Here is a 144,179-nt window from a genome sequence, read left to right as displayed (position 1 = left end):
AGTCTCAATGACAGCACGTCTCACGAGCGAGCGTGCTCAGTCGGTGCTGGACTGCCTCGCTTCCTTCAAGCCAGGCACAGTGGTCCCTCTAAAATTTTTCCAGAGGCTCCTGGGGCATATGGCGTCCTCCGCGGCGGTCGCGCCGCTGGGGTTGATGCATATGAGACCACTCCAGCACTGGCTCCAGTCTCGAGTCCCGAGACAAGCATGGCACCACGGCATGCATCGGGTAAGGATCACCCCCGCCTGCCTCAAAACACTCCGACCCTGGACAGACCTCTGCTTTTTACGGGCAGGAGTGCCCCTGCAGCAGGTGTTCCGACGTGTTCTGGTCACAACCGACGCCTCCCGGTCTGGGTGGGGTGCCGTGTGCAGCGGGCACGCAGCAGCGGGCCGTTGGAAAGAGGCCCCGCTGCGTTGGCACATCAACTGCTTGGAGTTGCTGACCGTCCTTCTTGCCCTCAGGAAGTTCCTCCCGTTAGTTCGGGACAAACACGTCCTCGTGAGATCGGACAGCACCACGGTGGTGGCGTACATTAATCGCCAAGGTGGCGTACGCTCCCGCCACATGTCACAACTCGCCCGCCGTCTCCTCCTATGGAGCCAACATCGACTCAAGTCGCTGCGTGCCACTCACATCCCCGGCAAGCCCAACGTCGTAGCAGACATGCTATCACGACAACGCCTGCCCGGCGGGGAGTGGAGGCTTCACCCCCAGTCGGTCCAGCTGATTTGGGAACGGTTTGGCAAGGCCCAGGTAGACCTGTTCGCCTCCCAGGAAACCTCCCACTGCCCGCTCTGGTACGCCCTAACAGAGGCTCCCCTCGGAACAGACGCGCTGGCACACAGCTGGCCCTCGGGGCTGCGCAAGTACGCATTTCCCCCAGTGAGCCTTCTTGCACCGTTGCTGTGCAAGGTCAGGGAGGAGGAGGAGCAAGTCACGCTAGTGGCCCCCTACTGGCCCACTCGGACTTGGTTCTCGGAACTCAGGCTTCTCACGACAGCTCCTCCCTGGCGAATTCCCCTGAGAAAGGACCTCCTCTCTCAGGGACGGGGCACGCTCTGGCACCCGCGCCCAGACCTCTGGAACCTCCACGTCTGGTCCCTGGACGGGATGCGGAAGAGCTAGCCGGCTTACCTGCGACCGTTGTGAATACAATCAACCAAGCCAGAGCCCCCTCTAACAGGCACCTTTACGCCCTAAAGTGGCGTTTGTTCGCAGATTGGTGTTCTTCCCGAACTGAAAACCCGCAGAGATGCACGATCGGGTCAGTGCTCCTGTTCCTACAGGAGAGGCTGGACAGGAGGCTGTCCCCGTCCACCCTCAAGGTGTATGTTGCCGCCATTGCCGCCCACCACGATTCTGTAGATGGCAAGTCTTTGGGTAAGCATGACCTGATCCTCAGGTTCCTGAGGGGCGCCCGGAGGTTGAATTCCAACGTCGTAGCAGACATGCTATCACGACAACGCCTAGTTCCCTCCTGGAATCTCTCGGTAGTCTTGGCAGGACTCCACAGACCTCCCTTCGAGCCGCTTGAATCAATTGGACTCAGGGCCCTCTCTCTTAAGACGGCCCTGCTGATCGCGCTCGCCTCTATCAAGAGGGTCGGGGACCTGCAAGCATTCTCTGTCAGCGACACTTGCCTGGAGTTCGGTCCGGCAGATACGTCTGTGATCCTAAGACCGCGACCGGGCTATGTGCCCAAGGTTCCTACCACACCCTTCCGAGATCAGGTAGTGAACCTGCAAGCGCTGCCCCGGGAGGAGGCAGACCCAGCCCTTTCGTTGCTGTGTCCAGTGCACGCCCTGCGCATTTACCTGGACCGCACACAGAGCACCAGACGCTCTGAGTAGCTCTTTGTCTGCTTTGGGGGATGGCAGAAAGGGAATGCCGTCTCCAAACAGAGGCTCGCCCACTGGGTTGTCGATGCCATCACACTGGCTTATCACATCCAGGCCGTGCCCCTACCCTTGCGGGTCCGAGCTCACTCAACAAGGGGTGTTGCATCCTCGTGGGCACTGGCCAAGGGCACCTCCCTAGCAGACATCTGTAGAGCCACGGGTTGGGCAACACCCAACACCTTCGCGAGGTTTTACAACCTCCGCGTTGAGTCGGTTGCGTCTTGTGTTTTCTCAGGTCCGAGCCCGTAGAACTCGGTAACACGTGAGACCGACCGGCCGGGTGGATCGCTTGTGCTCAGCGCCTTTTCCTGACGTCAAGGTAAAGTAGTGCGCCTTCTTCCCAGGGCGCCCCACTCCGAGTTGGGACCCTGGTCGATTCCTCCCCAGCCCTCCGGGTCCGCGGTTCAGCGGAGGAACTCGCCGACCCAAGCCACTGCGGGTACCCTGATGTCCACCCCGTACTGGTATAGGGGCTCCACAGGTAAAATAAGAAGGCCTCGGTTCGGACTCCCCTGTGTGTAATTCCACGGTACTGTCCCCTTACGAGCGGACCCCGTGTCTCCCTTAGGCAGTTACAGTTGCCCGGTCGCCGTGCTGTAGCAACTCCCCCTTCGAGGCTGGATCTACCACCGCACCATACTTTCCACACGAGCCCTAAGACGGCCGTGTGACGTGTCTACCACTTTTCCTCCCCAAGAAAAAGGGCAGGTGTGGTCTCCGCAGGGTCTGGGTAAGACCCCCTTCCCTATATGCGTGTAAGGTCCCCGGCCGTGATTGCTCTATGCGAGAAACATAGAGAGAAAAGAGGCCCAGCCAGGCTGGCCCGTTCCCATGTTGGCAAACATCGCCTTGTTCCCCTCCCAGGGTAACTAGAAGGATCCCGATGTTCTTATGGGGCATTGGGGAAGGGTACGTGCAGCCAGGTACAGACGATGCGCGGCACTGGATGAAATCCCTGCCCGCCTCTGTATCAGCGGTTCACGTACACGGTTCAGCGCATGGCAAGATTGGAATGGGTCCACTAGTGTCGCTTCTCCGACACAACGTGGAGAGAGCGACAGAAGGGGAACGTTTGGTTACGTATGTAACCTCCGTTCCCCGAGGGAGGGAACGACACGTTGTGTCGGAGAAGCGACACTAGGGGACCCATTCCAATCTTGCCATGCACTGAACCGTGTACGTGAACCGCCGATACAGAGGCGGGCAGGGATTTCATCCAGTTCCGGCTCCTCAGAAAAATCCTGAATGTACTCCCGTATTTGCGCTGCTTAAATACCCGTGTTGCGGGACATGCAAATACAGGCTGCCAACTCTCATTGGCCTTTTTTCATAGATCAGAGGTGGATATCGGCACTCAAGAGAGACCCCTAGTGTCGCTTCTCCGACACAACGTGTCGTTCCCTCCCTCGGGGAACGGAGGTTACATACGTAACCAAACGATTAGTGGAGTAAAAAAGAAATGTATCCATCCAGCCGTCTTCTATAGCCACTTGTCCAGTGCAGGGTTGTGGGTAGTGCTGGAGCCTATCCCAGCTGTCTCAGGCTGAAGGCAGAGAATCACCCTGGATAGTCCATCACAAGGCAACATACACAGACATACACATTCACACTCTCACTTATGGGCAATTTAGGGTCTACAATTAACTTAACCGGCATGTCTTTTTGATTAGTGGGGGAAACTGGAGCACTTGGATGAAACACACATGAACATGGGGAGAACATGCAAACTCCACACATAAAGGTCCAGTTGAGCCAGGACTCAAACCCAGACCTTCTTGCTGTGAGGCGACAGTGCTCAACATGGATGCGAACCGGGGTCTCACACGCTGCTAACGCTGCTCCTGGATTCAATACAAGAATTTGACAGAATTTCTGGGATAATATTGTGGCATAATGATTACAATGAAAATATTTTGACTTGACCCATTTTTTTCTTTAAAAACAGCAATAATTGGTTTACAGTGAGGCATTAACAATGGCAGTGAATGGGATCCATATTTGGAGGGTTTAAAGGCAGAAATGTGTAGCTTATAATTTTATAAAAGCACTTACATTAATTGTTCTGTCAACAAAGTTATGCATAAAACATTAGTAAGTGATTTTATCACTCTAAAATTGTAAAGTTGATGTATTTATTTTTTTTTTGGGTAATAAACATTATGCCAAAAATTTCTGTTAATTAAGCTGAATGTGTATTGAACACAGAATATTCGTATAAACTAATTTTGAATCTTGAATATCTCAAAGTAGCAAACTTTTATGTACACTATTATGTACATTTATAAAACCAGAGTCCTCATTCGTCAGTGCTAAGAAAAGCCCTAAGTTCAGTGGAAAAACACAGATGGACCATTTGTTCTCTTTTAATGACATCTCACAAAATCTGTTGGCACACAACTGACAACTACACAAACTGATGGTGTGCATACATCATTCTCTCTAGTGGAGTGCTTGCACATGTGGACTCGCATCTGTGTTAACTGCGCACGATGCTAAAAAAGAACAACATTGTGCTATTTTTAGACTGGTCAACTGTACAAAGTCAATAGCTAAATGTCTTAGTCTTTTAGACATTGTGTGACTTCATATGCTCCCTGAAACAAGAAAAACAGTGATTCTCTATTTTGGACCACAACTGACCTGCTTATAGATTTACAACATGCATCTGCTGATTGTTGAGTATATCCTTTAAGGAAGTCATTCCAAATGTAACACTTTATCAAACTGATGCTTTCCTGGAGTTGTTAATTATGACTAACAATATTCTGCAAAATTAAAGCATATGTCCGGCTGAGGATGGCCACTAGGAAAACAAAAGCCACCCACACTTTCTGCTGTAGAGCCCTGATATGATGACTGGCAAACATTTCACATCCCCACTGCTGTGAGACTAATGACAAAATAGTAACTCTTGGTGACTCTGTAAATAATTTTAAGGCAATTTATCTACACTGAGAGCAAAAATGAGTTATATTTTCTTGGCAGACACTTTCTTGCCAATTGAATTTTCCGTACCAAATTGTCAAACCTCGATCAACACAATGCTCTAAAATAAAATTCTTATTACAAAATGTGCCAAGGCTTTTTGAATAAAACTTATCATTAATTGAGCTGTCAGTGAACTTGGAAGGGTTCTGGACCACAGTTATTTTAGCTGGAACACATCCAGTGACAGAGTTTGATGGGAAGGAAATTTATTTGGCATAAGTGGGTCACATAATAATATAGTAATTCAATTAACAATTCAGCCTCATTTACCTATAAAACAAACAGTAGTAATAAATACCTTTGTGTTGGCAAAAATACCTTTGTGTTGGCAAATTGACAATCGTGAGTTGCCACATACTAAAACCATTCCACCAGCCCGGTTGATAAAGGTTGAGTATGGTTAGCTAACCATGCTTAGAGTTCCGGTCCTGGAACATTTCATAATTGTGCCATGAAAAAACCATGCTCAAGTATAAATGCTATTGTAACTGTTCTATACCGTGCTCAGAACCGTTTGGCTCAATGGTGGAAAGTGGCTATTGTTGTGTACGACAAAATAAAGAAAACATGGCAGTTGACAAGAAAGGGTTATTAAAAGTTTTTGACAATCATCAATTCCCCTTCTGTCACTCACTCGATATTGTGTCGAATTAAGTGACACAAGGGGTCTTCCTGGGACGCCAACGTACCTCTGAACCTGAGAAAAGGCCAATTTGCATGCCCCGCCCCGGACATACGGGTATAAAGGGAAGCGGGGCAGTGAGTGCCAGTCAGAATCTTTCTTCGAAGCCGAACGGTTGTGCAAAAGCAAGCTGAGTTCACCACTGTTTCACTCACCTCTACTGGCGATAAGCACTGCTGTTGGTGTTGAACGTCCTTTTCAGGATGCGTCTTTCTAAAGATGTCTTTCCACCTCTGTGTATTTCCCGGATGCGGTTGATTTCTCTCCACTTCTGACGGTCATAAAAGCTGCCTTGCGTGCCTGGGCTGCGATCACACGCAGGCAGCGTTTTTTGAATGGTTCATGTTCTCAGTTCGAGAACATAGCCATGGCAACATTTTGGTTGTGGCTTTCTTTTCTCACAAGAGAAAGCCACTTCAGCCGCCCCCTGCGTCGTTCCTTCTTCCCACGGGATTGAGGACGACCCGGCTGGCGATGAAGGCGATTTGGGGATAACGACGGGCTCAGTTTCGCCGGGAAAATCCCCACGAACCACCCGCCCCCTGGCACGCTTGCTTGCTTCCATCCGAATTCGGGATGAGTGCGGCTCGCCTCGCAGCCAGCCTGCATTCTCCCTTGAGCCCCCAGAATTGGATGATGACATCGCCGCTGCATTGGAGAGCGTCACAGCAGCGTCTGATGCTGATAACTTGTCTGGGCAGCCAACTTCGTGTCTGCTCGCCCAGTCTGAGGCTGATGCGCAGATGTCCGCTATGCTTTCCCGGGCCGCCTTGAGCGCTAGGCTGGACTGGAAACTTCCATCCCCTCTTCACGGCTACTCGATCGGTTCCTCGGGTTAGGGCGGCGCTCATAGCCATGCCCCCCCCCCCCAAGTTCCGTTCTTCCCGGAAGTGCATGACGAGCTGATGCGATCATGGAGGGCACCTTTTGCTGCCCGGCACCGACCCCTCCGCTCATCCGCTCTCACTATCCTGGATGGCGGGGTGGCCCACGGGTACACGGAGGTCCCCCAGGTGGACAGAGACCTCAATGATCTGCACCTGGGTAGTTCTGACCCCGACGTGCTGCAGGAACTGCGCTCTGCCATCGACCTTGCTCTCAGAGCCACAAAGGTCACAGCGCAGGCACTCGGGTGGGCGATGGCCACCCTCTTGGTCCAGGAGCGTCACCTCTGGCTGAACATGGTGGAGATGCATGACTTTGACAAGGCACACATCCTCAACGCCCCCGTCTCCCAGCTTGGCCTCTTCGGTGACACCAACATGCTTCGCCTGCTCTCCTAGGGCGTCCCCCTGCGGCTAAAAAACAGGTAGCTCCGCCTCAACCCGGGCCCAGCTCTCAGTCCTAGCATCGAGCACCTCGCATGCGCCGTACGCCCCCGTCTCCAGGACCATGTAAATGGAAGAGCGATTTCCTCACTCCCTGGGTCATCAAGCCGGTGCACGCCGTTCTCACGGCACCCCGGCCCCAAAACTCTACAGTCCCGGCTCCCCGGACACAGTTCCCTTGCCTCCGGCCCCACGACTGCTCAGCCCCGGCAGGCCAGCGCTGACGAGTTCCAAAGACGACTCTCTAGGACATCTTCCTCAGTCTCTAACCCGCCCCCTAATGGGTGCGCAGAGGAAGGTAAGTGCTTTGATTCTTTTCTCAGCACCCAAGCCTCGGGACGCTCTTCTGCCTCCCGACACGCTATTACCTGCTTCCCCTGCCACGAAGCCCTGCCCGGTACGTCAAAAGCGATCATCCCGTTAGTGCCCCTTGCGCGGAGTTTAGATGCATGGCATTCACTTCCAAATCCGTTGCACTGTCTGGCCAGGACCTTCTGACTCGGCTACACGATTCAGTTCACCCAGCTCCCGCCTCGTTTCAGCAGTGTTCGCTCCACTTCCATGCGCAGCGAGAAAGCCAGCACCTTACGAGCAGAGATCACCACCCTGCTCCTCAAGCCTAGAGCCTGTCCCTCCAGCCGAGATGGAGAAGGGTTTCTACAGCCCTTCCTTCATCGTACCCAAAACCTGGACCTGCGAGTTCTCAACCGGGCCTTACACAGACTCCCGTTCAAAATGCTCAAACAGAAACAGATTCTTACCTGTGTTCGACAGCTAGATTGGTTCGCGCCGGAAGACCTGAAGGACGCGTACTTCTACGTCTCCATTCTGCCTCGACACAAACCATCCCTGTCCCCTTGTGTATTCACGAAGATCGCCGCTCGGGTTGATACATATGAGACTGCTTCAGAACTGGCTACAGATTCGAGCCCAGAGATGGGCATGATGCTACGGCACATACCGTGTGACAATCACCCCTTCTTGCCATCAGACTTTCAACCCTTGGACAGACCTCTGCTTTTGGTTGGTCATGATCAATCTCATGGACGCGTACTGTCAAATAGAAAGTCTGCCACAACACAGGAAGTTCCTGAGGTTCGCTTTCGGGGCGAAGCTTTACAAAATCGGATTCTTCTATTCGGTCTAGCCTTATCACCCCGCACATTCACGGAATGCATGGATGCAGCACTGGCTCCTTTGCGACTCCGGGGCATCCGCATTCTAAATTACATAGACGACTGGCTGATACTAGCACAGTCACAAGAACTGGCATTACAGCACAGGGATATCGTCTTAGCTCATCTGGTTTCTCTGGATCTGAGTCTCAACATCAAAAAGAGCATTCTCTCTCCCAAAAAGGGAATTACCTATCTGGGCGTTGTATGGAATTCGATCACGATGTGGGCACAAATGTCTACATTAATCATGTCCATTCAGAACACCCTGAGCAAAGTCAGGCTAGGCCAAGGTTGCACTGTTCACCAGTACCAATGAATACTAGGTCTCATGGCATCTGTGTCCTCAGTGATCCCCTGGCTTTGAGACCATTTCAGTTGTGGCTCAAAGCCAGGGGATTTCATCCAAGGGCCAATCCCCTAGGCTTATAAGGGTTATGCGCCGCGTGCTACGTACCATTTCTATGTGGTTCAGACCCCGGTTCCTCACTTTGGGTCCCACTCTAGGTGCGTCTTGCCGTCGCAGGTTGCTAATGACAGACGCCTCCCTGACGGGCTGGGTAGCAGTCTTAAGTGGTCGTCCAGGTCAAGGGGAATAGGAGGGTCATCAGCTCGATTGTCACATTAACTGTCTCGAGTTGATGGCTGTATTTCTGGCCCTGAAATACTTCCTCCAGAGGCTGCTATGTCTTGGTGCAGGTAGACAACACAGCAGTAGTCTCTTACATAAACCATCAAGGAGGTCTACGTTCACGCCAGCTGAACAGACTGGCATGGCAGATTCTCCTTTGGGCCCAAGCTCCTGTTAATCAGAGCAGCTTATATCCCTGGATGCTTGAATGGGAGCAGATTTACTGTCCAGACAGAAAATACCGACAGGGGAGTGGAAAATCCACCTCGAGGTAGTGGAACAAGTCTGGTTGAGATTTTACAAACGCAGAAGTAGACCTCTTCACCTCCCAACAGACAACACAATGTCACCTCTACTTCTCTCTGAGTCCCCCAGCCCCCCTAGGTCTGGACGCGATGGCACATACATGGCCCAGAATGTGCCTGTATGCTTTTCCCCAGTTTCTCTGCTCCCGGGAGTCTTGGCCAGAGTTCGCCAGCAAGGGTCCTGCCTCTTACTGATAGCGCTGATGGCCGAACAGGGTATGGTTCTCTGAGATAATGTCTCTCCTTGATGGCTCATCTTGGGCGATTCCGGACACAAGGGACCTTCTGTCTCAAGCGCAGGGGACAATATTTCATCCCCGGCCCGAGCTGTGGAAGCTTCGTGTTTAGCCCCTGAAGGGTACTAACTGAGGGACACTGGGTTTTCACCTAAAGTTATCGAGACCATTCTAAGTGCTAGGGCTCCCTCTACTAGAAGTTACACTAATAAATGGGGTGTCTTTGAAAGATGGTGCAGTGCACATAATGAAGATCCAGTTAACTGCCAGATTGCTTCAGTTCTGGACTTTCTGCAGGAAAAATTGTCAGCAGGCACATGCCCCGCCACTCTCAGGGTCTATGTGGCCACCATTTCGGCTTGCCACGCCTTGATTGACGGGGTGCCGATGGGGAGACATCCTCTACTCGCTCGCTTCATTCGTGGAGCTATGTGACTGAGGCCTCCTGCTAGGACTAGGACCCCTTCATGGGACTTAGCAATAGTCCTTGAGGGTCTGGTTGAGACCCCCTTTGAATCTCTAGAGTCAGCGTCTGATAAACTCCTGACTCTCAAAATGGTTTTTCTTATAGCAATCACCTCTCTAAAAAGAATTGGGGATCTTCAGGCTCTGTCTGTCTTGCCAGCCTGCTTAGATTTTTCCCCAGGAATGGCTAAAGCAATTTGGCACCCTCACCCTGACTACCTGCCTAAGGTTCCTTTCTCGACTTTACATCCGGTCAGTCTCGAAACCTACTGCTCCCCGCCGTTTACAACGCCGGAGCAGGAAAGACTTAACAGACTTTGTCCAGTCCATGCCCTTCAGACTTAAGTCCACCACACTAGCCAGTGGCATAAGTCAGGGCAACTATTCGTTTTCCATGGGGGCCGCAACAGGGGGGCGGCCTCCTTCAAACAGACTATGTCGCATTGGGTGAGGGACGCTATTGCCCTGGCCTACGAGGCGCACGGTCAAGCTTTGCCAGTAGGTATCAGGGCTCACTCTACCAGAGGGGTCGCCTCCTCTAAAGCCTTGGCTTGAGGTGTCCCTCTGCAGCATGTTTGTGATGCGGCAGGCTGGTCCTCTCCGCACACATTCATAAGATTTTATAGTTTGGATGTTCATGCCACTCTGGGCTCTTATGTCCTTGAGTCGACATCACAAGCTCATGTCTGAGACCTCTCACGCTCTTGTGAGCACACTACACAACCGTAAGGTGTCCGGACATCCACAGTGCGGTGTCGTGGGTATTCTCATTCCCAAAGCGCTAACTCAGGGCAGCATCATAAGTGTAGCTTTTTGACAGGGAACGTCTCGGGTTACTTAACTGTAAACCCTGTTCGCTGATAAAAGCGGAACGAGTAACCCGATTTTAACATTTTAAAGGGGATTGGGATACTTGTCAGCTGGTCAGACAGGGAGACCAGCTAAACACCAACTTGTTTTTAGAACGCAAGGCTTTGAGAACAGCTAGACCAGCTAAGACCATCAAACCATCTTTGGCAATTTTAAGCCGTTTTTTTTTAATATATTTTAGCAGGGATTTGAAGTTGGGTACAATGGGGCACACTTTAAGGAAAATGTCCTTTTTTTCTGGTCGTAAAGTGTCTCAAGATTCAAGAAACACGTTTATTTTTATTGATTATTGATGGACCAAGATAAATTGTGTGAAAAGAAATAACAACAGAAGGTTATTTTGAATACAATTCATAAAAGAAGTAAATTAGGTTAACTGGGTTAAAAGGCCCCAGGAGGGTTATATTGCTATAGAGTAGATACTGGGATAATAGGGCACAATTTGTCAACTTAAGCAAAAACTTTTCAGATGGTAAGATGCTTTTTTAGTAATAAATTAAGATTATGCTGACTCAAAATAACCACTTCAGAAAAGGGTGCATACAAATTAAGATTATGCTTACTCAAAATAACCACTTCAGAAAAGGGTTCTAATTTCTTGTTAATTTATTCACATTTGGCATTTCATAACATCTCAAGTATTTTATAGACAAATTAATCTCCATTGTAATTGGATCAGTCATTGTGAGCTCCATTTGGTCATAACAATTCTATTCCCCCCACACAAGAAAATCTATGTAATAGGGGTCTTTAGCCCCTGCATCAGGGGAGCTTTTTTAACCCAAACGCTATCCTTTCAATTATTGGACAGTTATTGAGATTGTTTTTTATATCATCACCTAGAACAAAATGTAAAATGATAAGTAAGTATTGTTTTAATGTGTTAATTTCAGGGATTTTCATTAGCTACATATATTGACAATATCTAAAACAAAGTTAAATATTAGATCAAATTGCCTCAAAATTGCCGACCCTCAGATATTAAACACAAAGATCTCATGGAAGAGGACATTTTGCTGTTCATAGTGATATCAGGTGTTTAGGAAAGTACTGTGGTAGTTTTTGATGCTATTTAGTGTTTTGGGAGAGCCTTTTTCCACAAAAAGCCTTTAGCCCCTTTGTACCCTACAGTTGATTGAATTTTAGTAATCTTACAAAATCATGATATACTTGGAAAAATGTGATATGTTATATGTTTATGTTATAAAAATTAATATATAAGACATATGACAGGGAGCGGTGCACGAGTTTGTTGCTGGTGTTGCATGAGTGTTTCTTCTATCAACAGGGGTGTGTGCGTAAATTCATTCCAGCGCATTTCGTTAGGGTTAGCGCCATGATGATAAAATTCAATCATTTGCACTTAGGGGGGAAAATTCCACCCCAGCACCCCCCTAGATCAGGCCCTGTAATACATTGATTATTGATAGGCAGAGGCCAATCAATCGATTTATTATTTTCTTGATACATTTTGAAGCATCGATATATTAACATTAGCTCAACCTGTTGAATTTAATTTGCCCCACCCACAGGTCTGCCGTCAATTTGCTTAAATTAGTTCACATTAACTATATAGTTTACTGTCCAAAATTGTTAATAATGATGACAAATGACACATCTGTATAATTTTTCAACATTATTTACCTTTTTTTGACTAGAATATATATCAAATGTGACCTAATTTAAGTAAAGTGACATCAGTTCTGGTGGGGGCTAACCCACTATAGCATCAACAGGTAAAATTAGCAGCCTAAATTGTGTGCTTTCCAACTCACTTTTAGTTGGCCTTCTGTTTAATTTAGTCTGGTGTAATAGCATTGGGAGACCACCAGGGGTGAAGATAACATTTACTGTACCTACTGTAATACTGAAGCCGGTCACACACCAGTTGAGAAGTGCTGTGTTGCGGGTAAGACATGCCACAGGTATTACACAAAGGATGCACCGATGCGGTGTAGGTGGCAGTCCAAAGTTGTCAATCTAGTCACCATACACACAAAAGTTACAGTGGGTACTGAACTTCTTCAAGAATGAACAAAGTGACATTGATGAGTTTACAGGTTAGTGTATGAAACTGGTGTAACAGCATAAACTGAATGATTAGAAATGGCGATGTTTGTTATAATTTCTCTGTATGTAGCCATTCTGTCAAACCACAAAAAGACATACTGAAAATACATTGTTTAGGCTAAATTAATTTATATATATTATACTATTTAGTGATATAGGGTATATAATCTATGTCCTTTGATAATGACTTGGGTCAAATTTAATGGAAAACTATGTGAGTTGCACTCCGTGGTGCATCAGAATTTTGAGCGGCCTGCGGAGTTGGAGATGGGCGCTGACAACTGAAGCCTAGTGGTGGGAGTGTATGTCCCTTCATAGAAGATCATTATTTCTAATTTTAAAATATGCCATATCGTCTGCCAGACGCATTTGGTGTGCACCCCCCTTAAATCCTGCCGATCACAATTGAAGTTGTGGTGGGAAATATGTATGAAGAGAAAAAGACTTGTGCAAAGAGTAGCCTAATTTATATCTGAAAAAATTATGACATAGATCGAAAAGATGAAAAAGGCCCCAATCCCAAGACTAAAAAATACCCTTTGAGGCTAACCGAGATAAACTGCCCACATGAACACCTGTCCACGAGTGTGTGTATCTACATAAGTGTTGTTTATGTATGTTTGAGTGTGTGATTTAGCACCAAAGTCATCAGTACTAATCACCCACAGCTTTGTCAGGAAGCTTGACTTCCTTTTCAGCTTAACCTCATTTCCTGTCCAGGTTGCTGCAGAAGCATTGTTTTCCAATGTGTTCTCTGCATGCTTGTTCTTTGTTCACATGCATATTTACTTAAATGTGAGCTACCGATTAGTTTATTGACTCAGCCTCTTAACCCCAATGTACTCATCTACCCTGTCCTATACTGTCTTTTCTGTTTTTGGTCCTCTTATGTTTACACATGTCTAAATGTGTTCCTGTGTGTTGAAAGCAGCTCTCTCCTCACCTACTCATATGGTAGCCCATTTGGAAGATTCACAGGATCTCTGCTTTTCTGGTTGGCTGCCGCTAGCCCTTTCTCTCAACTCACACTGGAAGTGTAATCAGTAAATTTAGCCGTCCTGTTTATGGAGTGCTGAAAACTGGGCTATTATTCATGGATCTCATCTTGTGTGCAGCTGAGAGAGAAAGAAGTGTTGACATTCAGTGTTCCCTGATAAAAAATGTTTCGCTTCATAGGGATTCCCTTGGACTATCAATGGAGGGAGAGGAAATGTTTGTGAATTTGTTTTTGTGCATCTTTAGGCAAGTATTATTAGCATTATTTTATTAGGGCCTAAAATTAACACTCACCAAGTGGCTAAAATGGGCTTTGATAAGTAGATAAAATAACTAACTTTCCAGTTGGCTTGTATTTTTAAAAGATTTCAAATACATTTTAGTGAAAATTCTAATTAAACCATCTATGAAAACATGATTTGACCAAAAGCTTTATTCCAATTGAAAAGTTACAATCAAAAGTTTACAAGGTTTTTCTCCAGACCTTCATATGGCTTCACATCTGTGCTAGATTCCTTGCATTATATCATCAAAATCTAAATCTAAAATAAAATCATAATCATTCCATGTGTTCTGTGACATCGACAGCCACTACATTTGCAAAAAGCTTCTAAAGGGCTGTTTCATTAAGAAGTTCAAATTGTGAGATGTCTCATCAGGAGACCACAGGGAGCCATCAGACAACCAAAGGATGGGCAAGCTGGAGACCCAGGTGGTGCCGGCAGATGATCAGGAGACCGAAGAGACCAGGGTGGAGCCGGCAGGCCAGCTGGGGACCAAGGTGGCACTGACGAACCTGGAAACTCTGGCAAGGGAAAGAAACGGGCTCTGGCGAGGGCAAGGTAACAGGGGACAATGGCAAGGTCAAGGCAGCTGGGTGCTCAGGTGAGGTCAAGGCAGCTGGGAACTCATTAGAAGAGCAAGTGAACTGGCGATTCAGTATCAGGGCAAGGCAACAGGTGATTCTGTCCAAGGCAAAGTAACAGGGGACTCGGTTGAGGGCAAGACTACAGGGTACTCTGGCGAGGGAATGGTCTAGCCAGCTAGGGACTCAGACGAGGTCAAGGCAGCTGGGGACTCGTTAGAAGAGCTAGTGAACTGGCGATTCAGTATCAGGGCAAGGCAACAGGTGATTCTGTCCAGGGCAAAGTAACAGGGGACCCTGGTGAGGGCAAGACAACAGGGGACTCTGGCGAGGGAATGGTCTAGCCAGCTATGGACTCAGACAAGGTCAAGGCAGCTGGGGAATCAGACGAGGTCATGGCAGCTGGGGACACAGGCGAGGTCACGGCAGCTGGGGACTCTGTAGAAGGGCACAGAGGGGCCTTCGTCATTGTGACCTCCGGGACAACCAAAGAAGGAAGAGAATGGACCTCCATCACGGAGATCTCCTGGACCACCAGAGCAGGGATCAGAAGGGTCTTCTGATGTGGAGACCTCCAGGACTACTGGAGCAGAAAGCGGCATCTCAGGGACAGCGACTATGGAGAGTGGTGAAGGCATGCCCACCATCCCATCAGGAGCCAATTCTTCCCCTCCTCCTTGCACTCACCACCTCTGGTGAGAGAGGGCTGGGCACCACTGGTGAGAGAGCACTGGGTTCCACCTCTGAGAGCATGCTGCTCAAATGGTAATCTACTAGAACTGTTTGATCAACAAACTCCCTTAATGAAACTCTATTGCAGACAACTGCACCAACTCTCTTATATTCTTGTTCAACTCTTGCCAAACATAGTCCTTAGTTGTCATTCTGACACACCAGTGTGAGAGGTCAGCCTCCAAAAACGTAAAATGTAATCCACCAACATCATGGATCCCTAGACAAAAAAACAACACAAAATGCTCTGCTGGGTTCATTTTCAGGGTAAGAATTTCTGTAATAATGCTCAGGCGAGTCAGGATTACAGAACCCAAGCAATGCTGGTCCTATATATAGTCAAACTAAGCAAGTTGCTTAGGGTACCAGGAAATGATGGGGAGCACAAAGGGGTGTGGGTGGCTATATCGTAACCCTTGCTCTGAGAAAAGTCTTGCAAGATTCAAATGTGATGTTCATGTAAGGTATATATTGAGTCCTGCTGTGACCTTCACCCTACACCTAACCCTAAGTTTTGTAGCAGCAAATGTAAATCGTGTTATAGTTTTGCAGAGCATCATAAAAGTACTGTACAGTAGACAATTAATCAAATCTAATCAAATGCTTTGAAATGTATTTTATGTCCATAGTAGTTAAAGACACCTAATATAAAGTGTGACCAAACAATTAATTTTTTACTTCTTTTCTTTTTTTTCTTTGAAATTGCAAATGTGCTGTGAAGCCATTAACTTCACCACAAAACACACACATTCTCACACACATTATGAGTTAACTCATGGATGGGAACAGGAAGGGACTGGATCTCTCTTTATCTTGGCAAAACATGGCTTCCGAGAGAACTGTAAGGAGTAATTTGTGAACGGGACTGAAGCCAGTAGCCCTCCGCCGTTCCTTTCATCCATTCCCACAACACAGAGGCACAAGCATCTATGTTATGGCAGGAAGGTGGATGTGGTTATACAGCAACAGGGATGTTCAGTTTCCCACGGGTCACATGTTCAGGATACGAGGCATGCAGAGGTGTGGGCTACAGTAACCCTTTACAAACTTAAGCTCTGATTGGAGAAATTGTGCAACTTTGCACATATTTCTCAGGAAATACAAGAGAGTGTTAATAGTTATTTACGTCTGAGGGGATTTTTTTTTATTTACGTTTAGGAAATTGTTATGTATGGATGTTAGTGAGTATTCCAGGAAATTCCTGTTCCATGTAGTTTTTCACCTTACTGTAAATAACAGCTGAAAAAGGGTTTGATTTCACAAAACACAAAACCTGTGCCGTAAATCTGTGTATTGTTCATGCACTTGTTTTCCGGTCTAATTTCCCCTGCCTTGGAATTGTGTCAAAAATTCCTGTCCACCTCAATTCTAAATGTAATTAATCCAATTGCTAAAAATAGCATAACAACACAAAGAGTGATCTGCAATTGCAGCTTTTGTTTTGGTGTTTATTTTTCTAAGTGATATAGTTAACTCACACACACACACAGCTCACTCTTTTCTTTCTATTTTTTTTTACAAGATAAGTGGAAGATTAGTGGGATATTAGGGCACATATTTCTCCAGATTTTTTAAAGTGGTTACAGAATTCCTGTTTCTTATACAGTAAACATGCAGGTATATAATCAGGATGCCTTCCTCCCGCAATAGCCTAAAGTAATAGTTTTGCAATTTAAGGCATCCAGGTGAAAAGTTAAGGAACTATTTGAAGCAGTCAATTCCACTCATTGCATAGAACTGTGCTGGAGGGATATGTTTAGCTTGTTCTGCTTCTGAGATGGCCCAGCGTTTGGATAAATCTGTCTTTATAGAGCCGTTTCAAATGTACCTGATTTACCATGTTGCCATTACTCCACCTAATAAAGGCCAGATTGTGGTAAAAGCAGTGCTCTATGAGTCATAGACTGATGTTTCCATCACAGGGGGAGTTTGTTTGTTACAACAAGCAGCCTGTTTAATTTGTACCCTCTCTCTTTTACTGCAATGTTCCCTTAGTTTTCATAAGCTCTTTATCAAAACCTGTGCTGCCTTGTTTTCCAGAGTCTATATAAGCAGCTGCTTTCTAAGACAGTATCCGAACTGAAATGGAAACTCACTTGTGACTGATTTGGAATGGTTTTCATTAGCAATAACTCTGCACACCACATAAAATAGCACTCCTCGTATGAAGCAAACAGAAGTCTCAAATCAATTAATTTCAATAGAGCATGATGTTAGCATATTGCTAAGCTAACAGCACAGTACTCAAATAGAGTGCAGGTCTGGTTTCAGAAGTAAAAATATGTTAGTCGATGATATATGCATTTATTGAAGCCGTCAGCACATGTTATTTTATCTTACTTTAAAAAAAAATCATGTTTAATAGCTGAAATCCACTAATAAGAGTATCGCAGCAAACAAATCATGCCAAAAGAGCTCTGCAGTTACTGTCCACTGCCATGGCACCCTGTGAATGATACAATTGAGTAGGTCTCCCTACACTCTCAAACTAATTATATATTTGAATATATCTTAACAATTGACTTAATCAATAAATTTAAGTCAATGGTTTCATATTTTTCATTTTTTTTTTATTTGATTCGGTTATCCACAATGCTTCATGGAATAGTAGTTAATTCTCTTGCTAAAGGTGTTAAGAACAGTCTTATACCTTGTTTTGTCTGATTTTCAAATACTGTTGTGCTTCAAATCAAAATGTGTAATGGTGTAAATCACACTGAAGCAGATTGCTTTTTTTCATGGCTGAGAACACTTTTAAGCATGAAGTTGCTGCCCACCTTTTGGAAAAGCCTTTGCATATGGAGCATTCCTACATGTATGATGCCTTAAAACACTATCTAGACAGGCTGTTCACTGCATTTTGGCTACAATATTGACTTTATGCAAGTTTATCACATTATAATGATGCTGGGTTTAAGTTGATGTATGTGGTATTGTATGGAAATATACAGATATTATCACTGAAATAGGAATGACAAGCAATGCATTGTTCATGTGTACTTAAACAGTATGTGACACAGTATACTGTTTTCCAGAAACTCTTATGTGGTGTGTGGGTAGTGGTTAAAGGCCTGGGCTGGTAATGGAAAGGTTGTAGGTTCAAATCCAATTCATGAGCAATACCCTTTGTGCCTTTGAGGAAGATATCTCTGTTTGTTCTATTGGGTAATCTCCCTGTCATAAACATTTGCAAAAGTTGCTTTGGTTAAACACATAAGCAAGATTAATAAATGTATATGCAATATTGTTATACTCATATAATAATTTCCACAATGAAGTACTACTCTAGACCAAAGTGCCGACATATTTGATGACATTCTTTAACCATGTCTAATCTTCAAAAGAACTGAAATTATTTTTATCTACAGAAAATAACTTACATTTTTTCAGCTCCTTAGAAATAGCTGAATCATATTGAATCGCTTAATCCTCTCAACAGATCAAAGACTAGGACATCAGAATGAGAGCCTCTTTGGCCTCTTAAGACATTGGAATTGTTGTGGCTAGAGTATCTTCCCACTCACTCATTCACAATGACCTTAGAAGAGTGTGACCGTGTCCCAGATGATCGTCTGAACATTGAATCTGAAACTGAACAGAAACATATTGACTGTTTGTTTTAAAGCCTCGATCTTTGTTGTTCTTTGGTTCTTGGTTGTGAAGTTAATGCCAATTGAAGAGTCAAGGAAACAAACAAAATGAAATGGCTTGAATTATTTGAAGACCTTGAGGATTGAATAAACAGTCCTCAGAATTGATTGGCTTAGAATCTTTTTTTTTAGAAGAAGGAATTTGCAATTGTGTGATCACAAAGGTGTGATAGTCCACGTTTTCAGAGAATATATTTAAAAGTATGTCTTTCTTTCTGTATCCAAAGAGAATTAAACACATACCAGTACAGTTCAGTTTAATGTTTTCCATATTCCAAAACATGTATCATGTATCACATTTACACAATCAAAAACTGTGTGCTTCCCTGATTTCCCAGACACCTGACTTTGCTAACCAAGGTTTTCTAATTACCTGAACATCATTCCATCCAGTAGAGAACAAAAACATTGCACAAATTGCATACATATGGTAAATGGCTCCAACAAACTGGCAACAAGATTCTAGACAGTATCCTGATGGTTCAGCATTCAGATGGTTCTGTTACTGCAGATAGTAATTCTCAACAATGAAGTGAATGCATGGATTGCTACAGTTTCAGACAATATACAGTAGGTGCCCCATGTTTCCACACTAAAATATTTTTGAACTGTCGAAACCTTTTAAGAACACTATGGCTCTATTCCAAAACATAGTGAGCTGTCTGCTTCCTACATAAACAGACTTCTAAAGGCTAATTTGTACTTACTGGGCAGACAGGCTTCTTTTAGTTTGCCTAAAATGATGGTGAAATGCAGTAAAATTTGCCAAGGTGTTCGTTTGCTGATATTTCACCTGTTCGCACACCTCTCTGAAACTGTTGATCCTAGGAGAACTCAGCTAGTTGAAAAGTGTTGACCATTGGTTGAAGCTAATCGTGGGTGTAGTTTGAACATACAGTTTATTTATTTACAGATGTGCATGCCAGCTGAAGGGTAGTTACAGATAATTAATGATATTAGTATTAGATAATTTTGTAGCCTGCCTCTCAGAAATTCCCAAAAATTTTTTTTGAAAGATTCACAATACAAACTCCACAAAGATAGCGTGGCCATGACAAATGCGTGGAGAGATATTGGGGTTTTCATGAAGTCAGATCAGATAACTTGTTGCCAAAAGTGGGAGGGACTCCTTGACATGTTTAACAAGGCAAAAAAGCAAAACAGTGCAGAAAGATCAGCATTTCTGGAAAATGCAGATACTTCCGGGGATGGTAGGATAAACACTGTTATGTCACCCTCAACAAACTAATTATAAAATGACTTGCATAGTATAAACACTGGCTTTAATTGCCAAGAGTGCTATAGTTCATCCAGGAGAAAAATATTTGGCTTCTTCCATAGTATAAATTAGGCTCAAGGCAGCATCCTAACTGAAATGGAACCTCATAAGTTACTGATTTGGAACAGTCTGTAAGTAGCAACTCAACAAAAATCAACTCACAATTTATTCAACTTTAGCATGTTGCTAAGCTAATTACAATATACTCAAATAAGCATCAAATAACATAGCAGATTTTTATGCAGTGAACATTACTGCAGATTGCATATTTACACCAGTAGGTGGCGACACATGAGCGTCTTTTATGTTTTGAGAGAGTCATTCAATCATTGACTCAAATAGTTCACTAAAAACCACTAATTCACTACATAAACAATAAAATGAGATGAATGAACAAGAATTCTGATTAGTTCACAGTTATTAGTTCTAGTTCAAAACCAGAGAATGAGAGCAATACAGAGAGCCGAGTTGTGGTTGATGCTTTGCTGCCTTCTAGTAAAATCAAAACTGTACAGCTGCTCACAAATAAAATTATTTCTGTATGACTACATTTTTCCTTTGATAAAAGACATAAACAATAAAATGTTTATCGGGAGTGTAATTGAGAAAAATGTTAAACTTAACCATTGTGAAATCTATTTTACATGAGGTAAGTGTTGTGTGCCTGTTACTTTGTGTTTTACTTGCATCAAGACTACTTTTTCAGTCAATGGGTGAGAAGATCAGTACTACAGTATTTTATGTTGAGTCATAAAAGCCTTGATTGTAAAAGACTGTGTTAATAAAAAGTTTTTTAGTGCATTTTCAACATGCTTTCCACTGATTTCAACTTATGCTGCATGGTTGAAATATATTTTGTAGGTGTGAGTGCAAGATGGAAAAGTATCTTCCGGAATTTACTGTAGTTCCTCTTGAAAGTTGTCCTTTCAGAAAGTCCCTCTTGGGGAGTACCTGAATTCAAGTTGGGAAAGGGCGTTTTATCTTTTTTTCTGGATCATACAAGAAATGTCTAGTCAAAATGGGTTGATGTTTTGTTTGTTTGATCTCCAAAGGCAAGCAGGGAACTTTAACAAGCACGCCTTTCGTCTTCCTACTACAGAACAATTTCCTTTTCAATTACCCTAAACAATTCTCTTCATCCTTGAACCTATAATTTGAATGTCAATTTTACTTTGATCCTTCTCCATCTACCTACAGCCCTACCAGAAGCCAATGCTGCATGATTGGATGGTTTTCCTCAGTAATACTAGATATGGGACATGTAAATCATTCTGAGTGACCACATAGATCTTACTCCACAATCAGAACTGTGAAGACCAATTCGTATGGAGACCAATCAACAAGAAAAATAAACATTTGCATTTATTTCCTTTATATGGACAAAAAGCTCATTTTAGAGTTCAAAACGTCTGATCGCCCCTCCATTCTTAAGGAGTTGTATTAAAATGCCTTGATTACTACTGCCGAAGAATTTACAACTCATTCATTACCTCATTCACAACTCATTCATGCCTTAATGAGGTACTTGTTAGTCATATTACTACCTGCATCCTCACAGCATGCCAGTACACCCCACACACAGGTTTCCTATACACCCATAATATCAGGTATTATAGTATATTCTGTTAATAGAGAATTGCAGTTATGTGCTGTAAAGCAGTGGTTCTTTATTGGTTTTGCTTTGATTTTAAATTGGACATCAAGTGGAAACCGTAAACCCACTCATGTGGAGTGCCAAAATTGCTTAAAAAAGTAAACAAAAATGTCCTTAAGTTCATTGAAATGTATTACCATCGGCCAACAATCTGCAAAATTACTGACATGACATTTGGAAATGAAAAATTTACCATTTAGTTTTTTTTAATGGCTCTGGAATGTCAATGCTTTCATGCTCTCTGTGATAATTCATAGCACTGAAGCACATTGTGGTCAGCACAAACCATGTTTTTACTTGCTACAATATGCATAAATTTGTTCATGGTTCCCTATCTGTCACTCACTCGACATTGTGTCGATGTTGTGACACTGGAGGTCACTCTTGAGAGCCTGGAAACACCTCTGATCTTTGGTAAAAGGCCAATGAGAATTGGCGAGTGGTATTTGCGTGCCCCTCCCCCGGACATATAGGTCTAAAATGAGGGGACATGTATACTGCTTATTAGATTTTCACTTAGATGGTTCAAGCTGAGCAAGCGATTTCTATCCCTCACCTCTGCTGGATCCTTACGGCAAATTACAGAGGCTTTTCCCCCATGGGCACTTCAGCAAGTCTGTCTAAAGGTGTTCAGACAGAAGACCGTGGTTCCACTGAAACTTCAGCACTGGCTCCGGACTCGAGTCCCGAGATTGGCATGGTGCCACGGCACACATCGCATGGCCATCATGCCGATCTCACATGTCACAACTCACCCTCTGTCTCCTCCTCTGGAGTCAGCAGCACCTCAAATCGCTGCGAGCCACTCACATCCCGGGCGACCTCAACACCACGGCGGATGTGCTGTCACGTCACCCTCAGGTGGTCCAGCTAATTTAGAGTCGATACGAGCAGGCACAGGTAGACCTTTTCGCTGCCCCAGAATCATCCCATTGCCCACTCCGGTACACCCTGACCGAGGGCCCCGATGCATAGACATGCTGACACACAGCTGGCCACCTGGACTACACAAGTATGAGTTCCCCCAGTGAGCCTACTTGCACAGACCCTGTGCAAGGTAAGGGAGGAACTTGGTACTTGGTTCTCGGACCTCATGCTCCTCATGTCAGCCCCTCCCTGGCAAATTCCCCTGAGGAAGGACCTTCTTTCTCAGGGACGGAGCACCGTCTGGCACCCACGACCAGACCTCTGGAACCTCCATGTCTTCCCCTTGGACGGGACGTGGAAGACCTCAGTGGCCTACCACCTGCTAGGAGGTTGAATCCCTCCAGACCTCGCCTCGTTCCCTCATGGGACCACTCTGTAGATCTACAAGGCCTGCGTGGGGCTCCCTTCGAGCTCTTGAGTCAGTAGAGCTTAAGGCACTCTCCTTGAAGACTGCCCTCTTGGCGGCGCTCACCTCCATCAAGGGGGTTTGGGACCTGCAAGCGTTCTCTGTCAGTGAAACATTCCTGGAGTTCGGTCCGTGCTACTCTCATGTAATCCTGAGGCCCAAGGTTCCCATGACCCCTTTCAGGGACCAAGTGGTGAACCTGCAAGCGCTGCCCCAGGAGGAGGCAGACTCAACCTTAGCGTTACTGTGTTCATTGCGCACTTTGCGCATCTGCTTGTATCCCACGCAGAGCTTTAGGATCTTTATCTGCTTTAGTGGACAGCGGAAAGGAAGTGCTGTCTCCAAACAGAGGATCACCCACTGGATCATAGATGCCAGGCTCAGCACGTGCCGCCCCCTGCAGGTCTACGAGCCCATTCCAGCATGGTGGCCTCCTGGGTTCTGACCTAGGTCACATTTGCAGAGCAGAGGGCTGGGCTACATCCAACACCTTTGCAAGATTTTACAATCTCTGGGTTGAGCGGGTCACATCCCGTGTCTTAGCAGGAACAAACGGATAAGTCTGTACCTACTGGCCGGGTATACCGCTTGCGGCTAGCACCTTTCACCTCCCTCAAGCTGAAGATGTTCATTGTTGATTCCCAGCAGTGTTCACAGATGTGTTCCCTGGTTGATTTCCTCCTAGCCCTGTGGCAGATGAGTTTACGGAGAAATTCACTGCCAGCCCAGTACTTGTGCTACCTACACCCCATGCTGGGACAGGTGCTCTGCATGAACTGGTTCCCCATAGGCAACCCCTTGCGATGTATTTTCTGCTGAAAAATGTTTCCCGGTTGGCAATCGCCATCTTTCTTGGGCAGACACCCTTCTGCCCCAGTCTACATGCTTGTAGAGCTTATTGACATACCCGTATGATTGGGGGAGGGGCATGCAAATACCACTCACCGATTTTCATTGGCCTTTTATTAAAGAGCAGAGATGTTTCCGGGCTCTCAAGCGTGACCCCTAGTGTCACTACATCAACACAATGTCTCGTTACCTCCATCAGGGAACTGAGGTTACAAAATTAACCAGGACGTTTTCAAGGATGAGGCATGTTATTGAAATATTTTACTTCTGAATGTTCCAGTACCCTGCCATTTGTGCCTTTCATACCAAAATACTCCCCCATTTGGCCAGTGGGGGCAGTGCTTTGAATTTCGGTAATCACAGACTTAGTTTAACTCAAGGAAAGTCAGCCTACTGTTTCCGAATTCACAGACTTTCCATATTGACATCTATCTAATTTGTTAAGCTTCCATCTATAGTGGTGTGTAAATTTGCATTGTTATCACACAGGAAATCACTGTGATAGTTCTGAATGTTTTTTCTAGACCCAATACTGAATACTGGACAAGCGCTACCATGTCCCAAAGTTCATGCCCAGCACTGTGCCTGTGACGTCACATTCCTTTTGGTCTCCAGATGTTGGTCTCTGTGAAATAACACTGTTTCATCTCAATACTGTTATGGTTTGGTTTGGGTTAGGTTTAGGAGTGTATTAAAGGGATTGTTCACCCAAAAAAATAAAATTGATCAAATAATTGATTTGCCCTCATTACGTCCCAGTGTATGACTTTCATTTTTCTGTGGAACACAAACTAAGCTATTTTGAAGAATATCTGAGGTATTTTTGTCCGTACAATGTAAGTGTAATAGTTACCCTGGTGAACACTAGGGGTCACCATGTATGCTTACTGTCCATTCCTTGTCTTGTCTGTTTCCTTCATGTTTATGTGTCTTGTTCTCATTGGTTTATTTTCTTTTTAACTTGTTATGTTTTGTTATTGGTTCCTATTTAGTATTCTTGTTATCTTGTTATTAGTTAAGTCTTGCCATTGGTTGTCTTTGTCATGTGTTTCCCTGGTCAGTGTATATAAGTCCTCATGTTTGCTTTAGTCCGTTGTCGATTATTGTTTGGTTGTAACTCTGTTTCATGTTCTTAAATCAGCACTGTAAATAAACTGCACTTGGGTTCAAACTTCAGCTACTTCATCTCTGTCAGTTCCTTTCTTCAGCCTGCCAGAATGTTACGTAAGTCAATGGGATCCAAAACTTTCAAGCTCGAAAAAGGACATAAAGTTTACATAAAGATAATTGATACAACTCAAGTGGTTTAATCGATGTCTTCTGAAGTGATATGATACTTTCGGGTGAGAAACAGACTAAAACTTAAGCCCTTTTTCACAATAAATCTTGACATCTGTCCCAATTGGACACAGTGCAGGCTTCAATAGGAAAATGCTTTGTAAAATGCCTATTGAATTTTTTTCTAATTAAGCATGATAATGTTTAATAGCATTTTTATTATTTGCATTTAACATTATTTTCAGAACATTTAGCATTGTTATCAAAATAGACCTGTGACCCATTTTAGGGTCACAAACCACCAGTTGACAACAACGGAGGTAAATGTCTGGAAACGTTTGGCACGTGATGTTGCTTTTTTTGATTCCCACCCTCTTCATTCTGTTCTCTTCATTGACATGCTGATAAATCTGGAGAAAGAATTTTCCACTGGAATTAATGAGAGAGGAGAGCGAAAGAGAGAGAATGTTTGAATTCTTGCGTGTGGGGGGTGGAGAGTTTTAGTAAGTGACATTGATGAGAGCAGGATTTATTAAGTAACAAAATTATAAAAGTTCCATACAGGTCACATTGCAAAACGTTGTTACAAGATTTTGTTCAGGGCAATTAGGTTTTATAGACATGACTGCCTAAACTCAAACACTCCGTTGATGCAGCAACACAGATTTCTTTAGCATGTGAAATGGAGAGGGACTGATAGTAAAATGAGGAGGGGTTTGGTTGATAACCGACATTGACCTTATACGTATGTGTCTTACAGAGAGAGGTCAGATATGAGTATAAAGGGACAAGACATTGCTCTCTTTTAATACCTCTTAAATGGTGCAAAGAGGAGTGGCCTGTAGCCGTGAATTGTTGGCGTAATTCTCGTATAATTCTCAGACTGCTGGAATTCATTGTTTTAGGATTGGCCAGACACCACGTCTTGATGTTGCTGGATGGGATATTATTATTGCAGAGATTTATTTTAGGCAGATGGCAGTAAAAAAAGTGTTTAATGCGAGCATGAGTGGAGACGTTCAGGAGTGGATGGGATTGGGATTACAGGGCGTGTTCATACAGAATCAGAGGAATGTGGAGGCTAAATGCAGCATTTAAAGTTAAATTAATTCTTTGCAAAAACAAAGTTCCAGTAATAAACTTAAAGCTGATGTGTGTAACTTTTTCAGTGTTAAAATGGTTTATTTTATCCCACTTTAATATGCAGAGTCAACTATAAGTAAACCGTTTTAAGGTTGATTTCACCTAAAAGTGTAACATGGACACGGTAGAGTTTTCTGGAATCAGTTTGAAAAAGTTTGAAAGAGATTATTTTTGTGATTACTTTTGGTGATGCAAGCGGCATAGAAATGACACACTTCAGCTTTAAATAGAAATAATAAAAATTTTGTCACTATTCACTAACCCTCATGTCATTCCAAATACGTGTGATTTTTAGTGGAACACAAAAAGAGAAATAGACACTAATTCATAGCGACCATGTTTGTATATCTCTGCATGTAACCTCCCCCAATGCCCTACAAGACGTTATGTAGTTCCCCACACCACTGAGGGGAAAGTGACGTAACTAGCATGGAAGCAGGCCACGCCAGCCGCAGCCTTATCTCTGTAGGTTTTCTCTCCACAGAGTATTAGATTCGGCTTTGGCCATCTAACACTATTATATAACCTTGGGCACATAGCCCTGTCTGGTCTCAGGATCACGTGAGTATAAGTGTCGCTGAGAGAAAACGCTTGCAGGTCCCCAACCCTCGTGATGGAGGTGAGCACAATCAGGAGGGCCGTCTTTAGCTTTCAGCTCGACTGACACTAGCGGCTCAAGCGGGGCTCTCCGAAGGCCCAGGAGGACCACAGAGAGATCCCATGAGGGGAAGAGACGTGGCCTAGGAGGATTCAAAGGAATCTGATGATCAGGTTGTGCTTCCTCAAGAAATTACGTCTACCGCGTCATGGTGCACCACTGTTGCGGCCACATATACCAAGGTGGAGGGGGACAGCCACCCCTCCAGCCTCTCCCGCAGGAGGGAAAGCACTGACCGTCTGCGCATCTCCCTTGGCAAGAACACCTATTTGCGAACAAATGCCAATTCAGGGCAAATATTTGCCAACAAAGTCCCGGTCCTGTTCAGGAACCAGCGGCTGCATTCCTGTTGTACACGGCACCCTATCCTAGATTGTCGTAACCACAATGTGCCTGGACACTTGCTGTAAGGGCTGAAGAAGTGGCGGCAGATCGACGTGATGGCCACATGATGTGTGCCATGGCGCCATGCCCATCTCGTGACTCGAGTCTGAAGCCAGTGCTGGAGGAGTCTCAAATGCATCAACCCAAGCCGTCACCGACGACGTCAATTGTCCCAGGAGCCTATGAATCCGTTTCAGTGGGACCACCGTACTCTGCTTGAATGACTTCAGGCAGTTCAGCACCCGGTTCAGAACTGTGAGCAGCGCCCTGAACCCAGAAACCAATCATCTAGCCACGAGGGCTCAGGGCACGGTGGAGGGTTTCAGTCCAACCCGACACTCACGGCGGCCCGGGCAAGCATGGCAGTCAGCTCTACGTCGGCCTCAGACTGGGCAGGCAGACCCGAAGGTGTGGAAGAAGGAAAGACGCGACTGCAACGTTGACATGGTCATGTGCTCACAATGAGAACATAAACCATCTAAAAATGCTGATTGCTGCCCAGACATGTGAAGCAGTGCCTGTGGCCGTCGGAGACGGAGAGATAACAACCGCATCCAGGAACTACACAAAGACGGAAAGGCCTCTTTAAAAACACGTGTCTTTAAAAAGACATTCACGTCAATGAGTTTTGCTCTACTAGAGAAAATATACTCTCTTGTCAGGAATATATGCTCTCTTAGCGATGTCGAAGCGCCCAGCGGCGTACTCTGCACTGATCGTGCAGAAGGAGAGAAAACCGCTGGAATGCGCCATATATCCAACAGCATATGCTTGTTAATTTAGAGGTGAATGGACCAGCCGTGGGATTCAGCTCTCTGACACACAATCACCCAGCTCTGAAGAAAAAATTGGAATAAGTGGCTTCATTCCAGCTCCTTGGTCCATATGACTGGGGGAGTGGCATGCAAATTCCACTCGCCAATTCTCATTGGCCTTTTCTTAACGATTGGAGGTGTTTGGGGCTTCCAAGAATGACCCCTAGTGTCACTACATCAACACAACATTGAGTTAGTGACCGAAGGGGAACAGGAGTTGCAAAACTTAAATGGTTCTTAAAGGGGACACGTCCAATTTATGACTACAGTTAAAATACATACAATTTTTTTCACATGGATACATGATGTGCTTTTGGCCTCAGCACCGCTGCCATATAAACACATTTTCCTTGGAGGCAGTCTTCTATCTCGTGGTGTGCACACACTGGTGTCCTTGCATGTCAAGGAGCTGAGCGGGGAGGGTACCGTCTGAATTAGATGCAGGATGATCCTTTGGAGACTCCCCATCCTTCACAAGGCCCTTTTTCACCACGAGGATGCCAGATACCCCTTTATTTTTGAAACTATTTCCACATGGACACATTTATTTGCCCATTTGGACATTTATATTTATTTTTGTTGTCAATAAATGCCTCTCCGAGGCCTGATGCCACACCCGCGGTGTCTGTCTCTTGCTCACACTGTGTGCGTGCGTGCGTGTGTGTGTGTGTGTGTGCATGCGCATCACTTTGCTAATTTACTATGTGCTGAGGAATGTGTTAAACTGTGAGAAATGTTCTCATTTGTTGAGGCCATATTTTTTTGGCTCAAATGTTCAATGGATCAACAGCTTTTGAAAAAATGACATGACTGTTATTGTTGTTGTTTTCAAACAAAAAAACATAAACATTCTCCATGTTCTTGGTTTCTTTTTTTGAGTAATAATTTAATTTCTCACTCCCAAATAAAGACGTTTCTTTGCTGAGTGGCCAAGATTTTCATTGGAGGCGTATCTATAGAAAACAGTCTGATTACTTTAAACAGTACCTTATAAAACAAGAATTGGGGGAAATTTTATGGAAATGACACTTAATGTTCTTAAAATGCGAAGCCAAATAGCATGTTAGGGACTTTCCATGGCATATATTGGAATTATTTTTGGCACATGAGGAAGAGTTTGCCATTTTCCATACATGATGATGTCATTTTTACATGCAGTTCATATTATCACTGGAGTCTCAATAGAAATGTGATTATAAATCATCAAAAAGTCAATATCTTCACTACTAATCATTTATCATCCACTGCTCAGAACTCATACCTTTACTGAATGGCATAATATTTGACAGCTTTAATTTGGTTGTCTTTGGCCTTCAAGGAGTACTGTCTTTGGCAGGACATGTTGAAATGTTACTGATCTTGGTAAATCAAATTTTTAATGACCTTGAAGATTATTGTTGTACTTTACATACTCAAACCCAAGCAGCTGAGCTTGTTGGCTGAACTATTGACAATAGAGTGACACTAGCACTGTCAAGGTTATGAGTTTGCTTAACAGGTAACACACATACTGATAAAAAAATATATCAGTGTAAAAACATTTGGTAAGTCAACATTATTATGACTAAATCAAACTAAATACATTATGTTGCACCATCAAGTACTTTTACAGGTATACTTTAGTGTATATCTTGAATGCAGTAAGTTGTTTTGGATAAAAACATCTGGGAAAATATATTAAAATAATAATAATAATAATGTTAGCAACTGAAATTGTTTTAAGGGGGCATAGTCTTATGACAACTCGTAATAATTAGAATGAGATGGTGAAATGGTATCGTACAACTTGGCTCGTATGAAAAGGTACAACTTTTATACCCATAGAGACCAACCAATCAACAAACAGAATTTCAAATCGAAGCAATGCAGGCATCAAATTTTATTTGATGGCATCTTATCCATCTCCTTATTTTAAGAAAGGAAATGTCTGGGGGAAAGATTGATTATTAATACCATATTTATTGAAGTAATGCAAATAATTGAATGTCAATAACCTGTAATAAACTTCTTATGTCTCGTTCCGGACCCCAATGTTTTCTGTCTTCAGTTGTACATAGAGTTATTTTCCTTCTAAAATCATGGTTAGGTTTAGAAAAGGGGTTCGATTTTATGGTCAGCTTTTGGTTTGGCATTAAACTTAGGAAACATCCTAACAACTCTGGGCCTTATTTATTAATTATTGCAAGGATTTTGCATACTTATATTTACAGGAAAAGTTAAAAAAAAAAAATTCCACTGTATTTACAACAAGTGTGTACACACGTATATTTTCTTATACCCTCGTTCTATTGTTAATGAGTCTGGATTCATCTAAATGAAGGAACTCGCGCACAAAGTTTGTAATTTGCATAAAATACAAATAAACCATGTCCATATAAGGGCTTTCAGAACCACTACACCTGTACAGTCGTAAATGTGTAGAAAAAAGATGCAAATGTAAAAGGCCAAAATACATGACACTATAAAACATCTCAGTCCAGCATAACAATTTAGAATAATTTTATAATATGTACCACTGAAGATGTTGGCTGAACTGAAGGTGACTTGAAACGCTGCTTGTGCAGAAGCATTTATCTGTGGCTCATTGTTGTTTGTTTAGTGCATAAGACAGTGCTCGTTGTCGGAAGAACTCTGTGGCAGTTCGGACCCTTCACCTAATGGCTATGACATGAATTGTGCACTTAGAACTTTTCATTAATATTGCATTTAATGGAGTAATTAACAAAAGTTTGGGAAGAGCATGTTCATTTAATCCAACCAATCAACATTAGAGAAAGTGTATATAAGCCTCAGCTTACCTCTATCCGGCAACAGATTTTGCCCCACCTCAATCCAATGAATATGTCCGAAATAGAGCTTCTCCCATCCCACAAAGAATCTGATTAATTCATCTCAGCCCATCGAATTCAGGGCTGAGTCCCCTTCTACCAACACAGCCGTCAAACCGCTAACGTCATCCTGGGGTCGTCATCTCACCCGTGCAGTCTCCCACTCTCTTTGACACCAGAGTCTAACTTCTCTGCCTCCTTCAAGATCACCACTATACATCGACCACATCCACTCCTTCTGCCCATCTAGCTATCCCCATAATTTCCAAATGAACAGTAAACAGACTACACCAAGCATTGGCAGTTTCTGATATAAATTTCTCTCGTAGATTAAATAACGCTCAACTATATGATTTATATGTTGCCAGCCAGCATGGCAAACCATCTGCCCAAAAAGCCCCAAAAATCCCCTGGAACCTAAAAAAATCCATCCAAGCCTCACTGGCGTTCATCCAAACATGTTTTGGTTGTCTCCGCTCATCAAAATCGAAATATTTACTCTGATTCAATTCTGTCTACAACCTCTGCTGGAGCAGGCCAACACTAGCAGGCAGCACCCCACTGCCACAACAGACCTACCTCTAGCGAGGCCCGCACCTCTAGCCCCACCTCCGGTGGACCCCATTCGCACCTCATTGTCGCTCCAAAAAGTACCAAGCGTTTCGATTCGGGAGTCCACTCCCCGCTTCCATTCTGCTTTCTGTCATTCTTTCAGGCTCCGCCTCTGCAAACAGCTATTTCCATCCCTCCTCTGTTGCCTCACCAGCTGGTAACTGGAGCAAAATTTAACATGAGGTTGCCTGCGCAAAAAACAACCACTCCGGTTCCAGGTTTTTCTGCTTCAGCTCTGCCTACTTCACACTATCCTGATAATCTGCCTTACCTGTCGGTAACCGGAGTGGAAGCCCGCATGAAGTTGCCTCCGCTAGTGACAACTGCTCTGGTTCCAGGATTTCCCACTTCAGATCTGCCAAATTCTTTCTATCCTGCCAATCTCCGGAGCATCCACGGAGTGAGGCTGCTTAAGCTAATAGCAAAGGCTCTGGCTCCATTTCCACCTAGCATCCCGCTGACGGCTCGCTCCACCCCTTACACCTTCTACATAGCAGCCCCCCTGAATGCCTTCACCATGGAGCCTCCGCCAGTCACTAATAGTTTACCGCCAAAATCCTTTCAAATTCAAATCACTCAATAGATTGCAGTGATAGTTCAGTCACCCTTAAAAGCACTTCAACGAGCTACTCTCATGTGCTGTCTCTGGCGGAATTCTGCATCGCTTTCTGGTGTTACACCTAAGTCTTTTGTTCAGTGTTTCCCCATAGCTGTCGCAAACTAAATGATTACATGTCAACTATCATAATACTCGCCCTATCCTATGGTGGGAGTCATATCTACACATACCACAAGCTGTTCTCTGCCAAATGAGCTATTCGAGTGTCTTAGTGGAACCGGTCCTTACTGGTGAGCCCTGGATGTAGATAAGGTAGATAACCTTTTCAATAAAGAAGTGGAATCGGGCTTTATGATTGGTCTATTCAAAGCCCACCCTTTCAAAGCATTCCGCATCAGTCCTGTTGGGGTAGACATTCGAAAATTCTCAGGGAAAAGCGCATAATCATTGATCTCTTGGCCCCTCGTTATTCTCCCCATCTGAGCATTAACAGCCTGATTCCACTTGAAGAATACTTTCTCCACGATCACAGCATCAAACAAGCCATCAAAATGATCAAAATCACAGCATGGGGCTTGGCTTGCTAGAGTCGATATTGCATAAGCATTTAAAGTCATGGCCATCCACCCTGAATTTTGGCATATATTCTGAGTGTGATGGCGTGATAAAAATGATTTCACGGTGCATCTAACTTTTGGCTGCAACAGCCCCAAAATTCTTGACACTCTGTCTGAAGCTGTCTGCTTGATCCTGTCTAAAAATGATGCAGTTCCTTACCTCATATACTTGCTCATCCAGAGGGTTTCCAGAGGGGTTTTGCCAAACTAGGAATTCCCATTTCCCAAGAGCAGGTCCATCCAGCAGGTCATCCATGCCCATCAAGTTTTTAGGCATCCATCTTGACTCAAACAAATTCCAAGCCTCTTTGCCTAATGAGAAAATTGATAGGATAATTCTGATCACATCCAAACTCTTATCCAGTCTAAGTTTTTCCAAACGCAAGCTCCTCTCCCTTCTTGACCATCTAAATTTTGTCATGCACATAATTCCACAAAGTTGCCCTTTCATCTCACACCTCCTTTCTCTCACTGCATTCGTCTCAGCACTAGACGACACAATAACCCTAAACCCACCCTGTCGAGTTATTGCTTTGGCTAGCATTTCTTAAATGGACTCACCTTCTTCGACGATGATTGTCTTTCGCATCCAAATGGTATCCAATTATTCACCAACGCCACCCATGCCACCAGCTTCTGAGGATATTATCAATGCCACTGATTCGCTTCAACATGGCCTCCTGAGCTGTGGGATCTTCCGCAGTCCATAGTTTCTCTGTCCTGTTCGAATTGTTTCCTCTCGTAGCTGCAGCCTTTTTGTGGGGGAAAGCATGGACTTCAAAAATAATTTTTGTCCATTTCAATAACCAAGCTACAGTACAATGCATAAACAATGGCCATTCTCATTTCTCAGTATTGATGCCTTTCCTAAGGCAATTAATTTGGATCTCTGACTTTAATTAATTAGTTATTACAGCCAAACACAATCCAGGATCTAAGAACCATATAGCTGACTCCTTTTCTTGCTTCACTTTGTAGAAATTCAGTGCACTGGCACCCTAAGCGGACCTGCCTCCAACCACGGTACCTCCTTATTCAGAGCTGATCTTACAATAAATGACCCCCTCAAACAACTCTTTAATGAATCACTCATTTCTATATTGCTAGCTATTTCCCCTAGAACCCTTCAAACCTACTAGACCACTTGGAAATGTTTCAAACAATTCCACCAAACCTACAAATTGCCATTTCCAGATATTTTCTTGCTATCCATCTCCTCCTTTGTTCCGTATCTTAACCATTGCAAATGTTTTTAAGCGGACACTATTAAAAGCTATCTGAGCAGGATCATCTTGGTTACCGCTCAGTCAATACTGCCCGAACACTCAATGCAATGTTTAGTCTAGAATTCTTCAGTTTTCTTCGCTGCTCGGAACTTACAACCAGTTCAAAATTGTATTCAAAACAACACCCCACATTTTCAGAATTACAAATCTTAGATAGCAAAACTATCAGATTTCTCATTAAGCAGAGTGAAACGGACCAAGCTAAAAAAGGCCATTACATTTACGTTTTCAATTTGCAGCAACCACTCAAAAAGGTCTACCTGAGGCAAGGCAAGGCAAGTTTATTTATATAGCACATTTCATACACAATGGTAATTCAAAGTGCTTTACATAGAAGAGATTAAAATAAGAATTAAAAAAATAAGAATAATTGAAACACTTTAGAATAAAATAAAATAAAATAAAATACAGTACAAACAGTCGGACACACAGTGGCACAGTGCTCATTCAGTAAATGTACAGCTAAACAGATGTGTTTTGAGTCTGGATTTGAATGTGACTAATGTAGGAGCACATCTGATCTCTTCTGGAAGCTGGTTCCAGCTGCGGCTGGCATAATAGCTAAAAACAGACTCTCCTTGCTTAGAGTGAACCCTTGGTATTTCTAGCTGATGTGATCCTAATGATCTGAGTGATCTGTTGGGTTTATATTCAGTGAGCATATCTGCAATATAGTCAGGTCCTAGCCCATTGAGTGATTTATATACCAGTAATAATACTTTAAAATCAATCCTAAATGTAACTGGGAGCCATTGTAAAGACCTGAGGACTGGTGTGATATGTTCATATTTTCTGGTTCTGCTCAGAATCCTGGCAGCAGCGTTCTGTATGAGCTGCAACTGTCTTATGGTCTTTTTGGGAAGGCCAGTGAGGAGTCCATTACAATAATCCACCCTGCTGGTGATGAAAGCATGCACAAGTTTCTCTAGGTCTTGACTGGAAACAAAGCATCTAATTCTTGCAATATTTTTCAGATGATAGTATGCTGATTTAGTTATTGCTTTGACATGACTACTGAAACTAAGGTCTGACTCTAGAGACACACCAAGATTCCTGACTTGATTTTTAGTTGTTTGACCCCTAAGCGTCAAGGTATGCATTCACCTTGAGAACGTCATCTTTGTTTCCAAACACAATGACTTCAGTTTTGTCTTTGTTTAACTGAAGAAAGTTTTGGCACATCCAACTGTTTAATTCATCAATGCATTGGCACAGGGAGTCAATGGGGCTGTAATCGTTAGGTGATAGGGCTAAGTAGATCTGTGTGTCGTCTGCATAGCTGTGGTAAGCAATTTGGTTCTTTCTCATTATTTGGCTCATTGGGAGCATTTACAGGTTGAACAGGAGTGGCGCAAGAATTGAGCCTTGAGGGACTCCGCATATCATGGACGAGCAGCAAATTCAATCTCTTGGTCATAGGTCTTCATGTGTTTTTCCACAGTTACATCAGAACAAACCGTTTCCATATCAGAAGAGGCCACTGAATTATAATTAGCTTATTCTGCCTGAAAGGAATCACCCGTTCAGTCATCTTCTCCAATCTTCTCGCACACATGGCGTCCATGTGCATTTTGCTCATACATTTTTTTTATAGGTATGTGTATATACGCTTAGCAATAATATGCATGCGTACGTAAGCATTTAGTCATACATGAATGAATAAATCACCTATTTGCAACATAAACTCTATTGTTCATAGCTCAAGTTTCCGCTCAGACCCAGGGCCTCTAAAAAGCTTTCAATTCCATCATTCAAGTGCTGTGCTAGCTTACCACGCTCCAGCCGTGGGCTCCACCATCCGAATCCCGTGTGAACCTCCAGGCTTTGGCTGTGGGCAATCCCATTGTAGGCTTTCACGATCTGGCTGTATAGGCATGTGTACTCACAAACGCATCCACATCCACCCCCCACCCCCCTTCCAGCACCGGACAACTCTCATAGGAGCTCACAGTACTAAAGGCCATTACAACTAATCCATCCCTTATATCATCATTATCCAACACCCATGCAGCTTCTATTCATTAAATATTCCATCTTCCATATTGCCAGCTTACTGTCCCGATCATTATCCACAGTGGCAATCGACGTCATCAGAAGTTTTTGGAATAATTTTTTTTAAGAAATGTTATTGCGAAAGTATTGATGAATAATGATTGCTTCGTAACAAATGTGTACGCATATTTCACGCAAAAAATACATGCATACACATGGTTAGTGAATGAGGCACATGTTGGTAAAATTGGTACAATTTTGCATAAGCTACTCATAAAAGTTCTTACGATTTCACCATTTGGTACTATTACAAGGCCCTAGGATCTGGCTTGCTTTATTATTTTTCAAGACTAAAAAAAAATTATATAGATATAGATATATATAGATATCAAATCTACCATTCTTCCATTCACATATCTAAATAAGACATAAAGAAGAAGAAGAAGAAAAACACATTCCTGATGTGTTCCTTATTTTAACACTCAGTATTCCTCTTCCCTGCTCCTGCCATATTGCCTCCCACCTGTTTCCTGCCTATAATACTCTAAACAAGCCCTAACATCCCACAGCAGCAGCTGTAATGTTTTCCCAGTGAATTCTGGGACATAAGCCCTTGATCGGTATGGATTAATGAGCTTTAGCCGAGAGGAGCGTGGTGGAACGTACAAACAAAACACAGAAAGGACAAAGTGTTCGAGGCTTTGCTTCCCTCAGAACTCACAGTCAGCTCCTGTACCCAACTCAAACCAAATGTGTTTGCTTCTCAGTATTAGCTGTTTCAAATTATTAGCTACAACAAACCACATGCTGAGTATGTTACACAGTCCTGTAGCTCAAATGGAAGAGCACGGCCCTAATAATGGCAGGTCATGGGTTCAACTCCCATAGAACACGCCTTCTGATCAACTACGTACCAAACAAATAATATAATGTAAGTTGCTTTGGATGAAGCATCTGTCAATCTTGTTATCTGAGAGGAAAAGAAAGCTGTTGGCAGAAACAGAACATTTGTAACAAGAACAGCAGGTTTGTTTTCCAAGTTGTTCAGTGATTGGTCATGACAAAAAACAAACAATTAAATTTACTTGACTTAATGCATTAGTTAAGAAACACTAGTCGATGACTAACGTTATTGCTGTTAGGTGTGTCCCAATTGGATTTATAATTATTCTTTCTTGGAGTGCAATCACAGCTCTCTGTGCCCTTGAAAATAAAATATGTTTGTAAATTTCAATCAAAGTTCAATGTTAACAACTAAAATGGGTAAACTTTCAAAATGATAAGATTTTCTTTATGGTTTCCATAATCTTCTGCATTTCTGCCAAGTCCTAGCTTCAGTGAGTGTGATCATTGTGTGTGCTGAGTTTAGACATATTTAAAGTACTGAGATATGAACTAAACAAGTAGCTTCTGCGATTTGAAGTACACCTAACAGGAAACATCACAGCATTTTGTAATGGTTAGGTTTTTGTTATAATAACTTTAATGGAACATTCTAATGATGTTGTGTAACATTGTTCCTCGTACCACTAGAATTATAATTTGTTTTTATTATTTTGAGAATTAAAACTTATAAAGCTAAAGTTGGCAAATCATATTTTCTGGACATTTCCACACTTCCAGGAATGGTTTGCTAATCTAAGTAATGTTTTCCTCAATTTAAGTAAACGTTAAGTGTAACATTTAGAAAATGTTTTAAGAACATTAATTTGTTAGCTGAAGGACCTGATATAAGCTAACAATTTGTTTCTTGACCTTTAATGACCAGTCCAAGTTCTGTAAAATCTAAAATGTTAAGCTTTATAAAAGTACAGTAACAAAATTTGCAAATTACGCAAAATAGTGAGTAATAAGTAATAAGTTCTCTCAGGAACAAAGCTTGAAAACCTCACATCATGTAAAGTAATTTTAAATTAATACCATATTTTTGTTAGCCAAAGCAACTTACAGTGTATTTAGTGTATACATTTTAACAGTTTTGTGTTCTCTGGGAATTGAATCCATCACCAGTGCTAGCAGCATGCTCTACCAGATGAGCTACAAGAACTCTAGATAAATAATTTAAATGTCTTTTTAAACAAAATTGAATGTTTCAGAACAATGCAAAAATACATTTGAAATCCATAAATAAATTCTTGCACTTTTTGATAAACCTCTTCTTTTTTCATTATCTGAAAAATTACATATTTACATATTCTTCTTATTGGTCTCCCTTCCAATGGTAATTCTAATGTATAATGGAAGATAAAAGCACTGTATTATGCCTGTTTACTGTCATTCTTACAGTCATTTGGACTGGGCTATTTATAACTACTCCTTAAGTAAGGAGTATATCTGGAATAGTGGTTGACCGGTATTAGTGAACACAACATTTAATAAAAACTACAAGGCTGTGGTAAATTTCTGAACTGAAATTAGGTCAAGACACCAAAAAAAACAGGCTAAGAAACCAAGGAATATTACCATACAGCAACAATGTTAACCAGAGTCTGACTACAACAAAAGAGTTTATATACCACATTTTACTCTGGTGGCCAAATGTTTGGAATAATGCACAGATTTTGCTGTTTTGGAAGGAAATTGGTACTTTAATTCTCCAAAGTGGAATTCAACTGATCACAATGTGTAGTCAGGACAGTACTGATGTAAAAAAACAGCACCATCACTATTTGAAAAAAGTAATGTTTAAAGGCCCCATTTCCAGAGTGATCATGATATATTGCTAATTTAGTACTAGAAAATCACTGGCCATTATATCAAACAGTTAAATTAGGTTCATTAAATGAAGCTTAACATTGTCTTTATGTTTGTTTTTAAGTTGCCACAGTATGCAATAGACTGGCATGTCTTAAGGTCAATATTAGGTAAAAGATGGCAAAAAAGAAACAGCTTTCTCTGGACACTCATCAGTCAGTTATTGTTTGAGGAAGGAAGGCTATACAATGCTTGAAACTGTCAACAAACTGAAGATTTCATACAAAGGTGTACACTACAGTCTTCAAAGACATTATTAATGTCCTGACTATACATTGTGATCAGTTGAATGCAACTTTGGTGAATAAAAGTACCAATTTATTTCCATAAGAGCAAAATATGTACATTATTCCAAACTTTTGGCCATCAGAGTATCTCATTATGAACAGGTGTGAAAAACGGAACCAAATCAAACAAGAGTATGAGAGTCCATAATCAACTCAGGTGAATCCAATGGGTGGGTTGTGGCCAATGAGGCACAGAGTCCTTGATTAGAAGACAGATGAAGATAATCTTGTTGAAGCAGTGACTGCTGCTGATGGGGACTGAGTAAGAAGACATGAATTGAAGGTGAGACACGATAATGATAAGGCATTGCACGCTTGTTTGTCAAGTCATTGATTCTTTTAATTATCTTGAAGGGACCAACGAATCAAGGTGAAAGCTTTCGACAGGGCTAACCAACTCTAAATGTTCCTTGATCGCCTGGGTGGAACTCCATGTTCTCACTTCAGTGACAATCTATCTGTTACTTCTGGTGATGAATAGTCTTCTAAAGCCAGGTATGAGCTATAATCCACACCTGATTAGATCGACAGAACCAGTCATCAACTGCAGTTCCCGTAGTCAGTCCCGTAGATGAGTTTCGAAGGGAATTCTGGATATACTCTGCCCAGGAGAGAAAAACATCCCACTCATCCTGCTGATGTTGACAGTAGATGTAGAGGAATCTTCCAAGCTCTTTATGGACATGTTCTACCTGTCCATTGGCCTGTGGGTGATAGCCAGATGTGAGCATTAAAGTTATGCTCAACTTCTTAAGGAATACCATCCATACCCTGGAAGTGAACTGGGGTCGGTGTTCAGACACACTGTCCTCAGGTATGCTGTAGGTTCGGAACACCTGGTCGAACTAACATCAGCAACATGGAAAGCAGAAGGAAGACCTGGCAGAGGAATGCAGCGACAGGACTTTGAAAATCTATCAACAACATTTAATATGGTGGTGTAGCAATTTAAGGTCAGTGACACAATCAGTTGACAAATGGGACCAAGTGTGTTGAGTTATTGACAGGGGGTGGAGTTTTCCCACTTGAGCACTACAAGGGATCTTGGAAGTAGCACAGACTGAACAGGAGCTGACATACCAGGCAAAATCTTGGCCAAGCATGGGCCACCATTACTTCTCTGCATGCAGCTGCTTCATGCGAGCAACACTAGCATAACCATCTGACTTGTCTGGAAGTGTGAGTTTGGGCCTCTCAGAAATGGGAGTAGGCAGAGGAGATTGTTGAAAGACTGTAGGAATAGACTCAAAAAGATGAGTCCTGTTCTCCACCTCCCAACTTTGAATTTAGCTAGTGGAGAATCCACAGAGCTTTGTCCTTTGCAGAGCCGAGCTCAGACAATTCTGGTGATCAAACAGGAGCGGCCTTGTTCATCCTCATCGTGTCAAAGATCAGGCTCGCCTACTATCTTAAGTGTGGGGCTAACATTCTGTAATAGTGCAGGGAAGTATTTATTTCAATATACAACATAGGCTGAGCAAACGAGAAATGCTACAACACTGGAACAATGTTACACAAAGACTTAATTCAACAAATGACCTTATATGCCACATACTATACATCTCATTACGTACAGGTGAGCAAAACTAAGAACCAATCAATGAAGAGTGTGAGTATACTTATTTTGTTATGTTAGTTAACTTTAGTATTGTTATTAACCCTAATGTTGCTCCAAGAGACCCGAACTGCAATTAGTAAATAGTAAGGTGTTTAAAGGGTAACTAAACACCTGCTCAGAGTCTGACTCCACCCACTAGAAATATTTGAAAATGCAGGAAAAGTGGGCAGACACCGGCGGGGATAGAGGGAACGAACCGAGTGCGGGGCTGAGCGGGGGGGGGGCACCTGAGACTCCTAGTGACGGATTAATTGACAGCTGCTGTCAGACTCTATGTTATTATTATTCCTCACACGGTCCCAAGACCACATGTACATGAATCTGGCGTGGTGAGCTGGAACCTGCTTACGTCAGCTGTCACTGCTTAAGCTGTCACGCTTAAGTACCGCAACAGCCAATAGGAAAATTCAACTGCAGTAGCCACCGTTCAACCTGAAGAGGGCAGCACTCAGACGTTTTTACACCATATATTGTAGAATTAAAACACTTTATACACAAATGTCAAAAAAATTACTTGAATCAATGACCAGTACTAATAAAGCCCCATGCTTACAGATCATTAACTAAAAAAAGTTGGTTTAGGGTTTAGGTACCCTTTAAGATGTTAAAGTTTTCAAATAAGGTTTTATCGATCCAAACCAAGGAGGTCATAACACCTGGTAGAAAGCTAAGCGGTTAACATCCCCATTAATCTCAACGGCAGTTGCTCGGCTGGTGCATGACCTGGAAGTATGCGATTTTAATTCTGCCCTGTTTTTTCATTGTTCATTCTGCCCTATTGGTTCATCGGTTACATCTTCTGAGCCATAAATGCCATGTGACGATTGACAAACCACTCTAGGCCATATTAACCAGCCAAACCTTGATTCCTTGATACAAATAAAGTTTTATTCGTTAGGTATGTAGTAGAAATAAGCAACTTTCTGCTTTCTGGCAGCTTTGGAATTATCCAGGCATGCCACCGCCATCACAGATAGATGGAGCTTTAAGTTTATCTTCCATTACCTACTCTGTAGTCTTACTTTATCTACCTGGGAAATGCTTCCAACATTATTCAGCGCACGTGTGTGTGTGTGTGTGTGTGTGTGTGTGTGTGTGTGTGTGTGTGTGTGTGTGTGTGTGTGTGTGTGTGTGTGTGTTTAATCATCCGATAAGGAGTGTGGGCGCTGGCTTACATAGTGATACTGTATTAATGGGAAGAGGAAAATTATGATGAGGGTGAAGAAAGACATTGTAAGGAAAAAGAAAAGGAGAGGAAGATTGATTGACAGATTCAGAGGATGTACTTTCCTGTCTCCTCTCTTCTGACTCTGTATGTTTGTGACTTTAATAATATTAATGACATTTCAAAATTGTCCAGTATGAGTTTAAAAATTGCTTTGGTCACAGAATGGTACTTGAGTCATACTGATGGGGCTGTGGGGGTTAGATAAGACAAAAACATTTTGGGAAATTTGTTTTCCAAAATATGTTCAATATACAACAGAGCATGAAAGTTAGTGAGGTCATGTTGCAATAACTGTAGCACACTGCAGACATTTACAGATGCATATTGCGTGCTGTTTCACATACTTCTTGAAAACAATATAAGGCAGTGTATAGTATTTACTGTGCAGTATGCAGTCTGAACATAGCTGGGAAAAAATATATCCTTTAAAAATATGCTTTCTGTTATTCGACTTCTCACATAATGGTTTGCTGAATCATCTCTCTCCAGACCTGTGAAACGTTCTTAATAACCTGACTCATGCTACCTGCATCTTTCTTATCTTAGATGCCAGTGGCTGGACTGTGATCTTGTGTGGACATCTCTTAGGGAAAGCGCCCAACATATCCCTCTAAACAAACAACCTCAGACGATACGAGCACCACACCCGACAGGGCAGGTTTCACCACAAACGTTGACTGGAAAAAAGTAGTAACTACTGAATAAGCGAAAGTGAATGAAATGGAAGGAATTTATGCAGTTCTGGTCTGACAATTAGGGAGAGGCCAAACCTACCACCCAGAAAACCTTTTCAGTATTTGCTTTACAAACATACTTGTGTCTTTACATTGCATCTTTACAACGCCCCAAAGGACCCTGTTTGACACTTTAGGTCTTCTTTTTTCTTAATGAAATAAACTCTGATGAAATTAAATTCTGCTAATTTCAGCTCATTTGCTAGGTAATATAATAATTAGGGTCTGTTCTATAAATTATTTTAGCTATTATTACTTGCACTATTTAGTGTACATTTATATGTTCAGTTTTAAAGCTGTCACCCTAATTATTGCTCATGTATTAATAAAACAAGGTAAATTGTTTTTATACTAGAAAATATGGCTCCAATTAAATTAAAAATGATTGGATAGTAATATATTTTAAAAGATGTTGGCCCCTTAAGTAGGTTCAGTGTATCTTACACTTAGCATAGCTGCAGTGCTAGTGCTACTTAGTGTACCTGCAGTGCTAATGCTACTTTGGATAGCTGCAGTGCTAGTGCTCCTAAATGTGCAAATATACTTCTAGCAAAATCAATTCTGAACAAAATATGTCCAAAAAGGTAACACTGACACATGAGTTAGTTGCAGTGGTTCAAAACAGCTTGCCCATGCAAACTCTCAGGAAAACCATCTGCTAAACAGTTTCTAACTGCCAGTGTTCCATGTCATCAGTGTCATCATTAAATACAATACAATAGGGTAACCTGTGCTATTATGGCTGCATATAGCATGTTAATGCATTAAGTTAAGCACACACTAAATTACTTGCTGTTGGCGCCTTACGACTCTCAGTATTGTTTTCCATCGTGCTGTTGCGCACACTACATGACTGATTGCAGACTGGGTGAATAAACTACAGCTCCATTCCTCTCAGACTAAGGCCCTGTGTACATCTGATATTAAGGTGCATTTTAGGTGATCTGATCAAGTGTTCAAGCGAGACACATCACCATCACACCTGGTCGTCTCTTTTGTCCACTTGTGTTTGGATTTCAAGGGGAAAGACTCTAATTTCCTGAGGGCATACATCAATCATTACGTCTGTGTTAAATCTCAAAACAGTTATACAGCTATCTATAATGTCTTCCCCTTTCAAAACGCATCTTAAAATGACAATAACAAAATACATTAATAACTCATGGTGGTAACCATTTATGAGGTCAACGCACTGTGGACCTCAGTAATTTTTTCAAATTTGAAAAATAAAATTTGAAGCTACAGTTTATACAACTGAACAACATGCGACTACAATATTTAATTGCCTTATATCAGTTCATATTAGTGAATTAAGTTCACGGCACATTGAATCTTTAATCTTTTGAAACATTTCAATATTTATTCAAAAACTTTTAATGTCATTAATTGCCTATAAATTACTGTCCTGAGGTCCAGACTGCTGCTAAAGCAGCACATACTCAGTGTTGTGACATGGTACCTGTTACGTTTCTTAGCGCTGGTCAGGATGGACCAATCACAGCCATTTATTGTGGCGGGTTTCCAACCACAGGTACGAATCACTGAAATTGTTAGTTTTTGAATTCAATAATTAATCAAAATGTTTTTAAAATCATTAATCAGCTTTAAATTACTGTCCAGAGGTTAAGACCGCTCCTGAAGCAACACACTTGCTGTCAATTGGCACCTGTCACCTTCTCCAAGACCATCAACACATGCTCCAACCAGAAGCCATGGATGACTGCGGAGGTGCGTGCGCTGCTGAAGACCCGAGACTCCGCCTTCAGAGCAGGCGACAAGGCCCCCCTAAGAACAGCGAGGGCCAAACTGTCCTGGGCCATCAGAGAGGCAAATTGCGCACATGCCCAGAGAATCCACAGTCACTTCCAGGACGCAGCGCATGTGGCAGGGCAAAAACGCAGCGCATGTGGCAGGGCATCCAGGCCATCACCAACTACAGGACAACATCAGTTGCCTGTGACAAAGATGCCTCCCTTCCAGATGCGCTGAATGACTTCTACGCTAAGTTTGAAGCACAGAACGACGTGGTGGCGAGGAAGACCTCCCCTCCTACCAACAACCAGGTGCTCTGTCTTACCATGGCTGATGTGAGGAAAACTCTACTTAGAGTCAAAAGACTGCTGGACCTGACAACATTCCTGGCAGAGTGCTCAGAGGATGTGTAGACCAGCTGGCAGATGTTCTTACCAACATCTTCAACATCTCTCTAAGCAGCGCTGTCCCCATGCAAAAGAAGTCTTCAGTGTCCTGCCTCAATGACTACCGTCCCGTCACACTCACAACCATCATCATGAAGTGCTTCGAGAGGCTCATCATGAGGTATATTAAGACACAGCTGCCCCCCTCACTAGACCCACTGCAGTTCGCGTATCATCCAAACCGTTCAACAGACGACACCATCGCCACCACCCTCCATCTGGCCCTCACCCACCTAGATAAAAAGGACTCATACGTTCGAATGCTTTTCATAGACTTCAGCTCAGCATTCAACACAATCATTCCTCAGCACCTGATTGGAAAGCTGAACCTGGTGGGCCTGGACACCTCCCTCTGCAACTGGATCCTGGACTTCCTGACTGGGAGACCTCAGGTCATCCGGATAGGGAACAGCATCTCCACCACCACCACACTGAGCACTGGGGCCCCCCAGGGCTGTGTGCTCAGTCCACTGCTGTTCACTCTGCTGACTCACGACTGTCCAGCAATGCACAGCTCGAACCACATCATTAAGTTTGCCGATGACACAACCGTAATGGGTCTCATCAGCAAGAACAATGAGTCAGCATACAGAGAGGAGGTTCAGCAGCTAACCGACTGGTGTAGAGCCAGCAAACTGTCTCTGAATGTGAAGAAAACAATAGAGATGGTTGTTGACTTCAGGAGAGCACAGAGTGACCACTCTCTGCTGAACATCGATGACTCCTCTGTGGAAATCGTCAAGAGCACCAAATTCCTTGGTGTTCACCTGGTGGGGAACCTCACCTGGTCCCTCAACACCAGCTCTATTACCAAGTAAGCCAAGCAGCATCTCTACTTTCTTCGAAAGATAGAATTTCCCACCCCCCATCCTCACTACATTCTATAGAGGGACTATTGAGAGCATCCTGAGCAGCTGCATCACTGCCTGGTTTGGGACTTGCACCTGTGAGCCCGTTTGTCAGTCCAATGGCGGGCTCCAATAATACGGGTAAAGGTCTCTGCGTATTACTGTCTTTCAGTACTGTCTTACATGCAACACAACAAGATTAAATGAAATACATTTTCTCTTATGTATTACTTCATTATTTCATCTGACTCCATAAATGAAAAAGGTTTTAATGATATCTGAACATCATTAAATGTGAGCGAATGTTTGATTATTCTTTTTAACTCTTTAATTATATTTTACCCGTTCAGATTAGGAAACTATGTCGCTTTGAGGGCCTTGTGTGTTTTTCTCTTTTACGCGGGACTCACGATCACAAGCCCATCAGTCTTTGATCATCAAACAGAGGTTATTGCTATATACCTAAGATCGGTCACATTCACGTTTACACAATCAGAGATACTTCAGTATAGCCCCCATGGATTTGCATACACTTGAATTTAACTTCACGTTTTCTTCAGTAGAGGTCACGGCCACTATTACAGATATAAGTTGACCAACATAACTTCTCTTATAATAGCTTTGGATTTGCCATGCCGTGGTTTCCCTTGTACACTTATCTGGAGAAACATTAAATTAAAACTTTGATTGGTCAAGCAGCATTTGCTGTTCTAAACGGAAATTCCTTTTTGTATTTGCAAACCAAGTACACTTGAATTGATGCCAAATATTAGTCGTCACTAATCTGACGCAGACTTGTGGTAACATACAAATTGTTTATTCTACTTGGGAAAACAATTTCAGAGTCAGTCATAATAAAATCAAATGTTTACAATTTATTGACCAGGTAATAGAACAATAATTCAAAATCCAATTCATAGAGTAAAATCATCGATCAATCAAATATAATAACAACAATTCGGAAATCGAGGAATTTATAGAAATATTTACCTGGCAACGAAAACTACACACAGCGATTGTGTGGGAAGTCTACATACAGATTCCTACGAACCTTTTGCCCATTTTCCTTATAAACCAAGATAATTCAATATGCTTACCAAATGGTGGTGTCTGTCATTATAATTAGATTTAGGTCCCCTATTGAGGGGTTCACAACTGGTGGATCAAAATTTGTAATTGAATGGGTTCTTGATTCCTGTAGATTTACATACAGGAGGTAGTTTGTATGGAGGATCTTGGGGAGGGCACACCTTTAAGGGGCACACCACATTTCTCATATTTTATAACTTCTTTTAGCTTTTCATTATGACTGGGAGAATGAGACCAGTTTACCAGGCACACTGAGACACTTTAAATGATACCAAACATGTATAGTTACTTTTTTGTACACACTTAACATTACATAGGTTTTTAGTGAGCTTTAAGTGAGGAGCAGAAGGGGGGAGTTGGGGGAGATGATGAGACTGTAGAAGTGAGGTGTGAGCTGCACTGTGTTCTGCTTCTCGGATGTTGCTGTTACATATGCAAGAGAGAGTTCAAATGTTAATTCTCATGAGAGCCTTTTGTTTTCTCGAGGGGTAGTCCAGACTTGCTGGCACCCGCCTTACACACCGTTTAGGACCGCAAAGCCCTGCAGAGGATAGTAAGAACAGCTGACAAGATCATCGGGGTCTCTCTTCCCTCCATCAAAGACATTTATTAAAAACACTGCATCCACAAAGCAACCAGCATTGTGGATGACCCCACACACCCCTCACACAACAGCTTCTTCCCCCAAGCCATCAGACTCCTCAATACTCAGAGACTGGACTGACACACACACACACACACGTGTCCCGAGTTGCACTTGAATTATTGTCAATTTATACCTGGCTGCTACCTCAATAATAGAACACTATCTCATAGTATGTTATGTTTACATTTGGCATTTTTAGAAACTGTCATCTTTCTGCACTACTGTGTACTGGTCGGCGCTGCACTGTGTCTCACTGTGTCTATTGTCCTGTTAATTTTTAGTAATTTATTGTACTGTCCCGTACCTTTTGCACACGTTTGCATGTGCACTTTATATAGGTATGTTATTTAGTCTGTGTTGTCTCATGTGGATTTGTTTTTGTCCTATGTTGTTTTATGTAGCATCATGGTCCTGTAGGAACGTTGTCTCGTTTCACTGTGTACTGTACTAACTGTATATGGTTGAACGACAATAAAAACCACTTGACATGTCAGTGCTGGAAAGGATGGACCAATCGCAGTCGTTTATTATTACTGGATGGATGTTTAGTTTATGAAATGATAGATAGTGCTGCGGTGGAATTCCACCCATGAAAAAAATTACTATCCAGTTTACAAATTTCACCAATTAGATATAAAAATATCTTTTTTGAATGCGGATCAATGGATTTGGTTTTCTGAGCCATCAAGTGCCCCCTGGTGGAAGAAAGTTTTATTTCTCAAAGGTAACAGATTCACAATTTCGGTTCCCTACACACGGCTATTGAATGACTTAAGAAAACATGTCCCTGAAGAAGAAAAAAAAAGTATATTTTATAAGACAAATCTTTATCTTCATGCCCAGGGGCACTCTTAATTTGGCCCTGATGATCATTATGACATTAACTGAAACATTCAAAAACAGTATCACCCTGCAAGGGAATACCATCTGTTCTACAGGGTATGAAATACTGTATGTCAAATATGTGAACACTGGCCATGATGAAAGCTATAATATTTCATTCATTTTAGTAGCTGATGTTTCACAACATCATTGATAAAAACATAATTTTAATTTTGGTACAATTCTTGGCACCCCACTCCAGACCTCACTAATTTTTAAACCCTGGTTAGGGACCTGGTGACTAGGTTTGCCACCCATCCCATAAACTAAGGGATTGCTATGTTTTTAAAGATGAAAAGTCATTTCCCATATTGATTCTACATGGGATGTGACTTTTCATCTTTTTGTCTCATATTTTATGCTGGTCAGATTCAGTGGTGCAAATTACAAATACTCACATTAATGTAATTAAGTAGTTTTACCTGAAAAGTTTACTTATTTAAGTAGTTTAAAAATTGTATACTTTTACTTAGACTTGAATTCATTTTAAGTGTTAAACTGTACTCATTTTTCCTCCATCTGTGTTCGCTACTTTCCTGTCCTGATTTAATTTTTATCCATCAACATGATTGGCTACAAGAGTTTCGTGACTCCCGTCAAATCAAAACAAGCATAGAAAATCTGAATGGCAGCTGTAGATCTGGTGCCAACTTTTATGGATGTGGACTATATCTCAAACAGCAGTTCAACACCTGAAAGGGCTTTTTGCAGTGGAAAAAGGCCAATTGTCATGTGAGTTTAGCTTGCTCAAGCCAGATATCAGCCTTAATTCTGCCTCTAATTTGAAGAAACTTATCGAGGTACAGTTCATATTTCTGCTTACTAGATTCTGTGTCTATGACATATCCTGTAATTTAGCTATCTATCTATGAGTTTATTGGGTTTCTGTGAGAGATTATTGCAATGTTATCAATTGTGCTGAGTGATAAAATTATCTTGATGTTTATCAGAAAAAAAGATATGTCCTCGATATCGATGATAAACTTTTGAGTAATTTTCTATACTTAGCCTTTGTTCTGCATCTAGACCAGGGCTGTTCATCACATCGATCACAGTAGCAAGACTAGTTAGTTGATCTAGATAAAATATAAAAGGTTGACTTGTGTCTGAAGCAGCACGCTGTTTGATTGACAGAAGGCTTATTTTTGTGTGCTGCTCTTTACATGCACGAGTGTTCCGAGAGCACTATTAATGTAAACGCAGTCGGTTATATCTAAAGTGAACGTAAACAGTGGGACAAAAGGTGTATTTGCATCAAAATGTCGGACTCGATGTGTACATGTAACTGAATAGAGCAGGTCTAGCATGTCATTAAAAGGCTATTAATCAAACAACAATAACAAGAAAGCGAGAAACCACACACTACTTTTGGCTGAATAACTTGAGTAGCTTTAAACGTTTTAATGTAATGTAATAAAACAGTGACATTTTTAATAATAATACTTTTAAATAATATTGTTTATAATAACTTCAGAAAATTGTGCATTAGAATGAGAATACAACTATTTCTGGGCTTAAAAGATACAGTCATTTTGTATTTCAAAAGGTATTTCATTTTGTATCTCAAAAGGAGTACAATGTGACCCCCATGTACTACTTAAAGGAATATTTTTTTCTATAGAACACAAATTATATAGAATATATCAGCTCTGTAGGTCCATAAAATGCAATAAATAGATGAAGCTAAAATGTTGAAGCTCCAAAAAGCACATAAAGATATCATCAACAGTAATCCATATGACTCCAGTGGTTAAACACAGGACTTCAGAAATAATATGATAGGTGTGGGTGAGAAACAGATCAATATTTAAGTCCTTTTTTGTCTCAGCCCAATAGGTGACAATATGCATGAAGAATCTGAATCACCAAAAACACAAGAAGAATGTGAAAGTTAAAGTGGAGATTGACTGAGCAGGGAGTAGACTGTATTGTAAAAATGAAATTTCATTTCTGGGTGAATTATTCCTTTAAAGCATGATGTGGCCCCTATACCAAACAACTTTTCCACCCTGCTCTACATCCTCTATTGTGCGGGACATGACATGCCAAGTGACCCTGATTTTTGAATCTTGCATTGTTTTGAACATGTTTTATGCACAACAATAACTTGCTCTTTTGGCATTTTTAGACCCTACACATAAATTGATTTTAATGTAATTGTTTCATACATTCCAATTTAATATCGTTATCCATGTATTTAAAATAACTTTTTATCTTTTCATTTCTGTAATCATGTCGCCCTTTTATTTTTTTGGAATCAGATTCATGTAGTGTTTTTTCTTAGATCTGTGATGCATTTTAAAAGTTAGCAGTCAAATATGCATAAATTAATTGCCAAAAATGATGTAGACTTGGACAAGACCAGAACATATGTGATAATTTTGCAGGGGCTTGCTTACATATGTCACATGTAAGGACTAGCTCTGGCCTAATTCTAGTATGTCCCAAGAAACTTTAAACTGGCAGTTATCAAACCGCTTATCAAGAAACCACAGTTTGCTCCAGGAGAATTAGCTAATTATATGTTGATTTAAAATCTCCCATTTATGTCAAAAAAATTAGAAAAGGTAGTGTCCTCCCAACTATGTTCATTTTTATGGACAAACTGTGTATATGAAGAATTATATTCAGGATTTAGGCCCCGTCATAGTACAGAGACTGCACGTATCAGAGTTACAAATGACTTGCTCTTATCATCTGTTCACAGCTGTATTTCTGTTCTAGTGCTCTTAGTTCCCCGTCTGTCGCTCACTTCAACGTTGTGTCGAATGAAGCGACACTAGAGGACTTTCTTGAAGGCCTTGATTACCTCTGAACTTGAGAAAAGGCCAAAGAGAATTTGGCAGACAGAATTTGCATGTCCCTCCCCCAGACATATGGGTATAAAGGGAGGGAATCATGCATCAGTTCATTCAGATTTCTTCTTCAGAGCCGAGCGGTTGTGCTATCAGCGAGCTAAGATAACTACTGTAGAGCGTTTGCTGTTGGATCTACGGTGCATATCAGCAGCTTTCTCCTTCTCTGCACGGCATTGCAGCTTTGCCGCTCTGCACTTCGACAGCATTTCCGTAAAGAGCAAATAGACCTGTAAAAGTACATTTTCTCTAAAAAAGTATACACATTGGCATTGAATGTCTTTTTACAGCTGGGTACGCAGAGCGAGGTAAGGGATCAATTTTAGGGTCTCTGCTTTTCTCCATATATATGCTCCCCCTGTAAGACATTATCAGGATCCATTATCCAGGACAATTATGCTGAAGATACCAACTTTATATTTCTTGAAAACCCAATTAATTATTAATTTATTTTTTTCAAATTAACAGTGTATAAATTATATCAAAGCGTGGATGGCTAGAAATGTCCTTCTTAATTCTGATAAAACAGAAGTACTAATTATTGGCACTAAAACCTCAAAAATCAAGACACTAAAATATAATCTGACTCTTGATGAATGTACTGTAACGTCAACATCTATCTACAGCAACAAATGTGATGTTATATTTGATAGGAACCTAACCTTTGAAAACAATCCAATATTTGTAGAATTGTATTGTTCCACTTCAGAAATATTCCTTAGTTATGACACGTGCTATCTGTTTCTGATGCCGAAAAACAAATTAATGCATTCATGACCTCAAGATTATTATTAATTTCTGTTGGATTGGGGGCCTGGGTAGCTCAGCAAGTAAAAGATGCTCATTACCACACCAGGAGTCACAAGTTCAAATCCAGGGCATCCTGAGTGACTCAGGACGGTGAGTTGCAAATGCAAATGCAAATGCATAAATGTTGTACATGGAGAATAATGCGCTAGGTCTCCGCAGTAATGCGCTCAACAAGTCACGTGATAAGATGCGCGGAGACATCTGAGATTCGTCCTCCATCACTCGGATTGAGGCGACTCACTATGCCATCACGAGGACTTTATGAAAATTATGGAGAAAAGGCGAGAAAAAAAGAAAAAAAAAAAACTTCAGTTGGTTTAAAATGCAGCAGTGAGAGTGCTAACTAGAACCAAGTAATAAGATCACATCAGCCCCATTTTATCAGCATTATGTTGGTTACCTATTAAGTTTTGTATTCATTTTAAAATTCTCTTAATTACTTACAAAGCTTTGAATGGTTTAGCTTCAAAGTATTTCAGTGAAGTTCTATCATGCAAAACTCCGGCCTGTTAACAATGCAGAGAATATCAAAATCCACAAAAGGAGGGAGATCATTTTCATATTTGTAACCTAAACTTTGGAATAGTCTTCCTAGCAGTGTTCGGAACTGAGACACACTCTCTCAGTTTAAGTCTAGACTAAAGACTCATCTATTCAGCCAGGCATACAACTAATTTATCGGTAACACTTTACAATAAAGTTCCATTTGTTAACATTAGTTAATTCATTAGGTATCATGAATAAACAATTAACAATATACTTTTTACATAATTTATTAATCTTTGTTAATGTTAGTTAATACAAATTAAATTGTTCATTGTTCGTTAATGTTAGTTAATAGTGCATTATAACTAATGTTAACAAATACAACTTTGGGTTTTAAAATGTATTACTATATGCTGAACTTAACATTAACTAAGATTAATAAATGGTTATAAGTATTGTTCATTGTTAGTTAATGTTAACTAATGTTGTTAACTAATATTAACTAATGGACTAATGGTGTTACCAATTTATCCCTCAGTTCATAGTCATGCTGCTTTAGTTCGTTCTGCCAAAACCGAAAACACTTCTCTCATTCTTTAACCCTGCTTTAAAGTGAATGGAATCTATGCTAATTTCATTCTAATGTATTTATTTCCTTGTCGAAACCTTGGGAGTTACCAGACCCAGCCAGATCCATCTCCTTTACTGCCTGATGTCCGATTCCCACTGTGTCACTGAGTGATGATGACCAACTGCGGCATGTGCCAGTAAGACTTCAGTCTACTAAGATGGACTTCACAGAGGATAAATTGATCCAACCTCAAAGACATGGGTTTCTTCATGAGCCACTGTCTGAAGCATTGGCTCATGATGGAGTTCACAAAAATGACCTGCCATTAGCTTCCAGCCAGACTGCGATGCTCCTCACTGAATGATAGCCATATCAACTTGGTCAATGGAGGGACAACAATCTCTTAAACTACTTAGACAATAAATTAACCACTAACAAAATCCTTCAAAGACTTTAACACTAAAACTTATAGTTTAAACAAAATAATTTTTTTAATCATTGACCTACAACACTTACTTAGTTTACTAATTTTGACCACTAATACTTCTAAATATAAATAATTAATATTGGCATTACTCATTCCTTTTATGTTATAGCATAATTTATTGTAGAGCTGCTTTAAACCAAGGCCTGTTGTGAAAAGTGCTATACAAATACATTTGACTTGACTTGAATCTTCTAAAGTCACCTCAGAAAACGAATAGGTATGTAGCATGATAGTGAAATCACCTGTAAATTGTTTTGGTGAAACTAATGGTGTTAACTCGTGGTACAATACTCACCGTTCTCCACCACATCCTTAGTGATGCTTTTATGTTTGTGGGTGCGTTGTCAGGGAGTGACGTGATCTTAAAAAATACGGAAAGGCCTTTATTTGTCTTGGCCAGAGAGGAAGGGAGTAATTCGATAAATAAGACATAGGAGTATTGCGTTGGTCTCCAGTTCCACCTCACGGTCATTTCCCTCCGTCTCTTTGTTCTAGTTTCATAGTGTGACTGATTCTTTCACTCACTCAGCCTGTAAAACTCATATCCCTGTCGAGTGATAGCACGTTTGTGCAAGTGTACGTGTATCTTTGGATGTTGTCACCATGTGCTGTTGACAAAGAGCCAACAATATGTGTCGTAAAACATGAAGAGATTTCCAGAATGATAACAGTTTTTTTTTGTTGGTAGGCCATACGGTGTGATAGTCATACTCTGCTGGATATCTAATTGTGTTGGGGGTAATCCAACTCTTGTCGTGAGTCAGTATTTGCATATTCTACCATAATATGAGATAGGGAGTAAGAGAAAGATAGAGAGGTAAGGAGATTAATTTGTGGAAATGAATATCTATTGCCAATTGACCTTATGTACTGTATACTGTATATGTATCAATGAGTCATCATTCTGACTCCATAGTCGGGAAACAGATCCCAAACTCACTATCATCACTCATACTCACTATCATCACTCATGCCATGGACAGGATGCAAATATTACTGTTTATTTACTTTTACGCATATATTAAATGTGTTGTAGAGGTGAAGTGTGGAGGTAATTTTTATTTATTTATTTAATTCATTTTTATGCATTTTCCTATTACAGCTTAATGGGATATTTCCCCAAAATGAAAATCTGTCATAATTTACTAACCTTAATTTTGTTCCAAACCTCTTTGACTTCATATGTGTTTGGAAAACAATGAGGATGAGTAAATGATGACAGAATTATAATTTTGGGTGAACTATCCCCTTTGTCTATAATAGGAGAACATATTTCTTTTTAAAACCCACAATTTCTGCCAATTCACCTGTTCAAAACATTTAAAAATGTATTCATGTCATTGCATTAGATGTCAAAATATTAAACCAAGACTTATTTTAAAGAAAAACTGAATTGAAATTGATAAAACAAATAGATACACATACTGTACTGTTCCAAATAATACAAATAAAGGCATTTGGACACTTTTTGGATGTCAAATGTTAGTGAAATAAACAGTTGTCCACCACACCTGTGGTTACTCTGCTAGGACACTTCTGAGGAACTGACTTCATATGTCCATAAAAAATGACATTGGAACCAGTTGGCTAAAACAAAAAACAATCATAAAATTTAAGTTCTGAGAAAAGCAGCATTTGTTTGCGGATACCACTTTTTAATATTTTGTTATCTAATGTAATGAAATCCAAACACATATTGGGTATGTGTGTGTGTGTGTGTGTGTGAGAGCGTGTAATTATCACTTTGTGGGGACCAAATGTCCCCATAAGGATAGTAAAACCCGAAATTTTTGACCTTGTGGGGACATTTTGTCGGTCCCCATGAGGAAAACAGCTTATAAATCATACTAAATTATGTTTTTTGAAAATGTAAAAATGCAGAAAGTTTTCTGTGAGGGTTAGGTTTAGGGGTAGGGTTAGGTTTAGGGGATAGAATATAAAGTTTGTACAGTATAAAAACCATTATGTCTATGGAAAGTCCCCATAAAACATGGAAACACAACATGTGTGTGTGTGTGTGTGTGTGTGTGTGTGTGCGTGTGTGCATGTGTGTGTGTGCAAATATGATCCAGTCATCCCTGCAATATCCATATCTCAATGTTTTCCATACGAGGAGGTATAAGGAAGAGTAAATCAATGTGAGAGAATGAACGAAGTAAATGAGCAGGAAGAGAGAGAACATGTGGGTGGACGTAGGCATAGAAAATCTCCGATAAATACAGTACATCTCTCTATCTCTCTTTCGCTCAAATTGTAGAGAGTACAGTGTAAAACTCAGGCCAGGCCCAGCAGGATAATATTTGTGCTGTGATGGGGCTAAGCGTGGGTTCGGCACTGGGCAATTCTGATCCGAGATAAGTGCTTCAGCAAAACTGTTCCCGCAGGCTTATTCCCTTTTCTTTTCCTATACACTCAGTTACTGTATGGAAAGCCGGATGCTGGAGTTAAAGGGATAGTTCACCCATAAATTATAGTGATCTCAATATTTACTCACCCTTATGCCATCTTAAACTCATATGACTTTCTTTCTTCTGCGAGACACAAGATATTTTGAAAGAGATATGATTTGAGTGTTTGTCCATACAATGCAAGTCAATGCGGTCCAAAACTTTCAAGCTCTATAAATGATATAAATGCAGCATAAAAGTAATCCTTATGAATTGTGTGGTTTAATTCATGTTTTTTGTAGTGATACGGTGAGAAACAGGCCAAAATGTAACTTGTCGATCATACTTAGGGGTTAGCAAGGTTACAATGAAAAACAATGATATTTTGTGTTCCATAGGCTTGAAAAGCATGGAAATTACTGTAAAAACATTAGTTTTGTAGTGAATCTACATATTTCTTGCTATGCTCTGTTCTAAAAATATTATATATTGCCTAATGTAGAGTAAGAATAGTTCCTAAATCATTCTGATTTGTAAACAATTCATTCTTATGAGTCCTTTTAAATAATTCTCATTTTAATTTGAATGAATCAGTCTGAATCAGAAATTCACATTTTTTTAATTATCCTTTAATGACAAACAACTAGAAAGTTAATGGAAAAGTCATGATTAAGTTCATGATTAAGAGACGTGGGAACCCAGGTTTAGGGATTTGAACAAACTGTTTGTGCCCTGGACATGAACAATACCTTAAATCAGCAGCTTGTAGAGGAGAAGTAGGCTGTTACTATTCCAAGTGATCAAACTGACGATTATTACCTGACGGATGATAAAACAACTGGAAAATCACATAGACTTTTATTGAAGGAGTGACCAGAGCCATATTTAGGGACAAGAATATCATAGCCTTTGACATGGGCCAGTAAGCAGAAACCATCCAGAGCACCCTAGAAACCACGTACCAATGCGCTAGCAACCACCCACAACACCCTAGCACAGGGGTCGGCTACTTATGGGGTAATCACTGGCACGCGAGTGAGGAGTAGACTAGATTTTATTTATATGAAATTCTGTACATGCATTCCACATTCTACATATTGATGTAATCCTTCCTCATTAGCACACTGAATGTTTTCATCAGCTGAATTGGAGGCTTATTAAAAAATGTAAATGTGACAAGACTGCATTATACCCAACAGACTCGTGCAGCGCGTGCAAGCCATTCATGCATCACGAGCCGGCAGCGAGTAAACGCGCCCACTTTGCTTCGGTCATGCTGTGCGGATGACAGCCAAAATTCCGTGTTTAATTATTTTCTTTTTGCTTTCAGAACAACATGTGATGTAATTAGGAAAACACCACTATTAATCCTTCAGATTTCCAACCCTGCATACAGGTGCACAGTCCTTAAACAATGGTAACACTCAAAATTACATTAAAAGATTAAAAGAGAAAACATAAACCCACATTCTGGGGTAAAAAGTGTCTATTCAAACTATAAATGAAACCTGGAAATTTGCGATTCATCAAAAAGGTCTAAATAGTCGATTGGCTTGTAATGTGCGAATGGCGTCTCGTCACACTTTAATAGTATTTAGTCTCCCATTCAGTTGATGAAAACATGCTGCGTGATCACGAGGAAGGATTACATCAAGATGTAGATTGGAATGCAGGTGCAAAAAACATCATATAAATAAAATAGCCTGCTCCTTTCTCGTTGTTGCTTGTGTACTAGTGACTACCCCTCTGTGATTTTGAAAACTGTACAACATAATTTAAGAAATATTTAAGATTCCACACAATTTCATGATCAGTAATAAAATTTGTGAGATTAACTGTTAACTCATTTTGTACAAAAAACAGGTTTTCTTTCATTAAAGCACTTTCACAAGATGCTCTGTGAAAATTCACATGCAGGATCATGATTATATAATAATTATCGGGTTTTGACCACATTTTTCACTCAAACTGTTATGCTTATAATGTAATTTGATTACATTTGAAAAATGCAAAATAGAAACATTTTCACAAGTGGCCTCATACTTCGGAAAATCACATACATGCAAACACACACAAAGATAAGACAAAGATCCCCCATTTAGCCTTAACAGACTGTAGTGGCAAGTGCTGTTAGCGAGCACCTATGAAGGCCGGAACGGTACACGAGGGGGTGGGTGGCCAGCACCACGCCCGACCGCCTTTGTCTCCCCAGTGGCGATGTTTACACACCACACCAGGTACTCATTTTAGGCTGAGTCGACCTAGGGGAGGCCCGGGACCGGTTCAGATAATCGTCACTGGTGTTGGCCATGAGCGGGAATCGAACTCAGGTCGCCAGGTTCGTAGCGCAGCAAACACACACACACACACACACACATACACACACACACACACATATATATATATATATATATATATATATATATATATATATATATATATATATATATATATATATATATATATATATATATATTAGTATATACAGCTCTGGAATAAATTAAGAGACCACTCCAAATGTTTCTTAAATCAGCATCTCTACGTGTATGACAGCCATTCCATTCCAGTGTCTGTTGAATTCCTGCTTGAATTGTTGCACCAGGAGTGGCATAAAGAAACCCAACAGCAATGTGAAATACAATATTTGTATTTGTAATTTGGGAGAAATGTTGCCAGTAGTTTATAGAATAAAAAAATATATACATTTTACTCAAACACATACCTATAAATAGTAAATCCAGAGAAACTGAACATGTTTTTCCTGAGCTATATATATATATATATATATATATATTTTTAATTTTTTTTGGCGGGGGGTTGGGGTTGATGTCAACACAGCCATTAACCAGGAAAATAAAAAATGGCACTCCATGTTAAAAAGGTTGCCGACCCCTGTCCTAGCATATTGGCGACCAGTTTTGCATATACAAGCATCAAAAACAATTTCTTAAAAATCTAATTATTTTTATTCTACTGTATGGCTAAAAGCTGCTGGAAATTGAGCAGGCAGGAGTTACTGAGATCACCAAGCTCACTAATCACCTTGGGCAGCGAACTTAACCACAGGTTTCTTCTGGTAAACATCCATGTAATTGTGTTCATGTCACTTTGAATACACAAAGTAAGCATAACATATTCAGTTAGAACATTTTTGTTGTTGATGATTGCTATTGTATAGACTCCAAAACAACCCGTTGGTTATTGTTCTTCTTTATATTTTTGCGGTATTCACGTGATATTTTTGGAAACAATGATAGTCTCATGAAGGGTGTATCAGGCTCTGCCCTGTGTCATTATTCATCTTTCATACAGTGTGCTGGGGGAAATTCTTAGTCGTGCTTGATTGAAACCAACACCCTTAGTTTCGCGTTTATCAATATAGCATTACAGGTTAAGACATGACTTTTCAAATGATCCATGAATTACCTAGATATGAACCATAAACCATGATGTTCAGAAGTATAGGCCACGTCCGTAACACATTTACAATATGGACGTCCCTGACCTCGACACGCCTTACCACTCAATAACGGAAAACATCACACCACAGGAAAGTTGATGACCAATGGAACTACACACCCAAAGCCATGATTCAGAGTGAAACCTCTGGAGTTAGCGACTTGTATCCTCTGTCATATGGTGAGCTGTACTGCCTTATTAAAGCAAAATGCAATAAATTCACAATTTGTCAAATCTCTTTGACTATGATCTCTCCTGTGTTAGACAGGTTTTTCTCAACTGTGGTCAGATTGAATAGCATGAAAGCTATGATTGAAAATCAGGGTTATTCCACTATCGGACGCCGCGGCCCCAGGGAAGCCGGGTCACTCAGAGACCCCGCCCGTTATACCTGGACCTCATCTCTCTTCACTCCTCACCTTCACTTAGTGCCATTCACCACGAGAACACTATATTCTTCTTGATTTTGGACACTATTTCCCAATGGACACTTTATTCCCCTTTTTAAACATTTCTGTTCATTATTATTTTATTATTTTAAATAAACTCCTCTCAGAGGCCTGACGTTACACCCACTATGTCTGTCTCTTGCTCACACCGCCACATCAGCTTCGGTTTGAATGCAAATGAATTCCCCTGCTTTGGGCTAACAGTAGTACATGTAATTGTAGTAGTCAGTACGTGAACTCAGCCAAGTTCTCCTTTAGTCCTATTGACTGTAATGGCTCTTTACGATAAGGTTGTATTTGATAACTTTTGTTAATTACATTACTTAAAATGAAATAAAAATTAACAATACTATTTAGGCAAATTTTAATCTTGGTAAATATTATTTGATGGTGATTTGCTGATTTGAATAATGTATTTTTTATCTTATATTGTAATTTCAAAAGGAAAGGTTGTATACATTAACATAGTTAATACATTATAAATGAACAATAGCTTTTTTTTTCATAAATTAACATTTAACCAATATTAATGAACGTTCTAACAAAATATTGTCCATTGTTAGTTCATGATACCTAATGTATTCACTAATGTTGACATATAGAGCCTTATTGTGAAGCATTACAAATGTAATTCTGATTGAAACAGAAGAAACCAGCTGATTCAATAAAGTATGACCAGTATTGTTTGTCTATTCTAGGTCAATTGATGGCATTTTAAAAGTACCAATGTTTTCTAACAAAATATTTTTAATACAAGCAAAATATCGCAAAATATTATACTGTATATATATATATATATATATATATATATATATATATATATATATATATATATATATATATATCATCAGTGCCGAGGGCTCTTTAGTATTAAATAGAATTATGTTTTTCCCTGTTTGGTGCAAGCTGTTCTAAAATATAGTGATTACTTTCAAGGCTTTTCCTGCTCATGTGATTGGCTTAAAATAAAATTGTCACTGGAATAGAGTACAACATTTCCCTCCAACTCTTTCACCCATCTTGTGAAGTATTTTTTCCATTCATTTTCTCCATAGGGAATTATTAAAATACAAAGGTATAAGACTGTGTACTTAATATCTTTAATGAGGGAATGAACTAAAATCCCATGAAGCATTGCGAGTGATGTAATCAAATTAAAAATGATGGAAATGTATACAACTTTTGTTTTAAAATTGTTAATTATACATTTAGAAACTGTGTATTTCAAGTGTATTGCAAAATATTCAGATGTACACAAATATACAAGAAGTTTAAGAGTGTAGAGCAGTTGATTGCATCACACACATCATAGGGGGTATTTACACTTTGTCACTTCATGTGTTTTTACTAATCGGATTGCTTTCCGACTGAATAAGCATATTCACTTGGCCCTTTAAAGGTGTCTCTGTCAAATGGATATACAGTAAATCAAATCTTCAATTCCTGCACTATATGCAAATAAAAACGGATTTCATTTCCGTGATTCCCAGTGCGTGTGTGTCTCTGTTCTTGCATGCGTGCTTTATATTTTTCCCCTCGGGCTTGCCGTTGGTAAGATATGTCCAAGCATCAGCTGCGCTCATTGTGTTTAGTTTCAGTATCATTAGTGATCTGCATCAAATAAATGAAGAAAAAACTTCTGTCTCTCTTACAATGTGCATCTGTTTCTTAATTTGGTATTATTGCAGTAGTTTGCAAGTTAATGTAATCCTGCAGTGAGGATAGCGTAAACATAAGTGGCTTGCTGTCCATGGTGGCGCGCTTGAGGCTCGAGACTTGACCTGAGCTTGAAGCCCAAAAAAAAAAGCCAAGAAACAAAACAACAGAGAGGAACTGATATGTTTTAACTACAATATCTCCAGAGCTTGGTTTTAACTACAGATCTTCCACCCCCACCCCCCTCCCAAAAGAATGGAACTTGATACAATTTACTGGAAGGGAGGGGGTGGGGGGGTTGCGCTCAGTGGTGCCAAAGAAGATATAGAAAATGGAGTAGCTGTTGTTGGAGCTGTTGTAATTGCAACTGGAGGGCTTCGCCACACCCAAGCATTATTTATTTATTTATTAGGGCAAGGTGCGTTTTGACCACTGGCCTGATGAGCTATTTGCTATTTTTGCACTGCTGTGGTCATGGCACTAATGCAGAATGAATGGGTGGAGTAAGAGTTTGCTGGAATGCCAGTTTTGAGGAGGACTGATTTTAGATGTTTTTGGAACCAGTATTGAGATGATGCATGGTTGTTGTCATCCGTGAAGAGCGGGATGGGAGGGAATCTAGTTTATGAACCTCTGTAATGCAGATATTGGGTGAGTGATTGAAAGAGTTGGATTGGAGTTGAAGATTGAATGTTCTTTTCTGTATTGGTCTATTTTGCACTGTTTGATGTAGTATCTGATGGTGTCGTTGTCAAGGATATGTGAGTCAGAGATGGTAAGATGAATATTTGGGTCGAATGTAGCTGAAACGTCCTGGTTACTTCCATAACTTTCATTCCCGATAAAGGGAACGATCAGGGAATGGAAGTTGCCATGATTTGCCATGAGAGTAATTCCACAAGGCCGCCTCTTCATTTCCTATCTCCTCTTATTAGCCTCCTCTGTCAGTGATCTAAACAAACCTGTAACCCAAGACAACTCATGACACACTGACTTGCGCTTATGGTTAAACTTTCTCAATCACTGGAATGGTCTTACCTTCCTTTATGATGAATTCATTTCCTCTCCCGACGACATTCATCTATACACTGATCCATCGGATTCAGAGTTTTTTTTACCAGGGCCACTGGTTCACATCCACCTGGCCCCTCTGATTAAATTACCTCCTCCATCAGGAAATGGAGGTTATGGAAGTAACCAGGACGTTCCCTATCTGTCATGCACTCAACGTTGTGTCGATGAAGTGACACTAGGGGTCCCCTACAAACACACTACAACTAGCTGAACTGTGTTACGTGAACTGCCAGCGCACCAGGCCGACACGTAACCTCCCCAGTGCTGTTATGAGTGTCGAACGGCCCTTCGGGGACAAGTTGACTGCCCAAAAACCAGCTAGCACCAACAGTGTCCATGTCAGGGGGGTGTCACTCCAAAGGGGGAGACACCACAGAGACCACACTCCGCCCAGAGAGAGGGGTGGTATTTTGAGTGGAAATTTTATACATGGTGTTGCCGACTCTGTATGTCATGTGGAGAAGTCCCATGGTAGGTCCTACCCAACAGGAGAGGAGTTTCTACAAACATGGTGACTGGGGCAGATGGGCCTTTTTTACCAGCAGGGTAAACATTTTAGCGGAAGATATACATCGCAAGGGGTTACCTACAGGGAACAAGCACATGCAGAGTACCTACACCAATACAGGGCTTAGTTAGCATGTTATCAATTTACCCAGAGATTGTAGAAACTCGTAAAGGTGTTGGGTGTTGCCCAACTCCAGGTCGGGCCAATGGGAATTGGCGAGTGGTATTTGCATGCCACTCTCCCAAACATACTGGTATAAAGGAGCTGGCGTGCAATTTTCTCTTCAGAGCAGAGCGGTCGCTATTCATTGAGCTAAATTCCCACGGTTTCCCATTCACCTCTGCTGGATTCTGATGCCGCATTGCAGTGGCTTCTTCCCCCTCTGCACTGGTACACTGCAGAGATCACCCCTGGGTGCTTCGACAGAACAAACTAAAAGAGAATATTCTAAAAGAGTGTAAATCCTAAAAGAGTATATTCTAAAAGAATGGCACACACGGAAACATCTTTTTAGAGACGCGTCTTTTTAAAAATGCCTTTCCGTCAGTGTGTTATTCCTGGTTGCGGTCGTTATCGCTTACCTTCTGACGGCTACAATCGCTGTCTTTCGTGCCTGGGTGTTGCCCATGCAGAGAGTCCAACTCCAAGCCAAGAAAAGAGATTCTCTGAATCTTTTTGCTCTTTTCCTCATTGACCTGATGCCCTAACTGGTTGAGGTGCGTGAGCACCAGGTACCTGTGCGCACCCAAAACATCTCGAGAGTGAGCTAGGATTAGCCAGTCATCGAGATAGTAGAGGATGCGAATACCCACTTCCCTTAACGGGGCAAGAGCTGACTCTGCGGCCTTCGTGAAGATGCAAGGGGACAGGGACAGGCCGAAAGGGAGGACCTTGTACTGGTACGCCCGACCCTTAAGAAGAAACGGCAGGAAGGTTCTGCGTCGAGGTCAAATGGAGACATAGAAGTATGTGTCCTTCAGGTCTACCGCCGCGAACCAATCTTGATGCCAAATGCTCGCTAGAATGCGATTTTGCATCAGCATCTTGAAAGGGATTGTGTGTAAGGCCCAGTTTAGTACTCGCAGGTTCAATATTGGCCACAACCCACCGCCTTTCTTCTGTACAATGAAGTAGGGGCTGTAAAACCCTTCTTTCATCTCGGCCGGAGGGCCAGGCTCTATCGCAACCTTACGTAGTAGGGTAGCGATTTCTGCATGCAAGATAGCGACGTTCTCGGCCTTAATTGAGGTGAAGTGGATGCTGCTGAACCTGGGCAGATGCCTGGTGAACTGAATCTTGTAGCCGAGTCAGACGGTCCGGGTCCGCCATCACGATGGGTTGGAGAGCGCAAGCCACCTGTCCAAGCTCCGGGTGAGGGAGACCACTGGGGGCATCACCAAGTACCCCTTGGCCGCCCCACCCCTTGGCCGAAAGATCAGGAACGGGCAGTAAAAGGTGCCGTCCACGATCTTGTCAGCTTCTTGTGCACTTCCAGGAAGAAAGGAACTGGGGCGGAGCATGGCTGTGAGAGGTGCCGCAGGCCCAGGAACCAATCATCGAGCCACGAGGGTTCAGGGGAGAGTGGAGGGTTCCACTCTTGCCTGATGCTTGCGGCTGCGTGGGAAAGCATGTCCATCATTTCCACGTCAGCGTGAGACTGGGCGACCTCACCCGAAGGGGGAAGCACAGCCGAGGCTTTCGCGTCTGACTGGACAAGCCCACTCTCCAATGCTGTGCTCGAGAGCTCATCACCTTCGCGGGCCCCGAACAAGAGGTCAAATGCACCCTGATATGAGCAGGCGTACTCATCCGGAAGCCTGATCGGGGCAAACAAGTGTGCTCTGGAATGGGAAGTCCGTGGGGATTTACCCAACAGGGGTGGACCCCACTAAGGTCCCCAAATCGCCCCCAGTGCTAGCCACGCTGACCTCAAACCCGTAGGTAGAAGGACCGATGCAGGGAGCATCTTACGAAGGCAAGCTGCGACCGCAACCATGCCATGGACATATTCTCGCAGTGAAAACATGACGCATTCACGGACGATGTCTCTGCGTGGGCAGCGCAGACAGCAATCGTGGCAATCAGAAGGTGAGCGATAACAACCGCAACCAGGAATAACACACTGACGGAAAGGCATCTTTAAAAAGACGCATCTTTATAAAATTGTGGCAGCGGGGACGTGGTCAAGCGCCCGTCCGGGAGAGAAAAACGGTAAGGGCGCTTACACCTGAGCTAAATTATGTCTAACACCTGTCTCTAATTTCAGTGAGCACGGGGAGAGCGGCATAAAACGGCAGCGAGAGGGCCTCCAGGGGAGAGAGACGACAAGCTAACCCAGTGCGCTTGTGTCATATTGTGTGTTATTATAAATTGTATAAATTACGACGGCATTAAAAAGCTTACCTTGTGGTGAAGACCTGCTTCCTGTCCTCCTTTCCATTGAATAGTATTACAAAAATGTTTCCATGTGTGCTGCTTTTTTAGAATACACTCTTTTAGGATTTACATTCTTTTAGAATATAGTTTGTTCTGCTGAAGCACCAAGGGGCAGTCTCTGCAGTGCCCAGTGCAGGGGGGGAGAAGCCTCTGTAATTCGTCAGAATCCAGCAGAGGTGAATGGGAAGCAAATACCATTCACCAATTCCCATTGGCCTTTTATCAAAGATCAGAGGTGTCTCGGGCTCCCAAGACAGACCCCCAGTGTCACTTCATTGACACAACGTCGAGTGAGTGACAGATAGGTAACTGTAATTTCAGAGCTGCAGAGACAATCAAAGAAAGTGAGAATGGACATGGCATCGAGGGTTTTTCACCTTTCACATTATTACACATAATTACAATTAAACCCAGTAATGTAACGACAGTAACGCCACACATTGCAAAGAAGTAAAAGTAAAAAACATTATAAATTTACTTGAGTGAGAGTAAAATGTACCCACTTTTAAACCTACTCTAAAAGTAAATTTTTCCCCAAAATGAGTAAATGTAATGCATTACTACCCATCTTACAGAATTGCTTCTGTAAACCCGGTTAAATAATGGGTATTTGAAAGGAATTAAGTTTCATGAATTCACAATTTAATAACATCATATTTCCCTAATAAAGGTGAAAAGAAATTTAAAATTATTAAAGAAAATTATAATGAAGTCGATTTAAGTTATTTAGTTGATTAGTGATTTGACCAATGAGAGCTCTTCATCATCCCGCACCCCACGTGTCCGCGCTTGTCGACAGAATAGAGAGCAGAGCAAGACAGAGGAAAGATGTGAGCTGATCTTCATGAACTAAGTTAAACAAATATAGTTAAAAACCTCTGAAAAGTGTGCAGAAAAGTAGTTAAAAGTGTTAAAGTTCATTTATTTTGTACCATCCAGAATCTGAAGAAGCCGACTGAATATTGTTGAGTCACATTTTCACTCGTTGAGTCAGCATCAATTCATAATGGTAAAAAGTGTATAAAAACATTATAATATGATGACTGAGTAATGCCAGAGTAAATTGTATTTCGAATAATCCAAGTGGTTATAAATGTGGTTATAGTGAATCGCAGGGTTATACCTTGTTCATTGCAGTTCACCAGCGCCATTGTTGGACAAATGCACCTCTGTAAGAGAAAACAAAACTATTAATATAGAGGTAAATGATTATAATTGTCACGATTCACTGTTGTCTACCCTGTGTCTTGCCTCTGTCATCTGTTTCTCATGGACTACACTTCCCATAATTCCCTGCCCTCATCACTGCCAGCTGTCTTCCATTTTCCTCACCTGTGTTTAATTTACTCATTAGTCTTTGTGTATTTAATGCCCCGTTGTTTTCTCATTCCTTGTCAGTTTTTGTATGTGTTTTGACCTCCTGTTCTTGACCCATTCCCATTGTTCATGTTTTCTCTGTTCTCCTGTGTTTTTCCACATCATGGATGTTTATTTTGTTCCTGTGGTTACCCTGTCAATCTGTACATTGTTTATTTTATTAAATACTTTTAAGCTGTATTTAGATTCTGCTCCTTGTAACAATAATAAACCATTTATTGTAAAAATGGTATTTGTATGTGTAATTGTTTAATTTGTATATTTCTATCTTTGATGTGAAATTATTCTTGAATCCACTAAATGAATGCTCTGTTCTGTGATCAGGCCAGGTTTTGTTTCCTTCCTTGTATTTTCCTATTTCCTTGGTTCTACGGTTTGTTACTTCTGTGACCTGAAATTTCACATTTGATGGTGAGCCACAAATTCTACATTGGTACAGAGAAAAGAGGACAACAAATCAGAGAAAGGAGGACAACAAATCACAAAGAAGGGGATCATTTCCTTTCTTTCATTCATCAGCCCTGCTTTATAGAAGTAAGACAACTCCAATTGTGAGAACTATTTAGCTTCTTTCCTGGGGAGAATTGACAAATAAGGAAAAAAGAAGAAACAAATCATTATTTTACAGAACATTGGACTATTGATGGTGTATGGTTACCCAAAACCAATCTGATTGATATTGAGATCCTTGTACATTGAAACAGCTTTGATATTTTGAGAGATTTATTTTCTTTCATTTCAATCTGATATTGAAAATGTCAGTCTGTGTATATATTCAAGGTAAAAGGAAAGTGCCCTCTAGGGAAGTTTACATTATTTATTGTATATTGATTGTATGATATTGTAATTTACTTTCTTTTATTTTGTATTATTTTCAGTCTCTATCAAAAGGAACCAAATAACATTCCAAGTTCAAATCCAGCTCAGTGCCTGTCTGTTATTTCTCATCACAACCCACTACCTCCATCATGGTACCTAAATCTTCTGATAAATCTATCTGATCTGACAGCAATTAATTTATTGCCAATACCTTAGAAACCTGCAACACTTCGGATAGCATTTCAAATATTTTGGACTACTTTTACATCCAAAAGCGAGGTGAGTGGCAAAAACTTTTCTTTCCAGCAGATACCGAAGAGGTGCCAGAAATCGGGATTGATAGGCATGATTTTGAAAGCTGAGGTGATATCGTTTTTGCGAGCCAAGCTTTTCTGCCTACATTTTTGATTATTTGGATTGATTGGTCGGTGTCTAGGTAACAGACAGAGTATTTGTTGATTGGGATAAGACTGTTGATGCTCAGGTATGGGCTGTTACGGGGGACAGAAAGGTCTATGATTTAGCATTTTTTCTCTCAGAATTTCCAAGTGGCTATACTTATGGGACTGATGTGAAATTTCTCAAAGGGTTTTTTTTTTTTTTAAGGGGCCTATGATGAAGCTGTATTTGACTTCCTTGCTTAACAGATCATCATCTATTTTGGGTTCAGTGAGAGTGGACTGTAAATTGTGGCAAATGAGGTATGCGGTAGGGAGACTTTCTAACCCAGGGTTGAAACTATGTTTGAGCACATATAAGAGAAATTGAGAAAAAGATGTGTCAGGATAGTTAGTTGATTCTTTAGTTAGAGTGGGAACAATAACAGGAGTGCTGAGATACTTAACAAATGTTTTGTTCTTTGAAGATTTTTGAACGGGGCATTTGGGGCGAGCATGTGCCCCTCTGCAGTAATTGCAAATGTGCAGAAAAAGACACTGATCCCTGGTACAGACGAAGTCACTGAAGTTGTTGCAAATTTGACTTAATTTTGAGTAGCTGGCGGTTCTGCCTTTGAGGTCTTTGAAAGAGGTGGCAGAAGGGGTGTTTCTGGGCTGGGGAACATTATTAGTGGTGTTACTGGTAGCCGGTTCATCAGAACGGTAGTGAGTGATTGAAGGACATGATGTTTTGTGTTCGATGGACCTGCAGACCGTGCATGAAATTCTCCTGCATCCTAAGAACACCCTGTTTTATTATTCTAAATCTAGCGCTCCCCAATACTGACACTGGTTCCACTGGGTTACTTGTGCAGCATGTTTTGCTGAAAAGAGCCTGTGGTAGGTGTAAAAATGACTCCCGCCAAATGAAAGTTCGTCTATTACAGATATGTTGTCATTCAGCTCACGACGTCTGAGGGGAAATATTAAGCAGATGACATGGGTGTACTGTCCAAATGCAATGCAGAATTCGGTGAGTGTAAGCATAAAATGTGCAGCAGTCTATAGACCGGACCATGTTGCTGAGAGGAGCCGCAGAAAGGATAGATGAAAAATCTATATCTGCACCTGCTAAGATTTGAGTGCAAAAGGTTTTTGGAGACTTGTGGAAGCTCTGTAGCTGGTGCGTTTAAAGGCATGGCGAGAGGTTTGGCTGTTTGTAGAGTGAAGGTGGGAGGTCGAACTGAAACAGGGTTGAGGGGAAAAGGAAATAGAGAAGCGGCCGATCATGCTAGGATCGGCCTCGGAAAGCGGGAAGTTGGTTTGAATGTTAGAATGGGGTTATAGTTAAGTGGGGCTTGGGTTTGGAGCGGTAGTTTCCGGTGAAGGCAGCCTCACACAGAAATCCACTCCAGGAGCCCATGAATAAGCAGGTATGGAAGAAAAGACATTTGAATGGGGAGCAGGTTGAACAGAAAGAGTGGAGACATTAATGGGAGCTGTGTAATTAAAGATGTGGGGCTGGCCGGAATATGTATCTGCAAATGGGTGAAGATTTGATTGCGTATTGTGTGGTAAGTATTCTGGAGGCTGAGATAGCAAGCGAGGATTTGTGCTGGGAGGTTGGAAGAGGAGAGAGGAAGGAGGAGAAACCTCAGAAGGCATGGAGATAGTGGAGTATCTTCGCAGATGGCGCTCATCCCTGTTTACCATGTGAGAAATATTGCTTCCAACGGCGTAGTGCTTAGTTCAAATGGAGGAATTGCAGAAGCAGTGTGAGAAGAAGAGATGATCGCGGACTCATCGTGCTGTTGAGGTGAGTCAGGAACTAAAGAGTATTCCTCATCTGAGGGAAAAAGTTAGAGTTCCAAAGACATCTTTTAGTTGGATGGGGCGGTATGCAGGAAGCATCGTCATGGCTGGAGATAAGCTTACTCTGGCATTGTGATCGGTTGGATTAAATGAACTTGCTCCTCCCAAACTTTATAAAAGAAACACCATTTATTGCGAGTCCTATGCAAATCCTCTGTAGCAGCTGTTGTGTTTCACATTTTTCCAATGTTAAAGTAGCGCTGTTTGGGCAGAGTACATTTACATTTTACATTTATGCATTTGGCAGACGCTTTTATCCAAAGCGACTTACAGAGCCCTTATTACAGGGACAATCCCCCTGGAGCAACCTGGAGTTAAGGGCCTTGCTCTAGGACACAATGGTGGTGGCTGTGGGGCTCGAACCAATGTCCTACTGATTACCAGATTACCAGTTATGTGCTTAGACCACTACACCACCACTCCAAAGAGTAAAGTTTACATTTGTGACTTAAACATCCAGATGCATTTGTTTTTAAAGGTTTATAAGTTATCACTTATAATTAATTCCCTTAGGAAAAAATATTGTGGTATATTTCGGATTTTTATTTCCTGAACCAGACTGGAAACAGCTCTCTAAATACGCTGGTGGCGAAAAGTTTGGTATAATTTAGAGATTTTGCTGTTTCAGAAGGAAATTGGTACTTTAATACACCCAAGAGGCATTCAACTGATCACATTGTATAGTCAGGACATTACTGATGTAAAAAACGTGCTGTCATCACTATTTGAAAAAAAGGCATTTTTGATCATATCTAGACAGGCCCCATTTCCAGCAGCCATCACTCCAACACCTTATCCTTGAGTAATCATGCTAAATTGCTAATTTGGTACTAAATCACTTGCCATTATATCAAACACAGTTGAAAGCTATTTGGTTCATTAAATTAAACTTAACATTGTCTTTGTGTTTGTTTGTTTGTTTGTTTTTTTAGTTGCCACAGTATGCAATAGACTGGCAGGTCTTAAGGTCAATATTAAGTCAAAAATTGCAAACAAAAAACAGCTTTCTCTAGAAACTCACCAGTCAATCATTGTTTTTAGGAATAATGGCTATACAATGCTTGAAATTGCCCAAAAAAATGCATACAAAGGTGTACACTACAGTCTTCAAAGTCAAAGGACAACTGTACAACTAAACAAGAGGATAAGTATAACAAAGTCTCTAGTTCCCTATCTGTAATTCACTCGATGTTGTGTCGATGATTGTCCCCTTGGTGCCCTCACCCGGAGCTTGGACGCATGGCTTGCGTTCTCAAACCCATCGCGAGTGCTGGCCTGGACCGTCCGACTAGGTTTGCATTTGAAGGTCAGGCGTACCAGTACAAGGTCCTCCCTTTCGTCCTGTCACTGTCTCCTCGCGTCTTAACGAAGATCGCAGAGGCAGTCCATGTCCCATTAATGGAAGTAGGCATTCGCATCCTCAACTATCTCGATGACTGGCTGATCCAAGCTCACTCTTGGGATGTGTTGTGTGTGCACAGGGACCTGGTTCTTTCGCACCTCAGCCGGGTAGGGCTTCGGGTCAACTGGGAAAAGAGTTCCCTCTCTGTTCAGAGCATCTCTTTTCTCGGTTTGGAGTTGGACTGTCTCGATGATGGTGCGCCTCACAAACGAGCATGCCCAGTCGGTGCTGACCTGTTTGAAGCCATTCAGACAGAAGACCGTGATGAAACTGTTTCAGAGGCTCCTGGCATCCTCATCAGCATTGGCTCCAGAGTCCCTAGATGGACATGGCATAGCGGACATGTTGCGTGGCCATCACGTCGATCTTTTTCAGCCCTTGGAACAACCTCATATTTCTATGGGCAGGTGTTCCACTAGAACAGGTCTTCAGGCACGTCATGGTTACGACCGACGCCTCCAAGACGGGCTGGGGTGCTGTATGCAAAAGGCACACAGCCGCCAGCATCTAGATGGCCCAAAGCTACGTTGGCACATCAACTGCCTCGAGTTGTTGGCAATACTGCTCGCCCTGCGGAGTTTCCTGCCATTGATCCAGGGCAAGCAGGTGTTGGCTAGGACAGACAACACGACAACAGTAGCATACGTCAACCGTCAAGGCAGTTTACTCTCCCGTCGTATGTCACAACTTGTCTGCCGTCTCCTCCTCTGGAGTCAGCAGCACCTCATGTTGCTGCGAGCCACTCACATCCTGGGCGACCTCAACACTACAGCGGACGTGCTGTCATGACAGGTTACCCACAAGGGAGAGTGGAGACTCTACCCTCTGGTGGTCCAGCTGATCTGGAGTCTATTTGGCCGGGCACAGGTACACCTGTTCGCCTCCCCAGAATCCTACCACTGCCCACTTTGGTACGCCCTAACCAAGGCACCCCTCGGTATAGATGCGCTGGCACACAGCTGGCCCCCTGAACTGCGCAAATATGTGTTTCCCCCAGTGAGCATACTTGCACAGACCCTGTGCAAGGTCAGGGAGGATGAGGAACATGTCATCCTAGTAGCACCCTACTGGCCCACCCAGACTTGGTTCCCGGACCTAACGCTCCTCGCGTCAGCCCCTCCCTGGCAAATTCCCCTGAGGAAGGACCTTCTTTCTCAGGGACGGGGCACCATCTGGCACCCGGGGCTAGACATCTGGAACCTCCACGACTGGCCCCTGGATAGGATGCGGAAGACCATAAGAGGCCTACCACCCGCGGTGGTAGACACGATCACTCAGGCCAGGCCTCCCTCTATGAGGTGACTGTATACCTTGAAGTGGTCTCTGTTTGCCAAGTGTTGTTCTTCCCTACGCAAAGACCCCCAAAGATGCGCAGTCAGGTCAGTGCTTTCCTTCCTGTGGGAGCGGTTGGAGGGACGGCTGTCCCCCTCCACCTTGAAGGTGTACGTATCCGCTATAGCTGCACACCACGACACATTGGGTGGTGAGTCATTAGGACAGCATGACCTGATCATCAGGGTAGGGTTGCACCAGCTGTGCGTAAGTTAGGATGTAAAGTTCACACGAAGGGCTTAGTAAATACTAGTTAGTTTGTAAGTCAGATATTAATTTGGTTGCACCACCTGTTCTTAGGGCATCTCATAATATGACGTTTACCCGTATTTATCCAGTAAGCAGCCTTCAAATTTGTACACAGAAGTGTTAAAAAGCTGTGACTTCAATTTGATCTCATTTATATTTGATGTTCAAACCTTGTTTGCCCATAACTGTCAGCTGTAATAAATTATACCCCCATTAAAATGTGATACGTAATAAAAGTAGATTGGATAAATAGTATATTTGCCCTGTGTAAATAACAGTATATAGGAACTGTATCTAAAATAAATAAGGGGTGATAAATAAATACTAATACATCAAGCTGGAAAAACAGACATTTATTCATTTTAATATCCCATATATATTTTCAATGTGTTGACACTTGACACCGGGTGACTCACCATGAAAAGTGCACCATTAGACCGGCCACTTTAATTCTCTCTCTCTCTCTCTCAAATGTCGACATCATACTGTATATCGAAATGATTGATGCCTGTCACGCAAAAAATAAGCTCATTGAGGTCATAGAATATCAGTCTTCTTTTTTTATTCCATCCGTTACGCCTAGTAGGAGGCTTCCATAAATATTTAGTTCATACGTTCGTGCCCATTTACGCCACAACTAGGCAAAGTTGTAACGTACGTATAGCTGATACAACCGGTCCAAGGTTCCTAAGAGGCGCCAGGAGGTTGAATCCCTCCAGACCGCACCTCGTTCCCTCATGGGACCTCTCTGTAGTCCTGTTAGGCCTACAAGGGCCCACTTTTGAGCCCTTAGAGTCACCTGAGCTTAAGGAACTCTCTCTGAAGACAGCCCTCCTGACGTCACTCACCTCCATCAAGGGGGTAGGTGACCTGCAAGCATTTTCTGTCAGCGAAACGTGCCTGGATTTTGGTCCGGGCTATTCTCACGTAATCCTGAGACCCGACCGGGCTATGTGCCCAAGGTTCCCACAACCCCATTCAGGGATCAGGTGGTAAACCTGCAAGTGCTGCCTCAGGAGGAGGCAGACCCAGCGCTTACGTTGCTGTGTCTGGTGAACGCTTTACGCATATATTTGGACCGCACGCAGAGCTTCAGAACCTCTGAGCAGCTCTGTGTCTGCTTTGGCGGACAGAAGATCTGAGTATTTTTTTCAAATTGTAATAGTAATTATTCACGTTATTAATGACCTGACTATACATTGTGATCAGTTGAATGCCACTTTGTTGAATAATAGTGCCAATTACTTTCCATAAGAGAAAAATCTGTACATTATTCCAAACTTTTGGCTGCCAGTGTAGGTTTGCAGCCACATAGGATTTGGTGATAAAAAATAATAATTTCTTAGTCTCAGTGAAACAATGATGGCAGCATCCAGGTCGCATACTTCTGATGCTGCATGTGCCAGCTGAGCGATTGCCATTGAGATGAATGGGAACATTAACAGATAGCTTTCTCCAGGTATATTAGACCTCTTTTGTATAGGCATTACTGCACACTTTACTTCATTGATGGGAGACATATTTTGGGTTCTAATTTAAATGCAATGGAATTCTATGTGGATTCTATGGCACAAAATGTCCATAACACTCATTTTTATTGAAGGAAGACCATTTATGTGGTTCAAATAGAAGGTATTTGATGGAAAATCTAAATTATTCACAAGGTAAAATAACAAAAGAATGGCAGTTTGGCAGTTTTCAAAAAAGGAAACAAAAATAGCTTTAACATATTATTTAAAACTTTTTTAAACCTGATATGATGGGAAAATAAATGCAGAATTTTCAATGTGGTCTTAAACTACAGGACCCCACTGTAATGAGAATTTATGGAATGTTGGCTTTTTAAAGGTGTTACACTTTTTTTTTTTTTTTGAGTTAACAGTAGTTGCTTTCTGTGTCACGGTCATTGATGGGTCTGGCAAGAGTTGCTTCCCACTTGTATATTGTGTGATAGAACTGTCTTTGATTTCATCTCATACTGTCTTCAGACAGATAATAATGCTAGAACCTCCAGTCCCTCTTTTCTCCAGTGCTGTGAGTGCTCTCCTGATTGTGTCCAGCTCCTCAACAAATCCCTGCTCGCTAGCACAGAGCTGTTTGGCACGAGAGGCCGGTATATTGATGAAACGGGTGACAATGTTGATGTGGTAATTACGAAAGTCCAGCAGTCGAGCCACACATTGTTCAAACATGTGCGATAGACTCTCGTCTGTTTGCTGAAGCACAAATTTGCACAAGGACGGGCGGCTAGAGATGTCCTCGATGAAATGCTTATGAGACGGGGGCATGTAGTCCCTTGTTCTTCTCTAGAAGGCCCCTGATTGGACAGAATTGACACTAAATTAAACAAACAGCAAGAGAATATACATTATTTATTATTATAAAGGCCAAATTATTATAAAAACCATAGGCTTACCCAGACAGATAGAGATCCGCAAAATACCATAAAATTTGGTGGGATCTACATATTCTGAAAACATACACAATTTCAGTACAAATACAAAGCAATACAAATAAGACAAATGTCACTAACAAAGTATTTAAATAAAGTCGTTTTAATGAACCTGAGTTGATTTATCATCTAAACGTATTACCGTGCATTAGTTTGAGGGCCTGCTTCATGCTGTCTTTGGCCTGACTGACTACATCCAGAGCTTCGGTGACCATAGCAACGTCATTATAATGGACACAGCTGACGACTTCAGGGATTGACTGTACAAAGAAAAAGCTTCTTTATTTTTATAATTTAATAGATATTGCATACAAGTACTGAGTACTACAGTACTGAGCTGCTTTTTGCTCAAATAACACAGAGTATCAAAAGCAATTATTTACTATTATAACTTACACTATGCATCTCAGTGAACTGTTTGTGAACTGTGGCATTTGCAAAGCATTTAAAGGTGTCAGACCTTCAGGCCAGGGAGAGCTGCCAACTTCACAAGCAGCACGACTAGAAAAAACCCTCTCACGCTCTCGCATCTAGACAACGTCAACAGCAACTCCAAGTTTCTACAGGAAGCAACAACAGTCCCAATGAATGGCAAATCAGAAGAACTTGCTATAACTCAGATTAGCATTGTTTGCAAATTACTTTTAAGTTTTACTTTTTCTTTCACACGGTGTGATTGTGTAGTTCTTTTCTTGAAATACTTGATGTTAATGCTTTTCTATGGTCATTTGCTGCAAGGGGGCATGAATACACATGGATCCTATTGTACATAATGAGATGGCTCCCTCTGTTGGTTCTATAAATCAATAACATGCAATGAATATTTCTGTTAACACAATACTTACGCCATGGAAAAATGTCTGGGAACAATCATCGTCCAGTTGTGCATGGAAAAACAAATACACCATTATAGTTAGTTTGATTTACTGTACACAACATGTCAGATCTGCAACATAGCTAATTTGTCAAAATATACAGTACATGCAGACAATGTAAATGTCACCAAAATACTGGCCATGTAGTGATTATTTACAATGAGAAAAACATTATTTGAATTAGAAAATTCAAATTTTAAATGAGGATTTTCCACATATACTCAAAAACAGCCCTGCTACTGTGCCATATTCAGTAATATGCTACTATTCAATTCTACTAGTCGTAGATCATTAACAATATAAACCAGTTATTGTTAATGATTTGGTTGAGCTGGTTTACATTTTTAAATACAAAATGTACATTGCAATATTTTTTAAATCTATGATGTGGGTGACATGGTGGGACCATAATTAACATTTGATGCAATCTATATAACATAATTTATATAAAAAAATAAGCAGCAGTATGTGAACAATGTTCTTTACTACAAAGATGAAATGCTGTGATAGGAATTCTTTGAACATTTGAGTTATGACTTAAATTATTTTTTTTTATCTACTCCAGTTTATGGGGTACAGTATGTTCGGTATGGAAAACAAGTGTACTGCTTAATATTTAGTAAATTGTGTACACTGCAGTATGTGAAACGGTCAACTTTTAAAAATAATTAATGTTTCAAATAGTAATATGCTACGTTGCTGTGACATGATATCATTACATTACATATTTGATTCAGCAAATGTGTCAAGTTATTATCTCAGGAATCATTTGTAATCCAATTTTGTATAAAAAACAAGTATAGATATACAAGTATAGATATTACACAGTATAGATATAGCCCTGAAAGTATTCACAGAGTAAAATAACAAAGGAATGTCAATTTGGCAGTTTTCAAAAAAGAAACCAAAAATAGCCGAACATATATATTTTTTCAAAACTTCAGACATGACGGGCAAATAAACAGATTAGTAACAATCAAAGGGAAAGTCAACAATTGACATTTAGTTAATTTAAATTTTAACTATATGTAAATTGTGTTAAAAATTTGGATGACATATTTTTAGATAGTAAAATATATGATGAGCCTTAATATAACAGTGAGTTTACCCATCTGGGTCTGTTTTCTTCTAGTTGGCAAGGACTGTATGCGTGGATGAGGATTGGGGGCAGACCCAATCTTTGAGACACCTCCAAATTCTACGGTTGCACCTGAGAGAGATCATAACAAGTACATTATAAGCACACACATATTAAGTATCAACTCTTTTACAGATGAATACAGATTTGGTACAGCTCTCTTGAAGGGACAGTTCACCCAAAAATGGAAATTCTCTCATAATTTACTCACCCTCATGCCATCCCTGGTGTGTATGACTTGCTTTCTTCTGCTGAACACAAACGAAGATTTTCAGAAGAATATTTCAGCTCTGTTGGTCCATACAATGCAAATGAATGGTGTCAAGAACTTTGAATCTCCAAAAAGGCACATAAAGTAATCTATTTGACTCCAGTGGTTTAATCCATGTCTTCAGAAGCAATATTATAGATGTGGGTGAGAAACAGATCAAAATTTTAATCCTTTTTTACTATCAATCTCCACTTTAACATTGTTCTTTTTTTTGGTGATAGACATTTGTTGTGCATATCGGAACCTCCTTGTCACGAACCCCGCTCCTCTGCTTCTCCCCGCATCGTCTAGCACACACACGCACACTCCCTCACTCCGCCCCCCTCGAGCTTTTCACGCTCTTTTTGCTCGCTCGAGCCCTCACGCCCACTTTGCTCCTACTCGCTCACATGCTCGTAGGCAATCTCCCTTCCTCGAGTTTCTCACGCGCTTCCAATCCCCAGAACATTATGACCACCTGCACTCGCGTCATCTGCACTCCTGCACATTAGTTTCACCTGCACTCGTCTCATCACCTGTCATGGTTTACACCTGCACTCGCCCCTATATATATCACCACCCTTTCGCTGCACGTGGTTATTGTAATTAGATTCCCGTGTCTTTGCCCCCCGCTAGTCTCGTCTAGTTTTGACCCCCCTGTGATTCGTTACCCCTTAGCTTGCCAGCTCTCTTGTTCCCCTCGCTCCCCTGTTTAGTCCTTCCCGCTACTCTATTCTGATTACCCCGGCTTTGACCCTCGCTTCCCTCGACGATTCTCCTTCTGGATTTACCCTGTTATGTACTTTTGCCTGCTTCATTTTTATTAAAGCAGTTTTTCCTCCGACATTGTGACTGTCTCGTCTTGTGTGTGTGTGTGCGGGTTACAGAATAACCAACCTCACCGTTGACCGTCACAATGCCCCGCGCTAAGGATTCGCGCAGCTCACTAGAGCGGAGAAGCACGTCACATTCGGCGCGAGGAGCTACAGTGTGGAGAGATGACCACGCGCTCACGGCCCAGGGGCAGCAGGTATGCGCTATTTCTGATTTGTTTCACCCTATTTCACCTGTGTCTGCCCCTGAGCCCGTTTATGCCTCCAGTGCATTTCTGAGCGCCGTGCACTCTCCACCCCGGAGAGGTTTTATGGCTCTTTGGACGCTGACCAAGGGTTTTTTATGCGAGGCAGCGGTTGTGTAACTCATAACCCCGCCCTCGACATTATGGAGCCAGCAGCCCGACTCGTGGGGTTGCGTCAGGGGAGTCAACCCTTGGAGGTTTATGTTGTGGATTTTTGTGCCCTGGCCAACCAGGTGAATTTTAATGAGGTGGCTCTGAAAACCATTTTTCAATTTGGACTGAATGAGCCAACCTCATCATTCATGCCTGGTGGTCGCTGCTCTCTCAACCTGGCTCAGTTTATTGACCTCGCCCTACTGTACGCTGGTTCCTCGTTTACTGTGGGGGAGGCAGACACTGAACCAGCGCTCCACACCAAGGCCCCAGTCCCGAGGCCTGTCACGGCCCCAGTCCCGAGGCCTGTCACGGCCCCAGTCCCGAAGCCGGACACGGCCCCAGTTCCGAAGCCTGTCACGGTCCCAGCCTCGAAGCCTGGCACGGCCAGCGAGTCAACGCCCATGCCTGCCACGGCCAACGAGCCAGCGCCCACGGCCCACGAGCCAGCGCCCATGCCCGCCACGGCCAACGAGCCAGCGCCCATGCCTGCCACGGCCAACGAGCCAGCGCCCATGCCCGCCACGGCCAACGAGCCAGCGCCCGTGCCCGCCACGGCCAACGAGCCAGCGCCCATGTCGGCCACGGTCAGCCAGCCAGCGCCTGTAACCTCGACCGCCCCCATGGCCACATCCCCTGTTGGCTGAAGACGTCAGAGAAGGAAGAGGGCCCCTTCTCCCCAGTCTCGTCTTGTGCTCAAGACCGCAGAGGTTCCCTCAGAGTCTTCCACGGCTCTGCCGGGTTCTGCTCCGCCCCCAGAGTCTTCCACGGCTCTGCCAAGTTCTGCTCCGCCCCCAGAGTCTTCCACAGACCTGCCAGCCTCTGCTCGCCCCTCAGAGCCCTCGCGGGCTCCTCCTCCTCTCAAGCCTCTCAGGGCTCCTCCTCCCCTCGAGCCTCTCAGGGCTCCGTCCCTCGAGTCTTTCATGGCTCCACCCCTCAAGCCTCCCAGGGCTTCTCCTCACGAGTCTTTCATGGCTCCACCCCTCAAGCCTCTCACAGCTTCGCCTCTCGAGTCTTTCAGGGCTCCTCCTCCCCTCGAGCCTCTCAGGGCTCCACCCCTCGAGTCTTTCATGGCTCCACCCCTCAATCCTCTCACGGCTTCACCTCTCGAGTCTCTCAGGGCTCCTCCCCCTCTCAAGCCTCCTAGGGCTTCTCCTCACGAGTCTTTCATGGCTCCACCCCTCAAGCCTCTCACGGCTTCGCCTCTCGAGTCTCTCAGGGCTCCTCCCCCTCTCAAGCCTCTCAGGGCTCCCCTCTCGAGCCTTTCAGGGCTCCTCCTCCTCTCGAGCCTTTCAGGGCTCCTCCTCCCCTCGAGCCTCTCAGGGCTCCGTCCCTCGAGTCTTTCATGGCTCCACCCCTCAAGCCTCTCACGGCTTTGCCTCTCGAGTCTCTCAGGGCTCCTCCCCCTCTAAAGCCTCTCAGGGATTCCCCTCTCGAGTCTCTCAGGGCTTCTCCTCTCGAGTCTTTCAGGGCTCCACCCCCTTCCAAGCCTCTCAGGGCTTCGGCTCTCGAGTCTTTCATGGTTCCCCCCCTCGAGCCTCTCGAGCCTTCCAGGGCCCCACCTCTAGAGCCTCTCGAGTCTTCCACAACCTTTTTCCCCGAGCCTCTCACGGCTCTACTCCCAGAGACTCCCGAGCTTCCTACGGCTCCGCCTCCCGAGCTTCCTACGGCTCCGCCTCCAGAGCCTCCCACGGCTCCACCTCCCGAGCCTCTCATGGCTCTGCTCCCAAAGACTCCAGAGCTTTCTACGGCTCCGCCTCTCGGGCCTCCTACGGCTCCCCCTCCAGAGCCTCCCACGGCTCCACCTCCCGAGCCTCTCACGGCTCTGATCCCAAAGACTCCAGAGCTTTCTAGAGCTCCGCCCCTCGAGCCTGCTACGGCTCTACCCCCCCGAGACTACAGAGCCTGCCAGGTCGTCACCTCGGGGACCTCCCACGGCGCCACCTCCCTTGGCTCCACCTCCAGAGCCTTCCAGGCCTACCTCGCTAGAGCCTCCCACGGCGCCACCATCATCGGCTCCACCTCCAGAGCCTTCCAGGCCTACCTCGCTGGAGCCGCCTACGGCGCCACCGTCATTGGCTCCGCCTCCTGAGCCTTCCAGGCCTTCGGCCCTAAAGCCTCCTTCGGCTCCACCTCCGGAGCCTTCCAGGCCTCCGCCTCTAGAGCCTCCTGCGGCACCACCTCCCTCTGCCCTGTCTCTTGGGCTCCCCATGGCGCCGCCTCCTCAGCCTCTCAGTACCCCACCTGCTGAGTCTCTCAAGGCTCCAAGGCTCCGTCTCCCAAGTCCTCCACGGCTCCGCCTTTCATGGCTCTTCCCTGGCCCCCTGACCCTGTCCGGTGGCCCCCTGACACTCTCCCTGTCCTGTGGCCTCTTCCCTGGCCTCCTGACCCTGTTCCTGTCCGGTGGTCACCTTCCAGACCCCCGGACCCAGTCCCTGTCCTCCAGTCGCCTTCCAGACCCCCTGACCCAGTCTCTGCCCTATGGCTGCCCCCTAGATCTCCCGACCACCCGCCTGTCCACTATGTTCCCCCTGACCTTACCTTGAACTGCCCATGGACTGTCTCACTTCCCTTTGTCTGTCCCCCGATCATCCTGCACCACCTCCCGCGGCCATCAGGAGCCGTCCTATTCAGAGGGGGGAGTACTGTCACGAACCCCGCTCCTCTGCTTCTCCCCGCATCGTCTAGCACACACACGCACACTCCCTAACTCCGCCCCCTCGAGCTTTTCACGCTCTTTTTGCTCGCTCGAGCCCTCACGCCCACTTTGCTCCTACTCGCTCACATGCTCGTAGGGCAATCTCCCTTCCTCGAAGTTTCTCACGCGCTTCCAATCCCCAGAACATTATGACCACCTGCACTAGCGTCATCTGCACTCCTGCACATTAGTTTCACCTGCACTCGTCTCATCACCTGTCATGGTTTACACCTGCACTCGCCCCTATATATATCACCACCCTTTCGCTGCACGGGTGTTGGTTATTGTATTTAGATTCCCGTGTCTTTGCCCCCCGCTAGTCTCATCTAGTTTTGACCCCCCTGTGATTCGTTACCCCTTAGCTTGCCAGCTCTCTTGTTCCCCTCGCTCCCCTGTTTAGTCCTTCCCGCTACTCTATTCTGATTACCCCGGCTTTGACCCTCGCTTCCCTCGACGATTCTCCCTCTGGATTTACCCTGTTATGTACTTTTGCCTGCTTTATTTTTATTAAAGCAGTTTTTCCTCCGATATTGTGACTGTCTCGTCTTGTGTGTGTGTGTGTGCGGGTTACACTCCTGGGCAGGGAGGAGTTAAATATTGTTCTGTTTCTTGTTCACACCTCTCATATTGCTTCAGAAGATGTAGATTTAACCACTGCAGTCGAATAGATTACTTTTGTGATGCCTTTATGTGGTTTTTGGAGATTCAAAGTTCTTGTCACCATTCACTTACATTGTATGAACCTAAGAACTTTTAAAAATCTTCTTTTGTGTTCAGCAGAAGAATGAAATTCATACACATCTGGGATGGAATGAGGGTGAGTAAATGATGAGAGAATTTTCATTTTTGGATGAACAATCCCTTTAACAATCCCTATGTGGTTCATTCATATTAGTGATTTGAATAGCAAATAAAACCATTATCGTACTTTTATTGTTACTCTCACTCCCTCCTGCCACACATAACCCATAGTCATCATGCTCAAAAAAGATGGGCCAGACGCAGCTCTCGATGAGTCTGCAAGAAGTGAGTCTCCAAAAGAGGTATCTGAGATATACAGATACCGATATTGATTGAACTTTATGGCTAGAGAGTTTTTACTACCCTTATGTGCACAAAATGTCCATTGAAATACGTAACTTTACTAATTTTGCCTCAATAGTTTTCTCATAATAAGCAGTCTTTCCATTTTCTCAGATTTTGATTATGCACTTACTATAAAAATGTCTTGATCTCCTTAAAAAAAAAATTCCATTAAGCAAATAGATAAAGGTCACAGAAAAATCAAACTGTCAAAATGTCAAATGCTTTAAAAGAAACCAATGATGTGCCAATCCAAAATATAGCATTATACTTAAACAAAATTGCACATTGCATAATGCAATAATACATTACAATGGCACAATATGCATAAAGCACAGAGCATATTACTGTAATACTGATTTGTTAAGTGCAACTAACAAAATGCAATAAAGTGTCATACTTTCTTCTCTCAGAGGCTGTGGAAGAATAAACCCACAATCTTCAGAGACTTTAAACTTTCTCAAAGACAATAGTGTTTCATTTTTCACTACAGCGTTCATATTGTTGTATACTATAGTAGCAACTCTCAATTTAAACTACTAAGTGTTTGGCATGCTACTGTCACTGCTTTATACCTGAAAATGAAATGAGCCTTATCTGTCAGAAAACAAATCTCTCTCTCTCTCTCTCTCTCTCTCTCATAAGGCTTTACTCATAAAGGCAAGATGGGCTTGTCTGGTTAGATGTTTAAAGAAACATTGTGTATTCAGTGGAATATTTTGTCAATAAGGGAACATTTAATTTGAACAGAATCATTAGCCAGTAGAAATAGTTGCATATAGTACTTATTAATGTGCACATGATTTTTTTTATTGTGTACAATTTCTTAAGAGTAGACTGGGGCTAGTTGTCACACTTTATATTTTCATCAGTATTTCCCAGGCTGGTATACTTTTGTTGGAATATTAGTTTCTTGGTACTTGGTTAGTTTGGTTGGCTACAAAAAAAACATCATGATTATTTTCACTGCTATTGCCCAAGTATAAAAGATACAGTTCACTGAACACGTGCCAGCCTTTTGTGACAACGTGCCCCAAGAGTAAGGCATGTTGTGCATAATGGGAATGGGACTTTTCACTCAAAACCTTATAGTTTCTGTAATATAGTCAGTTGTGCAACTTCCTAGTATTACAAACCATTTTGGTCTTCCCAAATTGGTTTTGATACTGTAGTAACATAAATGGATTGACTGTTTACATGTTGATTACATGTTAATTGACAGCATTGATTGTGATTATTTATGTTATGCTGTCTCTATTTGTGTCAGTCACTGATTCTTGAGGTAAGGAACCAAACAGATTTGAAATCTTCGTTTTCATTTAAATTAATTGGAGATGGACACGTTTGTAGACATACTGTAGGTCTCATCTAACAAAGTTTTTAAAAAACTGCTTTTTTTTTTCTTCTGAAAATTTACATTTATTCATTCAGAATTTACATCTTACTGTGATTTGTGTCAGCTCCATCAGACACACTAAAAAGCATGCTATTTTAATTTGATCCAAACCAACAAGAGTGTAAAGTCCTTAATAATGATGTCCAGTGAAGGAGTTGAGTGATAAAATACATTCTATACTTTCTTTTTCTGTTTTCACACTATTCTGAAAATTCTGACAGAGTTGACAATGTGTTGTACACTGGAGCCGTTGTGTGTTTTTCCTCAGTTAAAGCTGCCTCTGTAACCGAAACTACAATGCTAAAATTCTTACATAATTCTTAACAGAAAGTATCACAATGGGATGATGGTGTTGACTTGTTGAAGCTTAGACCACAGAGACATGAACATTGTTTGTTTAAAATGTAAAAAAGATCAAACATACCAGACCACGTGTCCTACTGTTGCATCCATCATGAGCAGAAAGTGGGAAAGGGGTACTCAGAGACATAGCTGACCATGACATTGTCTGATTTATTCAGGATTATAAACAAATATCTGACGGAGTACACTCAAAGTGAGGACACAACTTTGATAGGCAGTTGTGACATCTTACTGAGGACAGGTTAAGTTGCATGTGCTTCCAAGTATAGAGCATGCATTTAAAAACATTCTAATGAAATTATTTAAAAATTAGTATTGAATGCTCTGAGTATACACATTTGCTTTAGATTTAACTTTTTCTGTATTTTTATTATAACGAATGTCTTGCTTTTTAACATAAAGAGGACTTTTTTATGTAGGACATGTTTTGTCCCATATCTCAACGAATGAGTCAATCGGATCAAGTTGGGTTTTGAACTCGCGACATTGGTACAGCTAGTAAAATCATACATCAAACATCCACACCAACACAGCCTTGTTTTCTTTTTCTTTTCTTTTTTTTTTTTTTTTTAGATATGCAGCCAATAACCTACAACAAGGAAGTCTTAAATAATGCCTAAACTAAAATCTTGCGATAAATCCCTACTCAGACAACACATTGCTTCCTAGAGCTGCCAGAAAATACTCGAAATAGACACAAGCAGCGTATCTATCAATCACAAATAATATAATATTAAGCAGCAGCCATCAGAGTTGCATTAGAGTGATGTCACCTCTCCTCTTCGAATAATTGTCGATCAAGAGCTAGTGGACCAATAGGGATGCAAAATTCCTCCTGATTTACATGAAACTCTAGTCATAAATTCTGGAAAACTAAGCACAGAACTTGGAAACAAAAAGCAAAGAAAAATACAGCGTACAGCGGTGTTCTTTTTTGCAGCATATTTTAAATGTGGTTTTTTGATCTGTGCTAATTATTTTGATCTGCACTTTTTATTTATTTTTGCGCATATTCTTTTTTTTATCTGTGCTTATTATTTCTTGATTCACGCTTATTATTTTTGGATCCTTGACTGCAATACTTTTGACAAGATTTTGATCCCATATTGTCCTCACACAGTATAAATGGGTCTATATGAAAATATATTCCTGCCTATTAATTAAGTAATTTATTTAATTATTTAATTGTTTATTTTTGGAAGGGGTCCCTTGCAAAGGAATAATAATTCCTTGGAATCTTTGAATTTTTTTTGGAACACTGAACTGAATGATTTACATTTAGATTTAACCATGGATAACCCTTAAATCAGGAAATATGGTTATGTACGTTGACAAATGCACCTCAATCTGTATTAAATGCAGGCAGTCCTTCCACCTAACTCTAGATTAGGTTCTTAGACTTTATTCTTTTAAATCGGAGAAAACATAAACATTACTTCAGGGATAGATAGATTGGATTCAGCTCTTAGTCAGGGAAGTGAAGAGGGAGTGAATGGCTTTGCGTTGTGTGTTGTACAGTGTGAATGGGCAGTGCTACTGTGTTGGTGTCTGTGTTATACAGTTGGTACGGTAACTGAGGAAACATCAAGACTACACTGTCCGGCCCCGCTGCCTGACAGCGACGGCCGAAAGGCAACATTTCCTCTGATGGCGTTTTGGAAACAAAGAACCGTTTATCTCATGAGCGATTTCATTGACGGCTCCGACTCTAAGCCGTATCTTCTAGCTACGAAAATGAAGTTCAGTTACGACTCGCCTCAGTCTCAAGCAGCATCCGATGGATCTCTCCTGTCGCTTCCCCATATCGGCCAGGCCGATGCAGCACTTCCCTCTGATGCGGTAAGACGAGCCGCAGCCTGAGTGTGTTTCTCTCTGTTTACTTACGGGTTTATTATTTATAAAGTTGTTGAGTCGTTGCTATTTTTTAAGACGAAAATTAAGATTTCATTTCTCAAGGAGACATCTGCGGTTACATAATAGTCTGTAAAGCAGGACGCATTTTATTTTCATTCAGCAAATGCGGTTGTACACGTTTGTTTAGATTCAATCGTGGATGCTTGATCTGTGAGAGAAATAAACAATACATCTCAGTTGTTATATAGTGTGCTTTTACTGCAGTATATAGACTAAATGTCAGGCTATAATTTGCTCTATTATCCACCCATCCCAGTAAATTAACTCTTTTGTTTCCAATAGATTAATAGAGATAACCAAGAATCAAGATATGTACCTAATATAATATATGTTATGTAAAAGTAAATCATTAAAATATAAATCATTTAATTATTAACTAATTCAATTAAAATATATATACACATACATACATAAATACTGGAAAACATATGGTTTAAAACGATTATATATATATATAAATGATACTTTTATATGTAGTGTACAAGTTAAAATGTCAAATGTGCAGACGTCGAGAGTAGGCTATATCTCACATTGCTGGCTGACTAATAGCACAACTTTTAATCTGTAGCTGAATAGTCTGTTTCTGAAGATTAATATGTCTATTCTGTTTTTGTTAGGTGCATCAGCAGCAACTATAGTGATGAGATAGACCAATAACACACACACACACACACACACACACACACACACACACACACACACACACACACACACACACACACACACACACACACACGAGAGAGATGTTGGTGCAGCTATCATTATGAGGACTCTCCATAGACATAATTATTTTTTATATAGTATGAACTATAGATTCTATCCCCTAACCCTACCCCTAAACATAACCCTCACAAAACATTTAAAAAAAAACATAATTTAGTTTGTTTTTTAAGTGATAGGATTCATGGGGACACAAGAAATGTCCTCATAAACCACATTTATTGCATAATGTCCTCGTAATTACCAGTTTGTAACCTAAACAAAGTCCATGTAAACCACCCACCCACACACACAAACACACACCAAAAATAAACCCCTATACTGGGATGCCCTAAAAACTGTTGAAAACATGGACTTAGGTCACCTTCAGTATCTATTTTACCAGAGAGCAGTATTGCCCCTGAAGCTACATATTGCGTTTCATTTGTAGTTTGACATTACTATGTACTTTAGCATAGGCCTAACTGACTTAATTGACATAAAAATAAAAACTGGAATAAGAGTCTTGTGATGGATGGTTTATACATCACCATTTACAGCCTTTTGCTTATTAGCCCATTAGGCTACATTATAACTCAGTTGTGTTGTTTAAAAGACAAAAATGCATCATCTGTATGAACGATATGGATGGTTTAGTATTATATTACATGGCTGTTTTTGACGGAGCACAATTGCTTCATTCAACGGAGATGTATCATTTAACACACTGGCGGAATATACATGTATGAGCACTTCAATGTATATAGTATATAGAAAAATGTCTCTATTTTGTCTTACTGTAAGTATCAAAGTAGTGTAGTTGTATACTGTACATTATATGAGATGAGTGAGGGATGTTTCATTTGGATACACATGGGTTTTGCCTGTGGGCTCATGCCTTTTACCGCTACAACCACTGAGCTGCAGCCGAAGGATTAATTCAGTGCATCATTTTATGATATTACATTACTTATAACATTTGAACATCTTTTAGAATTGAATAGAATATTGAAATAACATTGCATGAAGTCTTGTGCTAGTAGATGAGGAGTAAATTCAGTTTCCTTGGAAACCAGAGACTGGGTTGCGATACCAGCCACCTCCATTTCCAAGACACAAGGTAAAAATAAGGATGCTTATTATATGACTTAAAATAGTCTATGTACTAAATCTAATAATCCTACATGATTGAATGTGTAACTTTCAACCCTCGTTAATTTTCTGCAACATATTTAGATCTGATTATCTTTGTGTAGACTTTTGCTGATAATGCAGCATGGGCTATGTGCATAATGCATGGTGTTTTGTTTTTAGGTAGGTAATTTAAATAGGCTAGTGGATTTTTGGTAACACACTCGTGTTCAAGTCAACATAGTCATGTGATTCTGTCACTAGCAGTGTACATTTCTTATCAGTTAACACTGAGTGATAGACTGTGCTGGGCATTATAATGAACTGACATAGTCCCATGCTAACCACACTGATACGGCACAGACTCACAATGACATACATTTATTTCAGTTTGTGACATAGACACTTACTATAGTCAGTTAATTTTTTATCTATACTTCAGCTACTAACCATACTGACCATAATGACAATGTGCTAGATGAATAGATGTTTTTGCAAATTAAAATATTACAGACTGAAGCATCTATTAAAACATTAACATTTGGATTATCTCTTCCTCAAATGATGATGTTCTGCATTCATTTTTGTTTTACTTAACCAGTTTCTTAGAGTAAACACACAAAAATGAATATATAAACACATTTTAAAAGAGCAAGATCATTTTCAGTATTTTTTTCTTAAACTTTTCTGATAAGGCCTACTTATTGTACATATGGTGCTGGGCATCCGTTCATAAGCACCGCCATGTTAAAATCATGTGACCAGATCAATATTACTCACTTCATCTGAATAATCCATTGTAATTGGACGATTTTACTCAGACTCTTTTTCTCTTTTTTCAGCACAGCCACAGAAAGAGCACAGGACACCTATTTGATGCCTTAATTTTGAACTTGACCCAGTAATTTTAGGTTGCCGATTTATGATGTTGAAAACCAGTGAGATGATCCAAAAGCGCCTGTCATAAGAACATATCCTCAATTGCCAATTGCTCAGTTAATGAAATGAAAAAGAAAATAAAACAATAAATTGCACACTTTTTGTAAATGCATATAATTCTATAAAATGTTTACATTTTAGGGGCCCCTGTATAAATGGTCTACTCTGAATGCTCATATTTATTCATCCCATTGTTATTGTAAAGTCATTGTTATTTCACCTCTCTCTTATTATTGCATTTTATGCACTCAGTCTCTATCAAATATTAAATGTACTGTGTATCTGCTGACCAAACCCCTTAATGTTCTTTCTGAAAATGCACTGCTGGTAAAAGAGTCTCATAGTTTTATGGGACACATACATTACAGAGCAAAAATATTAGGGAAAAAATATTGCAACATCTGACCCCAGCTGCTCTTTAAAACCAGCATCTGCTTCTCTGTTTTTCAGATTACCCAGCAGGTTACCCCATCTGCTTTATTTAACCTCTTGTGATGTGTCCATCCATCAATCCATCCATGTTCTCTGTTCATCAGTTTACCTTTATGTGATGTTTTTAATAACACCTATACCTATTACTGTTGCTGCAAGTGTTAAATTAATTAGCACAGCAGGCAGAAATCAGTGAATCATAGACCATGCTTTATTTCAGGTAGAACACATCTGAAACAAAGTCCTCTTAAGGGACCTGTGTACCCCTGCTAGGAACTCTCAGTTTATGTGTATATAGTGCATAGTGTTTTTTTTACTAGTAGGCTAGTTGATTTTTGATAATACGCTTATGATCAAGTTCACAACACACAACAGGCTGCTCAATTTTAATGGCTCTGAAGCCATATTGGGTGCTTCTCATTTCTGAAATTGTGCATCCGTGTTTCCTTTCCTTGCTACCTTTCCTCGTGTCCTTGCTCCATCCTCTTAGGAAATAAGAAAGAATGGAAGCAAAGGAAGCGAGGACAGAGAACTGAAGCAAGATATATTTGCAAAATGAAATGTTCTGCTCACTCAAGCGTGACTTCAAAGTACCATCTCTGCGCAGCTGCATTACATTGGAGTGATTGATTTATTGATATTTTCATAATAAAACCTAATAATTCAAGATGCTCAGTTAAGGTATATGACATTAATGGCTTATTTAAACAGCAAAGGTGAAACATGAATTAAAACTGTTGTGTGAGATGTGAAGGGGGAGGAGAATTTATGCATGCGTCAGGTGCTTTTGCCAAAAAGTCTTCCGAATAGGATACTCCTGTGTTTCCTCACTCAAGTGTCCTCAGTAAGCTCCCTCTGTTCTTGATCCTCACCTCTTCACTGAGTTTTTAGAGAATTGATTCGTCCTTCATGATGGTGTACTTTAATCGGTCAAGGGCTCGAGAATGGAGGAGCGAGGATACGAGGACTTACAATTTAGGAAATGAGAAGCACTCAAACTCTACTATTGATGTCAGTATGGAGACAGTAGGGGGAATTACTCTATTGATCCAATGTGTTGCTTATTTTTTGATTGCTCAATATACTTCATCAACCCTGTCATTTACATCCAAATGCTAAATCTGCACTGCACTGACAAACCCCCATATAAATGCTTTTTGCTTTCTTTATTTGTTCAAAGTTTTATGGTATATTATTTATTTTTTGTGTAAGGCCCCATTTTATGGATTCTGACATGGACTATGAGAGGCCAAATGTCGAGACTATCAAGTGTGTGGTGGTTGGGGACAATGCAGTTGGAAAGACCAGACTCATCTGTGCCCGGGCCTGTAATGCCACCCTTACACAGTACCAGCTACTGGCCACACATGTGCCCACTGTCTGGGCCATAGACCAGTACAGAGTCTGCCAGGAGGTGAGGAATGCCAACAAATCTGTTATACCACTTGCTGTACTCTCATAATCAAATTAATTAAAGACCCCTTGAAATTCCTTTATAAGTGCAGTTCCCCTTCTGTCACTCACTTTGACGATGTGTTGAATAGTGACACTAGGGGTCGCTCTTGGGTGACCGATCCATCTTCAGATCTTTGAGAAAAGGCCACTGAGAAATTGGCGAGTTGAATTTACATGCCATAAAAGGGAGATCGGAATGCGGATTCAGTCAGACTTTTTCTTCGGAGCCGAGCGGTCGTATTACAGCCAGCTGAATACCACTGCTTTTACCATTCACCTAGATTCTTCAAGAGCTTCTGCTGTTGGATATATGGCACATTCCATCGGTTCTCTCTTCACTCTGCACTCCGTTGCAGATTACACCCCTGGGTGCTTCGACCATGGCAATGTTGTGGTCACTGCTCTTCCGGCGCTCGCAAGCCTGATGAGATGTTGATCGCTGCATTGTAGGGTGTCTTGGTGATGTCAGACGCCGAGGACTCGACAGGGCTGCCGCTTTTGGGTGTGGCAGCCCAGTCTGAGGCCGACGAGGAGCTGACGGCCATGCTTTCCCGAGCTGCCGCAAGTGTTTGGCTGGATTGGAATTTCCCACCCCAACCCCCAAAAATTGTGGCTGTATGACTGCTTCCTGGGTTCGGCGCAACATTCGCGTCCTTAACTAAGGTGAAGAGAATGCCACGGAACTGGGCGGACACCTGGCGAATTAGATCGTATTGCCGAGTCAGATGGTTCTGGCCAACCAGCGCGACGGGTTGGAGAGCGATAACCACGCGTCCAAGCTCCCGGATCGCATCCGATGTTCCTGGGGGAGGAATCCATAGTCAGGCCCATTATGTGTGCTAACAGGCCCTGTAATGGGATGTTTCTAAGTGGATAGAAAGACTTAGAGAGAAAAGGCCATGGCCGGTGCTCCCATACTGGATTTGTCTCCTTCCCTCACCTCAGGGCTATGGGTAAGCACTCAACGTTTTGGTGTGTCTGGGGAGGCTCCATGCAGCTCGAATGCATCTGTTTTTTCGCCCGTAGTAGCTTGCCTACACCTGCATCGGCAGTTCACGTGACTGTTTCATATAGGGACCCCTAGTGACAGAAGGGAAATGTCTCGGTTACTGTCGTAACCTACGTTCCCTGATGGAGGGAACGAGACGTTGTGTCCCTCTTGCCACAGGCTGAACTATACTGCTGTAATGTCCAGGACCTTGTCTCGGCTCCTCAGTGAAAAACCTGACTGAATCCGCATTCCGATCACCCTTTTATACCCGTATGTCGGGGGGAGTGGCATGCAAATTCAACTCGCCAATTTCTCATTGGCCTTTTCTCAAAGATATGAAGGTGGATCGGGCTCCTAAGAGCGACCCCTAGTGTCACTATTTGACACAATGCCTTGTTCCCTCTATCAGGGAACGGAGGTTACAACAGTAACTGAGATGTTTTTTTTTTGTCCTACGTTGACATATTTCCTATTGAACAAGGAAGTTGAGAAAAGCTGTTCTCTAAGAAATTGTATTTGGAAAAAGTGTTTTTCCACAGTTTCTTGGGTAAATCTCCATGCATGTGATAGGTGTGTCTCTCCGGACAGGTTCTAGAAAGGTCCAGGGATGTTGTGGATGATGTCAGTGTGTCTTTGCGCCTCTGGGACACTTTTGGTGACCATCACAAGGACCGCAGATTTGCATATGGCAGGTAAACTTGTTATCTCATACTGGATGAAGCATACTGTATTTCTAAAAATAATTCTAGCTACAGTTGTCTTATACAGAGTGGCTGTTTATACTTGCATACTATTGTTTTTACAAATGAACTTGGTACCTTAAGGCATTTGTAAATTGCTCCCAAAGACTTGATGATGTCCACAATTTTTGTTTCTGAGGTCTTGGCTGATTTGTTTTACTTTCCCATGAAGTCAATCAAAGAGGAACAGAGTTTGAAGTTAGGCCTTAAAATACATCCACAGGAACACCTCCAATTTACTAAAATTATCCAATCAGAATCAGAATCTAACTGGCTAATTGCCTAAATTTTCTGGAATTTTCCAAGCTGCTTAAAGGCACAGTTAACTTGGTGAATGTAAACTTCTGACCCACTGGAATTGTGATATAGTCAGTAAAGTGAAACAATCTGTCTGTAAACAATTGCTGGAAAAATTACTTGTGTCATGCACAAACTGGATGTCCTAAACGACATTTGACAAAACTGAGTCAAAATTGTTTTCTGTGGTAATGCTGTTGATAAAGCTTAAAGTTGTATTTGACATTGAATACTTTTTAAAGACACATTTGATTATTTCCACAAACAAGTGAAAATGCCACATCAGGTTAAACTTAGCTCTCACTGATAAGCTTATAATGTACATGAAGTTGACCCAACTTCCTCAATGGTGACCCCAAAAATGGTTACCCGGCAACCTTAATGATTTTTTTTTTTTGGTGTGTAAGCCAATAAGTGAAGTAGTTGTCTCTGGTTTGGCAACAGGTCTGATGTGGTGGTATTGTGTTTCTCCATTGCAAACCCAAACTCACTTCACCATGTGCGGACCATGTGGTACCCCGAGATCAAGCATTTCTGTCCCAGAGCTCCTGTTATCCTAGTGGGGTGCCAACTAGACCTGCGATATGCTGACTTGGAGGCAGTGAACAGAGCTCGCCGGCCACTGGCCAGGTAATATTTTCATGTTAATTGCAACTATTGAGATTAGTCTAAGGGGCGTTCATGTTGAAAACAATTTGCAGTGACCCCGAAGTCATTCATTTTAAATGAGAGTCAGTGTTTTCCAACAACAAAGTTGAGCAGAGCACAAATGAGCTGCAATGCAATCCGTATTTGTATCTGTATCTGTTCATATGACAAAATGATCTGTATCTGTCTCTGTTTTCGGATAGAACCCTGTGTAGGCAGGGCTTAAACTGGAAGTGCATCAAAATTAAATGAAATGTCCAATTTTATCTGTTACTCTGACATTTATAGTTTCTATTAATAAAATATGCCTTGGATATGCCTTTTCATAATAATACCCTAATATTTATAATTAAAATTACAATACAACTATTAAAAATATTATTTAACCAGATGAAGCTGAATGTGTAGGCTACATTAACTTTGGAATATCAGCATTTGCGTTCATCTGTTCATATATAACAACATTATTCTGAAGGCAGGAAGTGTCAAGCAAAATGTGAAATGTCAAGCTCATATTTTGCAGTGAATAATAAATACAAATTCAAACATTAAAAGAAATGAAAATAAAATCAATATAGCCTACAAACAGGTGAAAGTCTATCAGGAATTATTATGATAAGATACCATTATTTAGTCACTTTATCCTTGTGCCTCTTGGATAATTTTGTTATTATTCGGATGAATCTATCTATCTATCTATATTCGGATGTATTTGTTTTGATGTAATTATTCATGCCTTTCCAAATAAGGTATTTGGCTTTGGGCACATCCCTAACATCAACACTGGACAGTAACATCAAATCCAATACATTAAATTTAACATCAGGTGTAGTTTTAAGCTCATAACAACCTGTGTTTCTGTTAATGTTTTACGTTTCAGACCAATCAAATCCAATGAAATTCTGGCCCCAGAGAAAGGACGTGAGGTGGCTAAAGACCTAGGCATCCATTATTACGAAACTAGCGTTGTTGCTCAGTTTGGGGTCAAGGACGTTTTCGACAATGCTATCCGTGCAGCCCTTATTTCACGGCGTCATCTGCAGTTCTGGAAGTCTCATTTACGTAATGTTCAAAGGCCACTCCTCCAAGCCCCCTTCCTTCCCCCCAAACCCCCTCCACCCATTATCACAGTTCCCACCGCTCCCAGTAACATTGAAGAGCACCCAAGCCGCCTGTTGGAAGATTCACTCTGTGCTGATGTCATCTTGGTCCTACAGGAACGCCAGAGGATCTTTGCCCACCGCATTTACCTTGCCACTTCCTCCTCCAAGTTCTACGACATCTTCTTGACAGAATCTCGAGCTCCTGACGAGAACAAAAGGGAGCGAGAACGACCCCGAGGGCTGCCACTTTCTGGTCGTGACTTGCTGATGCGGGCAGCTAGCTTTGACGTTTGTGAAAGTAATGATGATGGTGATAGGGCAAACTTGCGTGCCTGCACCAGTGATGGAACTCTAAAAGGTGGAGATGGTGATCGGCATGGTCGTCTTCTCCCTGCCTTGAGTCGTGCGTTCATTAGCATCCAAGAAGAGATGGTCGATGATCCCGTCACCTTCAACCCTAGAAGAATGACTGTGGTACACATGGACCCTTCAATGCAACCGGGCCCATTTCGTTCAGTGTTGCGGTACCTGTACACAGGTAAACTTGATGAGCGTGAGAAGGAGCTGATGCAGGTGGCCCATATTGCAGAGCTTCTGGAAGTGTTTGACCTGCGTATGATGGTGGCGAACATCCTGAACAATGAAGCCTTCATGAATCAGGAGATCACCAAGGCCTTTCACGTGAGACGCATCAATCGAGTGAAAGAATGCCTAGCGAAGGGGACCTTCTCTGGTGAGAGGCATGTGAACTGTATGCGTTTGATGGTAGTTATTAGAGATAACATCAGTTAGTGAATTTGATCTTTTTCTTTTCTTTTTTCATTTTTCATGGCAGTGCTTTGAAGATTTAAAGGAAATGAGAGGGGATTTATAGATGTAACTTCTCAGAGAGGGTTGGATAGTTAGACCGACCTCATTCTTGCTTAAAAAAACAAGAACGTTAGGAGACGCAGCACTTCAAATCAGCGTTGGGGAAGCTACTTTAAAACTGTAGCTTCCCAAGCTACAAGCTACTCATAACCAAAAGTAGTTAGCTACACTTGCAAGCAATTTTACCCCTCTACTTCAGCATATAATGTAAATCACAACACATTCGTTAACCCCCACAGAGGAAAAACAAGTCCCCATATTTTGTCAGCTGGCTTTTTAAAGGCTCTTTTGATAGTGAGAACTGGTGTGATTGTGTTGTGTTTTTCAGGACATCATGCTGTCTTCTAATGCTGACCAAGCTTTCCACTGTCCTAACATAAACACTCAGCATTTCTATTTATTTTCTCTTCACTTTAGCACTATAATTGGTCTTTAGTGGAATGTAGTATAGACCAACTATTACAAAAAGCCTTTTAGGTTGCCAGTATGATATTTTGGTGCAATCCTTATAAGTATTTTGTTGAACACATTTTAAGGAGACCTTTTTTGTGCAAACAAACAAAATTCAAGTTGACAGTATTGCCCTTACAGTGGAAGTCAATGGGGCACGGCACTGTACCAGAAACATTCAAATTCAAAAGTATAGCCATAAGACTTTGCCTTTATACGTTTTAAACATTATACTGAGACTACATGAACATTAGATATAAGTTAGCATGAAAATAGTGTGGTAAAATTGCTTACTAACCTTGTCTGTGAAAAGTTATATCCAAAGTTACACCCAAAACACCTTTCATGTAATGATGGTAAACCTAGTAACTTTCAAATTATATGGGCATGAAAACCTGAATGGGACTTTTTACATAGAGAATAATCCCCCCACTGGAATTACATCGTAACACTTAACCAGATGTTTATCTAGAAAAGTAGTTCCAAGACTAAAAGGATGATTTAGATAACTTTAAAGCTCAAATAACAAATTTGTGTACAGAAGTGAACAATTCATGTAATTAATATTAGCAGCTCAACATCAAATACAAGCCTCGCATTTCTGCTTTTGAATGCTGTCTTGCCCCATAGACCTCCATTGTAAATGCATTGCTGTAAAAAATATTTTTTTTTGTTTTTGCAATCTGAGAGACAATTTAAGGTTTTTCCCCCTATAGTAATCAGCATGTCACTCAATTAATGGGCTGGCGAGAAAGTTTTGAAAGTTAGAGAGTCTTTTTACATAGCACAATCTCAATCTTCAAAAGATCAAGGGAAATTAGTTGGTATGACCCTTTTAATTGCTGATACAAGAGTTTATTTTTTGAGTAAGTGAAAAATGTTAAGATGATATATAGTTTCTTATGACTGGTCAATATGTTAGTGATTTGAAAAGCTAAGCTACAGAAGGTATTGTGTTCTGTGCTGCAGATGTTGTGTTCAGGTTGGATGATGGCACCATCATGGCCCATAAACCACTGCTCATCTCAAGCTGTGATTGGATGGCAGCCATGTTTGGTGGACCATTTGTGGAGAGTTGCACAAAAGAGGTACAGTGCATTCACAATGTGTCTAATGCAGGGCAATTCATATTTTTGATATTTAAGCTGATGTTTTTCCTCTATCTATTTTAATAGACACATTGTATAAAATTGTTTCATTTGTCTACCATGACAAATTATCTTTTGATTGAATTCTGATAAATTTCCAGGATATTATATCTGGATATAGGTTATGTTTATGTACTTAATTTAAAGAAAGATCAGAAAGAGGTAAAAAAAAAAAAATAGAATCAATAGAATTCTAGAATAGAATAGTAAACTTTTGAGGCAGTAATTGTGTTCAGTGATTTTGTGAAGTTAATTGCATTGAAATATATAGAGGAACAAGCTAATTAAATTGATGTAACACCATTACTTTTTATATCTTGTGGTGTTGAATTAAATGTTATATTGGTCTTTTAATTGCTATAAGAGTTTACTTTTAAATGTATGTATTTTTATTTTGTAATTTATATTTATTCAATATACTGTATTTGTAATAATTTATGCAGAATATATGGGGGTGGTCGTGGTGCATTTATGTGTATCATAATCTCAAATAATATAATATAATCCCCAAACTGACAAACTTAAAGGGATAGTTCACCCAAAAATAAACATTCTCTCATCATTTATTCACCCTCATGCCATCACAGATGTGTATGATTTTCTTTCTTTTGCAGAAAACAAGCAAAGCTTTTTAGAAGATTTTTTCAGCTCTGTAGGCCATACAATGCAAGTGAATGGGTGCCAAATGTTTTAAACTGCAAAATGCACATAAACCCAGCATAAAAGTAATCCACAAGACTTCAGTGGTTACATCCATATATTCTGAAGCTATATGTTAGGTGTGGGTGAGAAACCCAGTAGGTGACATATGCACAAAGACAGCAAATCACCAAAAACAAAAGAAGTAGTATGTAAAAGTGAAAGTGGAGTGACAGTAAAAATAGGACTTAAATATTGAACTGTTTCTCACCCACACCTATGATATCACTTCTGAAGATATGGATTAAACCACTGGAGTATTATGTATTACTTTAATGCAGTGTTATGTGCATTTTGGAGCTTCAAGATTATGACACCTATTCACTTGAATTGTATGGACCTGCAGAGCTTAGATAGTCTTCTAAAAATCTTCATTTTTGTTCTGCAGAAAAAGACAGTCATACACATCTGGGATGGCATGAGGGTAAGTAAATGAGAATTTCATTTTTGGGCGAACTATCCCTTTAACTATACAAATGATAACACTCAAATTTGACCACCAAAGTTTGAATATAATTATTTTTGGTTCTGTAGATTCAATTCAAATACTGAAATGACATAAATCATATACGGAGTGTTACAATGTTAGGAAACATACTTTAATTAATCTACAGAACATAGATGATTTAATGGGCTTAGGTCCGTTCCACCTATGATTTACATACTGTTCTTGAGTGTTACATGAAAAGTAAGGTGTTAATGAAGCTATTAATTTAGTTCTAAGATCAGAAGTAAATATGCATTTTCGATTCATGTCTCCTTCTGGAGTTTCCAATGGGCTTTCAGAATAGCGTTCATTATTGATTTATGAGTAATGTATCGTTTGTGGAGTACATTACTTGAAGAGACTTTCACGTTTTGTTCTACAATTTATAATAAATTACACTGTCATACCTCAAATGTGAAATTTAAAACTGCTGTGTTTTGCTGCATTAAATTGCTGAATAAGGACTAAAATTCTCACAAGGATGCGAGTTTACGTTAACTACTCATACAGCCGCTGTAGTCCATATGTAGTGACTTGTTAGGAACTGTTTAAAAAGCACAGCAGCTTCAAAGTTCATGTTTTAGGTATGACTGTGTGTAATGTATGTTGTAATAATAATAATTTGTATTTATACAATTTTCACAATACTCAAGGTCACTTTACAAAGTAAGATAGAGCAGAGCAAGTCCATGTAAAGATTTAAAGGTTATGATTAGAATTTTAAATTCGATGTGATAGGATACTGGCAACCATTGAAGCTGACATAGTATGGGAGTGATATGGTCAGATTTCTTCATATGTGTGAGGACACTGGCAGCCGAGTTTTGAATATATTGAAGTCGTTTGAGAGAGACATGTATTAATACATGTGCTGTTTTGTCAGGTGCTGTTTCCTAACACTACACGTAGCTGTATGCGTGCTGTGCTGGAGTATCTCTACACTGGCCGATTCTGCTCTCGCCCAGATCTGGATGCCATGGAGCTCATTGTACTTGCAAACCGACTCTGTCTGCCTCACCTGGTTGCGCTGACAGGTACACAAACAAACCCTCACATATACACCGTTTCTGCTCAGGGACTTACTGAGGCGGTAATGCACTTAACAGTCTGGGTCGGATCCCTGCTGGAGCTCTAATCCTGCATAAATTTAGACTCTGAATAAGTGATGAAGAGCCAAGATCAGACAGTAACATTTAGGACTGTTTGTTTTTTCATTGGACACTATGGGTGCCATTCACGTGTGTCCTCTTGCCGTGAAATGTGTGTAATTTTTTCAATGTTAAATTTCTTTCTCATATCTCAGCTTAATATACAGAGTCTGCAAGTCGTGGCGGCCATGCATTAAAAGTCTAGGCCTTCAGTGTGATTCATGCATTAAGAAAACACAGTTTCATAATGAACTGAACTGATAATGATAATAATATCAATTGACATTTTAAAAACACTTCCACGCACGAAAGCCAGAACTTGAACTTGACACGTCAGCAAGATCTCGCGTTCTCTTTCAAATTCCGTCACTTAAAGAGTGATTGTGTCACTCAAGGCCAGCTAGAAGGCCTTGACTGGGACATGTCCTAAAGACCACACCCACAAGAACAAATAAATCAATCTGATTGGCTGATGAATCTGACAATCCATTAATTTGCACTGTTGAGGGATTCTGTGGAAATTCTGAAGGCCTGAGGGGGTGGAGCTTTAACTCACACGCTGCTTCGGGCTTCGGGCGTGTGATTTGTGAAACAGTTGTCACACTTCACTGGTAAGCATCAAGGAATAAATTCTGACTGGATAAACTTTTCATTTTTCTCTATTTGTTTGTAGATTAATTAAGAGTGGAAAGCGATTAAAAATGATTGGGCAAAAAGGTGATTGAGAATGAAAGAATAAAAATGTTAGGCCAGCAGAGAAGGCTTTGCTGGCCCTGAGAATTCGCCACTGTCTGTAAGTAAGCCATTTGTTGGTTGATTTCACTAAAAGTGAAACACTGTGGCATTATTAAAACACATCTCTTTTTGTATAAGGGGCCCATTCAGCCCAATACAGAAGCATTGGCTCGATTGTTTGGTGATACTAGTTGTGCAGAAATAACACATATCAGCTTTATGGGATGTCATTAAGCACAGTATGAAATGGAGTGGTACAACCATGGTTAACTGTGATAAAATCACATGGGCTTGAATGCCTTGTTTACTTTTATTAAATGGTGGCAACAGCAATATGATAAAAGACCCCAATGTCTAAAAAACTATTCAATTATTAGTAATAATAACATCAACAGAGAAACTGTCCACAAATTAAATAGCGAAGTAGCCTGCATTCTGTTTGCTAACCAACTTGATGCTAGTCTATTATATATTCTGTAGCACTGAACTGATGCACATATGTGTATATAGCTTTGAACGTGGCTCATCCAATTCGATTTTAGAGTCGATTTTATATTGCCACTTTTTTCATGGCTCAACTTTAAATAAGATTACATATTATTTTTATTAACAAAAATTATTTTGATATATTCGATTGTTTTAATTGAGATTTGTGTTTCTGTTCTAGAGCTCTACACTGTGACGGTACTAACAGAGGCTGCTATGATGGGAGCTGATATAGATGGAGATGTTCTGCTCTATCTGGACATGGCTCAGGTAAGTGTACACCTGACAAAGAGGATGTAAATGATCCGCTGTTAAGTGAAACCCTATCTGCCTTGCACCCCTAGGTATAGCTGTTTGTAATGCCTGATACAAGCATTTTATTTTCTGTTGTAGCTGATCAGGTACAGTCATAGTTAAACAGTGCCTCAATGGCGATAATATTGTGTAATGTAATGCGTGTAATTTATTTTGCATGGATAATAAATTAAATGTTAAATTTGTATTAAATATAGTCTATACCCTTAAAAAATTACATTTTAGTAGATTTATGAAAATAAGGTATTGCGTTATCTTAGCATGAAATTCTTTGGAAATTAAAAAGATAGACAAATGGTTCATTTGACTTTTTGTAGCATTTTTATGTAATGTGATATTTGATAATTAAGCAGACATCATTTGACACTGTAAAAAAGAAAACATTGAAAGAAAAAACATCTAGACTACATTTTAGAGTTCTCTCAAAAACTGCCTTATTGTTCTTAATAACATTGCTTTATTTAGCCAATTTGAATCTGTTTGTTCACTAAATACAAATGATTGTTCACCTAATAACATCATTTTGAGGAAAGTAGGTAACTAAAAAAAATATATATTATTTGCTGAACAACAAACAGTTTATGACTAAAGTTCAGGCTTGAAACTCTATGTGGCGAATGTGATCTTGTTTTCTGTTAGCCAATCATTGCTTACTCACATGTAACATGTTTAGCCAGTCAGCTTACATTTTGCAAGCTGATAGTTCCTTTGACATGTGTACTCTCTTTTGCCAAACATTTAAATGGTTCAGTTTTGCAGATAAGCCAGTTTCACTGCAGCGTGCTGAAAGATTTTTTTCTCTGAAAATGCTATTTCCTCAGGTGGTTGTTGGAGTTTTCTTCTATCAGCTTGCACAGTAAGGTCTGCTTTTGGCCATGACATGGAAGTGCATCTTTAGCCAAAGTAAAGTCTGGCCTGGCACACATCAATATCTTAGGTCATAAGTTTCAATAAATCCACACATACTGTATTTAGACTAAGTCACTAGGCAAAAATCTTTTATGGTCCAGGAACAAATCATGAGTCCGGTCACTAGCCGTTTTAGCCATTCGACCAAGCAGGCCCAGCCATAGAGATTTCGGGTTTTTTAGCATTATGCCATTTGGCCAAGCTGGCCAGTTCACACTTAGCTAGCATACCCTTGATGCACATTGTGCTTTAGAGCAGCAGCAGTGAAACTGCTTGTTGAAATGTTTAGTTTGGTGCAGCAGCATCAGCATGTCCACATGCTTAACTCAGCATGTCTGTGTTTGTTCTAGCAGTAATAAGTCTCCGTACTTGTTCTGCAGCAACAGCTTAGCAGATCTTGTCCGCCAAGACCAAATCCTATCAATATGTCATACCAACATTAACATGCTAAATCTTTCCAGAAGTTGTTATGACTGAACTGTTGTTGCAATGCAAGAAATGTTAATTTGTGACCAGTTCATTCTGTACATATGGTTTGACATGACCATTTTATATGAAGGGAACATTGCAACCTTGGTCACCGAAGAAGGGTAATTGTGGGTAAAATCTCAATATGTATGATTTTTATCCCTTGTGTTCTCATGTCTGTAATTGGTTGTCCCCATTAGTTCCACTGTGCTCATCAGTTGACTGACTGGTGCCTCCATCATATTTGCACCAACTACAACAGAGTCTGCCGCAAATTCCCTCGGGACATGAAGGTCAAGTCTACAGGTATGCAAAAAGTCCCCAAATTGGTATTTCCAACTGACACCTCTTCAACATAATACTTTTTTCAAAATCAGTTGTTGAGACATCATGACAGTTTAAAACAATTGTGACTCTGGTAGTGCAGATTTTTTTCACATGCTACTGTACAGTATGTTCTTCTGCACTTAATTGCTTTGATCAGCTTTGAAATCCCTTTGGACTATCTGAATAAAGAAAGAAACAGAAAGACAATTTTGAAATAATAATGGATATAGGTGTTATGGAGAAGATGGATGCTGGAAAAACTGTAACCAGTGCAAGGCAAACAGCTGCTTATATTACTTGGAATATGATTGGCAGGCCTAGATGAACAAGCTCCTCCCGAGCCTACATTTAGAACTGCATAAAGAGCCATGTCAGTTTGAAATCAGAAATAAGGCTAATTGGATTTCCAAATGGATCTGTATAAAAACCTTTAAAGTAAAGTAAAACATTTTTATAACTTTTGTTTACATGATGGAGTATTTCCTTCCCCCACAAACCATTCGGTATTCCTCTACATCAGGGGTAGAAATTTCCAGGCCTGAAGAGCCACTGTCCTGCAGAGTTAAGCTCCAACCCTAATCAAACACACGTTCCTTTAATTTTTTTTAAGTTATCCTAGAGAACTACATTAGTTGGTTCAGGCATGTTAGATTAGGGTTGGAGCTAAAATCTTCAGGTCAGTGGCTCTCCAGGACTGGAGTTGGTCACCCCTGCTCTACATCCTTGCAATGTACCATTCGCAATGACATCAGTGCATTCGTAGCATTATTTCACACAGTGTAAACTCTAGTGTGTAGAGATCTTGACTGACGTTGTTCCCTTTAAAGCTAGGGCTGGTGTCTTATTCTGTCTTGCAGAAAACCAGGAGTACTTCGAGAAACATCGCTGGCCTCCGGTATGGTATCTAAAGGAAGAAGATCACTATCAGCGAACTCGTAAAGAACGTGAGAAAGAAGATCACTTGTACCAAAAGCGCCAGTGTAAACGCAAATGGCTCTTTTGGAACCTACCTCCTTCATCCAATTCACCTTCTTCTCCTGGTTCCTCTGCAATTATCTGATTGGGTACAGGACCCACCTAACAGCCCCAAATGTGAGATTTAAACAGCAGTGATATACTTTTATCGGCTTAACTCTACAAGATTTTCTCTCTACATTTTCTGTTGAGCGCAAAAAGCTAAAATGAAACAGGATGGAGAAAGTGAGTCAAAGAAACACAAAGCTTTTTTAAAAGTGCATTTTTGAGGCTCTTTACCAAAAACAGCTTTGACAAGAATTTATATCAGTGAAATCACAGCTTTGTGCTGCTCCATTTGCAAAAAGAATCTTCAGCATCAGTTCCCAAACATAATCATTACAAGTAAAGCTGCGTAATCTGTATAGAAAACACATTGCAGAACTGCACACACTCTTACCTTGAAATGCTAAGCTTGAAGTGCTTCCCTGCTGTAAAGGACAAACGAACAGGGACATTTTACAGCAACCAGCAAATATGAAAAACATTTATTCCTCAGTATTTTGGATATCTACAATCAAACCACTTCTCCAGAGCATCGTTCACAAGATTCAAAGAGGGGTGTCTTCCCTATCTTTCACAATCTACTGGTGAGATATCAATGCTTTGATGATGGTAGTGATGGGTTGTATCAGTCTGAATATCTGTGATCTAAACCAAATGAGAGGCACTTTATCTTTAATTAGATCACTATGCCTTGCTCTAGTCCTGCTCTTGGAGAATTATCAGGCTGATTGTTAATCGTGCACAACAGATGAATACATTTAGACAAATTGTTTATTCTGCACACTGTGGTCAATATTTTTGGTAACTTGTTAGAACAAGGCAATCTTTCTTGTCTCTTTCTGTTGAATTTTCTTTCTTCTCTCTTTCTGTTGCTGTATTACTTTATTTCTTCAACTATAAACACAAAAGGAGATGTTAGGGAGAACGATCATGTTGCTCTTATGCATGAAATGAAAGTGAATGGTGACCGTGGAACAAAAAATTTGACGTTCAGCAGAATGTTCCAACTGCTCTTTTCCATACAATGAAAGTGAATGCTGACCAGGGGCTGTAAAGCTTTAAAAATGGCAAAATTCATCATAAAATGTATCCATTTTTATGTTTTCTGAAGTCATATGGCTTTGTGTAAGGAATGGTTAAAATTTTAAGTTGTAATTCACTGAAGTCTCCTCTGTTGCAGCTGACAAATCTAATTTGTGTTATTCAAATATGCACATATTCTAATTTGCCGTGTTTGGTCCTTTACTAGACACATTACAACAAGTGATGTTTGGCATTACTGCCGTCAAACTTGGTTTGACATGCTTTGATGTGCCGTATTTAAATGCACAGTGCATTAACTTGGATGAAATTTAAGAGCTGCTGCAGAGGAGAAGATTATTATTGAATAATGTCGTCATCGGAATTATGGCACTTTTTTTGTCATTTTTGGAGCTTTACTGTGCTTTGTCCATGAAAAGGAGCACTGTGAACATTCTGCTTTTTAATTTTTTTCTTTTCATTATGTGCTGTACAGAACAAAGAAAATCATACATGTTTAGTATGATGTAAATCAGGGGTGACCAACCCTGCTCCTGGAGAGGTAACTTCCTGCAGAGTTTACATCCAACCCTAATCAAACACACCTGAACCAGCTTATCAAGGTCTTTAGGATTACTTGAAAATGACAGGCAGGTGTGTTGGAGCTAAACTGCAGGAAGGTAGCTGTCCACGAGCAGGGTTGGTCACCCCAGATGTAAATGATAAAAAAATTGAATGTTTTGGGTGAATTATTTCTTTAATAATTGTAATTGCTCCTTCAATATCCACTAACAGGTTGGGAAAGTGAAACAGACATTTGAATGAGAATGGGCTTTCACACAAAATAATATTATACTTATATGTGTAACATGGAATCAAGTTCAGGTTTAAATCAAAATTGCCTCCTGAAAGCTGCATTTTATCTCGATAACAATATTCTGGAAAAAAGAGTAACAACCTGTAATATTATAACCACATACTTCAAAACAGGACCCCAGGTGAACAATCACACTGGGTTTCTATACAGGGAATATAAACAGTGCCTCAACGCTGCTGATATTTCACAGTGTGGGCGCAGGCTGCTGTCTTTACCAAAGTAAGCTCACAAATTATTCATAATGTGAATGATATTCTAATCTATTCATTTTAAATGCTCGTGAATAGATATTAGATGAGTTTCACAGGCAGGCCTGTGACAAATCTATCACATCACAGCATGCTCTTACATGTACAGAATCCCATTGTGGGAACAGTTTAAGGTCTTTAAAATATTTATATAGCTACTAAAAACTTAGGAAAAAAGCAAGATATTATATGAATGTTAGAACATACTTAAATATGCATATACCAAAAGAAGGAAAAGTTTCAATTGAATGATGCAATGCAAGGTAGTATTACAAATGTACATTTACATAGTTACTGTATTTGATAAAAAGTGCATTACCTCGAGGAGAGGGAATTACAAAAACATGGTTTATAGACTTAAACCCTTATAAATGTTAATGTTAATGACCGGGTACATGCGATACTGACAAGAGGCAAATAGAGCTTCAAATGCAGTGTTTGTTGTAATGCATTACAAAGTAATTAATTACTGTAAGTAAATAACTTTTTCATTGAAAAAGTAAAGTAAGGGATTACTTAAAGTAAGTTATTTTTTCAGTTAACTACAGTTACTTCTGATGTAATTGTGTTAAATACTTTATAGACTATAGAACAATTCTATATAAAACAATAGTAAATTTAAAATCGAAATTTAATATCTAATGTTAAAATATATGTTTTTTACCCCTTTAATGAATAATTTATTTGATTTTATGATTTATTTGAAAGAATTAAAATAACAATTTCATGTCTATCCTTGTATTTTTCATCTGTTCGAGGTTGATAAGGGTTTTCGAAAGTAATTAGTTATAAGTAATGCAGTTACTTTTTAGACAGATTAATTAGTACAGTAATATAATTACACTGTAGAAGATGTAATTAGTAATTCATTACTTTTTTAGAGTAACTTACCCAACACTGTTAAAATGTAGAATGACTTACAGAATAACAAAAAAATGTAGTTGTTTATAGTTGTAATAGCACCAAAAGGACCTTTATAGGGAAAAAAGTTCAGGAGAAAATATATAACACTTCTCAATCTCTTCATTTTATTTATTTTTTACAGAGGGCAATTTGCTATGTAGTTTTAGCCCGTTTTAAACAAAATGCTTTCGTTAATCAAGCTAATTCAGAGCTGACCTGCACGTGTAAGGAGAAATATTACTTTACTTTAGTAGCTGTTAAGTGCATTTTATATATGCTGTGCTTGTAGATTTAAAACAGCAGATATGAAAAGGCAATTATAATAAAATACACAATGGACTGTTAATCACCTAGAGGGGCTGATCGGTATTGAAGACTTTTCTGTATCTGTCTAAGCATTTGTAACACCGCTCAGGAACATTTGCTGACTCATTAAAAGATATATAGTTATAAAAGAAAGTGTCATCATTTTAAACCTAACACACTTTTTTCATTCTTTAAAATAAATGCCAGTTGCTTTGATATTTTATTATCAAATGGATTGACATTCATTATTAACATTTTTAAGTGTGTCTTAAGTGTCTAAATACTTTTTGGGGCCACTTTAAGACAAGAATGGTAATAGGAGAAGAAAACTTGTGTGTAAGTGGTGTACTGTAATTTACAGACAATCACAGCAACCTGGTAACAGACTATACACATATGACATTTCTTTGCTTTTGTTGGTCTACAAAGGTTTTAATCTTCATTAGAGTACATACTGTACAGTTGTGTTGCACTAGTACATTAATTATACTATAAGTCTGACCATTACAGTAAAATAAGTATGATGATGCATATGAATGTGAATTTTTATGAATGGGATATACAGACATCTTGAAATGTGCTATGAGATTGGACATGATTTTCACACATATTGACCTTTTCCTCAGCCAAGATTCAAATACTACAGGATGTAAAAAATGTATTACATTAATTAGAAGAGTTTCTCAGAACACTGAGTTCCAAATCTGTTGCTGCAGAGAAGATACCCCATGCCTTAATGTGAAGTACAAAAGGAGAGGCGTTGATATTACTTGCTGTTTATATTTGAAATGTAAAGAAATATAGGATGTGTATCATATGTTCTGTACACCAAATAGGTGCTTAGTGTGAAAAATATATTACTGTATGTCATGTTGTTTGTAAAAGACTGTATATTCGTCTACTTTTCTTGAATGTTTTGTTTTAGCTAGACCATCGTTAGCATGTGGTATTCACTCTATAATATGTCAGTATTATGCATCGCATTTCAATGCTTAGAATCATTGGCCATTATATCAGTGCAGAGAACTCCATCTCCAAATATATAGGGGACAGGGACTAGTTGTCACACCTTTTTCTCCAGAGAATGTTTTCTCAGGATGGGTTTATTTTTTTTATGTCTGTTTCTGTACAGACACATATTTTGAAGTCTTGTGCAAAAAAAAAGAATAATAAATTTAACAATTGCATTTTTATTAACGAACATTAACAAAGATGAATAAATGCTGTAACAAATATATTGTTAATTGTTTAGTCATGATAACTAATGCATTTACTAATGTTAACAAATTTAACAACTGTAACAATGAAGTAAAAAAAGCCACTTTTAAAATGAATTCCCCTTCTGTCACTCACTCGACGTTGTGTCGAATGAAGTGACACAAGGGGTCTTCCTGGGATGCCAAACCAGCCACATCTAACACTATAGAGAGAAAACATAGAGAGAGAGAAGGCCATGGCTGGTGCGGCCTGCTCCCAGGCTAGTTTCACCACTTCCCTCCCTCTGTGATGTGGGGAACTATTTGACGTCTTTTGGGGCATTGGGGAAGGTTACATGCAGTCTGATGCACCTGATATTTTTGCAAGCAGCAGCTTGCTTGCACCTGCATCAGCAGTCTACGTAACACATTCAGTGTTTTAGATAGGGACCCCTAGCATAACTACATCGACACAACTTCGAGTGAGTGACAGAAGGGGAACATCTCGGTTACTGTTGTAACCTCTGTTCCCTGATGGATGGAATGAGACGTTGTGTCTCTCTTGCCACAACACTGTACTAAGCCGCCGAAATGGCCGGGACCTTACTCTCGGCTCCTCAGCTCAAAATCTGTATGAACAGACGCACGCTTCCCTCTTTTTATACCCGTATGTACGGGGAAGGGGCATGCCAATTCTGTTTGCCAATTCTCATTGGCATTTTCTCAAAGATAGAGGTAACTGACGCTCTCAATTGTCTCTCTTAAGCTAACCTCAGAAAGGTGTTGGGTGTTGCCCAGCCTGCTGCTCTGCAGATGTCTGCTAAAGAGGCACCATTGTTCAGGGTCTAGGAGGCTGCCACACTCCTAGTAGAGTGAGCTCATAGCCCCAAGGGGGTGGCTTGTCCAGGGCGTGATATACCATAGCGATGGCGTCAATGACCCAGTGGGCGATCCTCTGTTTGGAGACAGCGCTCCCTGATAGTCCACTCTGTGACATTCATCGCCCCCAGGGGGGCGAGATCGGTCTCTGAGCGCAGCTCCTGCATCAATCCCAGGTCAGAACTACCCTTGTGCTGTTCTCTTAGGGCCTTGGCTTGGTGCACCTGCAGGAGAGCCATGACGTGCAGGACAGAGGCGGCCTGTCCAGAGGCACTGTAAGCCTTAGTCGTCAGTGATGATGTAAACCTACAGGCCCTGGACAGGACTCTCAGACTGTTCCAACAGGTGATGGTGTTTTGCGGGCACAGGTGCATCACAAACAACTTATCCACCTGGGGAATAGCTGAGTACCCCCTGGCAGTCCCACCATCGAGGGTAGTGAGAGCAGAAGAGCTCAGAGATCGGGCAGTAAAAGGTGCCCCTACGACCTCTTGAGCTCATCTTGCACCTTCGGGAAAGAAAGGGACCGGGGCGCGGACGTGAGCGGCGCTCCGAGCCCAGGAACCAAGGTGGAGTGTTCCATTCCAGCCCAATATGCACAGCTGCCCGGGCAAGCATGGCTGCCAGCTCCGCGATCACAACCAAAGGTGGGAGCTCAGTCGAGTCCTCAGATTTATAAATGCCAGTTGGAAGCAGAGACCTCCACCAGGAAATACACACAGATAGAAAGGCATCTTTTAAAAGAAACCGTCAGTGTCACTCTTTTACAGGAAATATATTATTTTATTTCCAAGAATATATACTCTTTTAGGCTGTCGAAGCACCCAGGGGCATTCTCTGCACTCAACCGGTGCATGAGGGGGAGAAACATGTAATGTGCCATAACTCCAACAGCATGCAGAGGTGAATGGACCTGCAGAGGAATTCAGCTCACTGAAACACAACCGCTCAGCTCCGAAAAAAAAGTCTACCTGATCTGCCCTGGTTTCCTTGCTCTGGACTCTTTGTTCTCCGGCTCCATCTTGGCCCTGTCTCCCCTTCCTGCCCTCCTTGGGCATCAGGAGCCACCCGTTAAAGGGGGGTTATATTACGATTCTCTGTTGTTTGCCCTGTGTTTAGCCTGTGTCATAAATTTTCCCCTGGACTACACTTCTCACAATTCCCTGCCCCTATTTCGCATTTATCCTGTTTGTATTTTGTTTTATTTTCATTAAAGCATGCTTCAACAGATCTGTTGCAAGGAAGGTCATAAGAGGAGGATCTAAGTGCAGCATGCTTTAATGAAAGTAAAACAAAATACAAACAGGATAAACATGAAACAGGGCAAGACCAATAACCAGGAAACATAACAAACTATAATAAACAGGATGGAAGCCGGTGCATAGACTGGAGTGGAAACATGTAACAACCAACAAGGAATAAACAGACAACAGGGCATTATAAAAATGAGGATAAATGAGGTAATAGAAGACAGGTGAAAACAATACAGAACAGCTGATTGCAATCAGGAAAGGGAATCATGGGAAGTGTAGTCAAGGGGGAAACAGATGACAGAGGCTAAACACAGGGCAAACAACAGAGAATCATAAGAATAACATAATATCGATATTTTAAATGCCAGGTCTGAACTTGTAATCATACCGTCACTGGACAGCAGTGATCTGGTGCAAAAGTGCACTGAGCGGTGATCATGCAAACAGCTCTTTCTAATGATGCAAAGGTCTAACGAACTGCTCATGTACAAATATATATATATATATATATATATATATATATATATATATATATATATATATATATATATATACAGTATAAACTATGTCTCAATATCACTTAAGTTGACTAACATTAAGTAGTTTATTTGTAATCTTATTTTTGACTTCAACGTGATGAGCAAAACTTTTGAACTTATTGGGCGAGTTAGACCCATCACAGACAAATAATAATAGTAAGTGAAACAGCAGTTAGTCGTAATAATTTTATGTAAACATGTATAAAAAATGTTAACAATACACTCAAATGTATGTATAGAATTACATACCAAATTTGTAGATTCCCATTTATCCCACGCTGTCCTCGTCCATGCGGTGTGACAAAATGGCAGAAAACCGGTAGCTAAAAGTCTCAAAGCCATGTGCACTTTTTTCAGTGTAGTTAACTAATGGGTCAAAAACACAATTGCATACTTCATAACACTACAATACTCAAAATAAAATAAATTTCTATAATTTACAATCTTTTAAAAAAAAATCTTATAAGAACTTCCCATTCAGATCATTCCAGATTGGTTCACAGAAATGGCAACATGAATATCCTTCTCTATTCAATTCTTTTAGGAGCATTTGACTAGGGTTAGTTTTCAAATCATATTCTCTTAGATTAAATCATTTCAAGATCTGACTTGTAGGCTGGTGTGGGATGTGTAGGACTCCCTCAGAACGCTGAGTCATGGATACTCAAGCAGCTGGTCCCACTCAGAACCCACACAACAAGCCTTAGAAACCACACAACTTACTCACTAGTTCAACTAAAGTTCTGTGCAGTCATGGACTATACATGACTGAACTGCACAGCTGATACTGGTGTCTAATGATCTTTCAGTGGAATCTATGAAAAACTATAATGCAAGAGATTATTCCAGATGGGGAAACGTATTCATAACTTAACGTTTAATCTTTAGGGGAGGGATAAAGTTGATATACCCTGATCTGGTTGTTGGCAAATGCTTGATCGTCACTCAGAGGGTCAGAGAGGAGATCAGTAAGGAATGGGGACTGCCAAAAGTGCAACTGCCAAGTGCTGTTGAGGTAAGAAAACTTCACTGTCTAACCTCTCTCTTAATGTACTCTTACCAGCCACTTTCAACAAGTGCTTAGTGGTTTATGTTTTAGCCAGTGGTTAGTAATGACTTTAGAGTACAAGTCATCTGCTTCAATAGTATGTGTCATAAACTTCAAAAAAGTCAGCCATCTATTACTCTCCCTCATGTTTTTTCAAAACCTGAATGGCTTTCTTTCAGTCAACATTCCCTTTCATTGCATCCATACACACAATGAAAGTGCATGCTGACCAAGGCTTTTGGTCCCTAACCTTTTGCTGAACATCTCCTTTTGTGGAAAAGAAAATCATAAAAGTGTGGAACTAGTCCATTACATGCATAATGCAGCATTCGAAACAAACAAACCAGCTTTTTAAATTATTTTAACTGGCTTTCATGTCACATTGTATATTAATTACATCCATGCTAGAGCTTACTGTATATTGCTCATCTTTCTCCAGAAGGTGGCACAAGCGTTTAATTACTGAAGCAACTGTGCTGATATGAGTTAACGTTACAGAAACAAAACTCATTGAGTGTACTCTGAAACAGCATGGATAAATGAAACATAAATTTATGGTATCTCGTTTAATGTTGTAAAGTTATCTGTCTTTATATGTTGTTGACATGAATTTGGTTTGTTGCATTAAAGGGAATCAGAGCTAATTTATGTGAAGTCTAGAAATTGAAGTTTAGATGAATTTTCTCTTCTTTATTCTATAGTCCGTATACAATCACAATATTGTCAACAGCGCTGCTGTTCCATAAATAAATAAAATGTACTTTTTTCCTCCTTTTCACCCAAATAACATGAAATATTTTCCTTACTTTTAGCTTCTAATGATCTTCTGTCACAATCAGACATTGTGTCTATGTATGTATGTGTGTGTGATGTATGTATATATATATATATATATATATATATATATATATATATATATATATATATATATATATATATATATATATATATATACTTTAAAAACTAAAACAGGTTTTAGAGATGCACTTACAATGGGAGTGAATGAGGCAAATTTTTGGAGGTTTTAATAGAAGAAATGTAAAAATTATAATTTCACTTACATTAATTCTTCAATTAAAATGTGTTTATTATTTGAGCTGTAAAGTTGTTTATATTGTTTATATAAGGATTTAGGGTTTATGGCGTTACATTGTCATGGAAATGAAGCTATAAAATTAGAAATAACATTACACAGAAAATGTTAGTAAGAGATTTTATCACACTAAAATCATGTTGACACATATCTTGTGGCTGTAATTTTTAAACAATTAGTATTTTAATGTTTACGGATTGGCTCCATTCACATCCATGCTTGTAAGTGCCTCTCTGTAACTTAAATGTAGCTTTTTTTAAAGAAAAGAAAGGATGTTTAAATACATTTTTGTGGTAATCAACATTATGCCACAAATGCTGTCGACTGAGCTTAACTTGTATTGAACCTGGAATATTTCTCTAACACCACGTCAAGGAAACCAGATAGGAAAAATATCTGCCATTAATATGATCTACAAGCCCGTTTGACAGCTGCTATATGTAGAAGGATCAGGCAAACATTGTTCACCCTGCTAGATCTGTGCATTTGAGTTTAGAGCCGTGAAGATGAGGAATTATTCTAGCATCCTTGAAATAGAATCAGCTTTAGGGGAGAAAAGGAAAAAAGTACTATGCTGTACCTTAAAATTAGAAACTAAAATTGAAAGCCACTTCAATTTTAGGAGCTAGTTTATAAATTCCATAGCTAAGCAGTCTGGTCTGAAGATGATCTATCGCTCTTACGTCTCCCAAACCCCAATTGATGTATGGTCGTATTATCTATTATGCTGTCCTACATGATTCTCTTTTATTGCTGGACTTGGTGTCAGACAGCAAAACGGATTACACATGAGATCAAATCAATACCAACTTTATTTACCAGCCTTTCAAACATAATTCCCGCTTTCCCCCCTTTTGTGTTTCTAAAACTGATAAAAACATATGGTAGCTGGGGGTATGAGAATATGAGAAGGGTTCGGAGACCGATTGTGTCAGTGGTTGTTCTCAATCTCCCGCCCCCTTGACCCTGCCAATTGACACTTCATCACCATGGAAATGAGAGACTAAGTGGCAGCGCAGCAGTCACTGCTTGTCGCTTTAGCCCCACGGTGACACTCACCTCATTACCCTGCAGAAGACATGCTGGGTAATTGAAACAGAGCGAAATGGGCAGCAGTCCAGCACGTCCGCCTCTCATTGGGCTTTCATTAGCCAAAACAAAAGCAACGGGTCATGCTAAACAACAGATTTCCTTCTTTCAGTCCTCAAAGTAATGACTCAACAGTGTTTCCCACAGGATTTTGTGAGACATGGTCCCCCGTAAGAAAATTGTGTACATTTTAAAGTTGAATGCATCTATCTAGTCCCTTTTGAGAGCAAAATTAAGAGGCTAGATCTATGAAGAACTTTGTGCTCTTGTAAATAATTTTGTGCTCTAGTAGTAATTTAATCATAAACACATTGGTTGTATAGATATGAATGGTGATGACATGGCAGATAAGTCACACCCACAAAGCATGGTAAATGAGAGAGTTTAACGCAGTTCACAAATGGTCAAAACACAAAATCGACTAGAGCATATATTTCAGCCAGGGCTCGATATTAAGCATTGTCATTTGCTTGTCCTCCGAACAAATAAATTGGTCATTCACTTGTCAGAGTAAAAATGTAACTTGTCCGGAGAGAAAAAAGGACATTTAAGTTACATGCTCAAGTAACATGTCAAAGTTTAGATAATATTTTTGTAAACTTGTCACCGATGCCCAACTTAACCGTGAACCTATGCAATCAACTAAATTCTCCGGAACAGAAATGTAAACCGCACAGGGTAGGGGAGGACATTATTGTCATAATTATTTCATGTTACGTATGGTAGTCAAATAAAGAAAATCCTCCATCACATTTTCAGCAGGGATGCTCATAGTTCTATGGAATGAGATCTACTTTTTCATCATGTTAATTTAACGATACTCAATACCAGCTTCAAAACCACAACAAATAATAACACTAACTAATAAGTTAATTATGGAACAATAGTTTCCAGTTAAGTTGTTATGAACGAGCAGCGAAGGCAGACGAGGAGATGCAGATCCAGTTGCAGTTCAACTTTATTACATAAACAAACAGGCAAAACACAAAGGAAAACCCTCAATGGGGAAATAAACATTACATAGAAAACACGGGCAGGGAACACACACCAGGCTAACAACATTCAACGAACGACAAGGAGTGAACAAAAAGCAGGGCTTAAATACACAGTGAGTGATGACAGAATGAGACACAGGTGAAAACAATGAACAAAATGGCAGTGATGATGGCAGGTGGATTCTGGGAAGTGTAGTTCTAAACAATGACAAGTGAGACAGTGGAGCTAAACAAGGGACAAAAGTGAAAACTATGGAATGCAAAGGTGACAAAAATGGCAGACAGAGGGCAACAGTGAAACAAGACAAGGAATTCCTAACATAGCCCCCCCTCAAGGATCGGATTCCAGACGATCAACATAAAACAAAAAAAAAAATGTCCATTGACTGGGGGAGCTTGTGGTGGGCAGACAGACCAAGGGGGGCAACGACGGGCAGACAGGCAGTCCAGGGGGCAACGAAGGGTAGACAGGAAGTCCAAGGGGGCACAAAGGGCAGGCAGGAAGTTCAAGGGGGCACAGATGGCAGGCAGGAAGTTCAAGGGGGCACAGATGGCAAGGACAGGTTCAGGTGGTCTGGGAGCTGGCCACCGGGCAAGGACCGGGTCAGGAGGCCTGGGGGGAGGCCACAGGACGGGAACAGGGTCAGGAGGCCTGGGAGGAGGCCACAGGACAGGGACTGGGTCAGGAGGCCTGGGAAGAGGCCACAGGACAGGGACAGGGTCAGGAGGCCTGGGAAGAGGCCACAGGACAGGGACTGGGTCAGGAGGCCTGGGAGGAGGCCACAGGACAGGGACTGGGTCAGGAGGCCAGGGAAGAGGCCACAGGACAGGGACTGGGTCAGGAGGCCTGGGAGGAGGCCACAGGACAGGGACTGGGTCAGGAGGCCAGGGAAGAGGCCACAGGACAGGGACTGGGTCAGGAGGCCTGGGAGGAGGCCACAGGATGGGAACAGGGTCAGAAGGTCTGGGAGGAGGCCACAGGTCAGGGACTGGGTCAGGACCCCTGGGAGGAGGCCCTAAAGGTGGTGACCTGGAAGGCATTGGCGGCGGAGAGGCCTCAGGGGGCGGAGCCATGGGAGGCTCAGGAGGCAGAGCCAAGGGAGGAGGAACCATGGAAAGCTCAGGAGGCTCAGGGGGCGGAGCCGTGGGAGGCTCAGGGGGCAGAGCAGAGGGAGGCTCAAAAGGCGGAGCCCTGGGAATCTCGGGAGAAGGAGCCCTGGCAGACTCGAGAGACTTGAGAGATGGAGCCCTGGCAGACTCGAGAGACTTGAGAGATGGAGCCCTGGGAGGCGGAGCCCTAGGAGGCTTGGGAGGAGGAGCCCTGGGTGGCTCGGGAGACTTGAGAGGCGGAGCCCTGGGAGGCTCGAGAGACTAGAGGGGTGGAGCCCTGGGAGGCTCGAGAGGCGGAGCACTGGGAGGTTCGAGAGGAGCCCTGGGAGGCTTGGAGACTTGAGAGGTGGAGCCCTGGGAGGCTCGAGAGGCGGAGCCCTGGGAGGCTCGAGAGGCGGAGCCCTGGAGGAGGAACCATGGAAAGCTCAGGAGGCTCAGGGGGCGGAGCCGTGGGAATCTCGGGAGGAGGAGCCCTGGCAGACTCGAGAGACTTGAGAGATGGAGCCCTGGGAGGCGGAGCCCTAGGAGGCTTGGGAGGAGGAGCCCTGGGTGGCTCGGGAGACTTGTGAGGCGGAGCCCTGGAAGGCTCTAGAGGCTTGAGAGGCGGAGCCCTGGGAGGCTCAAGAGACTTAAGGGGTGGAGCCCTGGGAGGCTCAAGAGACTAGAGGGGCGGAGCCCTGGGAGGCTTGAGAGGCGGAGCACTGGGAGGTTCGAGAGGAGCCCTGGGAGGCTCGGGAGACTTGAGAGGCGGAGCCCTGGGAGGCTCAAGAGGAGCCCTGGAAGACTCGAGAGGCGGAGCCCTGGGAGGCTCAAGAGGAGCCCTGGAAGCTCGAGAGGCGGAGCCCTGGGAGGCTCGGGAGGCGGAGCTCTGGAAAGCTCGGGAGGCTCGGAAGGCGGAGCTCTGGAAAGCTCGGGAGGCTCGGAAGGCGGAGCTCTGGAAAGCTCGGGAGGCGGAGCTCTGGAAAGCTCGGGAGGCGGAGCTCTGGAAAGCTCATGAAGCTCGGGAGGCGGAGCTCTGGAAAGCTCGGGAGGCTCGGAAGGCGGAGCTCTGGAAAGCTCGGGAGGCGGAGCTCTGGAAAGCTCGGGAGGCGGAGCTCTGGAAAGCTCGGGAGGCGGAGCTCTGGAAAGCTCGGGAGGCGGAGCTCTGGGAAGCTCGGGAGGCTCGAGGGGCGCAGGCTCTAGGACGGGCATGACCATTGGCGCTGGCTTTTGGTCAGTCCTGGCTATTGGCGTTGGCCCGGGAACGGTCGAGGCTACAGGCGCTGGCACAGGGACGGTCGAGGCTACAGGCGCTGGCTCATGGACGGTCGAGGCTACAGGCGCTGGCTCAGGGACGGTCGAGGCTACAGGCGCTGGCTCAGGGACGGTCGAGGCTACAGGCGCTGGCTCAGGGACGGTCGAGGCGGCAGGCGCCGGCTCAGGGACGGTCGAGGCGACAGGCGCCGGCTCAGGGACGGTCGAGGCGACAGGCGCCGGCTCAGGGACGGTCGAGGCGACAGGCGCCGGCTCAGGGACGGTCGAGGCGGCAGGCGCCGGCTCAGGGACGGTCGAGGCGACAGGCGCCGGCTCAGGGACGGTCGAGGCGACAGGCGCCGGCTCAGGGACGGTCGAGGCGACAGGCGCCGGCTCAGGGACGGTCGAGGCGACAGGCGCCGGCTCAGGGACCTCTGAGGCGACAGGCGCCGGCTCAGGGACCTCTGAGGCGACAGGCGCCGACTCAGGGACCTCTGAGGCGACAGGCGCTGGCTCACTGACCTCTGAGGCGACAGGCACTGGCTCACTGACCTCTGAGGCGACAGGCACTGGCTCACTGACCTCTGAGGCGACAGGCACTGGCTCACTGACCTCTGAGGCGACAGGCACTGGCTCACTGACCTCTGAGGCGACAGGCACTGGCTCACTGACCTCTGAGGCGACAGGCACTGGCTCACTGACCTCTGAGGCGACAGGCACTGGCTTGGGTTCGCTGACCGTGGCTGACGAAGGCTCTGGCTCGCAGACCGGGGCAAGCGAGGGCTCTGGCTCGCTGACCGTAGCTGACGAGGGCTCTGGCTCGCTGGCCGTGGCAGGCGTGGGCTCTGGCTCGCTGGCCATGGCAGGCGGAGACTGGGGAGCAGAAGCCTTTCCTCTTCTCCTCCTCCGCCGGGCAGACGAAGTGGACCGTGCAGGCTCACTGACCAAGGCAGGCGTGAAGGTACGAACCACGGGCGAGTGGAGGGTTATTACTGTGGGAGGAGTGGCAGAGTTCTCCTCGATGGTGCCCACAGTTAACGGCGAACCGCAGGCCAGCAGAGTCTCCTCCACGAACGCGTGGAGCGTCCAGCCGCGCGTTGCCTGTGGCAACCGCTCCTTAAGTGCGGGGTGCAGATTGCGCCTGAAGAAGACCACCAGAGAGGAGTCCGGGAAATCCGAGATACCCGCCAGCTTAAGGAAGTCGCGGATGTGGTCCTCTATAGGGCGGTCCTCTTGCTTCAAGCAGAGCAGGTGGAAGTTTGCTCGTTGAACCGCTGGATCCATAGTGTGGTCGTTCGTTCTGTTATGAACGAGCAGCGAAGGCAGACGAGGAGATGCAGATCCAGTTGCAGTTCAACTTTATTACATAAACAAACAGGCAAAACACAAAGGAAAACCCTCAATGGGGAAATAAACATTACATAGAAAACACGAGCAGGGAACACACACCAGGCTAACAACATTCAACAAACGACAAGGAGTGAACAAAAAGCAGGGCTTAAATACACAGTGAGTGATGACAGAATGAGACACAGGTGAAAACAATGAACAAAATGGCAGTGATGATGGCAGGTGGATTCTGGGAAGTGTAGTTCTAAACAATGACAAGTGAGACAGTGGAGCTAAACAAGGGACAAAAGTGAAAACTATGGAATGCAAAGGTGACAAAAATGGCAGACAGAGGGCAACAGTGAAACAAGACAAGGAATTCCTAACATAAGTAATTATTCAAGACTAGTAAACAGTCAGTAATAAAATAACAATAAAAACAGCAATGAATAGAAATGGATTAAAAATAATAGAACAAAAAATTAAAATAAAGAAAATTCTGTGTTTTTTTTATCAGCAGTACGCTATCAAGTATTCAAGTAAACATTCAGAATGAAATGCAACATAAAACTACTACTGGTTTTCACTGTATGATTATATCACATTAATACATTTTTAAGCTACTAAAATTACACAGTCAAGAGCAGTGAGTGTTTTCTCATTTTCTTGTTATGTTTGTACTATAATGACAGACTAAACAGCAGCAAATCTATTAGCTTACATTTACACTTACAAGTCCAACATTTTAAAAGAAATCAGATTTTTTTCTCAACTGTTTACATTCATTTTAGACATCACTCTCTGTGTTTACATGAATACCACACCAAGATGGGCATTTTGACAGAATTTTAAAATGTACTTGACCGGTCAGGCGCGCATTAGTGTGAGCATTTTCGGGAACACACGCGCATGTTCAGCACGCACACATACATCTCCTGTCAATCAAACAGGCCGCAGCTGTTACTAGATAACTAGCAAATTATAAAATGACGTGCTCTGGATTACTTTCAACAGCAGAATAAGAATATAAACTTTCTAATAAGTGAAACAGTCCTATGCTGTAATTTTTAATTGTTTTATTTTTTTTACAGTTTTTACCAATACATTTTAAATTTCTTCCCAGTATTTCAAAATGACAGGAAAATGTTATTAAAATTACAAGAATAAACTGTTTATTGAATATATTTTTTTGAAATATGTCATGTGATATAACAAAATCATCCTGTATAAATGGAATACATTAAATATCTGTTTTTTAACAGCTTTTAAAGTACAATTTTAATTTTATTGAAAAAAGCAGCATCATTTTCTTTAATTTTACAACAAAATTGCTTTTGTTATATATCATTGTCAAATACATAATACTGTTAATAATACATTTAAAATGTATAATTGCAAGAATACATATGACTAAAGAAATTAATATTTTGTCATTTTGCATTATTTCACTACTTTACATACATATACTGAACAACACAGGTATTGACTATCCTATGAGACAGTTAAAAACGTCATGGTTACTGTTGTAACCTCCGTTCCCTGATGGAGGGAACGAGACGTTGTGTCAATTGTAGTGACACAAGTGGTCTTCCTTGGGAGCCTTGCGTACCTCTGAACTTGAGAAAAGGCCAATGTGAAATTGGCAGACAGAATTTGCATGTTCCGCCCCCGGACATATGAGTATAAAGGGAGCGGACATGCATCTGTTTAGTCAGGTTTGTGAACTGAGGAGCTGAGAATAAGGTACGGTGCATTTCAGTGGTAGGAATAGTGTCATGGCAAGGGGTACACAATGTCTCGTTCCCTCCATCAGGGAACTGAGGTTACAACAGTAATCATGACGTTCCCCTTCTGTCACTCACTCGACGTTGTGTCGATTGTAGTGTCACAAGGGGTCCCATTTAAAAACGCCATGCACTAAGCCTTGTTACGTGAACTGCTGAGACAGGTGCAAGCAGGCTGTTGCATGCTAGAAGCAGCTGTGTCGGCCGCACTCCAGGCAAGTGTCACTGACAGAGAACGCTTGCAGGTCCCCAACCCTCTTGATGGAAGCGAGCTTGATCAGGAGAGCCATCTTCAAGGAGAGGGCCTTGAGCTCGACTGAATCAAGTGGCTCGAAGGGGTGTCTCTGAAAGCCTGAGAGGACAACTGAGAGATCCCAGGATTGGAACAGGCTTGGCCTAGAAGGTTCAACCTCCGGGTGCCTCTTAAGGAACCTGATAATCAAGTTGTCCTTACCAAGGGACTTGCCGTTCAATGCGTCGTGGTCGGCTTGGATAGCAGCAACATACACCTTCAAGGTGGAGGGGGACAGCCTCCCCTCCAACCTCTCCTGCAGGAATGAAAGCACTGACCGAACTGTGCATCTCTGCAGGTCTTCAGATCTGGAAGAGCACCAATTAGTGAACAGCCACCACTTGAGGGTGTAAAGCTGCCTGGGGGAGCTCTGGCTTGGTTGATTGTGTCTACGACTGCAGGTGGTAGACTTAAGTCTTCCACGTCCCATCCAGGGGCCAGACATGGAGGTTCCAGAGGTCTGGGCGCCGGTGCCAGAGGGTGCCCTGTCCCTGAGAAAGGGGAATTTGCCAAGGAGGTGCAGTCGCAAGAGGCGTGAGTTCCGAGAACCAGGTCCGAGTGGGCCAGTAAGGAGCCACTAAGGTGACCTGTTTCCCGTCCTCCCTGACCTTGCACAGCACCAGTGCAAGAAGGCTCACTGGGGAAATGCATACTTGGGCAGCCCCCGGGGCCAGCTGTGTGCCAGCGCGTCTGTGCCGCAAGGGGCCTCCTTTAAGGAGTACCAGAGCAGGCATTGGTAGTTGTCCTAGGAGGCAAAGAGATCTTTCTGTGCCATCCCGAACCAGTACCCAATCAGCTGGACCACCTGGGGGGTGGAGCCCCAACTCTCCGCTGGCGTAACCTGTCACGATAGCACGTCCACCGTCATGTTGTGGTCGCCCAGGATATGAGTAGCGTGCAGCAACCTGAGTCGCGGCTGACTCCAAAGTAGCAGATGGCAGGCGAGTTGTGACATATGACAAGAGCGCACGCCGCCTTGGTGATTTATGTACGCTACCATCGTGGTGCTGTCTGAATGGATCAAGACATCCTTGTCCCGAGAAGCCTCCGCAGGGCAAAGAATACAGCCAACAACTCGAGGCAGTTAATGTGCCAACGCAGACGGGGCCCCGTCCAGGAGCCAGCAGCTGCATGCCTGTTGCACACGGTGCCCCAACCCAGTTAAGAGGTGTCTGTAGTGACCACGACACATCTGGACACCTGCTGTAGGGGGGACTCCTTTCTGCAGAAAACAGAGGTCTGTCCAAGGGTTGAAAGTCTGATGACAGGAAGGGGTGATTAACACATGGTATGTGCCACGGTGCCATACCCACCTCGGAACTCGAGTCTGAAGCCAGTGCTGAAGCGGACTTATATACATCAACCCGAGCGGCGCAACCGCGGCTGAGGATGTCATATGCCCCTGGAGCCTCTGGAATTGTTTTAGAGGAACCGCTGTGCCGGGCTCGAAGTGAGGCACGCTGTCATTGAGACTGAGTCTAACTCCATGCCGACAAATGAGATGCTCTGAACCGGGGCTAGCTTGCTCTTTTCCCAGTTTAATTGAAGCTCTAGATGCCTGAGGTGCCTAAGCACCTGGTCCCTGTGAGCACATAGTAACTCTCGAGAGTGAGCCAGGATGAGTTGTGGATGCGGATGCCCACTTGTGGAGCGAATATCGCCGAAACGTGGCTGGAGCCATGCGAACTGAATCGCGTAGACGAGTCTGATGGTCCTGGCCAACCAGTGCGTAGGTTGGGCAGCGAAAGCCACTCGTCCAATCTCCACACGAGGGGCACTAACGGGACGATCGCTTTTGATGTACCGGGCGGGGCTTTGCGGCGGGGGGGAGTAGGTAATTGAGCATCTGGAGGCAGAGGAGCGTCACGAGGCTTGGGTGCTGAGAAAAGACTGAAAGTACTTACCTCCCTCCGCGCACCCGGCAGGGGGCAGGTTAGAGACTGAGGAATAGGTCCTGGAAAGGCATTTTTGGAACTCGTCAGCGCTTTCCTGCCGGGGCTGAGCAGTCGTGGGTCCAGAGGCAAGAGAGCTGCGTCTGGGGAGCCGGGACTGTAGAGTTTCGGGGCCGGGGTGGCGTGAGAACGGCGTGCACAGGCTGGATGACCCAGGGAGTGAGGAAATCGCTCTTCAATTGAGAATATGGGTACTGCAACACGAAGGTGACTACCTGTTGTTTAGTCGCAGGGGGACGCCCTCGGCGAGCAGGCGGGGCGCGCTGCTTTGGCGACGCCGCGGCATGATGTGGGATATCGCCTCCATCTGCCTCTTCACCACCGAGAACTGCTGGCCAAAGTCGTTGACTGTGTCGCCGAAGAGGCCAAGCTGGGAGATGGGGGCGTTGAGAAAGCGTGCCTTGTCAACGTCGCGCATCTCCACCATGTTCAGACGGAGCTGACGTTCCTGGACCACGAGGGTGGCCATTGCCCGCCCGAGTGCTTGCGCTCTGAATTTTGTGGCTCTGAGAGCGAGGTCGGTGGCAGAGTGTAGTTCCTGCAGCATGTCGGGGTCGGGACTACCCAGGTGCAGATCTTTGAGTGCCTTGGCATGGTGTATTTGCAGGACAGCCATGGCATGCAAGGCGGAGGTGGCCTGTCCGGTGGCGCTGTAGGCTTTCGCAGTCAGTCATGACGTCATCCTACAGGCTCTGGAGGGGAGTACTGGGCGGCGTCGTTCTCGAGACACAGGTGGATCGCAACCGCTCTGTCCACCTGGGGGACCTCCGTGCACCTGTGGGCCGCCCCGCCATCCATGGTAGTGAGAGCTGATGAGCGGAGCCACGAGCCACACCTATCCCGAGCTCGGATGGAAGCAAGTGAGTGTGCCGGGGGGCGGGTGGTTCGTGGGGATTTACCTAGCAAAATCGAGCCCGTCGTCATCCCTAAATCGCCCTCATCGCCAGCTGGGTCATCCTCAATCCCGTGGGAAGAAGGAACGATGCGGGGGGCAGCTGAAGTGGCTTTCTCTCATGAGGAAAGAAAGCCTGAGAACATGAACCATTAATAAAATGCTGCCTGCATGTGATCGCAGCCAGGCACGTGAGGCAGCTTTTATGACCATCAGAAGTGAAGAGAAATCGATCGCATTCAGGAACTACACCGAAGCGGAAAGACATCTTTAAAAAGACACGTCCTGAAAATGACGTTCAATGCCTGCTGTGTATTGTTCTTTTATGAGTGAAAACTCAATCTCTTAGAGAAACAAACTCTTTTAGGAGGGGAAAACACTCTTTTATGAAGTGAAAGGGCTGTCGAAGTGCCCAGGGGTGTGGACTGCACAGCGTGCAGAGAGAGAGAACACCAGCTGGAAATGCACCATAAGATCCAACAGCAGACAGTGCTTCTTGCCAATAGAGGTGAGTGGAACAGTGGTGAACTCAGCTTGCTGTTGCACAGCCGCTCGGCTCCGAAGAAAAAATCTGACTAAACAGACGCACGTCCACTCCCTTTATACCCGTATGTCTGGGGTTGGGACATGCAAATTCTGTCTTCCAATTTCACATTTTCTCAAGTTCAGAGATATGCGAGGCTCCCAAGGAAGACCCCTTGTGTACTACAATCAATTTTGACTTTCACTTTATCACTACATTTGTATTAATTTAAAGATTTTATTGTTAAATAAGTGCATTTCATGTTATAAAACCAGTGTAAAACCATAGAGATAAATACAAAATCTTTACAACTGTGTTTTATGCTTCCTTACATTTATATGACGTTAATCAAACATAAACCCATACCCATCATTATCATTCCAAAATACAATGTATAACGCCAATTAAAAAGGATTTGGCCTGAATTAATAAAATGAGCTTAGAATCAATTAACATTTTTATGTGATGTGCAAAGCAAGTACATTAAAAACTTTAAAATATTGAGCTGGAACAGACACCTTTATTTACTTGCTTAGCTTAAGTAGCTCCTCAGTGTATCTACAGAGGTACAACTCTACAGTTTACAAGCATTTTAACATTGAAGAATTTTTGTTTATTGGAGTTAGCCTGTGATTCTTTAGATTATTATTATTTTTTAAAGGTTACTGTTGTGTAATTTAACTGATACACTATACATTTTTATCCCCATTCTAAAAAATATTGAGAGCTTAAAGGTCTTGTTTGTATCCCGCCCTAAATTTAACAAGGCGGATTTATTTTGTTTATCATAACAAGTGAATGATAGCTGATAAAAGTAATCCCTTTGACTCGAGTGGTTTAATTAATGCATTCTGAGGTGATCCAGATAGTTTTGGGTGAGAACAAACCAAAATAAAACCCCTTTTTCACTGTACATATTGCCATTGCAATCTCTAAGCTCAATCATGATTTCAAGCTCGATTACACTTCCTGGTGCTTAATGCATTTGTACAGCGCTAGATGGTACTATCGGAAATGTAACTGAGCTTGAAATCATGATCGCTAAGACGATTTATAGTGAATAATGTATTATATTTTGGTCTGTTCTAACCTACAATCAAACCAACTGGATCACTTCAAAGATATAGATTTAACTACTTGAGTCGTATGGACAGGGTTGGGTGGGTTACTTTTGAAATGTATTCCACTACAGATTACAGAATACATGCTTTAAAATGTCTCAACATTTGTTTTTGAAAATCTGAAGTAGGCCTAATTTTTAAACTTGACATGGTGTTTAAAATGTGTCAGTCCTGTTGTGAGATGTGGTGCAAATGTCAAAGATATTCGTCCAGCATGCATTTAAACAATGGGAAAACAGAACAGATGCGCGCAAGAACACATTTGGTGTGAACGGTCCCTAACAAGTCTGTTCACGCATGTCTGCGAGTGAGAGCACATGCACCAAACAAGATCGGTAAGCCTGTTTATTTTTTCATCAATTACAAACCCGACCCGAACACAAAGTCCTGCTTGTAAAACTGACCCAAACCCGGCTCGAAACCCATCGGGTTCTTGGGTCCTGTTGGGCCCGGGTCGGGTTACAGACCTCTAGCAGAATTGCAACACTTCTCATTTCTTAAATGTTCAACAAATTCCCCAACACTAGCATATTGTTTGTGAAATAGTTTGGCTAATTGCATGATGCTTTTAGCAACCATTAAGAGTACAAAATAATCTGTTTGGAAAGAGCCATAAATAAGCTTTCCTATCTTCAGACTATTGTGAAGGTTACAAAAGCTATGAATTTGTGTTGCGAACTGAAGGTTTTTAGATAATTCACTATGTTTAGGCTGAATAACACATTCAACATGTTCAACATTTAACACTAAAAATGTACTGTAGCGAATCAGCTCTATATTCTTCCACCGTTAGGTAGTGAATCAGTTCTATGAAATATTAATAATCAATCATAACTTGTTATAATCGATTATGAATATTTGGATCAGTTAATCGGGTTAACTTGATGTAGCTACATTAACATTACAACCAAATACTCGGTTCATCCCGTGAACACTCAATTTTGGTTATTAATTAATTAATTAATAGAAATGTACATTTCCGGGGCAAGGGAAATGTCTTTCTTACTAAGTATTAAGAGCAAGTAGTCAAAATCTATGATTAGGGACTTTAGATATGAGCTTGAGACACAGACAACTTTACATGTGACATGAACAAGACTTTATTAACTAGACTAAACATTTAAACTAATCTAACATACATATACATACATTCATACAGTTTACCAAGGGAAAGAGGGCTGAAGCAGAATACAGGAAGTTATAGCATTGTTTGAAGTTCAGCAGATCAACAGCCTGAGCAAACCATCATATTAGTTCTGACACGCCCTTTTTAGAAAGGGGTTAAGGATACTTAATGTATCAAATAATGAGACTAAGTTTGATACTTGCATGTCCCATTTGAATTAAACTGTCCTGATGCAATTTGTTGAGGCTCCAGTTGATCTTTGATGATGTTGTCTTGATGAGAGAGAACCAGTGGGAGTCAGAGACTCTTTGGTGAATGGAAAGTCGAGGCCGTAGCCTGGCACGGGCTTGGGAGTCCTTGGGGCCTTTAGTTTGGCATCATTCAGCGAGAGAGTGAGAGAGCACAAGGCTCAGAGAACCAGAAAGGCAAGAGATAGAGCGACAAGAGAGAGGAGAGAGAGAGAGAGAGGAAGTGGGCGCAGCAATTTTATACCCTCGGGAAACAGGTCCCACCTCTCATTGGCTCGACCAATAAGAAGGGTTTGAGTTCTAGGTGGGAATTTGGTTTATTGCTCTTTGTTGTAAAATTGCCCATTGCATGTGCAAGAAAGAAAATAGGAAATATACTTTTAATACTAATATGTTGTTGTTATCGACATATCATGTACACAGTCATTTCGATCTTCAAAATACCAAGTTATAGAGACCAAATATGCCACACATATGATTTTGGTTAACCATAGTATGCAAAGTCTGAAACATTAACCCATTAGTTTGCAAGAAAACATAGATCAAGCACATTTAAGGGAAAATGTGAGATGGCACACTAGATATATGTCAATATTTATCACATGGATATATAGAATATATATATAGGATTAACAGGGTTCATTTCTCTTTCTCAGTAAGAGAATGAAGGGAGGGTCAGCACTTCTCTGAACATTCCTTTGGAGGTCGTAAAGGCCTCCATTACTCTGGGCAGGAGAATGATTCCTTTGTTCCGTCACGGCTCATTTGCATGTTTCTGGCTGGGTTTATGACGGTAAGAGATTTTGGGCTGAATGACTCAAAAGATGGCAAAACATAACGTAATATCATTCTACGAAGATCTTATATTCGAATTTAGCTAGGCCAAATCGTAAGGTTTAATTTGATACCAAGAAAAGTATATTTAGTACACTTAGAAAGGGAATATACACTGAGGCTATTAAATATGAGGCCTCAGAGTTTAAAACACACAACGAAACAGTTCTAACGAGTTTGATATACCTCAGAAATACACAACATACAGGGATTACACGTATTTCATTAGCAATATGCAGTTCTGTGTTTAACTGGAAAACACACACACACACACATTTTTACGTTCAAAGTTTCCCCCTTCCTGTCCACATGATAAGCACGTGGTGAGCATGCGGATGTCACATGCGGTTCTCTGTCAATAGTTCATTGTCTCTTTGTCAATACATTTATTGTGCTTGTGGAGGCTGGTTGGCGCTATTTCAGTAATTAGGGGGGGGTTTTTAACAGTAAGTTCTTGTTTGTTTGGGAATCTGTTAAGGCACTGATCCTCCGCCATACCTTACAGTACTTTCAGGATCAATATAGTGTCCACACAAGACAAACCACTGTGCTTCATTCACTTTCTGTGCTGCTGAGAGAAGACGCCTCAATATTCTTCAAATCATGCGGGAAAATTACTTTATTCACACATTTCTAAATCATTTAACCATTTCTGAACCTTAAAGGAGTACCTCACCCAAAAAATGTAATTACATTCATTATGTACTTACACTCATGCCATCATAGATTTGCATGACTTTCATCTGCAGATCACAAACAAATATTAATAAGAGTATTTCAAATATGTTAGGCCATACAATGCAAGTGAATGGGTGTCAGAACTTTGAAGCTCCAAAAAGTAGTTAAAAACAGTATAAAAGTAATCCATACGGCGCCAGTTGTTAAATCCATGACTTCTGAAGTCATATAACTAGTGTGGGTGAGAAACTGATCAATATTTAAGTCCTTTATTACTATAAATCTCCACTTTCACATTTACATCTAAAAACCTGTTTAGTTTCACTTTCACATTTTGGTCACCATTCATTTGCATTGTATGGACTTTCAGAGATATTTTTCTAAAATCTAAATTTGTGTTCTTCAGAAGAAAGTCATAGACATCTTGGATGGCATGAGGGCTAGTAAATGATGAGAGAATTTTTGGGGAACAATCCTTTTAAAGAATATAGTTTATTTAAAAAACTAAGCTTTTGTCTTCCATGGAAGAAATAAAGTCATACAGGTCTGGAACAAGTGTGTAAATAATGACATACTTTTGTATGAACTATTCTTTTATGTGGGTGTGTAATTTGAAACAGATTTTTTTTTAATTGTTCTTTAATTTTGCCACTTTTTTCTATTTCTGTATTTCTGGGCTGATGATTCAGAAGAGCTAAATGTTGGATATTCACCAGTTGCCTAGTTAACAGCGGTCAGATAACTCACAGATGCTGCAAGTCACTACAGTCTGGTCAGAAATGTCATTGTTCTTGAAAGTAGTCATCACCCATCTTCCCAGGCTTTTCAGATTTCTTTTTACGTTTGGACTGAATTATGCATTGGATCTGAGTGAACCAAAAGAGTTTTAAAGACTGGTGGCTTAATAAGGTTTTAACATTGGAGGGTGTTGTAACAAGGTAAGGTGTGCAAGGAGGCGGCGGCAACCAGATAAACAGTCAACGTAAAGTTTTATGATAAATCTTAGCATAAAACCAACATAAACAAACACAGACGCACACGCAACGCAGCAGCGTGCGTCTCTCTCTCTCCCAAACTGGTGCATCCGGCTAGTCTTCATCCCCCTCCTGGCTGATTAGCCAGATTCAGATCCGGCCATGTATCCTCACGCCCCGGCCCCGTCCTCCTCCTCATCACAGAGAATGTTTTGTACCAAAAATCATTTCTTTTAATTTAGTTTTTGAGAAAAACAAGTTATACATACTTGAGACTTAAGTTTTGATACTTCAAATGTATCAGTTGCCTCAAATGTGTTAAGTTAGTAGAACTTATATCGGTTTACAGTGTTTTTAAACCAAAAATCAAAAAATGTGCCCCATTTACTTCCATTGTAAGTGCCTCACTTCAAGAAAAGGAAGGACGAGTCAAAATAGTTTTGTGGTAATCAACACTGACAAATGCTTCCGACTAAGCTTAACTTGTATTGTACCTGTATTTCCATAAGCTTTGAATGTGGTACGTACAACAGACTTCAGAAATATTTTCCAATAAATTGATTAGTTCCCTATCTGTCACTCACTTGACGTTGTGTTGATGTAGTGACACTTGTGGTTTCACTTCTGAGTCCCAAACACCTCAGATCTTTGAGGAAAGGCCAATGGGAATTGGTGATTGGAATTTGCAACCACTTGTTCAGATTTTTTCTTCGGAGCCGAGCAGATGATTCACAGAGAGCTGAATTCCACTGCCAATCCATTAACCTCTACATGCTGTTTGGATTTTTGGCACATTGCAGTGGTTTCTCCCCTTCTTGCATGGATTGAGTGCAGAGAATTCCCCTGGGCGCTTTGAAAGCATAAAAGAGTATATATTCTTGCAATTTTTTTTTTTGATATTTTCTCTAAAAGAGTGGCACTGATGGAGAGTGTCTTTTTAAAGATGCCTTACTGTCTGTGTTTGGTTCCGGCAATGTCCACCTTGGTGGTCCAGGAGTGCCACCTCTGGCTTAACCTGGTCGAGATGAGGGAGGCTGACAAGGTGCATTTTCTTGATGCCTCCATCTGGACATCAGGGAATGGAGGTTACGAAAGTAACCAGGACATATGACATGAATTGTATATGCATTTTTCTTGTTCAGTTGCCAGTTTAGTCGAGGCCCATTTCAGATACCATATACCCTCCCTCTATCACACACAAACGTTATGTTCTATTTATTGTATTGTATTTCATAATTGGTCTTTTATTAATGGGATTAGTTATGCATCACTTGAATAATCTTTGGTCTATCTCTTGTGATGATATACCACATGTTCTCAGTTTGGAGAACAGACCATTGGCAGCATTGTGTGTACAACACTTGTGGTGTTCCGACTTGTGCTGTTTTTCAGACCCAAAAATATATCATATTCATTTACATCATCAAAATAACTGATTTTCTCTCCCTCTTTTCCACAAATGGTAAGAATCATGAATTAATCAAAATGCCTGTTCACTTGAAAATATACATGCTTTATGGTTTGAGATCTTGTCTTTGCACACTGAGGTGACAGATAGTGAACAACACATTTTAGTGCAGTGGGCTTTTTTAATGGGCTCTTAATAGCGATGTACTGATTTTGCATGATGCCAAAACCCAATGATTAGTAGTGTATGCTAAGGTAAGAATTACTTTTAATATTTCTCATACTTAGGCTTTGATAAGTATTACACTTTGGCATCAAACTCATCTTGCATTGTGTTTGTTAAGAAAACAGATGATACCTCAAATCATGGGGCTTGTTAAAGGAGGTGTACAAAAACTTTTCTAAGCACATTGATGATAAAAAAAAAAAAAAAGAAAAGAAATTGGTGAAAAAATACATATTCTTATATTGATAGCCCCCAGTCATATCTAAGGACCAGAAAAGAGAATTGAGGGTGGGCTCTTTTCACAACCACTCTGTACACCTTAGTAACCACCTAGAAATACCCTAACAACCACCTGGAGCCCATATTTTTGGAAAATTGTCAGACCAGATTTAAAATTATGGCAGGATGTTTTACACAGACAACAACCATTCATATTGTCACATATTCCCTGTTGACTTTTGTTTTTGTGCTTTTATGTTGAAGTTCTTGTTTAGTTCCTGTTTCCTGTAGTTTCATTATATGATTGGTTTTCCCCTGATTATTTCTCATTCCCTGATTGTTTCCCCAGGTGTTCCTCATTCCCTGGTTTGTTCCCTTGTATATTTAAGCCCTTGTTTTCCCCCTGATAGTTTTTCAGTTCTTGCATGTTTTGTTATGCTCTGTGCTAGGGTCCCTGTGTTTTGATTTATTCTGTGTTTTCTTTAATAAAGCTGCGTGTAGATCCCCATTCCTCGCCTGCCTCGTCACACATATTTTCAGCAGAAAATGGCAAGATCTAGTAATCAAATTTGTATGTAATGCCCAATATGATATGATGATTAATGGCCAATTGCATAAATCTATACTATTTTGTCATTAACAATATTTTTTAATCAAGAATTTAACAAATTGTCAAGGTGAAGCAAAACAGAATGTGCAATAGAATACATATTGTATAAATGTAGAACTGTCTCTGCACTGATATTCCATCTACCTCTAATATCTGCCAATTGGGATCAATGATCATATTGCTCTAAAAACACTTTCCCTTAGGCTACTTCTGCCAAATAATAATGTCAACAATCCACAAGCTGCATGTTCTTAAAGCTATAACAGCTTTTAGTCTACAAGTTTATATTAACTTGAGTATAATCCTTTATTCTGCTTGATCATATGATCACTGTCACATATTATCGGGAAGCATTCCCACATCACATTGCTGTAACAGGAAATCTCAGCACTTTGCATCCTTAAACTGCTTATATCAGTTGCCATCAGTTTTTCAGGGTGGAATTCTAGGATATGGCATATTTCTCAGTACAATCTTGTTCAATGTTTAGTCTCCTGCCACACACAGCTGTCCAAAGTCTCTTTGGCATACGAAAGCAGCGCCTCTGGATCATACAGGGACTTCTGCTGTTTTATTTGGTGCTTAGAGAGATGAGCATGAGGTTTCAAAAACATTACAGTGATTAGAAAGCTCTGGTGTGATCTCCTGAGCTAGCTTACCGTGCTGCTAATATCTCTTTTCTCTCCTCTCTCTCCCGTTCTGCCTTTCTCTCTGTGAGAGTGATTTTGTACGCTGTGCTTAAAACCATGCGTGGGGGCGTCGAGAGAGGATTTCAGTGTGAACCATCTCTCCCTACTTCCTGCTTCTTTTTTTTTTACTTATTTCGATGCAACTCTCTGTTCTTTTCTGTTAGCTGCCTGTAATGACGACGGGGCGGCATCGCTAAGCCTGGCAGTGCCCACGGCTGCTAGTCGTCTCAGTGCTGCCCACTCACCCACGCTAGCCTTGGCAACGGCGTACACCATAGCGGCATGCTATCCGACATCCGAAGGTGGGGTTCCTTTCCGGAAGACCCTGACTGTCTTTCCCAGGGAAAACCCACTCTTCCACCCATGCAGGATTCCTGAAAGGTCTTTCGCAGTTGGGCCTCTTGAAAGATGGAGGAAGAGAGGAGGATTCGTGCTTGCTTTTTAAACTTGCAGTGGGCGAATGGCTCTAATTTGTCTGCCTTTGGGAAGGGATGGCTGGAGATACCGGGGGAAGAAATAACAATTGTTGCATAGAAAAGAGGGAGAGAGAGAGAGAGAGAGAGAGAGAGAGAGAGAGAGAGAGAGAGAGAGAGATCACAGCTGTTATAGAAAATATGTACTGAACTCTACACAATCTTACACTAATAATGGTTACTAAACAGACAACATATAAGGTCATGTAAAACACCTTAAATGACACTGATTGATTTTTACCCATTACCCTGATTTCACATTGTATGTAAACACTTTTCCGGCACTCTGACCAGCTTATCCAATATATCCAATATTTCAGTGCATATGACTCTTTATATATATATATATATATATATATATATATATATATATATATATATATATATTTTTTTTTTTTTTTAAATATATATGTTTATTTTGAAAACATTGTTAGTGCACTGTTAATGTCTTTCAGTTTTCTTTTTTTCTCACATTTTTGTAAAGAGTAAAAAAGTTTCAATTCATTTAATAAATGTTTTTGTCATAATGTTCTGTTTCTTGTCGTCTTCGTAATTGTTTATGAAATAAAAAATACCCCTATACATTTTTGTCATTTCTTCCATTGACGAGAACAACAAATTAATTGTCATAAATCTTTCATGCATTGACATCACTTCACAGGCTAGGCTGGAACACCGACACCCTCAGCACCCCTACTTCCTGCGGTTATGGGCCTCCAAGGCACCATAACAAGCAAATTGTTGGAGTGGTGGTGGTGTAGTGGGCTGAAGCACATGATTGTTAATCAGAAGGTCACTGGTTCGATCTCCACAGCCACCACCATTGTGTCCTTGAGCAAGACACTTGTTGCTCCGGGGGGATTGTCCCTGTAATAAGTGCACTGTAAGTAGCTTTGGATAAAAGCGTCTGCCAAATGCATAAATGTAAATTCAAGTGAACTTTAGACATAACCTGAATTCAATACTTGTTTTATTTTTTTTAGCGTAAAGTTTTTGTTAATTCGTAATTTGAAATATGGACAGACACCTTTATTTCTACAATACCTGGAGAAAGATATCTTTTAGCATTTCCATTCATCTCAATGGCAGTTGTTTTGCTGGTACATGACCCCTGAAAGGCAGGCAGGCAGGAAGGCAGATAGATAGATAGATAGATGGATGGATGGATGGATGGATGGATGGATAGTTTAATGATCAATGATTAATCAATTTCAGAACAAATGCGTTCAGTAAACAATGCCAGCAGAAGTTGAAAAGAGGGTGCACTGCTGCTTGCATGCTGTATGTCACGTCTTGTCCACAACACTCATCCTTCACGTCCTCTCTTGTAAAGCCGAAGCAGGCTCAATGTAATACGTTTTGTAGAAATTAAATTAACATTATGTTTTCTGCATAACCTGTAAAAGTGTTTAAATGTACAACATGACAACATGACTGTTGATCCGCTGGTCTCACCTGACATCTCATTATCAAAAGAGAAGCGGTACTTGTGCGTTTTGCAGTATTAATGTTTACATTAATTGATTAATTGATTGTTAATTACCATAAAAATCGATTATGAAAATATCTGAAAATTAGCATCCCTACTCAAACACTATAAGAACGTGCACAGTCCCAGATTCCTACACTAGCGACTACAGTAGCTGCTACATGAAAAGTCAGCAGACTGGGAAAAGATAATTTCACACTATTGAGGGGGGGAAAATCAGAACCAGTAAAATATTGACCAGTAAAAAAATATTGACCAGTAAAATATTATAAATTGCAAATATTACATTATGTTGCTTAGATGTAGTATGATGATGTAGTGGATTCTCGTGACATACTGAATGTGTTTAATGTGTGCATGCTACATAACATTACATCCTTATTTTCGTAAATGATCTTATTTTGCATTATCATTAGTTTTGTTTGACAGGCTATATTACAGACTAACTAACAAAGTGGATTTTAAAAGTTATGCAGCTGCTTAACCACCTCCGTATTTGTCTGTGAAAGCTTTTCATCCAGATAGCACATTGTCAGCTTCAAAGCTTGCATCACGTGGTTGGTGCTTAATTTGTAATAATGGATGTATTGATTTATTTTTTATCTTTATTAAACTGATCACATTACTTCTGTCATACTATTGTAATACATCACATACATTCAGTCCATGAAGATCATCTCAATTCAATACATTTCTTATTCTACAGAAAAGCATGCTATAATCCATCTTCATATATGTCCAGAACATACAATGTTAATACATTTGTTTCTAAAATAGTTTCTTATACACAAAAGTATTAGTGGTTTTAAAGCTCTAAGAAACAATAAAAACTTGTATGGCATGTAACTAATTAAAGAGAAAATCATAGATATTTACAGTCTCTGAACATTTTGCGCAGTACTTCATAATGGACATACAAATAAGTGTCATTCATTTTTGTTCCCAAAACCAAGTCAAGGAGCCCACCAAATTTTTTATATTAAACTGATGTTGTTTTTTTGTAGTTCAGGACTTGTAGAGCTTCTCGAAAAAAAATTGAAACTAGTGAAAAAATAAACAAACAATAAATAAACAAAAAGTAATCTTTGCCAATGAGACAAATGCACTGATTATGAAAATTTGTATTATTATTTTGCAGAGCAACCTGATGAAGGCATCTTTGTAGATAGGATGTAATGTAAAGGTTAATGTCTTCCTACCTTCATATAATGCCTGCAGTGGCAGCATGTGTCATGTATGGGACACAGCCTATGAGTGAAGGAAGGTCACTGTTGTCTGTATAATAGTAAAATCTGCCATTACTAGGTGGGTGTCTCAAGCTAGGATTACAGGCTCTTCATTCAGGGTAGACACCGGCTTCTCTCTTTCTCCCCAGTGGATCTGTTTGTCATGATAACGAGCATATTGCTTTGACATTGGACCTCATTTATACAGTCATCATTGGGCGCTCTTACACAATGCCTATGAATCACACTGGGGATTTGACACTGCCAACATCTGCTGCTACTCTTACTAGAGGCGAAGGATTGATTATGAATATTCAGTTGAATAGTGAGAGAGGCAATAAGGCACATAAACATCATTTTTTCCACAAATACAGATGATTACCATTTTGTATAAGGCTCTGCACTCAGAGTGGAATACACCACGAATGTAAAGATTCTTTAGTGAGCTTCAGGAGCTATATGATAGACCCCATAGATAGGTTTAGCGGTGAGATGTAAGCTCCTGCGAGACACCAGCATATGAACTTTGACCTCATAGACAGATTCACCTCTCCATTTCCATGTCTTTGTCCTTATAGCCTTGGGCTTGTAATGATTTGTCTGTCTCATACAGTTTGTACACATCTTGCGTTACCTTTTTTTTGCTTCATTTGTATTTATATACATATATATATATATATATATATATATATATATATATATATATATATATATATATATATATACATAGGTCTTGGCTGATTTCTTTTGATTTTCCTATGATTTCAAGCAAAGAGGCACTGAGTTTGAAGGTAGGCCTTACAATACTTCCACAGGTACACCTCCAATTGACTCCAATTGGTCTATTAGAAGCTAATTGTGTAAAGGGTTGAATTTTCCAAGCTGCTTAAAGGCATAGTTAACTTGGTGTATGTAAACTTCTGACCCACTGGAATTGTGACATAGTCCATTAAAAGTTAAACAATCAGTCTGTAAACAATTGTTGGAAAACTGACTTGTGTCATACTTAAAGTAGATGACCTAAACGACTTGCCAAAACTATAGTTTGTAATATGAAATCTGTGGAGTGGTTAAAAAATTACTTCAGTGTTTTAATGACTTTAACTAAGTGTATGCAAACTTCTGACTTCAACTGTATTTAGCTTTTTTCCTTGACTAAATTTGCAGCAAACAGCACAAAGGTGCAAAACAACAGCACTGGTCATAAAAACATTGAGAGATATTTTGATTTTGTTCTTTAAATGCACATTTTTGTTGCTAAATGCCAATAATATGTCACCATTTTAAGACAATAAAAAAAGTTGGTTGAGAATGAAACTATTGTTTTTACATTACAAAGTTTATGTAACTCGCTAGTAGAACAGGGCAGTCTAAAGGAAGGCATCACCATAGCAATGCTTTTTCCTGCCTCCTGAAAACATCACATAAAGAACAGTCATTCCTCAATTTGTACGATTCCGTCACTGGCTCGACAATTGTCGGATATTATCACGTTTAAGCGCAACATGCTTTATTATACTTAGAAATACATTGTTTTAGTTTCTTTATTTTATCATATCAATGTTTTAAATACTCTAACACAACGCAACCCCATTCCTAAACCTAAACCTATCCTAAACAATATAAAAGACATAACAACAGATACTATTAGTCACAAAAATGTATTCCAAAAATGACACCATAAAAAGAACTAGAAAATTATTCCTAATTAGTTTTGCTGCATTTAAGTTTCGCCGAAGTCCTAAGCCTACTGTTACCATTCCTCGTCGTCTGTCACGTGTTTTCCGTTTCACCGTTCATATTCCATGTCACATTTTCCCTGTTGTGCGCCCCGATTCTCACTGTCCTTGTGAAAAACTACACTTCCCACAATTCCCAGATGTTCTCACTGCCATTATTGTGTCATTGTTTGCACCTGTTTGTCGTTTGTGATCCTCCTGTGTCTGTGTATATAAACCCTGTGTGTTTTCCACTCCTTGTTGATCGTTGTATGTGTTAGCTCCTTGTTTCCTGCCCATGTTTCCTGTGATTACTCACTCGTTCGAGGTTCCTGTGCCCCTTGTAGATGTCCGCGTGTCCTTTCAAGGTTCAGTCTCTGTTTTCCCATTGTGGATGTTTTCTTTTGTGCCTGTGTTTTTTGTTATTTTAGTTGCCTATAATAAAGTTCCGCATTTGGATCCACACCTCCCGTTTGCCTCTTCCTCTATTCTTAACAGAACGATCGAACCACTATGGATCCAGCGGTACAACAGGCAAGCTACCGGCTGCTCTGCCTAAAACAAGGGGACCGACCGGTAGAAGACCACATCCGCGACTTCCTCGTTCTGGCGAGCGTTTCGGACTTCCCTGACTCTTCCCTTGTGGTCTTCTTCAGGGACAACCTTAATGACTGGCTAAAAGAGCAGTTGCCACCGGCAACGTGCTACTGGAAGCTCCGCAACTTCATGGAGGTAACTTTACTGGTCAGTGGCTCACCGTTCACCGTGGGCGCCGCGGAGGAGGACCCTACCTCTCCTCCCTCAGTGGTGACTCTCCAGTCGCCCATGGTACTTCCTGTCACACCAGCCCCATCTGTCAGCGAGCTCACCCCCACGCCAGTCACTTTCCACGAGCCAGCACGATCCACTTCGTCTGCCCGGAGGAGGAAGAGAAAACGGGCTTCCGCCTCCCGGCCCACGCCTGCCCCGGTCTGCGAGCCAGAGCCCACGCCTGCCCCGGTCTGCGAGCCTGTGCCCACGCCTGTCACTGTGAGCGAGCATGCGCCCACGCCTGTCACTGTGAGCGAGCCTGCGCCCACGCCTGCCACTGTGAGCGAGCCTGCGCCCACGCCTGCCACGGTGAGCGAGCCTGAGCCCACGTCAGCCACGGTGAGCGAGCCTGAGCCCTCGTCAGCCACGGTCAACGAGCCTGAGCCCTCGTCAGCCCCGGTCAGCGAGCCAGAGCCCGCATCACCCACAGTCAACCAGCCAGAGCCATTAGCCCCCGATGTCAGTGAGCCAGCGCCTGTCGCCACCGCCAGCAGTGAGCCAGCGCCTGTAGCCTCGACCGTCCCTGAGCAGCGCCTGTAGCCTCGACCGTCCCTGAGCCAGCTCCTGTAGCCTCGACCGTCCCTGAGCCAGTGCCAGTAGCCATGACTGTCCCTGAGCCAGCACCTGTAGCCATGACCGTCCCAGAGCCAGTAGCATGACCGTCCAAGATCCAGCACCAGTAGCAATGACCGTCCAAGAGCCAAAGCCTCCCAAGTCTTCCAGGGCTCCTCCTCCCGGGCCTTCCAGGGTTCCGCCTCTCAAGCCTCTCGAGCCACCCAGGGCTCCTCCTCCCGGGCCTTCCAGGGTTCCGCCTCTCAAGCCTCTCGAGCCACCCAGGGCTCCGCCTCTCAAGCCTTCCAGGGCTCTGCCTCTCAAGCCTCTTGAGCCTTCCAGGGCTCCGCCTCCCAAGTCTCTCGAGCCTCCCAGGGCTCCGCCTCCCAAGTCTCTCGAGTCTTCCAGGGCTCCGCCTCTCAAGCCTCCCGAGCCTTCCAGGGCTCCGCCTCTCAAGTCACTTGAGCCTTCCAGGGGTCCGCCTCTCAAGCCTCTCGAGCCTTCCAGGGCTCCGCCTCTCAAGTCACTCGCCTTCTAGGGCTCCGCCTCTCGAGCTTCCCGAGCCTCCCAGGGCTCTGCCTCTCAAGCTTCTCGAGCCTTTCAGAACTCCACCTCTCGAGCCTTCCAGGGCTCCGCCTCTTGAGCCTTCTAGGGCTCCGCCTCCCAAGCATCTCGAGCCTCCCAGGGCTCCGCCTCTCGAGCCTTCCAGGGCTCCGCCTCTCAAGCCTTCCAGGGCTCTGCCTCTCGAGCCCCTCGAGCCTTCCAGGGCTCCGCCTCCCAAGTCTCTCGAGCTTCCCAGGGCTCCTCCCAAGCCTCCCAGGGCTCCACCCCTCAAGTCACCCGAGCCTTCCAGGGCTTCGCCTCCCGAGCCTCCCAGGGCTCTGCCTCTCCAGTCTCTCGAGCCTCCATGGGCTCCGCCTCTTGAGCCTCCTACGGCTGTGCCACCCGAGCCTCCTACGGCTCTGCTCCCAGAGACTCCAGAGCTGTCTAGGGCTCTGCCTCCTGAGCGTCCTACGGCTCGTCTCCCCGAGCCTCCTTCGGCTCCGCCCCAGAGACTCCCGAGCCTCCTACGGCTCCGCTCCCAGAGACTCCAGAGCCTTCTAGGGCTCCGCCTCTGAAACCTCCTACGGCGCCACCTCCCTTGGCTCCACCTCCAGAGCCTTCTAGGGCTCCGCCTCTGAAACCTCCTACAGCGCCCCCTCCCTCGGCTCTGCCTCCAGAGCCTTCCAGGCCTCCGCCTCTAGAGCCGCCTACGGCGCCATCTCCCTCGGCTCCGTCTCCTGAGCCTCCCTCAGCTCCGCCTTCTGAGCCTTCTAAGCCATCGCCTCCCTCGGCTCCGCCTCCCGGGCCTCCCTCGGCCCCGCCTCACGCGGCTCCGCCGGCTCCCCCAATGGCCACTCCTCCTCCCAGGCCCCCTGAACTGGTCCTTGCCCTACAGCCACCTCCTAGGCCACCTCACCTCAACCAGCCTCTGTCCTGTGGCCACCTCCCAGGTCCCCTGAACCGGCCCGTGCCCTTTGGCCAGCTCCCGGGCCACCCAAACCTGTCCCCATAGCGTGGCTGCCTCCTAGACCACCTAAACCAGTCCCTACCCGGTGGATGCCCCCCAGGCCACCTGAACCTGGCCCCGTCTCACTCCCCCGTGGACTGCCTGTCTGCCCTCTCGGCCTCCCTGGTCTGCCTGTCTGCCCCTTGTTCCTCCGTGGACTGTCTCTGTGCCCCCTTTGGTCTGTCTGTTCACCCCCAGTTCTAGCCCCTCTCTCCTTGAACATTTGGTTGGTTTTGTTATTTTTGTGTTTTTCAGGACCGTCTGGAATCCGGTCCTTTTGAGGGGGGTTATGTTACCATTCCTCATTGTCTGTCCCGTGTTTTCTGTTTCACCGTTCATATTCCATGTCACGTTTTCCCTGTTGTCCGCCCCGAGTCTCACTGGCCTTGTGAAAAACTACACTTCATACAATTCCCAGATCTTCTCACTGCCATTATTGTGTCATTGTTTGCACCTGTTTGTCGTTTGTGATCCTCCTGTGTCTGTGTATATAAATCCTGTGTGTTTTCCACTCCTTGTCGATCGTTGTATGTGTTAGCTCCTTGTTTCCTGCCCATGTTTCCTGTGATTACTCACTCGTTCGAGGTTCCTGTGCCCCTTGTAGATGTCCGTGTGCCCTTTCAAGGTTCAGTCTCTGTTTTCCCATTGTGGATGTTTTCTTTTGTTCCTGTGTTTTTGTTATTTTAGTTGCCTATAATAAAGTTCCGCGTTTGGATCCACACCTCCCGTTTGCCTCTTCCTCTATTCTTAACCTACAATTAAAACCCAAATACAAACATTAAGATGTCCCAATTGGTCACACCAAATCTGCTGAATAATAATCTGATAAGGGCTGCAACAGCTAATCGATAAAATTTATTATTATCAATAATGCAAATCGTCAACAACGAATTTCATTATCGAAATGAATGCAGTGAACACGGAGAATCTCTGTCAGTGAAGTCACTTTACAGCCCAGTGAAAAATGTGTTGCGTGATGAAACTCCTTTGAAAAACAACAAAGACAAATTGAAGAGGAAAAAACACAATCCAAGTTGTCCAGCACATGAGAGCACTTTATAAGCACCTCAAAGAAGATAATAATAAGCATAAAGTTTTATGTGGCGCGGTTGCTGCATCAGTTGCGTTGACAGAATGATTGTTCTCTTTAATGCGCTTGAGATGTTTCTCTCCAGCATATAACTTATATTTACCACTATTTCTTAAATTTTTTGTAAAGTATACATGTTAATTCATAAAGTTATGAATTAAAAATCAGGCTCGTATTCCAGAGCGATGGCATCCATGATCCAGTGGGAAAGCCTCTGTTTAGAGACAGCATTCCCCTTCACCTGTCCGCCGAGGAAGACAAAGAGCTGCTCAGAACGCCTAAAGCTCTGTGTGCGATACAAATCACGCACCGGACACAGCAACAACAGGGTTGGGTCTTCCTCCTCCCGGGGCAGCTCTTGCAGGCTCAGGAGGTGCTGTCGCAAGGAGCATGAGGTCCGAAAACCAAGTATGGGTGGGCCAATATGGGGCCATGAGGGTGACTCGTTCCTCGTCCTCCTTGACCATGCACAAGGTCTCTGCTAGTAGGCTCACTATGGGGAATGTATATTCACGCAGCCCCCGGGGCCAGCTGTGTGTCAGCATGTCTGTCCCAAGGGGGGCTCCCGTCAGGGAATACCTTCGCAGGGTGAGCGGTACAGTCAGCAATTCTAGGCATTTAATGTGCCAAACCAGTCGCGGTCCTGTCTAGGAACCAGTGGCTGCGTGCCTGTTGCACACGGCCCCCCCAGCCCAACTTGGAGGCCTCTATGGAGACCACAACGCGTCTGGACACCTGCTGTAGAGGAACTCCTGCCCGCAAAAACATGAGGTCTGTCAAAGGGCTGAATAAGTGGCGGCAGAGCGGCGTGATAGCTACGCGATGTGTGCCACACCGCCATCTCAGGACTCGAGTCTGAAGCCAGTGCTGAAGTGGTGTCATACGCATTAACCCAAATGCTGTGACTGCCACCGAGGAAGCTCTATGTCCCAGGAGCCTCAGAAAGTGTTTCAGTGGAATCGCTGTCCTCCAACTGAATGACTTCAGGCAGTTCAGCACCGACTGCGCGCACTCACTTGTGAGGCGTAGCCAAGTCAGATGGTCCTGGCCAGCCACTACGACGGGTTGGAAAGCGTTGGCCACGCATCCAAGCTCCGGGCGAGGGGCACTAAACTGACATACCTGGAGGTGGGGCCTCGTGGCGGGGAGGAGCAGGTGATGCCATGTTGGGGAGCATTGCTTCGTCCCGAGGTGGCGGCACTGAAGGGAACCTCGAAGCACTTACCTTGCTCTGCTTATCCGGCATAGGGCAGGTTAGCGACTGAGGAGGAGGACTTCTCGGGTTGTGCTCGAGACTCATCACAACCGGTTGGCCATAGGCGATGGGAACGCATTTGCGGGGCCCTGGCTGTGAGTGGTTGGTGTCTGGTTGCCGTGACAACAGCAGTCATGAACACCAATTATGTGACCCAAGGAGTGTGGAAACTGCTTTTTTTTACAATTTGGTTACCGCAGCCCATTCAGGGTGTGGCAAACAAAAAAGAGAAGGAAACAAAAGATTTACCTCCCGGCCCTCCACTGGGGGATGGAGTGGTCTGGATACCAGCTCCCTAGTGGACATCTCAGTTCTTGGGTTGTCTGTCTCAGGGGCGCTTAGGAGCCTTCCAGTTTCTAATACCGGCCGTGAGACAGGGGCGTCAGCTTCCTGCGGGGGATCGAAGCGCCCAGGTGTGAAATCTGCACTCGTAGCGCAGAAGGAGAGAAAGCTTCTGGAAATGCACTGTATATCCAACAGCATACGCTTCTTAAGAGGTGAATGGAACAGCATTAGTATTCATATTTTTTGGCAAGTTTTATTTTACTTGCTGAAGCTCATTGGCACTTGTCGAATATCAATTCTGTATAGAGAGGATATTTATTAAGGAAAAGAAGTGGGAACGGGATTGTAAAATGACAAGTCACACTTGAACTCACGTTACTTGCATGAGTACCGTGGCTAAACATGTCAAAGCACATGCCTTAACCACTGAACCACAGCTTAATGTGTTACTATGTTTACTATTTTTATCTGATGGGCTGTGTTGGGTATTTTCTTTCAGTAAATCTGTCAGTCTAAAGTTCAACTAAAATTTTTGTTCACTGTTCTAATTTAAACAATGCATCTTTATTAAAATTCCTCATTAAGACACACTGGTTCACCTTTATTTAAATTTTCTCTTTATGTTGAACTTGGAACACGAGACAGTGATAGAGGGAAAGACAAACAGACAGAAGTTAAATAAGAAGGTAAGGGAGACACATTTGGAAAGATGGAATTACATTGACTTACACCATTAATCTCTCGTTTGTCACTTACAAATCTCATTAAAGTCGAGATTTGACTTTGTGCCTTTTCCCTACATTGACAGATATTTTAAAGTTCAAAGATGCAATAATCCATCAGGCTCAGGAATATGCCATTGCCGCAGAGAATGCCAGGATAAACATACAGAAATTAAATTTCTATTTATACGAAGCCTGGAAACCGTAGAGCGCTTGCCGGTGAATTGATGCTGAACGGCGCATTGGAGGCCAGACTCTAGCAGCTAAAGTAATTAGCCTAACACTTGCGTTAACTAGATGGTGGATCATATCTGGCAGAACTGTTGCTGAAATGGGGACAAAATGTCA

The 144,179-nt window shown here is 42.1% G+C and overlaps 1 protein-coding gene and 1 pseudogene across 1 annotated transcript; one reads left to right on the top strand and one right to left on the bottom strand.

Moving 5' to 3' along the window:
- Window positions 1-39,708: 39,708 nt before the first annotated feature.
- Window positions 39,709-84,685, bottom strand: LOC127631266 (indoleamine 2,3-dioxygenase 2-like; annotated as a pseudogene).
- A 1,455-nt stretch (window positions 84,686-86,140) lies between these two features.
- Window positions 86,141-108,540, top strand: LOC127631136 (rho-related BTB domain-containing protein 2-like). The gene is made up of 10 exons (XM_052109136.1): window positions 86,141-86,397; window positions 90,886-91,087; window positions 92,708-92,811; window positions 93,601-93,786; window positions 94,685-95,640; window positions 97,197-97,315; window positions 99,445-99,595; window positions 101,112-101,200; window positions 102,823-102,928; window positions 103,807-108,540. The coding sequence occupies exons 1-10, from the start codon at window positions 86,336-86,338 to the stop codon at window positions 104,007-104,009; spliced, it is 2,178 nt and encodes a 725-aa protein (XP_051965096.1). The 5' UTR covers window positions 86,141-86,335; the 3' UTR covers window positions 104,010-108,540.
- The last annotated feature ends 35,639 nt before the right edge of the window (window positions 108,541-144,179 follow it).

This window comes from Xyrauchen texanus, chromosome 37, assembly GCF_025860055.1.
Source record: "Xyrauchen texanus isolate HMW12.3.18 chromosome 37, RBS_HiC_50CHRs, whole genome shotgun sequence".
Lineage (NCBI taxonomy): Eukaryota > Metazoa > Chordata > Actinopteri > Cypriniformes > Catostomidae > Xyrauchen > Xyrauchen texanus.
The sequence above is the reverse complement of the archived record's forward strand: the minus strand, read 5'-3'. Positions and strand labels throughout refer to the sequence as shown.

Coding starts and splice junctions, on each gene's coding strand:
- LOC127631136 (XM_052109136.1), top strand. CDS start 86,336: ATGGATCTCTCCTGTCGCTTCCCCATATCGGCCAGGCCGATGCAGCAC. Junction 92,812..93,600: donor CGCAGATTTGCATATGGCAG/GTAAACTTGTTA, acceptor GTTTGGCAACAG/GTCTGATGTGGTGGTATTGT. Junction 95,641..97,196: donor AGCGAAGGGGACCTTCTCTG/GTGAGAGGCATG, acceptor TCTGTGCTGCAG/ATGTTGTGTTCAGGTTGGAT.